At 33.2% G+C, this 103,787-nt stretch overlaps 1 protein-coding gene across 1 annotated transcript; it reads right to left on the reverse strand.

Annotated features, from left to right (window-relative positions):
* Positions 1-10,370: 10,370 nt before the first annotated feature.
* Positions 10,371-89,754, reverse strand: LOC129222521 (protein PTCD3 homolog, mitochondrial-like). The gene is made up of 26 exons (XM_054857033.1): positions 89,684-89,754; positions 89,436-89,482; positions 85,200-85,236; positions 85,076-85,121; positions 84,837-84,905; positions 76,226-76,330; positions 66,818-66,941; positions 58,925-59,016; positions 57,206-57,249; positions 55,565-55,649; positions 51,522-51,582; positions 50,318-50,400; positions 40,270-40,420; positions 39,633-39,683; positions 35,105-35,182; positions 29,649-29,677; positions 29,413-29,522; positions 26,539-26,617; positions 21,192-21,282; positions 17,854-17,939; positions 16,461-16,543; positions 16,293-16,361; positions 14,719-14,772; positions 12,065-12,128; positions 11,853-11,959; positions 10,371-10,503 (listed from the first exon to the last, which is right to left on the reverse strand). Exons 1-26 carry the CDS (start codon positions 89,740-89,742, stop codon positions 10,371-10,373), a joined length of 2,037 nt encoding a protein of 678 aa, XP_054713008.1. The 5' UTR covers positions 89,743-89,754.
* Positions 89,755-103,787: the final 14,033 nt, after the last annotated feature.

Below are 103,787 nucleotides of genomic sequence, written 5' to 3' on the forward strand. Positions count from 1 at the left end.
AGTTTGTTTGAAGCCACTTCGCTTCTAAGTTCAAGATTTATTTTTGATTTGAATTTTCCCGTAGGCGCTAATGTTAAGTTTTTTTGAACTGTTCAAAATTGAACGAAAAATTGTTCAAATCAAAAAATGAATTATGGGAATGAGATGTCATCGCCGAGATCTTTCTAACAAAAAAACTTTTGTTCGAATCGGACTATTCATTCAAAAGTTATTAGGGGGGGGACAGACAGACAGACCGACAGACAGACCGACAGACAGACAGACCGACAGACAGACAGACCGACAGACATTTTTCCCCATCTCAATACCCTACTTTCCAATTTTTAATTTTTCAATATTTATCTAACTATTTTATTTATTTTTGACTTTTTTTTGTTTTTCGGGATATTTTTAAGATGTATTAAGCCTTCTTTCATGCTTTTTTCTTCTTTCTCTGATTTTTACTGGGAAAGTAGGCTAAAAAAGATCATAGTCCAAATGTAAGTACGCCCGTTCATTTTTTTTTTTTTTTTTGAGATCACTGTTTAGCCTTTTTAAAAATGTTTCTGTTAAGGTTCTCTCTCAGTTTCAAAAGTCTTCAACGGAAGCCTCTTTTTTTTTGGGGGGGGGGGGAGGTGAGGAGAATTAAAAAATAGTTTTGACTGAGACTTCACCTTTTGCATCCCCAAGCTTTAACTTAGTGAAGTATGCTCAGCCATTTGAACAATTACTTATGGTAAACTAAGAAGATTAAAAGCTATGCAATGAATTCATTTAGAATTTCAAACAAATGTATCTTTTATTGACAGTTCAGCATCAAGCTCACCTTTCTCATTAATAAAAAAATTTTGAAAAAAAAAAATAGAACCGACTTCAAAATTGCTCTAAAAAGTGAAAAATAATTTTATTCTTTAAACACCATCGATAATGCTTTTAAACATAATTTTTGAAGTTGGCGCAAAAACAAAACGTAAAATCTAGTGTAACCATGCTTCGTTCATATTTTTTTTTTCAGAAAAGCATCCTAAGTTACGAACGAAACATTTATATCGCTATTCAAATATGCTGTCATCAATGCATAATGTATGTGATAGTGAAGAAACTGGTCCTGGTTAAATTTATAGTTGTATTTGAGTTATGGCTGTGAATGATTTTATCTATCGTTTTTGCGCCAACTTCAAAAATTATGTTTAAAAGCATTATCGATGGTGTTTAAAGAATAAAATTATTTTTCACTTTTTAGAGCAATTTTGAAGTCGGTTCTATTTTTTTTCAAAATTTTTTTATTTCATTCTTTTTAGTGTAAATTAAGTATTTCAGAAATAATAAGAAGTTACCATCACGAAACTTCACATTTTTTTCTTAAAAATGCTCCATACTAAAAAAAAAAAAAAAAAACCATTGACACGCGTTAAACTTTAAGCGATTGGCACTAAAAACTTATCTTTGTTCCTCTCTGGAAATCATGCGTAGTTAATTTAATTATAACCATTTAAGTATTACGTTTTTCCTAACTAATTTACATTCCACAGCATCTAAGTTGCTCATGATGCAATCCTGTATTTTCTTACTTAGCCCCGAGATGATAACGATAAAAATACTACAGAGTAGTTGAGTCAAACCTAATGGTAGCATTGTGAAGGCTAAGCAGATCCTAATCACTGCATCACCTCGCTTCCAGGTTAGGTTTACCCCTACTATGGAGCAATAGCACTGAAGAAAGGAAGATTTTGAATATTCACATAGGGTTACTATACATCAGCAGGGTTACTAAAATAAAATTATTTACCCAAAAATGAGACGACAGCGCCAGATTCCCCATTATCGAAATATCCCTTGAAGAAATTTGATGCTTGCTTCAGAGAAGCCTTCATTCAAAATTATCATTACAATTACTATTAATGTTACTGTTATAGGGCACCAAAGTTTTATAACAATGAGTTTCCTATTGTCGCGTAGATGAAGATAGCGAAGACAATGTGAAAGCTAAATGAAGCGAATACTCGTTAGTCTCAACTCGAGATCTTTATTCAGAACCAGTGGTTGGAAGTAGCGCGCTACAAGTAGCGACGCTACTGTAGTAGCTACATTTTTTAGTAGTTTGTAGTGTAGCGCACTACTTTTCAAAAAAAGTAGTGTAGCGAGTAGTTCGATACAAAAAAAAGTAGTTTGTAGCGATTTCTAAAAACTACTTTTAAATAAAGTTTCAAAAAAAAAAAAAAAGAGAAGAAGAAAGGAATGGAGGTTTCAAACGAATCTGACTTGTGCAAATTTTACGCGAGTAAAATTTGCACCAATCAGATTCGGAAGACTCTGAAAATTACGAGCTGACCTCAGATTGACGCCAAACGTTCTATCTGTTTGACGCCATTAGTTTGTTTAGCATCGAAATTTTCACATTTCCCCAATATTCATCTTATGGCTTAGAAAGAAAAGAATAAGAGATAACTGCCAATGTAGTACCGCGTTTCATGGGCGCCGATATGGAAGGCACGTTTTGGCTCAAGCCCCCCCCCCCCCTCCGCTTTAGAATTTACTTGTTTCTTTTAATACGTTTTTCTTCGCAAAAAAGGTAAAAACATTTCTTCTCCATCCATTAATGAATAAGTTATTAAAAATGTCAATTTTTTGATAATTCTAATCTGTAATGAAATCGGTTTCCATGTGAAAATATCCTACTAAACCATGAGAAAAATATCTGACCCCCCCCCTAAAACTTTGTATATGGGCGCCCATGCCGCGTTTGTGTTTTCTGGCAGCTGAGAATGTCCCGTGGATGAACATTTTAGATTTCAATGAGACTAATGTGCCAATATCTACCTAGTATGGAAGCTACTGTAAATGTTATGGAAGACGATGATATTGAACTGCCTTTATTTTTGGCCGGCTAACAAATGTTACAGTATTATAGAAACATATGGTCACGAGAATTTTTCGTTTCTTGTAAATTTGCTCCTTTTTCAAAAAACTTACGGTATCAATGTCACCTGCATATTACTGTCGAATTTCAACGCGAGGGATGCGTTCCAAGGTTCCTAGCGTAGGTTGAAATTTCGCTTCGTGGAAAAGGGTATCCATACGATTTTTTATGAGTATACCAATCATTTTGAGACATTTGAAAACGTCCCTCAAACTGTTTTAACCGATTTCTTAACTTCCTATTACCGAATTTAAACATAGAGAATATAGAAGTGAAATTTCACTGTATTTAAAAAAAAAAGCTGTGTTATTGAATAAAAATACTGTTAGGATGCACAAAATCAGTGGGAGAGAATGGCATAAAATGAAACGGGACGATACCGTAATTATATTCGACACATTTTTTAGCTGTTCAAGCATATCGAAAATCTTTAGTTGTCAAAGATTAGTATTTTTCCTTCCATTTTCAAACATTAGATAAACAGCTGCTTATGTGAACTTATGTTTCATTAAACTCATATTTAGAATGAAAAAAATGCGGAGTGGCGATTTGTAAATTAACAAAGCGATGTTCCGACTAGTACGGTTGGAGAACTTACGCTTTCAGTGATGCTAAAGGGAAAGTCCATTCACGAAACTAATATTTAGTAGCCAGTAGAGTAGGTGATACTTAAGCCCCGCGATTCCCACACGAAAACTTTCGTGCTACAGGGTGAGGAATTCGCGTTAGCTCTAAAATTCATTACTCGAGTAAAGCTCGCTATATAGACATTTCGTGTAAATCGAATCACGCTGTTGCGCGAGTCCACAGTAGTTTAAAATTGCATATTGAAGTAAGCATTCTAGTTATCTTTCATATTTCAGATATTTATTAATATTTGATTATAAATACTAGTACAGTTTGGGGTATTTTCCCATTTGTTTATTTTTTCTTTTTCACTGATTGAATGTTGATATATTAACATAATAAAAGTCGATTATTAGATATTTAAGTTCTTGAGGTTATTCGGTGAAATTGAAGAAATGCTCTTATTTCATTTTATGAGTGGCGTAAAAAAGGAGATGTTGTTTTAGTCCGGACCTCTAGCTTGAAGCACAAAATCAATTAAAATTAGTTCCTCTTAAAAAAAAAAATTCCTATAAAATTAACTGATATAATAAAAATTAAAGTTTTTCTCTTTTGTTTAAAATATGATTTTCATGATCTTAATCATTTATATATATATGTATGACTATATAAAATTTAAAATAAATTATGGACTGCATCCAGGGGCGTGCACAGAAATTTTGGGGCCCGTCACAAATAACTTTTCCAGGGCCCCTCCATATTGTTTACCTCTATATTTATTTAAACCCCTAGTTTTAAAAATATTGGGCCCCTTTCAGACTCGGGCCCGGGACACACACAACAGGTGTCCCTTCTCCTCTCCTCCCCCCGTGCACGCCCCTGACTGCATCTATTTACACTTTTAAATAGCCGAGTTGCACTTCTTGTCTTGAATGAAATATTCACTGACAGGAAAGGATTAAAATTTTTAAGGTTGATTTCCTTCAACTTTTAAATCCTTTCTTGCAGCGAATATTCGTAAAAATCGTTTAAAATATTTGGAATGACAAATTGGCTCAGCAAACGACGGAAAGAATAAATAATTCTTGGTAATATTCCATGTTCAAATGATTCAGTTTATTATTCTAAATCATTTTTTGAATCTTCGTTCAATCCTCAAACGGTGTATGCTTTTTATTTATTAATTTTTTTTATAGTAGCTAAAAAGTAGCGAAGTAGCGACTACTTTTCAAAAGTAGTTTGTAGTTGCTACATTTTGAAAAAAGTAGTTGTAGTTGTAGTTAACTACATTTGTAATAAAGTAGTTGTAGTTGTAGTTCGCTACAAATAAAATGTAGTTTTTCCAACCACTGTTCAGAACCAAGAATGAACGTTACATCTCTTTATATACAACTTGAGAAAGTGCGGGAACTTTCCAGACTTGGAAAGATACAGAAATTAAAAGAAGATTCGAGAAAATACGGGAAACAGTCGAAACGAACTTTTAGTAAAATTCACTTCGTCCTAGTCGGGATTTGAACCCGGGACGCTCGTATGGGAGGCAAGAATTCTACCACTGAGCCACCGTTATCCACGGATGACAAGTGCGAACTTCGCTACAAAATCATTTAATAGGGAAATTGCATAAAATGTACTGTTTTTTGCCCATAACTTTTTTTCTAAAGAACAAATATGGTCAAACAAAGTAATGGGACCTAAGTTGAGCCATCCCCTATCCATTAAAAAAAGAATCATCAAAATCGATTCACTAGGTGAGACGCTATGAGTGGACAAACAAAAAAAAAAAAAAAAACATACATACGGTATGAATTGATAACCGCCTCCTTTTTGAAGTCGGTTAAAAATCATTTGTTATCTCTTAATTATTGTTCCTTTCTGCTTTATAATTTGTCAACTAAATATTATTTTAACATATTGTGTACAGTTTGTTTTGTGGTACAAAGGAAGAAATGTTCCTCTTCTAACTTTTTTTTTTATTATTATTATTCTGATAAAATCTTGCTTTATTATTATACAGTGCAACTTGACATTATTTGATATTATGGATAATTGAAAAGATTTTCCTAGCCCATGGACTTCCTATGAAATTCATATTCCTATTCAGAGTCACAACTGACTACAACTGTATTTATGTCGAGGACTGCATACTAAGTGTCTTGCCTCCATTATTTTATACACCGATAGATGGCAGCACTATCACCGAATCGAACAGTTAATGAGAATTTAGAACTAGTCCAGGAGCTAATAGCTACCTGGTGCTAGCACCTCCAGAGGTATCGTTTCACTCGGAGTACATTGAGACTACGAGCATATTTAACGTCGCCCAGTCCCCTTTAATGACGACGGTGGGTTTTCGACCATCGAGGTTCGAACTCAGGAACCTCCGGCCCCGAATCCGACACTCTACCGATCGGGCTACAACGGTCCTTCCTATGAAATTAAAGTTACTTTTCAATTCAATTGGGATGATCATCATTCAACGCTGAATAATTTAGGTTACGCTATGCATTGCTTTTTGACTGAATGAAAGTTTTTTGTAAAATTTTATTTAACTATCCACAAGCCCCGGTTTCTGTAAGGGCACGAGGGTACTTGCATAGAGTCCCTAAATCATGCTAGTAAAAGCAGTTTTAGTTCTATGTTTTGTTACTCCACAATTTAGCAGGTATTTGTTCCCAAATATCAACATATCTGCCATACATCTCACATTTTTTATGCACTGATGAAATTCATTTTTTTTTTTCTTTTTCCTTTAAGCATGGGCTCCGCCCTTGCTTGCTGATGCTCATCAACTTCCAAAGATTGCTTTGCAGTCTTGCTTGGTTCATTAAGATTTTAATTATCTGTTAGAAAGAATGAAACTAAAATAGGAGTTGCGATTTGAACAAAATGAAAATCCCGCTTCTGCTTCTGTAGAAAATAAAATCAAAAGAAAGAGCTCATTACAATTAGAACAATATTAAAACCCTGCTCCTACTCATAGAAAAAAAAAAGAAATTTATCAAAATAACACATAACAAAATCATTTTGAAAAAAAAAAAAAAGTTTGTAGATCAACAGCAACACTACCAATGGAGTTTAAACTGACATGCACCAAATTTCAAAGCCGTAGGTACTAAAGAACACCTAAGCATAGCGAAACAGCCTTTGTGTTCATTTGAAAAATCATTTTCAAGGTGGTGGTCTCCAGTAATATTTTGTTCCGTGCTTGAATTGAGCTAAGATTAGGACTTTCACAACAGTAGAATTCCTTGTATCTCCTGTTCTAATTAATTAAGAAATTATGCAGAAAAAGAAGCTCTTTTGGACAACATAGAACGTTAAAAAATGTAGGAACAGGCCTGCCATTTCAGATTTTTCAAGGGGGGGGGGGAGGAAGGCATGTGATGCATTTTATAGGAAAAAACATCAAAATACAAGCAAAAATGCATAATTATATAATGTTTTGAAATTCGGGGGAGGGAGAGGGGGTATTCAATTGATCCCCCCTGATTGCCCAAATGATGGGTCTGGCAGGAACTATTTTCCTCCTTTATTACGCAATTTATAAGAAATATAGCTTAAAAAATTAATTACAGCAAAACTAATTTAAAAAAAGGGAAAATAAATACCCAAGCTAACCCCCCCCCCCCCCCCCCCCCGAGGTCAGTTGTAATTTTGTACCAAATTTTAAGGCTGCAGATGATATGGGATCTCTTGGACAGTTCAGTTTGACATTACTTCTTTTTAATTACATAAAGAATGTCTTTTTTTTCAGTATTCATTTGATTTCAAGTATTATTTCATTCAAGTCATTTTGGCGATCTTACAGACTGCATTTTCTTTTGTACCTTTTAAAATGCTTGCAGCGTTGTGTGCTGAGGAACATTGTAACTAATTTTGAAATTTTGTCAGTCTGAAAATTTATTGTTGTCCCAAGCATGATGCAACAAACAGTATATTTCTATCGTTGTAAAATTTTTTATTACCTTTAGTTTTTATTGATTTTTCAAATGTATCAGTCATTTTTGGAACACCTTGTATGTCTATCTGAAAATCTGTGCATAACAATCTATATATTTTTACATCTATACTTATCTACCTATCTATCTCTATTAGCTTTTAACCTAACCATCCATCCTATCTCCTCCAAACAAAACCAAAATCATGAAAAAAAAAGTACATGTTTTTGATAAAAATAACACAAAAAAAGGTGTGTTTGTGTTCCTTCATACTATTCAAGAAAAGTTCCAGCACCGATGAAAGGACACAGCATGGCCAGGGCATTGGAACATCGCCGCAAATAAAAATATACCATTTTTACTTACAGTTGTTCTTTTTATTTTTCTACTCTGCAAATTAAAAAATGAAAACGAAAAAAGTTCCCTGAAATATGCAAAAGTCTATATTTTTAGTTCCTTTTCCAAAAAAGGAAGTATTGTATTCGCGAAAATTTTTTTACTCAAAATTCAGCCTTGATTTCCATTTTGCTCACCCCCGAATTAATGTTGAGTTTTTTTTCGACCCAACCACACGTGGATATATGCCTAGAAACGTACAGGCAGCCGAAATATCCATTTTGACGACCCCTGAGTTAATTACAACGAATTTTCTCGTGACGTCCGTATGTATGTGTGTATGTATCTCGCATAACTCAAAAACGGTATGTCCTAGAAAGTTGAAATTTGGCACGTAGACTTCTAGTGGAGTCTAGTTGTGCACCTTCTCTTTTGGTTGCATTTTTATGTTCCTAAGGGGGTCTTTTGCACCTTTATGGGGGGAAATCCTTGTTAATTTCGATGTAAACTCAAGTGGTGTTATAATTTGTCGGACACTTGGCGATGTATCGCCAGTCTTTTAGTCGCAAAGTTTTGTCGCCAATTTGGCGACAAATTTGGCGATTTTTTTTTAAAATTTGGTTTCACTTTAGCCACTGTTGGTGATATTTAGAGAGTAAAACAATTGAATCACATTAAAATTGCCAAAAATGTGGAAATGACATTAAATTGGAGTAAAAGGAAGTCATGTGATGCACACAACAGCTCGTTTTAAGTAAAAATAGAGAGAATAAGTAGTGGTAAGGTAATAGTAAAAAATGTAGATTAACATTGTAGATTATGATTTTTTTCAATATCAAATTGAAATCCACGCTGTGATGTTAGTGGCAGAAAAAAGAGAAGAATGTTATTTTTTTAACCAATGTGTGTGTGTGTGCATGATGTTCTGCATATAAAAAAAATGTTAAAAAAAAAAACCCATTGCATATTTTGGAAAACTTTTTTTTTTTCTGAAAAGGTTGAAATAATCTCACTATTACATTCTTTAAAATTTGAAAAATGGGGCTTTCATACTATTCAGGGGATGAGTTTAGAAAAAAAATTAAACCAAAGCAAAAATGTGGGATAAAGGTCGTTCCAAAAATTTAAAAAAAACCCCTCACACTATTTTTGAAAGTTTTCTTTCCCACCAAGATTGAAAATAAATCTTCTATGCTGGGATACAAAAAATATTTCCATGACACAATTACCTTGAGGTCTGTGGGGTAAAAAATGCTAAAAGTTGCTGAAAATCACATAAAAATTAAATATTTTTTTTAAAATTAACTTTTCAAAAATTGAGTTCCGAGTCACACAAAGTTGCAGGGGAAAAAACTTCCGCCTGCATACCGAATTTCATCTTTCTAGGCCTTACTGCTTTCCCAGGAAGCGCTCCACAAAGACACACATTCAAACAGTGGTGTTCCCATAGGGTATACTCCATATACGCTGTATACTCTCAAACATTTTTTGACACATAGTGTATAACCCTCAAGCATCAAAAATTTTCACATTATGACGTATGAGGCAGTGAGAAGCAAAGGGATGCAAGTGGACATTTTCAAGTTTTAAGTAAAATGCATTTAAAGATTAGTTCCTAGGTAGGCTTTCATTGAAATTGTTTTCTAAATTATGCTGTATAGCAGTAACTACCAGGGATACTAATACAATCTCTTGCCCCAAGACAGAGGAGAGGTTCATCTACCATGTGTACTGGTTATCTCCAAAGTTTTAATTTTGCCACTTACATCCCTTTGCTTCTCACTGCCTCATATTATGTATAAGATCACATACACATATTTTGCATACTGGATTGCAGGGAGTACAGTGAAACCTGTGTATAACGATACTGCCTATAACGATAACCTGTCTATAACAATTTTTTGAGCAATCATGATTACTAATTGTTTTCATTTGACTGTCCTTGATGTCCGGTTCCTTTTTCAACCCCACCGCCCTCTGCAGGCGCATCTCTGGAGCGTCTCCTCTGGTCCTGAGCATACTGTCCCCCGGTAGCCGCTTCTCCTGGTCGGTGGCGTCCATGTCCTAGACACACACGCGCCTTTACACACATACACACACGGCAACCTGCATACACACAAGTCAACTATACACACGTAACCGCCCAAGAGGAGGGACAGGAACTGTTTCTAAAAATAAGCGAGTGCGTTAGTAACCAATGAGTAGGGTCCTGTCATAACTCGTGATTGCGAAAAACATGATTTGAATTCAAAGTTTCAAAATTCAAATTAATTTTGAAAATTCGAGAGGTTTTTTTTTTTTTTGGCCGCAGCAAAATGTCAGCATGAATAATCAAACTGTCTATAACGATAACCTGTCGATTACGATATTTTTTTGGGTCCCAACAGTATCGTTGTAGACAGGTTTTACTGTATAACCTCAGAAAAAATGATGGGAATATCACTGAATTCAAACATCTGTTTTCGTTATATGTATAGATACAAGCTCAATTCTCTGAGAGAACTGGAACAGGTGTTGGTACTAATACTTAATACTCTTTCATAATTTAAAGAGGAAGAATTTAAATTAGTACAAATATTTTGGAACAAAAAAAGACAAATTTTAATAATAAATATTTATTTAAAACTCTACAGTTTTGGAACACTCGTTTCCTCCTTTCCACTTTCTTCATCACTTGAAGAATCGCTACTGGAGCTTTCACTGTCAGAGCTACTTCCTTCAATACCTCCTTTTCTTACAATTGTGTTTAAAACCAGAATTCTAAGGAAAATATTGCACCGAAAAACATCAATAGCCTGTAGGAATACTTTTCTTTTTACTTCAGCATGAAATTAAATTAATAGCACAATTCGAATTATTATGGCATTATTTAGCCACAAAGTAAAGGCAAGATACAAATTGAATAAGATTTGGACGAAAAAATCTCATCCCTGTGATGAAATGAGAGTTTTATTATTCCAGAAACATTGCCAAATATGTCTGGAATAACAAAATTAAGGACACATAAAAAACAAAAGGAATAGCAAATTTCATTCTTATAAAAATAATATTAATGCTTAGAAAAAGTTAATGATATGAAGATAAAAATATGATAAAATAAAAAAACAAAACAAAACTAAGTGTCCTTACTGGTGCAGAAATAATTCTTCCACCATGCTACCCTTACAGATTTTCCAAAAAATGAATAGGAATTTCAAAATATCTCTAATCTGCAATAGTAGTTAAATTAGTTTAAAAATAATGCTTAATGTTTTGGCTTTAATTCATTTTTATTTTCTGTACTTTAAAGTTATTTGTTTGTTAAAACTTGTAGAAATTCCAAGAACAATAATCTAACACTGTCTTTAAGTCTTTTGATTACCATCTATATTTGGCACTTTGTACATTTTAAAACAACTAAAACTTTCAGCATTTTGGCAACCTGTCCACAATGTAATCATCTCTGCATACCTGCCTTGTAATACCTTTGCATACCTGCCGGCTCTAGTATTTCTACCGCCCCAGGCGATATTGACAAGTGCTGTCTCCCCCCCCCCCATTGAATAATAATAATTTTAACATAAAATATTAATATATTAATAAAATAAAAATTATAGTACAGAGCTTAAAATTAAAGTGAGTTTCTATTTGAAATCCAAACTGCGTTTTGCATGTCCAAGCACTGGTACACACTTTAAATTATCTTTTCTAACATTAAAGTAGAGCATCTTATGGCACTGAAGCAAATATTCATATTTTCAAAAGACTTTTAAATTATGCAATTTGCTGCCTCTAAAAATATCCAAGCAGTGGTACACACTCTGAATTATTTATTTTTTTTAGCAACTTATGAATCTAATGGCACTGAAACAGATATTCATACTTAAATTAAAAAAAAGTTTCAACTTTGAACCTTGCTGCCCCTAAAATCTGCTGCCCTAGGCGGCTGGATACCCCAGGAGCCGGGCCTGGTTTTAACCCTTCCAAAAACCCTTCTTTCATCCCCAATACTCAAGTTACGTAGAAACCTTATTGCTCCAGACATAATTTGGTAAAGAAAAATGTGAACATGAAATTATTCTAATATTCCAAAACTATTTGAAACAGAAAAAAAAAAACAAAGGGCTTACTTTTCAGCTTCAGACAAAATCTGGTTTTTAAACATTTCTGTACTTAATTTTTGTAAATCTGTATAAAAATCTGGATAACTTCCTTGTACAGCATAATTTGCACAAATCTATAACCAAGAAAATTGAAATGAATATTTTTTACTATCAGCAGTTAACAGTTAATAAAAATGTACCGTTGATTGAGTATTCAGTAGATTGCACATTATACTTACAAAAGCTTTATCAAAGTCTTTCAGTTGGAAACACATTTCACAGAAACTCAACAAACTTTCTTTCCTAATAAGTAAATACTTATTTAATAAAATTTGAAGTGTAAAAACAATAAATAAGTAAAATGAATAATAAATACTAGCAGAAAGAATTCAAGTTTATTTCAAAAAACCCATGCACTTTTACTGAAGACTGATTTTTAAATTTGTACGACATGAATAATGAAATATAATTGTGCAGCATATATATGTATGTGTGTGTATATATATATATATATATATATATATATATATATATATATATATATATATATATATATATATATAAATGGATGTGGGTGCAAGTGTATGTTCCTTATACAAATCCAGTTTACTTCAGATCTGTGCCAAATTTGGCAGAGCTTCTTTGAAGTTCAGGAATTCACAGAGGTTTTTTTTTTCTTTCTGGATTTAAAAAAAAACTAAAAAAAGGGTCTAAATTTAAATTTTAAGTCATAAAATTGCTGCTTTTTCTACAAGTTTAAAGAATATTTTACATTATATTGATTTCCTTTTATTTTACGCCGGATTGTTGAATGTGCATCATTTGACACAACTTTTATTTTTGAGGTAGACCGTGCAATGCACAAGGCGAAGCAGCTCTCTCTAGTTTCAAATAAATATTTAACTTTATTTTCCTAGTGTTATTGTCCTTGTGATTTAAAACTAATTTAAAATACTAAAAATCTTTACTTTATGGCCTAAAAATGTTGCTACTCGGCAAACTAAATAATATTTGTTTAACTGCGCTATTCTAAACAGTACAACCTTGTAAACTTGAATTTCTCGGGAAGAGAAACAAATTTGATGCATAGAGTTTTTGAGTTATCAAGGTTCTGAAAAAATTACACTAGCCCTCACAACAACTTCCACCATACATCATACATTTTAATAGCTATATATCTATCTAAATAAATTCTATGCAACCACTTTGCATTCCGATTAAAGAGTTATTCTTCTCACAGTTTGACTAAAGTTCATATTTATTTACACCGCAGATTTGATAGAACACTACCTAGTAACTAAGGGATGATGGGGTTGATCGCTCCTCCCTTGAAGGACCCTAAACCAACAATTTTTTGATGTTAGATTGAAAAAAAAAAAAAAAAAAGAAACGGAATATTTAAGGATGTTTTTGAAAAGGTGGGAGTTGCCCCACCTGTTAATGATTTGGATCTGATGTTTAAGAAAAAAAAAAAAAACAGTTCATCTTAATAATAAAGATGGCTAGCAATTACTTTTTAAAGACTTCAATCTCGGAAACTTTCCGGGGTGATAGAACCCAAAAAACCTTCATTTCCCCTAATATCGCAAAAAGTCTCCTAAATTTGTGATTTTAGAACCACAATTTCGGAAAATTTCTGAACGTGCAACAACATAAAAATCATCTAAAATTTTGTTATAAGGACTGAACTTCACACTTTTTATGGGAGAGAGTTCGAACTTCCCTAGCAAAAATGACGGGCCCCTAAAGTTACCACAGCTTGCTAACAATCATGTTTTTGAGACTTTAATTTCAAAAAAATTCTGGTGGTGGATCCCCAAATCTTCCCAAAATATGTGGACCGAAATTGTTTATCCCAAAATATATGTATTACAAATTTTAATGTTTTAGATATATTTTTATATCTAAGCATGATTTTTGCTGTTTTCCTTTGAAATTTCCATTGAATCTGCACCATTTAACAAGCCCTGCCCCCCCCCCTCCTCAAAAATTTGAAATGATGTGCCTGCACGTGGTGAGTCCTGAATCTTTTCAGCACAAGAGAAATGTATGTAAAACATTAAAAAGGATGTTCAATAGTATATTTTCATACTATTATAGCTTAAGAATTTTTGAAATAATATAATTTTTACTTTAAAAATGGTATTTTCAAGCTTTCTAATCGAATTCAAATGATCGACAATGTGCCCCCAAGTTTTTCTATGCATTTCGGTAACTACAAAATGTATTTTTTAAAAAAATATATAAGTCTTTAAAAATTGCCGATTTTTTCTATTTTTTTTCTCAGCTTGAGGGCTCTTGCGCAATTACAAAAATTATTGATAGTTTTTAAAATTATTTTTCTTGTTATTAGGATGCTATTGCGCAAGTTTTCCACGCTAATAGAAATTGATTAGGAAAAAAAAGTTTTTCGACACACCCTACTGTACATCTTTCTCCTGTTGTTTTTATTTGTAAACAAATAAAAAAGACCAACGTCTTGAGGCAATGGCACCGCTCTCCATAATGTTTACTAACTATGGACAAGACAGCAACATACTTTGTCCCCTTCTTTCCTTTCTCACATTTCATCTTAATCCCTCCTTCTCTTCTTGTCACATGTCATACTACACTACATAAAAATATTGTTACAAGAAAACAAGTTATATCAAACTTCTTGTTATGCTCTCCCCCACTTCCCTCTTCACAAATTCACAATTTCACACCCCTTCTCGCCTCAAGCAAGATATCATTTGTGGACGACCAATATGAAAATTTTAATAACTAATAAAAAAGTATTGCAATATAATTTGGCAAGAATTTAAAAGCATTAAAATCAATAATTTCATTTGCACTAAGTCAAAAAATTTTTGAAACAAGAGAAATAAAGAATAAATATAAAATGATTACGCACTCTGGAGGTCCAATTATTTTGTCCTCTTCATCCTTCAACTTCTGTACTATTGACCTAGGAATGAAACACAAATTAGAGCATATTCATAAACCTTTCATATTTATCAGTTCATATAAAGCTTTTGTCTAACTGAATAAAACTATTTAAAAATTATTCTTAAAACTTATTTGCTAAAATGCATACTAGCCTCCAATATTCAGCATTGCTTCTTTTTACAATTTGAAAGTCAAAATTTCTTTATTATTTTGAAACGAGATCAAAATTATAATTGAAGATTTAAAATATTGGTAAATAGATGAAATGATTAAAGCACACATCATTTATGTAGCCATATACATTTAAAAAATAAAATAAAATAAAAACTATTATTGAATGATTTTAACTGATTTCAAAACTCAAATCTATCAGAGTATAGTTTATTTACTTATTTTTTGCCAAAAGTACGCTCTATTTCAGAAGGCCTCATATGGCTTAACAGTTTAAATTTCCTTCTGCCAACAATATGAAAATTTTATTTGCTTATCCTATTTTCAAACAATTCAATGACAAAAGGCATAAGTGGACACTACAGAACAGTATCTTGGCCAGTCAATGTGTAGTTATTTAACATTCAATGCTGCTGTGCTAAGCACAAAAATCGTATTTGCACTTTTTTTCAAAATTGAGTTACGGTCAGCAAATGGACCATAACTCAACATCACACATGCAGGTAGTAATCAAAATAATGGTAACACTCTTTGACAAGTGTGTTGAGAATTGCTACTCTGCCATAAATGTTCTGTTGATAAAGGTGCCTTCTGACTCTAATCACTCACACTGGTGAATCCAGATGGTGATTGAGTTCTCTGGTCATTTTTGCTGATATTGTTCGCTTTTTAGACATTACAATCCTCTTCAATACGGTCGCTTTTACTAAGCTTCTCTTTCCGTCCACTATTTTGCTTTGCCGAACTTGTCTTACCACGCTGTGTGTATGCTGTCATGACTTTAGATACTGTACCTCTAGAAACAGCAAAAAGTTGAGATGTTTCAGTTACACTTGCTTCAGCTAGACGCGCTCCAACAATTTGACCTCTTTTAAAATTTGAGAGGTCCAATATTTCACGCGCTTGAAAAAAAAATCTAAGACGTCCAGAACTTCAGTTAATCCACCATATACTACCAGAATATGTACATTGCTATTTATAAAAATTCCAGATATCTAGTATTCTTTTTTACGTACGAAGCACATTCAAAAATGTCACTTTTATTCACAGGTGTTTCCATTATTTTGGTAACTACCTGTATTTCACATCACATATTTCACCTAAGTTGAATGCTTTATGGTCCATTGCCAATAGGAAATATTTTTCAAAAAAATCTGAAAAAGTTGCATCTGAATCAAATACATGGAGGCACAAAACTTTAAACGGCAATATTTCATTTTGAACTCGGCTGCAGATACGACTATTGTGCTTAGCACGGCAGAAAAGGACTTTGTTCTTCTCAAAATATTGATCACAAAACAATATATTTTTTGAAAAGTTAATGCAAACCCATACAATAAGTGCAAGGGAGACAAAAATAAATCTTACCAAGCCTTTTCAAAATCTTGACCATAAATAAAAGTTTTTAAAACATTCCCTAAAGCAGTGCCTGGCCAACTGAAACAAATAAAAGAAATATTTAAAACATTAAATTAATCCATTAAAGTATTAAATCTCCTTATACTGAGAGTAGTGTTTAAAGAAATTACTAGATACCTAAACAATGTTCGTCTTCCTTTGGATCTGGTTTCCAATTTTTCCACAATTTGCCATAGTATATGAACCAATTGACTTTGCACCTAAGATTGCCCATGTAACAACATAAACTTTTAATAAAAGCAGCAAAATACACATATTTCAAATCATAAAAGTAAATAGAAAAAATATATGCAATATGAAACCTATGAATACAGTAGAAGGAAATATCACTCACTATATTTTACAAAATGATAAATTTAGTGTGACATTGAGAAACATTTATTGTGAAAGTGAAACAAAGTGAATCGAATGGAAATTCAATTTTGTAACGACTTAGACTAACAATATACAGTCGACTCTTAATTACTCGAAGCATTATAACTGAAATATTTCTTTATCTAGAAGCTTCATTTGGTCCCAAACTCTTGAAAAGACTGTGGGATCTTCTTATAATATGAACTATTAATAACTTGAAAGTTTTAGCTGGTTCCTTGGGATTTCGAGCTATCGAGAGTTGACTGTAGATATCATTTATTCATTTGTCTTTCAACTTTAAATAAATGGAGATGGGTCTTTTTTACTAGCTATACCATTATGAGTTGCAATGCTAGTAACATATTACATTGCACCTGGCAAAACTTGCTTACCACACTTGTCAGAAAAATAAGTAATGATTAAATGACTAATTATTTGCATACTGCATCTCTTAAAACTAAAAGGGAGAAAAAAGTCTTACAAAGGGAGAGGGGGGAAGCATTCTCCCCTCTGCTTTTTGGCTGTGAAAATTTACCAATTAGGATTAGTTTGGGGTAGTCAAGAAAGGTTAAATCCTGTACATCTTTTGATTTTCAAAGGAAACATGAAATTCAGATGAATTTCAGGTTGTTTACAAATAAACATAAGTTCTAAAAAACAAAGGACTTAAATTAAATATTTAATGATAATAAATACTTCACGCACAAATTTACACTTTCACAAATTATGATAATAGTATCTTAAAGCAATTTTAAATTCATAAATATTTTTCCTTTTTTATTTTCACTTCAGAAAAGATACCCATTTTTATTTGATCTAATATTATTTCAAACTGATGCAGTGAACTTAACACATCCATACATTTTATCTTTAATATTAAAACAATCGGTCATAAGCATCTATAAAAACATTTTTAGCAAATTTTCAAATATTGAATAATCCTTTGATATATGTTTTCTTTACCGGATATTAGGCATGTGTGTGCCTTTTTGAAAAGGAAAAAAAAATAAGGGGTAATTTATGCAAAACATAGCGATTAAGGTCTTGATGATTATATTGACACAAAGTGCATTCATTAAAAGATATTTTGAAAACAAAATTTGTAAAAAAAAATAAAAATAAATAAATAAAATAAAGACAATAAAATACTACAGACCTGCTCATCATGCTTCATACAACCGGCTGCCTCTGTCATAGCAACAAGGATATTTTCCCTCTCAGTATGTTCAAATATCAAGACATCTACAAAATGAAAAATAAAGACAAATGGAATGAAAATAATCCTTGTTTCTAAAAATTACTGTTCATACAATAAATTGATAGATATTGTTTTTTTTTTAAATTTTTTTAATTAATATCTTTGTAATGAATAAAATTATATAACTCTAAAATCTACCTTTTTTTTTTAGCATTCCTGAGCATAATATCATTCAAACGTATTATAATATATAAAACCACTTAGAAGTAGATTTTTGACAAATAATTATTGATTTTTCTGATCCCATTAAGATCTGCAGGAAACTAGAAGTTTCAGTTTTTTCCACTACACACTCTTAAAAAATTCTCAATGGAAAATAAGGCACTAAACTATAAATATAAAAGGCACTAAACTAAAATACATAATAAAGAATAAAAAATGTGTAACTGAATTTAACAAAATACAGTGAGTGCTGAGTATTTGAATCAGTGGTTATTTGAACCAGCCACTTTAATGAATCAAATCCTCAAAACATAACAAAATCCAGAACTATGAGCGCAGATATGCAAAATTGTAAGGGGGCGCTCAGATATTTTAACCATGGTTTAGAAGGATATTTTTCCCATGGAAGCGGATTTCAGGACAGATTACAGTCATTAAAATTTGACATTTTTAATTACTTATTCATTAATGGCTGGAGAAGAAATGTTTTTACATTTTTGCAAAGAAAAAAGTACTAAAAGCAAGGAAGATCTAATTTCTAAGGGGGGCTCGAGCCTACCCCCCCTTGCCCTCCTATATGGGCGCCCTTGTCCAGAACTGATCTGTGATGTAGTACTATGGAGATATATATTTTTGTTACTCTATATGCAGTGCAGTGACAAATTTAATAATTATAACAACTTTTTTTGCTCCAACAACCCTTATTTTTCAATAACGTTTGTATGAACTCTGGTTATTGTTTTCTGAAATTAACTAAGAAACAGCAAAAATACAAAAAAATTATCAAATTTTACACGGTTTGCCATTGTTTTTCCAGTTTTGTATGTTTTAGAGACCTGTAGGCCTGATTAACCTTTTCTCAACTACAACTGCAAATAGAGGGTGAGTGGTAGCAGTGCATTTTGCTAAAGCTGCTCTGGGACAGCAAAAGTCCAGCCTACGAAACAATAATGTCAATGTTCAATAACAAACATGTCAGCAGCAAAAAGGTTAATTACATTAGTAAGTTTTTGACAATACTCAAAACATAAAATAATTTTTATTTCAAGGGATCATTTTTTGGATTAATAGCATAATTTAACTGTTAATTTATTTTGAACCATAAAAAATATAGATGCATATATATATCGTCGCCGCAGAGCAACCAGCAACAGTCAGATATCCTAGTGATATTCCTGGGATTAGATGTCTCACTATTGCTTTGAGGTGACAATATATATATATTTTGCCACTCCCACAAGTCCTGCAAATCTGAGCTGCAGTTCAATTAGCTTTAAGTGTAAACACAATGGGTGGCTTTTAATATTAAGTTGTGTTAGTTTACAAACATTGAGGCAGAAACATTGGTCACATTCAAATTATTTTTGGCACTATCATTAATTTCCTTTCTCAGAACCAAACTCTTATTGGTCTTAATGATAATTGATAAGATGTTTCACAATTTAATTAATTTACAACTTTCAGCTAATTATCAGCTAACATACAAACAAAATGATGGGTGAGTGATGATAAATATTTACTAGCAGATTTTTAAGAATCAATAATAAAAGGTTAAAAGTGTCACTTATTGACAGGGCTGTGGAGTTGGAGAGTCGGAGTTAGACTGATTTTGGGGTAAAGGAGTTGGAGTCGTTCTAAAAACATGCCGACTCCGGGTTTTTTTTATTTCTTTAATTTTCACTGACTCTCCTTGTGTTTTTAAAAAACTGACTACCAATTAATTTGATTACATGCAACTAATAAGAAAATGCTTGTCATTGTGGCAACCCGTTGGCTTGATTGTTAATCGAGCTTAATGTAACAGCTACCTATGCCATATCCTAGTTTGATTATTTTTTAACTTTATTTAAGTGATAGCAACTGTCAGCAAACAGTTTGGTTGCCTAACATTTCCAAAGTAATCACTTTCAAATAAAATAATAATATATTTTATACCTCAATCTTAGTTATAAAATAGTAAAAGGAATGTATGAATCACTTGAGGAAGTTGGGAAACTTCTGAGGGTGCTTGCTAAATTCATATGAGTGTTGGCTTGGCACAAAAGCGCAAATCCAAAAGATCCAATAAAATATATATATTTTTAAATCTAAAGAATTTATCTAAGAAAGCTTGGTTATCGCTAAAATGTTCAAAATAAAATCAGTACTTGATTTCTTGGTTACAACACTCAATAATTGTAGTTAATCCTAAAATCTTCATATTAAGCTGCCAATCTAAAGCTGCCAATAAAACTAAAATTAAAAATTGAGCCAAGAAATGCAGCTATAGTAAAAGCTATTTATACAAAGCTGTATATCAACACATTTCGGGTAAAATTTGCTCCAGACGTACATGAAATTGACCTCTCCCCCCAAATTAAAGCGAAATTTTCGTTGAAATCTTTAAGATAAAATTTAAGATTTAGGGGAATATTATTGGGGAATTTTTTCAGATTTAAAGTATTTCAATTTTTATAAACTCTGAGATTAAGTTTATGTGGTACCCACCAGATGAGTGTCCCTCGGGAGAGGGGAGGACCTCCACCTGTCAAGAAAAGTTTTTTGACTAAGCAAAAAAAAAAAAAAAATCCCTCAAGTTACAGCTTTCAAAAATTGAAAGCACAGGATTTGATAAAAATCTGTTAGTTCAACATTAAAGGGGGAGCAAATTAATCTTATTCATTTTTTTAAAATGGGATTTTTTAGTAATCTCACTTTAGAAATTGCAACGATTGGATAATTTGATTTTCAAATTGAATTTCTAATGTTGTATACATCTGAGATTTACAATAAAATACAATGTGAAAATTTCATTAAAAGGAATTACTATTTCAATCTCTATTTAAGGTTTCCCCCCCCCCTTCCCATGAGAAAGGGGGATTAGGGGGGAAAATAATAATAAAAAGTGGGAGTCAGAGTTGGAGTCGGATGCTTTAAAATCCAGGAGTTGGAGTCAGAGTGGGCAATTTTTCTTCCGACTCTCCAGCCCCGCTCATTGATACATTTACTTAATTCTTTGGTCTTAACTGAGATATCACATCTAAGACCAAAGAGCACATTTTAAACTACATTGGTAATATTCTTTTAATACTTACCAGAACAGAGCCGTGGTAAGTAAGTATACAACCCATTAAAATGAATAGCCTGTATAATTTCATAAGTAACACTTGGTTCTGGAGTATAAATCTAGAAAGAAAAAAATATTTCAAAGCATTTTATAATAAATCAGAACTTACGTAGGAACACATAAAAATTTTTCAGAAAACTTGATTTCTATAGTTAAAAACTTTTAAGATACAATTGTTGAAATTAGCTGTTAAGAATGTGGAAAGTTTTCAATTATGTACCTTTGTCTTATGCTTTTTATTAATCGCAAATGCTCACCCTTCTTACATTAATCTTTAACTACAAGCTGGTAAGCCTAGATAAAATGGAGAATGGGGTCGTTTCCAAAATTTTAAAAGTATTTTTTTCTGAAAGAGCATGCTTAAAAACAAAGGATCTGACTATTTTTTAGATAATTTGTTTAAGTTTAATATTTTTAAAAATTACTTAAATTGGTGAGTTTTCATTTGTTTCTTGGCGATGACATCACAAATGATGAAATGCCATTCTGTGTTGCCATTCACAGAGCTAAATATTTAATTTGCATCTTTATTCACGTGTATTGGCAACAATATGGTTGATAGCAAGCGTAGTGCAATTTTAATTCGCTGCTTGATTATCATAACGTGGAAACGTAGTAGAAAGATGCGGCAAAGTGCATCATTTGTGACGTCATAAAGACCACACCTTGATTGAAAAATCAGACATTTTAAAAAATTAATTAAAAAAAACTGTTGGGAAAAGGAAAGTATTTTCTGGGTCCATGTTTTTTTTTTTTTTTTTTGCTCATTCTATCCATTTTAATGACTAAAAGTAGCACTTTTGATTGAAGGAAACCACCCCATTATCAGCAAACTCAAATACTTCTTAAACATTTTGGGCAAAAAAAGCTGTGCCTCTCAACTCCAATATCATCTTTAGCAGCAAAAATGCAAAGTTATGTGCAAGTGCATATAAGTGCTCTGCATTATGGAACTAGCATGGTTGTTAAAATATTATGATTAGCAAATGCAGGAGACTGTCCAGGAATTTTCACAGGGTCCATTGATTTTCTGAAAAATGAAATAATTTTGTGGAAAACCAAATGATTTTGTGAGAAATTAAATTTGAAATTTCAAAAATTCTACATATTAGTAATGTATTGGGAGGGGGGGGGGGGGTCAAGACATAAATTATGCCACTGAAATTTTTTGGGGGTTGTTTTAAGAGTATTTTTTCTTTTTCAATAACAGAGGGTGGAGGGGGTAACATTCTTGGGAGTTTCATTTTCAAGACGGAGGGGAAGGGGTGCGCTATTACTCTTGGAGGGGATGGGTCCCGAATGCTTAAAAATCTTTACACCATTCAACATTCTAAATTTTTCACATTTTATGTCTCCAATCATAAAATAAGGACAATACTGTTACAAGAAGTATTTGACTTGTTAAACCATTTTTTATTTTTTTCAATCTCTACGTAAACAACTTTTCAACTAAACGATTTTACTAAAATGAAGAGAAATTATATTTGTTTGCCCCTGAACAAGTTGTAGTAAGCATCGAAAACGTAAAAAATCAGATCCTCATTGGAGATGTTCAAATATCTCAATTTTCAAAATGAAAGCGTTGAAAAGTTTAAAAGCGGCCTATAACTAATTTATTTAAGTAAAATTATTTTACAATTGCATTTTAAAGATCTACTATGAACAACAAGTACTATCTAAGTAGTTGAAACAAAAATAAAATTGGACCAGGAACACAAATTTTTACCTTTTGACTCAAAGAACAGATTTTTGCTTAAGGATGTTTAATCTGAAGTCAAACAAATCTAACAAAATCGATTCTCATTTTTAATGCAAAGAGATTGCAGTTTTCAAAATGAAGGCATCAAAAGTATAAAAACGGCAAAGAAAAGAATTTATTAAAGCGAACTAAATTTAGAATGGAACTTAAGCAGGTCTACATGATGAATATCATTAACAATTAACAGCATATCGCCAAAAATGTGGGATAAGGAAAAAACTTGTGGAAGTGGGGAGATACAATAGCATAACAAAAAATACCGGAGTTCCCGTGTCAACACACAAATGAAAATTCGGAATTCCGGTGCATAACTGGAACACAATCATTTCTGCACTAAGCTCAATAAAAAACATGAAAATGCTAAAAATGAACAATATTACAACTATACCCCTTTTACATTTTCCCAATGCATTTAATTAGGAACGTTTAAAAATACTCTTTTATTGACTGTTTGCATGTTGCAATACACAAGAGCTGTTCTCTGTTTAGTTTAGCATCAAAAGTTTAAAACTTATAATATTCTCCCAAACTGATGTTAAAACATCTTACTATAAAAGCAAAAATATTGCCAAGCTGGTAAAAATGTTGGAATATTTTTCAATTTAGCCGTTATAAAAGTCTAACACAAGATGCTCAAAGGCAATAGCTTAAAAGCTGGTAACTGTATCTCAAGCCATCATTTTTTCTATCTATCTGTTTGTAGTTCTAAGTTCAAATTTTTGATTTTGCTTGTCAGAGGCGTAGCTAGACCCGACTTTCGGGGGGGGGGGGTTTCTTCTTATATATATATATATATATATATATATATATATATATATGTGTGTGTGTGTAAATTTCTTTAGTATTAAAAAAAATAAGAGGGAGGTGAATCTTACATACTTTGGAATGGGGTGCCCCAATTCCGATACTTGTGTCAAACAAAACAAAAGCAAAGAATTTTTTATTTTTTTAATGTTATGGAAAATTCAACTTTTTTTTCTTTTCCTTCCATTTAATTTAAATTGAAATTTTCTAGCAACGTCTTGTCAACACCAGTCTCTCCAAATCAGGGGGAAATCAAATATCTGATAAGTGTGTTCCGTTCATTTCAGTGTGACTGCTTAATTTAGAGGCTAACACACATCTACAAAAGCTGGCATCCCTGAAAGCTAATAGATACTTCCATTTCCGCCTGTAAACTGGATGTTTGACTTTCAATCTCATCGGTGGTCAGACTATAAAGATATTATATTTATAAAGATATATCTATAAAGATATTTATTTTTATTTTATTAGCTGCTTTAGAATTTACATAAATATCTATTTGAGAGAGCAACAGCAATTTTCGGGTATTATGAACAGAAGTCTTTTTTATTTTCTACTTTTTAATCTGAACCAAGGTAATAGAAATAATCTAGATTCATCTCGTTTTTAAACATTTTATTCATGTAATGCTATGCAGTTTTTCTTTTGAATTAGAATAAAATTACCTTCAGAAGGGTCCGATGGGACTAACGCTGCTTTGCAGACTGTACTTCGTTTTCTTCAGACGACGTTAACTTTCTCTTTTTAGAGCAATCCTTTTCGTCATTTTAATTTTTTTCTTTCAGTTGAAAAAAGCTTGTTATCGGTCTTGTTCGTTTCATTATGCAACAACTTTCACTTAGAATGTACTACTTTAAACAGACTGTACGTTTCCAAAAGAATACGTAGTAAATACTGGCTGAAGAATCAATGTGATTGCAATGGATACTCTGGTTAGCAAAGGTAGTTTTGACTATGACCTGTGACACACACGAGACCAGACCAACAAAAACCTCTATCGTCTCGAATTCCGGTTATGCAATCATTTTCGGATTCGAAGCCCAATGATCTTCAAAGCAGCAAACAAGAACATTTTCATCAACTCAGAAACAGAGGAATTGTCTTCGAGAGCTGAGGAGGCAGTAAATGCGTTCCACGAATAGGCTTTCCAGGAAGATTAACCAAAGGATAGTCGTTTCGCGCACTCTCTTGGAAGAGGAGTTAAAGGGTGAAATTCACAGGTTTGGCATGTTAAGATGAACATTAAAGTTCATAGTTAAAGGTCATTCAAGTTAAAAGCCATTTCGCTCTCTTATCTGGATTAGTACTGTTCTTTGGTTGCTCTCTTTCTTAAAATTGTGATTCCTTAGAAAACCGAAATGATAGGAGTGAAAAGAAAGTATAAGTTTTTTTTGAAGTGATGAAAAAAGGAAAATCGTAGACTACTGGCCAAGTTAGATTTGCTGCAATTGCTAACCTCAAGAGGATAAATAATGAATCCAAAAAAAAATCAGGTACCAAATAGCAATAAAAGACTTTTTCTTGAAAAAGATATGCTTAAAGTTTCTTTTACTGTCAAAATGATTCCTTAAACTCGCAATAAAGCACTTAATAATGTAATAATAGAATAAATACCTAACAAAACTAATAAAGAGGAATTTTAATCAAGAGCCCATATTGTCTTTAGTATAGATTTCAAATTTTCACCATCATATTTCAAATTTCTATAAAAAGTTTCTTAAAGCCTCCGTAATTCAAAACCTCATTATCTCGATTTTTTTTAAATGTGAAATTCAAAATATACAGATTCGACTGTATGCAATAGTCTCACTGCGCGGCTCATAAAATTAAACATATTTAAAAATTTGCAGAATCTATGACAAAGAAAGGCTGCCTATACGTGGATTTAACAAACTATCTCATTTCTAAAGCGAAGTGTCAAATTTCAATTATCAAAAAATTGTCGCAGCAGAGGGAGGCGTCTTTATACTTGAGGGTCACTCATGGGCAGATTTTCAATGGCATTGGGGGAGGGGGGGAGAGAAGTGAATTTTTGACCTTTGTTACACAGAAAAACGTTGTAGTGATTTTCTTTCTTTTTCCTCTTTTTTTCTTTCTCTCCCCTCTTCTTTTTCTCTTTTTTTTTTTTTTTTGACACTAACGTTTCGGGGGGGGGGGGTTGTCCCCAAACCCCCCCCCTTAACTACGCCCCTGATGCTTGTCTTATCTAATTTTTTTTTCGTTCAAATCATAAGCAGGAGGGGGAAGGGGGGGGGGGGTATCTTATGCAGTATTTTCAAGGGGCAAGTGACTGCATTTTTAGAGAAATCTGAACAACAACAGCTGAGCCATTTCATTTTTGGAGCCATTTCATTTTTGTTTTGGCTGGAAAAAACAAACAAGCCAAATTATAGAAGCAAAGCAACCAACTTGATTTAACGTTAATTTCTTTTTAAAAAAACAAACTACACAAGTAAGAAGTAATATTTGGCAGTAGTTGGTGATTTATCATTTGCGCACGCATCACAGAAATGATAAATTTTTTGTTACAGAATTAGCAGATCAGATCCGTACATAAGCTGATCCCCTAATTAAAAAAGTTAAGAAATTATCAGGTTTTACTGGAAATCTGAGGTATTTTTATTTCAGATTTTCTCTTTCAATCAAGAATTTTGCTTCTTCAGGAATTTTTGTCAATTGATTGTTATATAAAAATGCAATCAAACTTTGGTAAAACAGTTCAGGGCAATAAAAGTAAAAAAATGAAACTTACATTTGGGACATACTTCTCATAAAACACCATCATTTTATCTAAATCTTCAACTTCACATAATAATCTAAAAAAGGATTTGCTGAAGAAAAGAAGATTAATAAATAAACCATAAAGTACCAGTAAAGAAATCAATATTACCTGAAAATGTATTTTGACATTACAAACAACCAAAAATTACAATTTTATCCTTATTTTCTATATAAGATAATTTTTTATGAATGACTACTTTTTCTTAAGTAGGAAATTTATAATTATATCTTTAAAGGCAAATCATAGCATAAGCATAAGTTTTAAAAATATATCAAAATCACTAGGGCGCATAAGAATAAACTGATCCTACTACACGTAATATTTGTTCTTTGCAAACTTTAAGGAAGAGATTTGTGACCACTAAACAAGAGAATAAATGCTCAAAAAACAAAAAAGTATAACGAAAGCCACAAAAATATTTCAGTTTTACATTTTCAAATTGTAAATACTACTACATGTTTAGGTGGCAATGAAAGAGAATTAATTATACTTTTTTTATATAAGCCAACTCTTTGTAAACACAAAAGGTTTCAGAACTAAATTAATAAATTAGCCTCAAATAAAAACGTTGATTGATCAAACTCTCTATCTATATTATTTTCATCAGTGAACATTGAAATCTTTTAATGGGTCTGAATATGTATGAGTGTGATATATGTTTTTTTCTTTTGCGAAAATTTCAACTCAGTGAGCTAAATTCGAGGTGACGTATATATTTATTTTTTATTGAAAAAAACGTTTTTTTTTTTTTTGTGGTAAGTATATTTGTTACACTGCGTCAGGATTATTTTGAATATTCAGTGGCAGCTTAAATGCTGAATGAGCTGTTCTGCATCCATCCAATAAAGTTATTGCAATGCCAAATGATGCAACGGATAATGCGATGTCATCACTATATCATATTTGATGATTTATGATGATACTCATTTTGGCAAGAATTGGCAAAATGAGAAATGTTTTGCTAGTTTCACATGGTGCATCTACCCCACCCACTTCCCCCGAAAAAAATGCACCTTGACCCACCAAAACTGCCAGAGGTATAATCAAAATGTCACTATCCAGATTTTTTTTTTTGACACTTTTTTTTTTCAAAATTGGGAATCAAAAAATACCTATAAACTCAAAGTTTCACATTTCCATTCTTTAATCCCTGCAAAAGAATCAAAGAGTGAAATTGAAAATCATTGCAAAAGCTTTGCTTAAATTATTCAAGCATTGTATTTTTTAACAAATAGCAGATGGCAACAAATAAAAATTTCAAATCTTTGAGAGTTTTTCGATGTTTTGCCAAAGCATCGTGTAATTTTTGACACTTGATAGCCAAAAAAAATTCTAGATAGAGACACACTAATTACCTATTGGTATGATATATACATTACGACCTATTCTCATACCTGCCAAATACACATAAAAAATTTCATAAAAAACGGTTAAGCTGTTTTGGAGGGGTTCAAACACAAACACCGTGACATGACAGTAGAGAATCAAAGAGCGAAATTGAAAACCATTGCAAAAGCCTTGCTTAAATTAGTTTCAAACATATTATTTGTTACAAATAGAAAATGGCAAAAAACAAAATTTTAAATCATTGAGAATTTTCAAAGTGCCATCTAATGGGGCCATGTCCCGATAATTTGCCAGAATATCGCAAAAAAAAAAAAAAAAAATCTAAAAAGGGACTTCCAAACTATCTAGCGATATGAAATATACTTTATGTCCTATTCTTATACCTAACAAATTCACATAAAAAATATCATAAAAATCGGTCGAATTGTTATAAAGGAGGTCAATAACTAACACCGTGACAGGTGACTTTTATATATTAGATTAATGCAATGATACTTCAATAAATAGTCATATCTTGGCTGCGTGGTATGTAAGCAGAACCACTGACAGCAGAGGGCTAGACCTATATGTGGGGCAAATTTTCCAAAAAATTTCCCAGAACAACTCATGAAAGAAAAAAAATTTCCACACTTTTATCTAACTCTTTTGAAGGAACACCAAGGAAAAAGTACTGACATTTTCTGGTAATAATTTAGTTTTATCTGATTGTTAATTAAAAACAAATGTAAAAGATAGACTGCATAGAAATAATGAGAAATATCCCATTTGCAATATTTCCGACTATGTAAAAACTAGTGCCCTTTTTTAAAAAAAGAATGCAAAGAAGCTACAAGAAATTGAAAAGCAAAATTTTACCGACATTGGTTCAGAATGCACACAACAGTAAAATAAAAATTGCAGTGTAGGAAAAATTTTTCACAAAAATCATGATCTCAAAAACTAACCATTAAAAAAAATTGCATAAACAAAACTTTTGTACAAAAAAATTTTGAAAAAAACGAAACTTTCAAAAATATGAACACTAAGCAATTCTGATCATGAATGTGTTTCTGCAGTAATTTGCAATTTTTGTGCATTAATACGTTAGTAATTCATTCATTAAATTTTCAAGCACAAAGGTATTTATTTTTTATGTAAATTACATTTCCCTACTTTTTAAAATGCTCATTTTCGAAAAATAAATGTAAGAAAACATTGCTTTTTTTTTTAGAAAGTAAGGGATAAACTTATGGGTGATTTTTCAATTTTTCTGACATTTTATTTAACTAGGGGAAAGAAAAAAAAAGGGAATTTTTCAATGAAAAACTAGCTTTTTTTCACAATTAAATGCAAAATATTCGATTTTTGCCATAATTTGACTGAAACAGTAGCTCTTCAAAACAGTAGCTTTAGTCACTTTTTAGTTGACAGTGGGACTTCTGCCATACAGTTTGTGCCCTATTTCACAAAAAATACATTCTTCAATAAAAAAAAGGGGAAAACTAAACAATAACTTACTAATATAAAGACTCTAAAATTGCATTGCCTAGAAGTTTACAATTGTTGCCGAACTCCAGAAGTTTGTTAATACGATAAGCTAATTCTTTGTCACGGGCATTTTTCCAACACTGGAAGAAGTCAATTAACAAAAATTATTCATGTAAAAGTTCATTGTAACTTCAATAATTTCTGAAGATAATATTGTTATGAATACAAGCAAAAAAAATCAATTATATTAGAAATTTATAGCTTACCAATTCCATAGCAGCACAGAAAAATCGAACTGAAAATAAATTTAGGTATGATTAATGGAGTTAGAAAAAAAGAAACTGAGTGAAAAGAAAAGTTAAATAATGAGATACTTAATGTAAACAAGAAATCAGAAACAAAGCTTATTCACTAAATATGTGTTTTAAAACATAAGTTAACAATTAAAATAATGACCCATAAAAGCAAAACAAGCGGATAAAATAACATTAACGATAGTAGATTAACAATTAATTCTCATCTTATTGCTCACTTATCACAAACACAGTAACACTGGGGAACAATGATTCGGCTGACTTAGATCTGTGACAGGTTTTTGAATAAATTTTGGTCTCTAAATTTAAAATGATCTCAATTTCAGTCAATTCAATTCAGTTGAAAATAATCTCAATTTTTAATTCTACTTACGACTGAACTTGACCAATTCACAAAATGAAAATACAAATCATAAAAAAAAGAAGAAAAGAAAATATTTTTTAGGGCAGCAATAATTGCATATCCCCCCCCCCTCAAAAAAGACTTTTGTGCTTCTGATCAGGTCCATGATGGGCACCCAAAGAAGGGGGTGGAAGGACCAGCTTGGGGGCACCTGATTTTTCAAGTCAGGGGTGTATTCCTAAAATAATTGGGGGGATGTAACTAATTTATAATATGGGGTGGGGAGTGACTAATAAAAATAAAATTAAAAACAAGAGAAGTTAAGAAATGAAGCATGTCGTTCTTTTTTTTCATAAAACAATATACATATTAGTGATGTGCCGAATTGTTAAAAAAGTAGATCCGCTGATACGGATCCGGATCATTAGTGTCAAGATCCGTGGATACGGATCTCAAAATGTTTTTGTCCAATTCAACTATCCAAGTGTAAAATTTATTACGGAAGGTATTCCCGTCACTATAATAACACTGTTTCTTCAAAAAATGTCATCTACGGCGAAAATATAATAAAGACTATGATTTACTCTTTAAAGAAATCTCTGTTAAAATTGATGGAGATTTGGAAGGAATGGGGAGCGCAGCATTAATGCTCAGATAGAATGTGAAAAATTATTTCTAGTTTGCTCGGTAGATTAGGATACAGGAGCAAGAATGTAAAGCTGCTACTGGATAGGCTAGAAATAATTTTTCGCATTTTATTTCAGCATAAATGCAGCGCTGAGCCATTCCACCCAAATTACTCCGACCGACGGAATAACAGCGGCGGGAACACAATCACAAACAGTAAAGAGACTTTTGTCTTACTTTGTTTTAAGGATGCCAGGAAAAACCAGATTATTAACCATAAATTAAGAAAAACAGAAACCCTATATCAAATAAAATATTTCTATGTGACACAGTGCTACTTAGTGTTCCTGATTGTACTCTGAAAAGATAAAAGAAACAGAAAATTTGTCTTTTTATATTTACTTATTTATTTTCACATTTTTACTTTCAAGAGAAATTTCTACCTTTTAATTTTTAGTGAGAAAATTGCAAATTATCATGCAATAAATTAATGTAGCGATATGGATTTTTGTTGATCATTTTGCTATTTGGTTTTGCTTGTCCACTGAGAACACTTTCAACAAATAAAACTTCAACAAGAAATTTGGATTTCTGAGCAATATTCCAGCATTTAAAACTTTAGAAGAGTATGACTTAATTACTAATTGCAATAACTTGCGTTGAAATTAGACGAGATGTGAATGGAACTGATTTACACACAGAGTGAACAGTTTTTGTAAATTTCATTCCAGAAACTTTAACTTCAACACTAGATACACTTAAATATTTGTTTGAACACGAAGTCCAAGATGCTTTACCAAATATTGTTAATTGCTTTACGAATTTGACTAACTGTACCAGTTACAGTTGCCTCTGCAGTACGCTCATTCTCAAAGCTTAAATTAAAACGTATTTAAGACCAACAATGACTAATGCTCTTCTTAATGCTCTAGCACTAGTATCGATTAAAGTGATTTATCTATTTCTTTAGATTTTCAAACTTAATTTATTCGATTTGCTGCTAAAAAAAGTTTATCTTCAGTAGATTGTTTTTTTTTCTTTTTTTTTAATGATATCGTAACTTATTTGCCTCTAGATTTTTCTTTTTTTTAAATAAATGTTTGTTTTCGCAAATTTCGTAGTGTCTGTTTCTTTTCTTTTTTTTTTTTATTTTTTTAAATTCACATAGTACAGCAATCGTTAAAAATAAATAATCTGAAAGTATCTCTGTCTGGATCTCTGTGACGAGCATAGAGCCTAGAAAGTTCGGCCGATTTTCGTGAAATTTGGCACAAAATTAGTAGCATGGGGGTGTGCACCTCAAGGCGATTTTTCGAAAATTCAACTTTGTTCTTCTTCTTTTCCAATTTTAAGAACATTTTACCGAACAAATTATCATAAGGTGGACAAACAAAATTACCATAATGTGGACTAGCAAATTACCATAACGTGGATGTGCAAAGTACCATATGCGACCATGGGCGAGCAAATTAACATAACGAATTACCATAATGTGGATGAAAAAACTACCATATGTGACCATAGGGGAGCAAAGTAACACAGCAAATTATCATAACGTTGACGAGCAAACTACCAATATGCGACCATGGGCGATCAAATTAACGTAGCAAAGTGGCGAGAAATTCCTCATCCATTATACAGGTGAAACAAATGACGTTTTAATTTTCTACTACAGGCAAAGCTGTGTGGGTACCACTAGTTTCGTAATAAAATGTCAAAATAATTGTTGATTTTTATGCGCTGGGGTTGGTGTGCGCTGTAGTGCGTGATAATGAAGTTATAGGAAAGAATAAATAAATAACAAAAATGATTATTTATCGACTTTTTAAACTAATTTCGCATAGGGACGATAAAACTCTAAAGCACACCATTGGGCAATGGACATTTGTTTCTGTAGGAATTTTTAGGAAGAGACAGACATTACTTTTGGGAATGTCTTGACTTGAAGCTGCCTCCCTTACCCACCGTTATTTGAATTGCTAACAAGGTTTAACTAACATGAGAAAGAAAAAAGTATTAGAGTGAACTTGTTAAACATTTGATAAATTTAAAACGGAAAAATTCCTTTTCTGTGCTATTTATTGCTTGGAACAAAAGATAGATTTCAAAAATTACACGTACTAAAAGACCAATTTTAGGCTGCATGTGGAATGTCAGAGAAAAGACAGGAAAGGGGTAGGGGAGGGAGAAGGAATCGCAGATCAAACAAACTTCCAATTTTTTTAAAACCTAGTTTAAGTCAATCTTTTGCGGAAAAAAATTTAAGGGGGGATCTGGATTTTCTCCCACAGAAATTTTTCAAAATGACGTGAAACATAGCTAATTTTAGCAAATGAAGGTTTGAGGCTCCCCTCCAATTATTTTTCAAAATTGAAGTTACTATGAGAGAAGCTTCGTGACATTTGGCATTCGGGAACCCTTCCAGGACATTTTCCAAAATAAAACTTTTAAAAACGCAATTTTATGTCGTTAAAGGAATGCGGAAAATTCGGAGGTTTTTTCTAGAAAATTTTCGATTTTGAACTCTATCTTTGGTGACAAGGAACAGAATTCCATGAAAGGAATAGGATTTCATGATTTTTGCTGTAAATTGTAATGAATATAAGTATTTAAGACGTAATTTTTTGCACTATCTTTGCTGATACTTGGGATTCGAAGTCTCGGCTTCGGTTGTTGTTTGACTTTGAAGTTTTAGAAATGCAGCATGTAGGTTTGTTTGGTTAAGGTGGAAGGGGGCAGCTTCGCAGGGAGGGGATTCGAGATTTCCTCCCAAAACGTTTTCGAAACTTAGTAAAAGTTAGACTATCTTTAGAAAGGGAGAATTCGAGGGTTCACCCTCTAAAATTTTTAAATTCTTCTTTTCTCTTATGCTTTTAAAAATGTTCAGTTTTCTGTGTTGACCTAAGGGAAAGGAATGGGAGGGGGGTGGGACTGCAGTTTTTTCAAAATTGAAGTTTGGAAAATTCAATTTTAGGCTAATTTTAGAAACGTAAGAAGGAGGATTTGGAGATCTCCCTCGGAAAGTTTTCCGAATTGGAATATTAAAGATGCAATTTCAGGCTATCTTTGCTACGTAATCCTTTCTGACTAATTTCAGTTTTAAAAACTAAATTTCAGGCTACATGTTGAGTTGCTAGGTTAGGAGGTGGGTGACATTTTTCGAAATCCGAGATAGGAAAATGCATTTTTAGGCAATGTTTGGTGAAGTCAAGGGAAGGCCATTCAACTTTTGTACCCTTTTGTGTCTAACTGATCCAGAGCCTCATCTATTCACCTTTTTTCAAATCTCTACATTAAGTTTCAATGAAAACACATAAAAGTTTCAGCGAAGCACAAATAGGATGTATTTGCCGCCCCCAGAAGTTCCGCCGCAGGATGGGGTAGACCTGACTCTTGGGATAGGCGACCTGTGCCACCGCCTAGGGCAGCAGATTTTAGGGGCGGCAAATTTCAGGATGGCAAAATATAAGGAAACAAAGAAAAAAGGAGGAAAAAAAAACTGAAGTTTGTTAATTAGGGGTTTTTTTTTCCAGCTCAAAATGTAGCAGTGAGCCTTTGCTCATGGGGTGGCACTTGTCAACATTGTCTTGGACAATAAAATTACTAGAGCAGGCCCTGCAGGTACAAGAGCTACGGCGTGCTCTCCCTAGATCCAGCTCTGCATTGTTCACTTCCGTATTCGGTTTTTGTTTGACACATTTATACTTTTATTAAATTGGATTATTTTCATTCATTGTGCTTTCAAAAAACATAGTTGTGGCGCTTTCTGAAAAAAATACACCTGCAGTCAAAATGAAAAAGATGAAGAAAGGGACGCCGTAAAAGGAGGGCGCACTGGGATTCGTCCCGGTGGGCCAGCATGGCTCTGCTTCTGATAAACATAAAATTTTTCATTCGTTACTAAAAATCACTTTTTTGTCTGGACAACAAAGTTAATTAAACGTTGGCATAAATACTAAAAATTTTTTGGGAAAAGAAGCAGTTTATTTTAATTTTAAAAGGTTTAGGTTCATATCAGCCAATAGGAGAGCAGTAAGGCTTCCTGTGATACATACTCCCCCGTGGAAAGTGGTCATATGGGTCACTTTCACATAAAGTGTGGAGAGAAAACCTGACCTGATAGAAGAAAACTAACTACAATTTTGAAATCAGCATGCCAATTCTAATCAAAAATAGCTCAAAAATCTAATTCACCAGAAAAGTTGCAAAAACTTTCCTTTAAATTGAACAAAAAATTACATATTATACCAAATTAAAAATAAACATCATCCAAAAATAATGTTCAACATTCATTTTCTCCACCACAATAAAGCTATGAAAGTGCATTAACCTTAATATGTAATTAATGTTTTACACAAATACACATACATAGTAACCAGTGAACAATAAAATATTTGTCAATTATTTTTAAGTTCATTGGTTAAAAAGCTGTACCAACCATCAGTAGGATGCCTAATTGACCACTCTTTTCCTTCAATATGATTCATTATTGAATATAAAGCACTATTGTCTGGAACTGAAAAAAAAAGAAGAAATATTACGTAACTTAATACTTAAAAACTTTTTTGTTGTTAAATGCAATCATCATATTATTAGCAAAATCACTAGTTCCTTTGTTGAAACCTGTAAATCAAACAGTTAGTAGTATAAATTTGACATTGGCAATTTCTAGCATACCATTCTTTAAACATTAACAACAATTTAAAAATAGTTCTAGCCTTTCAGTATGATCTAACACCTTGCCAGATGTTATGTTCAGTTTTAAGCATGGGAGCCCATATGCAAAAATTAAAGGGGGGGGGGGGGCTTAGATATTTTCCCTATGGAAATCAATTTCCGTACAGATTTAGAGTTATTAAAATTTGACATTTTTAATAACTTATTCATTAATGGCATGAGAAAAAAATGTTTTTACAGTTTTGCAAAGGAGAAGAACTAACTGCAAGGAAGTTGTAATTTCTAAGGGGAGGGGGTAAGCCCCGACTTGCCCCCCCCCCCCCCATATGAGCACCCATGGTTTTCAGTATAGTAAAATAAGAAACACTTAGTAAATATTATTTTACTGCCTAAGTATAGACAAAATGATTTTAAATGACCAATTTTAAGTTGCATACTTTTTCTATAAATTTTCAAACTTTGGGATACTATTTTATATTTTTCAGAAACAAAAAGCAATAAAACACAGAAGCAGTGAAAAGAAATCCATGAAAAATAATTCTTAGTTTTAAAAACTTGATAGTCAACATGTTTCATTTTATAAATTTTTTATTTCGAACATTCCTTTTTAAGTGATACTACAAAAGAATTTTCCTATTTTTGTTTTTCGGTAACAAAAGCAAATGTTGAGCCATGTGACCATTTTTACTTCTCTTTTTGTATTTATTTTACTTAACTGAAAAGAGAATTTCTTTCAATACACATTTTAAAGCTTTTGAGTATGTAATTAACCAGAATCTACCACATTAAATTAAATGCATTTCAGCAGTTTTGAGCTGCATATGGATTTTAATAACCCATTAATACTATATCACTTAACAATATGAGTAATAATCTATCAAAAGGAAACACATCAACATTTTAGAAAACTCAATTTTTATCATTTTCTGTATCTCTCAGACGACTACTTTAATCTCCAGAAGTAGAAACAGAACAAATATTAGTTTATTAAAGGGTAAAGGTTGACATTTTGCTCAAAAGATAACATTGCCATCCCCTACAAGATTTATAAAGACATACTGCAACGTTTATATGAGAAGTAAGATGATTCAAACCAAACAAAAGCAGTTAAAATTTTAACTTTTTAAAATTGTTTATTTGTGCTTTATTTTTATTGAAGTATCTTTTGTCCCTCTTAGAAGAGCAGTGGCCAGAAATTGTAAGAAATTTGAACCTATGAATGTTTTAATGTTTATAACAACAAAAATTTCTAACTTATGTCGCACATAATGTGTTAATTCATTTGAAAATCACCCACTGTTGCTTGTTTATTCTTTAAAGATAGAAAATTGTTGAACCAGATATGTAGCATCTTATAGTTTCAAGTTTTGGTAAATATACAAAATACACACTTAACTTACAGATTAATTATGACATAGGTAAAACCTAATTTAGTAATTGGTCAATGTAAAATTACGGGATAAAATTAGATACTTCAAAAAAAAAAAAAAAAAAAAAACTTTTGAGCATCCTTTTTTCTTCAATAAGAATACAGTAGTTGAATTAATGTTAATGATGATGTAAATATATTTAAATAAGAGCAAATATACATTAACATAGTACAGTCGAACCTCGTTAAACTGCCAAACTAAGTGACAGACTGAAAGTTGGCAGAAGTAGAGGGTGTCGGTTTAACGAATTTCCAAAAATCCTGTGCAAATGCATGTCTTCATGAAAAGAAATTTGAAAGCATGTATTTTCTGCTCCACATGAACTTGAAAAAGAAAAGCATCATAAATTGGTTTTCTTGCAGTGTGTCACTGATGGCTACTTGATTCTCTCAGAAGTTTAAAAATTTCAGCTTTAAATTGATGGCTTGTGCATTAATTTTATTCTGAAACACCCAAAATAGAATTTTTCCGTGCCAGTTTAAGATTGCTGTCGAAATTTTTCCAGAACGAAGCAAAAGAAGACAATGTCAGAGAATTGTGCTACGAACTGCTGTTTGCTGAAGTCTGTATACAACGTCAATTACTGATTAAAGCCTCCCCCCCCCCTGACCAGAACAGAAAAAGGGTAAAGAATGAGTGCTTTCAAAGCTGAGTAGTGAAATGTCAAAATGGAAAGGTTGAAAGGTGTGTGAGGGCTGATAAGATCAAGTCAAGTGAAAATGTCATGGAGATGTTGGAAACAAAGCACCTTGGGAACTGAGTGCTACAGGGGGTGGATTAACCCCTTGAGGACCAGCGCATGGAAAACGAAGCGCTGCTACGGGACCGAACGTTCCGAAATGGAACGCCGCCATCGGCCCGAGCATTTACAGCAGTTAAGCCTAACTGAACAAAAATATTCATATAAAATCAGCATTTCAAAATAATGACTTGAAATTTTAAATTTGCTTAAACAATGTACTACTGATTACTAATTATTAATATAAAGACTATTACATTATTAGAAGGGAGTGAAACAAGTAGAATACTAAAACTTTAACTATGTGCCTAAAGATAAATAATATGTGCACAAAAACAAAGTTAGAGTTAGACATCGTGAGTGTGCAATCAAAGAAAAAGAAATGTAGCAAAAAAATATGTTCCTTATGTAATTTTAATTAAAACAACTTAGGTCAACGAATTTAAACTAGTTAAATTCCCACGCAGCAAGTCTCAAAATTGCTTCATAATTCTCTCGAAAACATTCCCTTTCACTCACTTCGCTAACCATTTTTATTGCAATGTTCCAGTCTCCAAATAAAAGAGAATAAATAAAGAAGAACAATATCAGAAAGGATTCAAAAATAATCATAAACTTCAGTGCGGCTTGAAATCATTCCTGTACTCTCATCGAACGGGGAATCCCAAAAGTCTGGAACACATACGCAAAAATATTTTAACCTTCCTCCCCCTCCCCCATAATTTATTCAGCTAGATGTATATCTCTTTCAATTACTTGCAACAAAAAAGAGAAGCAAAGATATAAACAAGAGCAATTGAGACCTCATAAATCGTATGCGCAGAGCAGTGATTCACTGTTGTTTACATAAAAAAAAATCTATCCCATTGAGAGGTCCAAATAAGAAACTAAAGCGTGTACATGAAGGTCAAATACCATGTGACTCGAATATGATCAAAGTTATAGCCATTTAGAGCCATCTATTATCGTTTGAATATTCAATTCAATCGTTCCATTTCGAGAAAGCGTATATGTGACGCTGGGACGTCAGCGTCGATCAGAGCGCGTAGCGGATACGTGCCGCTGGACTGATAAGAGGAATTGTTGCGTAGCGTCCGCGTGACGCTGGGTGCGAACGGGTTAAACAGAAAAAGAGAAAAGAAAGCTGTACACTTTTACCTGGTGTACTTGGTGGAGTGGCTAATCTAGGTGCACTTTTATGGGGCTTAGTGGCAGGTGTGTGTGACATTTCATGATGTTCTTTTGTGTCTCATCATGTACATTCACTCTCCTTAATGATTTATCTCCAAGTTTGAATTGTTTGGCATGGTCTTTCAAGATGGCGATGGCAGTTTAAATAGTAATGTTATCATACCAAATATGCAGTTTCCCTTGAAAATCAATGGCGGTTGGCGGACAGTGGGGTAGCAATTTAAGGAGGGAATTTGTATTGCCTTATTATACAGAATGTTCCCCCCCCCCCGTTTCTCTTCAAACTAAGAGACAGGCAGTTTGTGGGGGGGGGGGGCGGTTTAATGAGGTTTGACTGTATATTCATGACTTACAAAAAATATATATATATAATATATATAACAACAACTGTTTCAGCAGACTGCCGTGTGCAGGTAAAGGGCAGTAACTGCAAATTTTTCATTTTTGTCATCTGTTGTACGTTATCTTTATTGCACAAGTTCGCTTATTTGGTTTCCACTGAAAAAAAAGGCGGAAAAAGACATCTAGATCCAGCATCTCCCTATCGTTAGTATGGAATCCAAAACGCGTTTCTTCAAATATCTCGAAAACTCATTTCTGCAGATACTGCCATTTACCTGCACACAGCAGAATTCAAGACAATTCTGCCGTGGGCAGGTAAACGGCAGTATCTGCAGATATCTACTGTTTTCGAAATACTTGAAGAAATGTGTGGTGGATTCAACACTAACAATAGAGAAATGTTAGAATTCGACATTTTTTTCAGCCAAAACCAAATAAGCAAGCTAATACAATAAAGCTAAATTACAATCGATGGCAAAAATGTAAAAAAATGAAAAATGTTCAGTTACTGCCCTTTTCCTGCCCATGGTAGAATTTATTTAGACATTTTTATAGTTAAATACAATTAAAATTTCAGAATTACTTACAATCCAAGTTATAAATTTCGAGTATGTGATAGTATGTACCCAGACTTGGCTCTAAAATGAAAAGCAAAAATTTAATTGAATATAAATCTTTCCATACAGGTTAAATGTAATGATATGATTTTAAAGGGGTAACGAAAAATCAAAAATAGTATATTGGAGTAGTATTTGCAGGATTTAATTATTCAATGAAACCAAAGCTTTTTTATGCTGGGGAAATACTCACTAAGCCACCATAGAGAATTGACCCTTTAATCTGTGCTGTTACTAAGGGGGGAGGGGGCGGGAATCTTGAGTGTTTAATGTATGAAAAGGTTTCGTTCTTGCCATCATGGTCGTTTTACTGTTTAAGGATTTTTCTTGAAATTCTAATCACTGAAAAATCCCTATTTCGAAAATTTCGCTGTTTGTCTGAAATTCAGGAGATATTTTTCTTGTTAAGAAGTTGGGAGAAGGCATCAAAATTCAGGAGTCTCTGTCTGTCATACAACGGAAAAAAATGTAGTCAAATCAACTTAACCAAAGTGATAAAAATTTAGTTTCACAATACTACTCAATTATTTCAAATGAATAAATGAAGTACAAATTTAGCAAATACTACTAAATTAAGAGAAATATTGGCATTAAAGCAAAACTCCACCTATCTGTAGACTCTTCATTTCAGACAAAATGTTTAAGGCGAGCTGCTTCGATCTCTTCCACCGTTTTGTTCGAGACAAGACACTTAGAACAGCATTCATCGTGTATAGATCAGGGGAAACACCAGCAGATTGCATGCTTCGCAAAATGTACTAAAATTGGAAAAAAATACTTGCTTTAATCCGAAATGCAAATTACAATCAAAAGCATAAAATTAAAAATAGATACTAACTCTAATGGGTAAAGAAATACTAGTTTGGAAAACTTTTCTTTTAAATTGAATAATAATGACACATTTCTGCATGATGTCATGTACAAATTATATTTAAATACTTAAACATTAACAGAAAAGTTTCTAATAATGCATTTATTCAAGGAAAAAAATTACTGCAAACTAGTAATTTTGACCACTCACTTGTAAATCGTATTTTAGTGATTCATAAAAATGTTTTTAGTGATTACTCTTCATAAGTGCAGAAAAAAACATTTATGTTAATTTTCGAAAACAATGAATATTTCTGGAAAGCAATAATAACTGATACGGATAAATTCATTTTGAAGAAATGTAAGCCTCCAATGAGAATTCATGTTTTCTACCTTTTGAAACTTAAATCATTCACCTATCTAAGCAGTGTTCATAAAAAGTAACGATTTATTTAACGGAAAAAGTAATTGCATGTATCTACAAAAATATTAATTGGCTATCATATTTTTTCTTACTAAATCAAAACTAAAATTAGTCTGCAATTTTTCAGTAAAAGGAAAAAAAAAACATTTTTATTGTTTTATGCTGTAATACAAGTCCAAAGTTAAAATTTAAACTGTAACAAACTAAGCATATGAAAAATATGCCAATTTTGTCATTGCTTAAATGAGAAAGAAAATTTTTTTTTCAGAAATTGTTTCAAAAAAATGAACAGGGAGTTCAAATGTAAAGTAACATTTTTTAAGCATATATTTAATTTTTTGGAAGACAAGGGAAATGCGCAATATATCCGAATCAGCAATATAACGAGGCGCGATGTAAAGAGGGGTTACTGTAAGGTAAGAAATAACAACGTCAAAAAGTACAAATTGCAGATTACTCTAGACACTTGTTTCGGCGTTACGCCTTTTTCAATGCAAAGAAAAAAAGGGGGAGCTTATGGATGTCTTTTCACCAGGGGCGGACTGGCCAGGTTGGCTAGACTCTTTAATGAGATGTACTGTTTATTTTCAGAGGGGGAGGGGGTTCCTTTTAATTGAGGAGGTCGTCTTTGGGGAAAGGAGCACTTGGACATATATCTATGCATATCAAGATCTGCAATTGATAAAAGCCCTCGGTAAGTAATATTTCTAATTTTTTCAATAATATTCGCTACAAGGACCCTCCCGCCATGTGGTGAGGGGGGTCACAAGTACAGACCAAATTGTTGAAATTTTACAAAGGGTACTTGAAAATTTTTAAGTCTTTGTGAAACAGACCTCATTATTGGGGAATAACATTTTTTTGGGGGGAGGGGGGGGGGGAGAGGAAGGCGCCATGTAAACTTTCGAGGAGAGGGAAGGGTAACATCCATATTTAAATCATCTGCACATTAAAATTTTCTTCCTTTACATAATTTGCAAAAACCATACAAGTCCAGAAATGCAAGTTTATTTTCGGTTTTTTATGACAATCGATGTTTTGTAGAGAACTGGAAATACTAATATATGCTACCCCAATTCCACAACCTACGTTTGATAAATCGAAAACCCCCAAGTACGTAAATGCGTAGAACTTTCAAAAAGAAATCTATGTCCGTGCAAGCTAGAATTGGCATTCGTATAATCATTTCAACTCAAATTTTGTTTATGCGTAGAACTTACACAAAAAACACTATTTTGTAAGTTACCATCCTATAGCCAGGGCTAAGGCAGAAGAAATACACTGCCAGCTAAGTCAATTCCAGCCGAGGACTGCAGTTTCGTGCTTATTAGCACTCATCAACCCGGCATAGGAGTGACTAAAAAAGTTAAGAAAATTGTGGGGGAACCCCTTCTTTTCCCTCTCCTCTAACGTTACCAAACATTGTAAAATTGTGGTTTTTAACATCAACTTTGAAAATATTGCTTGGAAGGGAGCTAGAGCCCTTTCTTCGGATTCTTTTCTCCTTAGGTCTATACAAGGGCGCCCATATAGGGGGATGGGGAAGAGGGGGCTCAAAACAACCCTTTGAAATTAGAACTTCTATGGTTTTAGTGCTTTTTTCTTTGCAAAAATGTAAAAACATTTCTTCTCCAGCCATTAATGAATTATTTATTAAAAATGTCAAACTTTAATAACGCTAATCTATACTGAAATCAGTTTCTATGGGGAAAATATCCGAGCTCCCTCCCCTTAAAATTTTGCATATTGGCGCCAATGGGCCTATATACACTGGTGTGCAAAAATTAAGGACGAGATGGTTCTTTCAATATAACTTTGTACAAAAGCTTTCCAAATCAACACATTTAATACCGTAAGATCCCCAATACGTAAGGACATGTGTAATGTAAGCAACACTTACTAAAAGAGACCACAGAAAACGCCTTACCAGGAAACATCACGATCAAGGAAATTCAAAAAAATTCCAAATTGGTGGCATTCGAAAGAGCATTGGAAAACATGTTTATGGCACTGAAACTACGTGCCCTCGTGACCACGTTATCAAATTATGAGGTCTTAAAAATTGCTGAAATTTTTTGTAAAGTCGCCAAATTTAGCGAGTTTTGTTCAGAAATGGAAGGTACGGCGCGAATTCAACATCTGCATCTGACGAGACATTTCACTTCCATATTTGGTCAGGATGACTACCATGGCGCTGGGTGTCGTGGCACAGACTGCGGCATTGAAATTTTTAGGGGCTTGTGTTCCGGGATATTAACGTGCACAGGGGCGGATCTAGAGGGGGGCCATGGCCCCTCCCAAAGCCTTGTGATTGTAGGAATGTTTTTAAGAAAAAAAAAATATCAGGAGAAGATAACAAAATTTAACACATGGGTTTTACTGAAAAAGAAGTATAGGACTTAATTTGGAGATTAATTATATCCCTATCCTCAAAACAAAACTTTTATTTCCAAAAATTTTTCTCCATCTTTTACATCATTTCTTGATTCCAATTACAGACACTTGGACGATCTCTAAATGCTGCTGTTCTCAGATTATACCAATTGTTCACAAGACCAAAGAGAGCCTAAATTTTCGTTTTTATGGCTTAATTTCGAAATTAGGGGGAGAACCCCCTTTTCTCATGCTTTTTCACAAATGCCTTGATATGCAAAAAATTGCATTTTAAGTCTTTTATTTGGAAAAAGTGTCAATGGAAACTAGCTTATCCAGCCCTTATCACTTAACTTGCTAAAATGCAACATTACAAACGATTTTTGAAAGGACCCCCTCCCTTCTTAGTTTATATCGTGATGATAGCTTTAAAAGGAGGTTTTTGGAGGAGCTCACGAATCTTCCATCCCTTTTCTAAAATATGTATAAATATAGTTAAAAATCGAATCTTTAGAGTCTCAAACGCAAAATATTTTTAGGAAGGAAGGATTCCAAGCACCTTCACACTTCCTTTAATGTAAGCAAACATTACCTAAAGGTGCATTTTTAGGCTGGTCAGCTGAAGAGTTAGAGAGGAGCACCCCTCCTCTTCTAACTTCTCAACGTATAACGACAGAATATTTTGGTTTCTAAGCTTTATTTTCAAAAAGTATTTTGGAGGCACCGCCCGAAACCTGACCTTTCTCCGCACATCATCAAAAATAGACGAAATGCGTTTTTAGTTTCCTAGTTTTCAAAAATTAATCGGAAATTTAAATTTTTAAACATTTTCGAAGGAGATTCCTAAATCCACCCCCTTACCTAACATCTCGATACCCCGAAAATTGAGTTTTTAAAACTTCATTTTAATAAAATTTCTGGGGAGTTCGGAGTTTGTAAAAAAATTTCGAATGGCCCCTCCCAAAACAATCGGCTGGATCCGCCACTGAACGTGCAACTGTATAGGGGAAAACGCCACCGCGCGAAATATTTGTTTTATTTGATTGTAAAAACAATGGAAATATAATGTATATTGACTTCAAATCATGTTTTCTTTTGGCGAATCCCCTAGAACCCAAGGAGAGTTCCTTCAAACATTTGTTTCCAACTACAGAAATGTGAATGTAGGTGTGTCTTTTGTTGCTTTTCGAATAACTAAAAGTAATTTTCTCGAATAATTTAATTTGAACCTCCCCTCTGTAAAATGTTAAGGAGTAGGTCAAGATAAAAATGTCTTTTAGCATTTTAGGTAGTAGTAGTAGATGTAAGTAGATTTTACTTCACTAGTTTTCGTGGTTATTATTATTGGTGAAATATATTTTATTTCTAAACAAGGTTCTCATAAGTATTAATTATTTTTTCTTTTAGGTTCTGTGCAAAGCTGATTTGTTTACTTTAGATGATATAAACTGTTAAAAAACATTCAAATTCAGAAATTTTATTAAGCAAATTAATATTAAATACAGATCCGACACATACAAAATAAAAACGAAAGACGTTTATGGAAAGGAAAAAAAACATGCTACTGACAAATATGATACTGAACAAAAAAAAAATGATTAAAACATAGAAAATCGTGGCACCAGGAACATTTTATGAACTTAAATTTCGTACAGGAAACGCAACGGTCAACTTCTTGCGGAAAACAAAATTGCAGAGGTGTTTCAAATGGAAGTGGCCGAGTTTGTAGTAGCCCAGACTTGTACCACGCATATTTTATCATGTCCGAGTATTGTGGTGCACTAAACTGGAAATGAATTAGCGACTGCAGTTTCAGGATGATGTCACGTTGAAAAATATCTATTCCTCCCTCCATCATTGCTTTGTCGGATATTCTCCGCGCCAACTGCTTCCAGGATCTGAAGATTCCAACATCTAAAGGTTGAACTTTTGCAGTAGCACCTGGTGGAATTTTTTTTTAATTCAAAAGTCGCAGCGTCAGGGACCGCTTCACTCACGATGGAGTCGTCACAATACTGGGTAAGAGAATCTACCACAAGGTGAGACTCATCACCAACATAGGGGAAATAAACGTCTTGAAGATATCTCTTTAGCAGCACTTTTGTAACTTTCCCTAATGAAAAAAATTTAGTTAAAGTCAACTTTTTGCTTTTGTCAATACCAGAAGCTAATCTGCTTCACGTACACGGAGGACCGCGAACAAAGCGCATTTGCCTCCGAACAAACACACGAATGATTTACAACACAATGAAAAAGAAAAAACATTCAGGGCACAGATGGGAATCGAGCCCATGATCTCCGGTATGCGAAGCTAGACTCCTTCTTGAGAGCCACCGAGGCCCCAAAGAAACATTTATTAAAGCTTTTGAACAACTAAATTAAGAATTTTCCACTCACCAGACTTCGTAGCTTGGATGCTCAAATTATTAGGCTTGAACATTGTGTGTCTTACACGCGGTCCCAATTCACCTTTGGCTTCTTGAAGAATGATTAGCATTGGTGACAGCAATCGCCCATTGGCACTAATAACTGGCTGAATAGTATAGCTATGAGTCATACTGTGCTTTGATTGAGCAGCAGCTTCTACTTTCTTCACTCCTGGTGTATCTAGACTTCTGCCACTGTGCATCTCCTTGTGGAATCCACTTTGGTCTGAGTTGTACTAGTTGGATGGACTACTTGTTGTACTTGGACATATTTCAGTGGTGAAATTGGAGATGGCTTGTTGTCGTTCAGCTGCATTCTGTGCAGTGATTCTCTCGACAAAACCCGTGATTTTTCGTGACACAATGTTGTACCGAGTTTTAAATTTATGCACCCAAGAGCGACATGCTTTAAAACCCGTAACTTGTTGCATAGAACTATGTTCCAATGCCAAATACGTATATCTTCGTCATGGATGGGATATCGTTTCTCACGAGCTTCAAGGAACTTCTGATAAACGTGATGAGAAATATGTTTGTACTTTAAACGCTTCGATATACTAGAAAGAGTGCTTTGCAGTTGTTTCTCCCAATCGTACAACTGGGAAAAGGATGTCACGAATCTGAAGGGCTTTTTTACTGTAGCTAAACTTAATCTTTTAGATTTTCCAGGCTTCCAGTACTCTACTGTACGTTTCTTGTCTTCTGTCGTAATAACACGCAGTTTATTTCTGTCAGAACTTGGATGACAGCTAGATGCTGATGATTTTTGAGATGCTTCTTCTTCGCAGTCTTCTAAATCACCACCTTCATCGCTTAACACATCATTCTCTCCAAATTCGTCAATAATAAGATCTTCCTGCACCTCAAAACTAATGCTTCCTGATGCAACCGTCGTATTAATTAATCCTAAATTGTGTATTAAATATACTCGTTAAAATATTTTTAAATATTTATGAGAGTATACATAAGATCATAAATACAGCGTTGCGTCAAAAATCAGAACGTTTTGCCAGGAAGTTTAAATAAACTTTTTGACAGTTGCTAAGCTATGCATACATTTCATGAAATAAACTACACACAATGATTAAAGAAATGAAATTAAGTGCAGAAGTAATAGAGGTGGAGTATTATAGTTGCCCCGAAAAATGGCAAGGAAATCCATTGGAAAATTTTAATAAACAGAAAATAAATGAAGTTTGGCATCAGTGCAAATTTTTCGAGTCACAAAAGAAAGTTCTTTCCAGATGAAATGTTGGAAACTATCAGTCTCTCAATAAATAATGTATCGAGAAGTGTGTTTTGCAGAAACAAAGTATCGTCGAGGCGCTAGCGATAAGCAACTAATAGGTTTGTCAACACATAGTGTCGGGTTATGTGCTGTATTGTACGTTATGTACACACATATTTGTAACTTTATTTGATCGATTGACATCCTATTTTTTAAACGGTATTTTTTTTTGGTTATTTCCAAAAATTCAAACTACCAATGGTACCAATTAGTTCTGATTTTTGACACTTTACTGAAGTAATAAAGCAAATTAAAATATACTGCAGTGAGAGTTCCCTGAGCTTAAACTTTTGGGAAAGCAAAAATTCTCAATTTACCGAAAGAAAATTCAAATTTCGCCGAGCAATAAAATACGAGTATGCGCAAATAATAATGTATGAAAAGTGACTTTCGGGAGTTAAAAAATTGTAATTATGTCTTCTAATTTGCCGAACTGTCAGACGAACTTTGTCGAATAAGGAAATTTTGTGGGAGGTCACAGTGGCCTCCCATCAGTGCGCTCCTAACTGCAGTCAACAAGAACGACCTCCTATTACTGCGACCGATCTGTCATAGGGTTCGAGCACAAAATCTCGTTTAAAATTCCACAGATGTAATGATACTTTAGCATCCAATAGAACGTATTAACTGAATACATTTGAATATACCGTTCAAAGTTTAAACTTTTTTGTTATTCTTAAGACTGTCTCTTAAAAAACTGATGTTTAAAACTTTTATGCTTCTGCGGGTGAAATATTTCCACTGAAAGAGTTTATTCGATGATGAAACTGTTTTGAAAAAAATATGATAACCGTAGAGAAACGGTAAACACACTTTAAAGTCTTTTTTTTTTTGAAAAGTCGTAAATCTGAAGTCTTTAACAGTATCTAAATACGAAGAAAACGACATTTTTAAAGATTTCAAACCATATTCTCAAATTAAAAAAAAAAAAAAAAAACGATTTCTGTCAGTTATTTCCAGTGTGTTTTTCGTTATGTGTATCGTTTTCAAGTTATGTGTAAGCCCTCTAACAAGTCAATTAAAAAAAAAAAAACTGTATTAATTTTCATTTTGCTCGTATTTGAATTCCCTTTTAACGTGAAACATAATTGGTAAAAGTGACTTCAGTATTTTTAAAAATGACTAAATAACATGCAATATGATGTACATTTACGTTATAGCGACTTTCAGTTGCAGTGACAGACTTTTTCCGAACTACAGGGGTTGTTGTAATGAACGTCAACTATAAAATTTTTGATAAGAATCTTTTATGAAGTAATTTCCGACATCGTTAGTTTTGCTGTGCAAATTTTTGACATTTACTATCCGTTGTTTTCTTTTTTAAATTATTATTTCTTTGGATTTTGAATTAAAAATTAAACATTTTCGCTAGCAGTGGTCCGACAATAAAACTTCATGAATGATAATAACTTTTGAAAAAATAAATAAGAGCTGGGATACTACAATCCATGATCATTTTCTTTCAACATCAAAAACTATCTATTTTATTTTCAATATATAAGCTTTAATAAGCATGTTTTTTTTTTTACTTATTCATATTAATTCTTGTACATAATTATTAATTACTTACAACACATTTCATAACAAGAGTACAAACTTAAATTAAATAAGTAAAATACACTTGAAATGCACTTAAATTCTGAAATGCATTATTATCACGATTACAAAGTTAAATCCTACGTTCAATTTCGTTATAAAGTTGTAGCTCCTCTGGATAAAGCTCTCTAGTTTCCATTTCACAGGTTTCATAGTTATTTTTTAATTTTACACACATAAGTAAAGGGTTAATACGAAACATCGTTTACGCGCTTTGCAGATGACCAGAAATGGGAATGAGAGTCTTGCTAGACGCAGGCGATGAAATCACGTGGTATTTTCCATTTCTTGCCAAGTCTTTAAATTTGGCGAATTTTCGTAAGTTTTCGACAGACTTTGACCCCCCATATCTCAAAAACAAAAGGACGAGGGCACACAATATTTGGGTCAAATTTTTTTCTAAAGATACTCTTTCGAATGCGACCATTTTTAACTTTTTTCATGATTACTGAACTCGTGATGTTTCCTGATTAGAGGTACACACCGTATAGGGCGTCGTGCAAACAGACCACTACCGTGCAGTCTTCTGGCCACGGTAAAACGCGATATCGGTCGTCCAATCACCTGTGTCGTGTGTCTAGTGATTTCTCCCGCTGTCTGCCGCCTGTTTCTTCTGGCCTGTAAGACAATATCCCGGTCATCTGCGGGTGTGGTTCCTCGTGGACGACCACTACTGAACCCCTGGATAGCTGTTCCTGTAGTTTGAAATTGTCTCCAAAGTCGTGAAACGATGCTGTGAGCAATTCCGAACTCCGCAGCCACACTTGTCACACTGCGGCCTTCCTCCAACTTCCCAATGATTCGACCTCGGGTAAAAGCATCCAGATGTCGCCTAACAGATTGATTATTCGCCATTTCTCGCTGAGGCAGCAACTCGGTGTGATTTTAACTGCTATACGGCATGCAATCTCTTTGCCAGAAATACTGATCTTACACCGACAACATGCTTTATACTACTCAGACACTCCCCCATTACATCTGCCTGCATATCTGCGCATGTGCTACCGTACATCATCTTACTTAATCTCCTGATTGGTCTTTCTGTCCGCTCTACCTCTTGGTTCAGCTGATATGCTAATTTTTCGACTTTGTCCTTGATTTTTGCACACCGGTGTAGATCAACAATTTCGAAAAATTTCTGGGGGGAGCCTAAGGATGTGCCTTTTCAGGCTTATAGCCATAAGTATCCTTTTTTCAAGGCACATAAATAGTATGTGTCCGTGTTAGCTTTATTTTACGTTTCACAATTTGCTTTTTTTTAGAACTTTTAAACCTGATTTAGAAACTTAAAGGAAAATAGGAACTAGCAGTAGTTTAATGTCTTTGCTCGAATCAGAAGAATCGAGATCTGATACTGTTTAATTTAACTTTTTTAATTTACAGAGGTGGGCCAAAATATTCTTCTGCCAACTAGGCCAAAGTCAGCCAGTCCACCCCTGCTTTTCATCCATAAGTTAATTTCTTTTGCATTGAAAAAGGCGTTCGCTATAACGCCGAAACATGTGCATGCAGTAATCTGCAATTCGTGCTTTTTGCCGTTATTTCAGCACAAAGGTATTTATTTATCTTATTTGAGGGTTTACTGTATTCAAAAAAGCAAAGCAAAGAATCTATTTAACAAATTAATAAAATATAGAAAATGTATTGCATTTACACCTATCAAGTAATGGAACTGAAATTTTTTACCAGACTTAATGCTTAAAGAACAAAAAGTGAAATAATATGAAATAATTCTTACTAATGCATGCTCCCAACGAGAATCACCAGATTCTGCAGTATAAGGAGCAGCTAAAATCATTGCATTGTAAGCTTCTGTTGTACCTAAATAAGAAAACAAAATCTGACACAATGTTTGAAATAATCCATATAAATGAAACAGAGAGCGATGTGTATATATATGTGGATGTTCCCAATACAAATCCAGTTTGCATCGGATCTCGACCAAATTTGGCAGGGAGGTACTTGGGTACCCGAGAAAGAAGGCAGGGGGTTTCCAAACATCAAAAAAGTACTGAACCATTCAAAGTTTAATTTTAGAACCCGAAAATGGCATTGAATGGCTCTTTCTACCCGAAATAATTGTCCAATCAGTTCGATTTTAGTGTCATTATAATGCCTGCGAAAAATACCCCTATGGATTTTTTTCCCCTCTGGAATTAAAACCACAAAGTCCCTAAAATCACCAACAGATAAGTTATAAACATTTTTAAGTAAAGGAAAATTGAAAACTTTTTGTCTGCCATTAGCTTAGTTTTAATTATCGTGTATAAAATCACTGAGAAGAAAAATCTGTAGGCATTTTTTCTCAAGTGTGAACAAATAAAAATCTTGTTTGAAGGTTTTCATGTTTTCGGAAGGTTTAAAAAAAAATTCCCCTTTTGGTTAATAGGGAAATTTTAGGGATTTGAAAATGTTTTTTTCAAGCCTGATTGTTGAACATGCGTTACTTGACATAAATTTTATTTTTGAGGTTTTCTGTGCAGAGCCAGTGGTGGCAGCTAGAAGTCAAGAATAAAACTATTAAAGTAAGAAATAACAGTGTATAACAGCCTAAATTACAGGTTATTGCAGACATATGATTTGGGGTTTCAAGGAATCCCTTTTTCAATGCAGAATAAGTGAGCTTATGAACAAAAAGACATTCAACAATAATCTGCAATTTATGCTACTATACGTTATTTCTTATTTTACTTTTTCAACACAAAGGCATTTATTTAACTTTTATTTTTAAAAATGTTCAGTTTTTAAACAATGATTTAGATGAAACATTTTACGTTACTTAATGCTGAATATAAAGCAAAATTATTTTTTTACTTTTGTTTTTAATATCTTATGCCAGATTTTTAATAGAAACTCTCAATGCAAAATTTTAATATTAATGCTAATACTAATAAATACCAATGGTATAAATATTAATGGTAATCAGCACCAAAATAAGTTACCTGTTAGATTTTTACTTGTCATTTCATCAAATAATGAAGTAACTATTTGTTGGTTATTAAACTAGAAAAGGAAGGAAAAGATCAATAATTAACTGTAAATACTTAAATTAAACACTGAAATATTTATAAAGCAGAAGAGTTTAGTGGTGCAAAACTTTTACTCATACTATAAATTTGAAACTGTTGTAATCAATCTTTTCTACTAATGACACATATAACCTTCAAGATTATAAAATTGTTGATTTTTTTTTACGGAGAGGGGGGGGGGGAACACTAGCTACAACAAACGAAATGTTTACCTTGGTGTGATGATACACAAAAAAATATTAAAATTGCAGACATGTTTTGTGGTTATTAGGAACCCAGGCCGAGGACTGCTGATGGCCTTTGAAAAAAGTGAGAAAGGTGACAAATTTGAAAACAAAGGTGACTAAAAGGTGATAAAAAAGTAACTAAAAGGTGACCAAAAACAATTTGTTAAGAACTCAAAAAACAGAAAAGGATTATCACTTTTTACTGACTTTTACCAAAATAGCCTATATGCTTTTTGTAAAGATTTCTACAGTTTCACTTTCAATAGATGTTTTAATTTTTTCCATTTTCTTAATTTCTCCTTCACAATCTTTTCTATTTTTGTTCTTCTTTTTGCTTCTGTTTCAATTCCAAATCCCTTTTCCTTTTCTCCATGTATGTTGTGTAATTTGCGTGTGCTTGTTGTGCACATTTAATCATTTCTGGACCAATTGGTAAAGAAAGCAAATGAGGATATTCTTTTTACAGCGTCTTTAACTATAAGTATGCTGTTTAAAAATCTTTCAGTCCTTGCTGTCTTATTTTCACCAAAAAAGGTGCTTTGAAATGGAAAATAGTCTTTTAATGTCAGCATTACCATGTGATAATGCAAGTGAAGCTTTTATCACCTTAGAAACATTTGGAAACTGTAGATCATTGGAAGTTGAGTCCTTTTTTGAAATGTGCTGCTGCCAGTAGATATCAATGGTTTTGTTTTCGGATGCTTCATCCTTTTCCAGCTGCAAAAGTTTCCATTCATCTTGCAACCTATCGAGTGGAACATTAAAAGGCATGATTTTGGCAACCTTTATCAAATCCTTACAGCTTCTAGATTTACTTCTCTCTTTTGAATTCAAAAATTTAAAACTTTTCAGTAACCCATTTGATATACAACTTTGTTTCTATTATATACTTGCATGCAGTCACACAATGCTTTTTAACAGCTCTTAAAAATGTAACCTTTTCCTTTTCTATCAGTTTTGACAGTTCATCTGTCACCTCTCCACTAACAACGAGATCTTCAAGAGGTAGTCTGTTACCAACTGTAAACAGTTCATCCGTGTCTATGTTTGAAAAATCAACTTTCTTTATGACAGAGGCCATAATAACCCGAGCCATAAAAGTCTGAACAATGGTCTCTATTTCTTGGTACAATTTATGTATCATAGGCGCTTGGCATTGAAAGCGTTTCGTGAACTGCATAAACAAATCAGCAGATGAAAAGATAAAATGCAGCTCAGCTTTTATAGAAGGTATTTTTAAAACATTTGCAACAGCTTTATACGACCTGCATTGCATAGCTGAATTCTTTTTTAAAGACACATGTTTAAAAAATAATACTGAAGAGCATCCCACTGTTCCAGTAGTCTGTTTGCTGCAAGTCCAAGAGTACACCAATGGGTAGTTGTGTGTTTCAGGAACTTGCGATGAGGTGTATTCAGTTGAGCTTGCACTTCTTCAAAGTCCTCATAACGGGAAGGCCAACCATCAAAATAGCTATAAGTACTAAGAAGAAGTTCAGATGCTTCTTCATCTAAATACCGCAATGCTTTGACATAGGTATTATGAATTGCATGAATACTGCAAGTACCAATATTTATTAGGCTTTTTTCTCGTGTCTCAAGGATAATAGTGTCAAACAACCTAAAAACCTTTTTATTAACAAAAAGACCATCCAAAGGAAAGCATGAGACATTTATTCATGGATAATTACTCTCGGTAAGTGCTTCACATAGCTTCTTAATCGAAATTTCACCAACTGCCTTGCCCAAGAAGAAAGTTTTGAGATGCCGTCTTGTGATGCAACATTGGCTTTCAGACCAGTATTTTATTAAAGTAAGAAAAACAATGTTAAAAAAAGCACAAATTTGCCAATTACAGTAGACACGTGTTTTAGCATTACAGGGAACGCCTTTTTCAATGCAAAAGGTAATGAGCTCATGGATGAAAAGACATCCGACAATTGGCAAATTTGTGCTTTTTTTTAACGTTGTTTTTCTTACTTTACTGCTCAGCACGAAGGTATTTATTTATTACAATATTTTATTGTTCGTTGCAGTTCTTTTTTGTCTTTGACATTGGTAGTTTCATCAAAGCTCAAAGTATAATAGGATACACATGCTTCTTTTAACATACATTCCCGAAAATAAGGAGCAAGTCCATCTGTAGAAGGGATAGAAAGACTGGTTCTGCTCATAGGGTGCAATTGCAAGCGATTAAAAAAATTCCCTGATTTCCCGGGAGCATAGCTATTTTTCTTAAACAACAAAAAGGTGGGGGAGGGGGGGCACATTTAAGGCTATTTTTTTAATTTCACTGTTAAAGCTATCATTCAGATACTTTTCAAGGATTTTTTTTTTTTTTTTTTAAATCCTAAGACTCGTTTCAAGAAAGGTGAGAAAGGTGACAAAAGTTGGAAAAGGTGACTTAAAGTAACCAAATTTTCAAAAGGTGACTAAAGGTGAGAAAGGTGACTGACTCCTCGGCCTAGGAACCTGTTTACTTTTTCAACGCAAAAAAAAAAAGGTTTAGGATGAATACACATCTAACAATGAGATTTCCTTCATAAACTAGATTTTTGCATGGAATACGGGGTTTCTCTTAACACAAAAGCATCTGCATGCAAATCCATTAGTTGTACTTTTTGTTTTTCACATATGAACTAGCTAAAACTTTAAAGTTTTCGCAGACAAAACTTATACATTTCATACAGCTATTTATTTCAAAGAATATTGCCCTATATTTATTCTCTACTAGGAAATTATCAATATAAACTTTGCACTGCAAAATTAAGTAAGGAAAAAACATTTGACATGCTCTATAACCTACTTGCAGGTAGCACAGTGATGTAGTTGATCATCCACAATCAGAAATCAGAGTTAAACTGAGCGATTAAAAGGATATGTGGGAGCGTGAATTGCGAGAGCCAGATACGCTGAACATCGGTAAAATGTATCAGATGACAAGTAATCATCATTGTACATTGTACAAACCAGTCAATGTACAAATATTGAAATTGCAAAGCATACACAACATCAAATTTAATAATTTGTCAATGGTTCCATTACTGATTTTGCTTTTATAGTTCCTATTGTTTGGATGGCTTAGTAGACAATTAAAGAGTCTGTTTTTTTAAAGATTTTTTGAAGTTTTTTATCTTTTTGCAGTTACACCGAAATTTGTTTCATTCCCTTCAAATGGAAATTTCTTTCACCTCCCATTCATATCTATGTAGATTTTAAGAAATTATTATCAAACATTCGAAAAAATAACACATACCCCCTTTTTGTCCAATTTCCTAACCAAAATAGATACAACAAACCAGAAGGGTAAGTAAAATGTTTAGTAAAGGCTTGAGTCCAAATTACTATTACTATTATTAATATTTTCCAGGGACCAAAAATTTGCATTTTTCTTTCTTTCCAAAATCTTGTTTTCCTAGATTTCGTGAAAATCAAGAATCTTTCTTGCAATATTTCTAAGCACATTGAATATTGCTTATTGTAACTAAGGTATTTTTAAAGAGTGTATGCATATTAGTAATCGTACTCATGCAAATGATTTCCCAAAATGAAATCTGCAACTACTTTCAGCACAATAGAGTTTTAGCCAGCTTCATAGGAATGAAACAGATAAAAATTAAAACTAGTTTTTACTATTAAAGGAAACAATTGAAATCCAAAATGGTCTTACAATAGGATATTATTTCATCAGTTGAAGATTTTAACTTATTCATGAAAAGGCAAACATACTTTTGAAGCACCGCATATCATTGCACTATAAGCTTTTCCATCCTTCTCCATATCAAGAAATAACTGCTCTGCCATTCCTTTCATACTATAGTAATATGAAAAAACATATTGCTTTTATTAAGTAGGGTAAATGCTCCAACATCAAGCAATTAAGGCAAAATATAAATTTTGTGAACAATAAGCAAAAGAACTCAAAATATTTAGCTAAATGTGTGGAATAAAGTAACTAAAATACTACCTAAAGTAATGCAATGCAGAAAGGTGTGTGCACAGATAAGAAGTAACTGAAAAAGTTTTTTATTTAAACTCTCCACTGTAGTGGGGTAGGGTACGGTGGGGTGGAATGAGTATAAAAACAGGTATTTTTGAAATGATTGTCTTACTATTCAAATTTGATATACAACAATTAAAAAACCATAACTGAGTTTTTACATTTCAACAATACACTTTACATATCCATACTTATTATGGCTGAAATAATTTTATTGTTTAGTGAAAAAGCTATTATTTCAAAGTCTGTTTTTATATACCCATTCCACCCCATGGGGCGGGCTGAAATGGGTAATATTATTTTTAATTAAATTTCAAATAAAAAATATGAATTTATTTATTATTTTTTCACAAAAAGTTAATAATATAAAGGTAAAAATAAATTGAACAATATGGTCTCTAATTTCTCTACAATTAAAGGTATAATGTCCACGATTAGTGAGCATTGCCTGATTTAGTTTTTGATGATCTGTTCTTCTTCAATCTCCATTTTCGCATCATTGGGGAAGGTGAAAAAATTTCCCATCAAATAATTAAGAATTTTTACAACATAAACACAAGTATCTAAAGATTCTAGAACTTGAGCAATAAAATTCTTTTTAAATTTCTTAGTAATGTTAGTAGCACTGTATGTTTTATAACTAGCATCCAATCTCCTGTAGATCTTGTACATAAGCTTAGTGGAATGGAAGTTTGATCAAACTGGTTTTCAATTTATTTAGTCAGCTCTGGCTTTGTCTAGTGGTTGTAGAGCATGACTTGTATTAGGCTGTAGGCAAACGATAATTTCACTATTAATAACATGCTTTACAGTTTCATATGCCAGATTTTTTTTTTTTTTTTTTTTTTTTTTTTTTTTTTTTTTTTTTTTTTTTTTACAGTTGCCTTGCGAAAAGTTTGAACCACTCTTCAAAGATTGTGTCTTCTATCCAACCAGATTTCTAGATTTAGTGCAACCATGAGCAACTCCATAACATAAGGATTTCAGAAGACAAAACTTTCAATAAAAGGAATAACTTAACTTCAGAGAAAAATTTCTAATGAGAAAAAATGTTAATTCCACAGCCTATGTCATTAAGCCAAATACTGTTTACCTTATACAGTTATGAAATACTTATGTAACTTATTTCCTATATGCACACACACACACACACACACACACACACACACACACACACACATATATATATATATATATATATATATATATATATATATATATATATATATATATATATATATATATATATATATATATATATATAAAGTTTTTGTGTTACTTGAAATAACTTTCTGGATTATAAAGCAGGATACAAAGTTAAACAAAATAGTAAATTTAAATTTATAACACAAAATATTAGCAAAACTTACTTCCACCTACTAGCTTCATTTGTAGCATTTTGAAAATATCTTTCCTGAGAACATAAAACACAGGAAATATTTAAAATAGTGAACAACTAAATACATAAAACATATAACTAATGAGTTTATTTATAGTACATTTACATTTAAAACAAAAGATTTACTAGTTGTAGCTAACGCTTTTTTAAGGCTTTGCATTTTTTTTTTTTTTTTTTTTTTAACTTTATGGCTCCACATCTATAAAATGAAAATATTGATTCCTTAAATCACTGTAGATGCTATTTGCACTGATAATTAGCTTCAAAATCCAGTCATCCCTCCCTGGAAGAAAGTCTCTTATCCCCATACCTCTTATTTCTCCCTCCTAATGTCACAAAAGATAATTTAAAATGACAATTTTAGGACTTCAATTTCAAAAAATTTCTGGTAGTTGAGAGCTGCATAACTGCATTTTCTCTCTTATCTAACCATAAATAGTATATTTGGGGGGGGGGGGGGGGGTAGGGGGCGCTTTAATTTTGAGCCATTTCTGAGGTCCAGCACTGGAGGGGGGAGCAACTAAAAGTCACTATCTTTGTCTATGTTTGCCTCTCCCTAATGGGAATCCTGGTCAGACCCAGGCTTGTAGAATTCAAATTCATGAAATGATCAAATAAATTTAATTATGCCATCCAGAAATGTTGTACTTCTATAGTTTTGTAGAATAATTCTTATGTATTTATTAGCACTAAATCATGAAATGACCTTCATCACTTTTTTTATCGTAAGAAACTTTTACATTTGATGCAATTAAGCATTTTTCAGCACCTAGGAAAAAGGCATAATTAACTACTTAGTTATCAGTTTAATTTACTTTATTAGATATAATATTTGATTATACATCAATAACATATATGAAATCCCAAATGCATGAACGATCAGGTAATGCTCAGATGTCACCAACAACAAAACTTACACCAAGGTACGCAAGTCAGCATTATTTCATTGCAAAAGCATCTAACTTTAGTAGTTTTACGTGTAAAAAGTAACTGACACTCAAAAATTTTGTTCAAGACCAACAGCTTTATAAAATTTATTGTTGATTGACACAAAAATTTATCTTTTTACAATCAACAGGCTCCAAGGAATTTCAAATTAACTGAATATTTGAAATTAACTTCAATTTTAATAGTACATAGTAAATCATATACATCATGCATGGGACGTAATTTGAACTCCAGAAAATATCTGATTATTTATTACAAGGGTGATGGGATGAATTGAAAAATATTTTTTGGCAAAATCTGACAAGAAGAGAAGTTTTTTTGTTTTGATTATAATTTCAAAAAATAACTTTGTATGAAATGTTAACTTTAGACTAATCTTTGAAAAGCTGAGAATTTTGCAGCTTTTGAATGTATTGCACACTTTTTACTGGGAATTAGTTAACTATATTTTCTACAGTAAGTGCTGAGAAAGAGTTCATCATAAAAAGACCTTAAAATGACTGCTGAAGCAATTTGCACTTACCATACCATGGGTAATTTGGCAACATGTTAATAATAGCATTTAACTATTGATTCAACATAAAGTTAAAATTGTTTTCTTTGAAAATCTTTCAATCAATGTCATTTTAAATTTGATTTTAAAGAAAACTATGAAATATGACACCTTGCCACCATCATCAGCCTCTTGTCACAACAAATTATAAACTAATTCTAAATATAGTTAAAACAATAAATTTTATACCTCATAATAATCTTCTTCTACTGGCTGAAGATTATTGTAAAAGCATAGGAGCTCCAGAAGATTTTGCTTTGTTTCCTGATTTATTAAAACTCCTGTGAAAAATTATAGCCATTACTGTTCAATAACTACAATGCTAATAAAAATCAAAACTAGTCGACCCGTGCGGAACTCCGCACTGTGCATCGAATCATCGTTTCATGTGGCATTTTGCTCTTTAAAAATTTCAAAGAAAGAACATTATAAAGAAGAATAAAAAAGTTAATGAATTAAAGTAAACAGAAAAAAGTAAATGCAAAAAAGAAGGCATGTAATTAGAAGACATCAGCAACAAAACCTAGTTAAATCCAGCAGTGTGTTTTGGTTGGGTTGTATGTATTTTCAATGCAAACATAAATATCATTAAAAGTGTAACTGAGTGACTTGTGAAAAAGCAGTAATTGTGCGTGTGAAAAAACGGGTTGCGGCAAATACAGTCCTGCCAGTGTGAGCATCTGATTTAAAAAAAACATTAAAGAGATATTTATTGGCCTGGATTTGAAATGGTGTCATTCTGATTAACAGAATGTCATTCTGATTAACAGAATGACACTCCAACCAACCAAGCAGTTGTGCCTTCCTTTTTGAATGCCATTCATTGAACCAATGTGTAATAAAAAACAGAAAGCTTTTTGCCAAAAAAAAAAAAAAAAAGCCCATGCTTCTATGTTTTGTCATTAGCCAGCATGATACCCTTAAAAAATATTCATAAAACATGGAATTTGATTAAGGAATGAGGAAGATGTTGTGTAGCAATTGAAACAAACATTCTAGAGAAATAATAAATTCGATTGAAAATAAAAGTTTTTATTTTTGAAAATTGATCCAATTTCACATAGCAGGCTGCTTTAACCATTACGGCTTGAATGCCAGCACATGTCTTTCTTTTAATCCAAAATTTAAGATTAAAAACGAAAACCAGCTGAACCGAATCCATTTTTTAAGTGTAATTTTTCGAACATAGACAAAATGCATCCCCCCTCCCCCCGAATGCAGAGGAGTACAAAATGAGTTAGTACTAATAAAGTTGATAATAATTTTAATGTTTTACATTGTATCCAAATAAATAGTTAAAGGTTTACTGGATGAAACTCGTAATTTCAATTTGGCGTAGTATTTTTCATTTATACAAAAGGTTGAACACTGCTATGAGAAAAATACATTTCAGCATACAATGAAGAAGTTTTTCTGAAAAAAAAGTATTCCCTTGAGAACTGAATTTTTAAATCTAATACTTTTTTATGCTTACATTACGCTTAGTGGTCTAAATGGAGGCAAAGCTTAAAAAAAAAAAGAACACCCTTCGATTAATAGTCAACTTACCTGAATAATAACTGTAGACTGCATATAAGAGTCGAATCGCCAAGTAGCATTCCCGTCATATTTATTTTATTGCCTTATGTGTGTTATTTGTTGTATGTTTAGTGCATGTAATGCGTAATATTAATCTAAATTAGCTATAATGTTGGACAGCCTGGGCGGGCTCCAAATTCAGCAAGTTTATAGCCTAACACACTACCGAAAAAACTTATCACTTTAACCGAACAACTAAGTCCAGTTCTTTTAAGCTTTATTAAAAAAGAAAAAAAAACAGGTTAATTTTTTTTTTCCAAAACCGACACAAAAAATTGGAAAATTGTATTAAAATTTTGCTTTAAAAAAATATCTGCATAAGAAATACAGGCTGTATCAAGGTTTTGCAACAGCAAGGGGTGTTTCTGAAAAATTGATTTTTAGACCGCAAGCCTATTTTTCATCATTAGCTGGACCGATAAGATTCAAAATGAGTAGGGAATTTCTCCAAGAAATAAAAAAGATCTCGCACACCAACAGAAAAATATTCTACAGAAATAATATATAAGATAAGATATTGAATAGAAATATTTGTATTTTTGAAAATTTATACACATTGTTATCGCAGGCTGCTTGAACCATTAAGGGATGGATGGCAGCACGTGCTCTTCATTTAACCGAACGGTTAAAATACAAAATCAGATGAACTAAGTTCGTTTTTTAAGCGCAGCTTTTCGAATGTAGTAAAAATGTGTCTATCTATTTCTTTTTTGCCGAAAAAAGAAAAAAATTATATTTTACCTATCAAGTTGTTAGTAATTTTAATTTTTTACTACGTATTCTAATAAATGTTCATAGTTTAACTAAATAAAAAACATAATTTCAATTCGTGATTTAAAATTTTTTTATTTGTACAAAGGGTCAAAAACTCATTAGAAGAATCTACATTTCAGTATACGATTTATTTATTTTTTTCTGAACAAAAAACTATTCCATTGTAGTCTGAAATCTTAAACCTGATACTTATATTTTCGCTTACAATTATGCTTTAGTTTTCTGATGGTAGCCAAAGCTTTAAAAAAAAAATACAATTAAGAATTGATATCGCTAGATGTTGCTTCAAGTTTTTTGTAACAGCAAGGAGTGTATACATCTCATTTATTTTATTACTTCACTTGTATTATTTATTGTTATTATGTGTTCATGTTAGGCGTGATATTTGCCTAATTTTGTGATGCAGATCGTCCGGGCCGGGCCCAAACACTCCTTCTTCTGGTTACCATTCCAATGCTCTGCCGATTGAGCTATTCAGCTCTGAATTGAAAAATTGAAGCTTCAAAAACGAAATTGAAAAATAGCACAATGTTATCTTATCAGGCCCCTCAGGCTACCACGTCTGCCCCACTTCCTTAAAGGGCCCAACAGCCAGCGAAATTGAAAAAAAAAAAAAAAAAAAAAGCGCTAAGGCTTATTAAAGTTGCAAATATACACTGCTGGTCTCTGCGGCCCAACAGATTTTGTTGCAGGGGAGCCCAAAATTTATAGATCTTGGCCTGAATGTTATTTCAAAAATTGGAATTCTAGGCTCTCTCATGAAAGTTTTTCGAAATCGAAGTGCTTAAAAACAAAGTTTTTAGATGTTCTCCAGTGATGTTAGACGTAAAATTTCTGAGGTTCTCCTTCTTAAATTTAACAAAATTAAGGTTTTAATTTTTTTTTTTTTTTTTTGTAGGTCCTCTCTGGAAATTTTTGGGAATTGAAATTTTAATATGCAGTGTTTTGCTATATTTGGTAAGATTAGAGGCCTAGCAATTTGTTACACCTCAATCCCCATAATCCAAATTTAGATTATCTTCAATGTTGTTAGATATCAAAGTTCAGGGCTCTTCTTCAGGGAAATTGCTTCAAAATTTGGGCACTGAAAACAAAATTTGAGACAATCTGTAATGATTTCGGTCCAGGGGGGGGGGGGGGGAAGGAGCTTTGGAGGCAAAGCTTTCTTATTTTCAGATGGACTAGAAAATAGAAAAAAAGAGGGGAATGAATTAAAAGGAAGAGAGGCGGAGCGTAATTAGCTGATCAAAAGTCATTAACTGTTAGGTTTTTAATTCAATAATTTATTTTTCAAAGAATATTATGGTTTTTTCCTTATATATATATATATATTATATTTAAATAACTTTTCCTCTAAGACGCGTTCTTTTTTCTTCTCTTCTGCGCGAAAAAACACTGTTGTTGCCCCTTGGAGAACCCGAGGTGATGGATAACGAAGGTGTTAATCCGTTTTTGAGGCTAATATAAGCGGCTTCTTTTTGACTAAGCCCCATTTAGTTGGAAGTCCGACTTTTGCTCAGACACATAAGACAGATAGAACAATTTAGATTTTATTAAAATACAAGGAAGTCAGAAGAGCACCCTGGGCAGTAGGCGGGAATCGAACCCACGCCTCTTTGCATGCAAGCAGTTGCTGAGCAATACTGCTCGGTCACCGAGGCCCCAGAAAGAACACTTGTAAAGGACAATTCAATTCAGCATTCTGGAGTGACAATGGGCCCTATGCCCCCCCCCCCCTCTGGTTGCACCACAGGACTGAGGTGATTCAAATTCTATGTCTTCTTGACATTTCCAAAGATTCATTGATGTGAACGAAGACGTTTTTTAAAAACAATAATATTATCCTTTATCTGGGGGTGTTAATGTCTAATCAAATTTTCTGAGTCGCACTTGAAATTGTCTGAAATTTGTTATTCAGTGTAAAATTTAAATGAAAAAGTGAAAAATATCAAAAAGAAAAAAAAATGTACATATGCATTTTAGACACCATTGCTAAGCGATTTTAAGGCAAAATTTTCAATTCTTATTAAGGGTACATAACCATTGTGCATGGTTGGCATGGATGTTTGTGGTGTAAACAAAAAAAGAAAAGCTGAAAATCGAAAAATAATTTTAAGAATCAATACTAAACCTGACAATTAAAAAGAGAGGGAGAGAGAAAAAAAAAAAACAAATATCTATGAAATTTGTCTTTTCCCCCCCCCCTTCCTTCTTTTAAGGTGACACAGGACTTTCAAAACTGAGAAAATCGATAAAAATATCAGTTTTTGGATTTTTACATATTTAAATGAGAGAATTCTGCACGAGCATTGGCAATCAGTGCAAAATTGGCTGAGTATAAAATCAGTCGTAAAACATCTTGAAATTAAAATAGAGAGAAAAATCTAATTCCGATAAAATAATTGATACAGGATGTAAAAGTTGTCTTTCAAACATAGTAGCACACATGCACTATTTACATCATCGACTATTGCTGTGTTTATATGAGTAAAGAGTTTTAGTAAATGTATTACAAATAGGAAAAAAATACATGCAGGGCTCAGAGTGGACTTTTCCAAAATTTTAGGTGAATTTTAGGAACTTTTTGACAAAATTTTAGGGGCATTTTAAGTTACAATCTCCTTTAAACAAGCAGCCTGACCATAATTTATTAAACAACAACCAAACTTAAATAAATGTTATCTCATAGCATGCATAAACAACTTACTTCAATTACTTCTGTAAAAAAAAAAAAGCAAAATAATTTTTTAACCAATTTACATCACATATTAAGGTAAACAATATTTAAACTAAATCAATTATATGAAGTATAAATATATTTAAACACAACAACTTTTCTTCATACCTTCTTAAAAACTAGTGTTGAACTAGAATATGATTCTATAATAAATTTTAAAGAAAAAGCCATAAAAAAAACTTTTACATTTTATAATGGTGAATTCAAAATTTTTATTTGCATCTCATCAAAAAAAAAAAAAAAACGTAATCTGCTACTATGAAAAAACAGATCTGACCGCACATTTGATTCATCCAATAATGTTTTCAAAAGCAATTTTGGGGTTACATTACACTAATTAAAACTTCTATTTTATCTTCAGTAGTTTTTTTCAAAATTTGTTCTTTGTCAGTTTCGAAGATGGATAACTCTGATTCTAATTTTTGTAACTGACTAGTGCCTTCAAGAATTAGGTTCTGTGCAACTGTCATTCGTACAATACTTTGAGTTACTGTAGCATTCTTCAGTCTCTCTGTTCCCACTTTTATCAGGCCTAAAGCTAATTCTTTATTCTTCTTCAACTCATTGATCTTTTTGTTATTTTCACTTATCTGTAAATCAAGATCATTTTTCCTATTTTTAGCTTCTTCTTTTTCAAGTTTTTCCTTTGTCATTTGTTCCTTTTCTTTTTTAAGCTTCTCTTCTTCTTCTTTCAATCTGTTAATATACTCCTGGTATGATTTATGCAAATCTTTCACTACTTTTAGTAATGTTAAAGTGATAGGTACATTCAGTACCCCTCCATAACTTCGAATAGTATCTTTCACTAATCTGAGTGATACAATAGTATGTTCACTGTGATTCATTTATCATAGCTTTATTGAATGAAAAACCCCTCTCAGGGTCCACATTCCCATGTGGCAAAATCATAACAGTTTTGATTACTTCAGTTAACTTTTCATATTTTAGCCGATTGCTAGTATCTTTCATAAGAAATAATTGTCTCCAATATCCATCTACTCGTGTTTCTTCAGATAGATTTTCACGAGCAGTAACATCAAATATGAAAAGTTTCCACTCTTTTTGAACATTATCAATAAAGTCATTCGAAAAGTTTAAATAACGTGCAATTCGTGTAATTGCACAAACACTGTTGGAGCAATTGTAAAACTTCCCAGGGTGAAACAGTTCTAAGTCCGTGAAAAACTGTTCATCAAAAGGCAAATTCGATCTTAAATACTTGACAGTTTTTATAAGTGCCGAACAAACATTCAAGAGAAAATTTTTCTTCTTGCTTTGAGATAATTTTTCTAAAAATCCTTTGGCTGACATACCAATTTCAATTGAAGTTAACTTCTTCCAATTGCTGCCGTCGTCAACATCAACATCTCGTAATTCTGCACCTTCCTTGGAAGCAACAACTTCATCCTTCAAAACTGCATCATAACCTGTCGGATCAGCTTGTTCATTTCATCAAACAACAGATGTATTTTTGGTGGTTCGCTTTGAAAACAGAGTGAAAAGGCTTCAAAATGCTTGTGCGAATAAGCAATGAGAGCTAAAAAGCATAATGTTGATTCATCCCTCAAATTTTCACAAATACGCTTATATCTGTTGGAAGCACTGAGCTTTTTATCCAACAACTTTTGTTTAGGCAAAAAATTTAAAAAATACTCAGTAGTAGGCATGCTTCCCGGCAGCAACGAGCGATGCGTCTGGCACATGGCCACCAGACATGCTCCGTGCGCAGGAAAGCTCTCTAATCACGGAACGGCGAAAAACAAGTTACCTTCCGGAGGCGGGTTAGGAATATGTGTCAGAAGAAGTGCGTTAGACTTATTTCGGTCAGCAAATGGCAGTTTTTACGTTTTTTTTAGGAACACCAACAAATTTTTAGTATAATTTTAGGAATTTTAGGAGCTGTGAAAATATTTAGGAATTTAAGGGGGAATGCGAGCCCTGTACATGTAAAAAAATTAAAAAATATACTTGCTATCAGATTACGGATAAAATATTTGTTAAGGATTTGTGATGCAGTTAAGAAAGAAGAAGAAAAACACAACTTAAAGAGATGATTAATAGTTTCTGCTAGAAGTAGATCTTTCTATGTATGTTGCCGTGAAAGGTCGAAATTGGAGAATGTCAACTTCTATTGGTAATTAAATAGAAATACTCAGTTTTCGATCAATGTCTTTGGTATATGAACACTTGGTATTCACCAGCTAATGCTGATATTTACGACATTTCAGACTTTTACCGTAACACATATGTAAATCAGATTCTTGTTAATATTTTCAGATTCAAAAATTGAAAAATATACTTGCTATCAGATTACAGATAAAATATTTGTTAAGGATTTGCGATGCAGTTAAGAAAGAAGAACAAAACACAGCTTAAAGAGATGATTCATAGTTTCTGCTAGGAGTAGAACTTTGTATGTATGTTGCCGTGAAAGATCAAAATTTGAGAATGTCAACTTTCATCAGTGATTAAGCAGAAATACTCAGTTTTCAATTGATGTCTTTCGTATATGAACACTGGTATTCACCAGCTAATGCTGACATTTACCACACTTCAGACTTTTATTGTAACAAATATGTAAATAAGATTCTTGTTGATATTTTCAGTCAAAAGCATAATTTCACCACTTTGCCTTACAGCATACAGTAGGAGTACACAATCTGTGGCCCATGTGCCAAATGTGGCCTTTCGTGAAGCAATGTGAAGCCTGCAAGTGCATTTAAAAATGTTCTTTTCTTTTTTTTTCTAAGAAAAATTTTTTACAAAAGGAAAGAAAAAATAATGGAAGTTTCTCCAGATCAGATCATAATTTAAACACCCTAGATCAAAATACTCAAAAATTTGTTTCGAAAAAGGTTTCAAGTCTAAAAATGGAAAAAGAGTAGAGGTAAAGTGGGAGAGCAAAGATGTTTATTCAATTCCTATTCTAATCATGTTCAAATAATTAACTCATAAATGTTGAAACTTCATTTTTTTATGATTAAAACACATACCTCTTTTTTTCAATTCCGTATATATAAAAATGCAATTTTTAACATCTAAATTTAGGACACATTCATAAAGTATCTCAGGGCTTAATTCATCCTCTTCAGTATATACAACAGGTGGATCAAATGCCTAATAAAATTTATTTACAAATTAAACTTGCATATTTCAAGCAAAAAATAAGCATAAATTATAAATTTATCAATTTATCATGCAGAACCAAGATCAAGCTCAAACATAGATTAATAATCAACCAGGACTTGGTTTCTATACAGGTCGAATAAGTCAAGGGCAAGAGCCCCTATTTTGTAGGACCTCTAAATTATTACTCATTTAAAACCAGAATTTTCTGGATTTAATACCCTTAGTCAACAACAAAAATGCATCCGGCTCAAAAATAGCTATTCACGAAGTATTGTGCCTCGCTAAATACGAAAATCACCATAAAAAGTTGAGATTAGCTCTAGCTTTCAAGACAAAGGGTCAGCTAAGATAGTGAATTCTCACTAATGCTCTTTCTTATTGGCAGACAGAAACACTCCAAACGGGACTGATTGTCCTCTAAACTTTTACCCTAGGTTGGGATAGGAAATCTCACTACATGAAAATCGAAACGGACTACAAGAAATTTAATTTCTGGGAAGAGAAAAATTTGCCTAAAATCTGCCTAATTTGGAGTTTTAGGTAGATCCACCCATTTCTGCTTCCACTCATGCTGATTCTGCTGGGAATAATGAAGAAGTTCGTGAAAGCTGTGAGCAAAAACAATTTTCCAATACCTTAGAGAAAAGTTTCCAAGATATATTGAAGCTAAGAAAAATAAGAGAACTTGTTAGGCATAAATGCCTGTAAATAATCCTATCTCATCAATTCATAACACCAATAGTAAAAGAATGTTTTTCCTTACTTATAATGTATTACCAATCATTCTGCATGACTGGGGTAAAAGATTCTTATCAGCACTCATTCACATTGGTCGAATCGACCGAATGTTTGTTTCACTTTCGTTCACCTTTGGCGGGAACTCCGTTGTGGATGACGTCATAGAAAGCTTCTAGAAAGAATCTGATGGCACGTGTGCTTAACGATAGCAGTGATGTGTCCGTTCACGTGACTCGGATATGCTAATGACCCGGGGGGATATTTAAACTGTTCGCGGCTTTAGTTCTCGCTCTCTCTCTTCGATCATCTTCGTCGATGTAGGCGGTCGCTTGATCGGTATGCGAACTTGCTTGTTCGTGCCGTCCGCACTTTATTAGAAATGGTTAGCTGGACTTAGCTTATTTCCCAATGGGTCTATTTCATCAAAGTTTTTAGTCAGTAGTCATGCAGTTTGCGTTGCACTGTTAGTTATCTCATGCAGAAGTAGCATGTGGAGAGATTATGTTGTTAGTATTTATTTTTATCATTTACAGCGTATTTTTATCTATTTACATTATCGTTTAAATAAACTTCATGAAAGTTAGAAATAGTTTGTCAAGTTCTTATTTCCGAACTCACTCTGCTAGTATCAAAGAAACATTAGGGAGATATTATTAGATTAGAAATTCTCCCCAACACGGGTTATGGGCCCAGTCCCTTTCCTGTGCAGACCTAGTGAAAATATTTTTGGATAAGACTAGGAAATGATAAAGAGTGTACATGCATCTGTAAAAAGGCGGGGTTGTACTGCTGCCAAAAGTACATGTACCGTTGGATGATGTACATTTCGATATTTTTCAGAAATTTTGAAAATTTTTTTTTGGAAGCTGCAAATTCGATGACCCATCTGAAGATGAAGTTATTGGAATGTTTGAGATGGGGGGGCGACCAAGATAGACTTAAAAGATTTTACCAAAATTCAAGAATACTAAAGTTTGAAAAAAAAGAAAAATGGCAAATTTCGCGATTCAGATTGAAAAGCTCAACAACAAGAATTACCTCGAATGGTCGACGAATATGAAGTTCCTTCTCATGGAACGGAATGTATGGGACATCACTAACGGAAAAGAGAAAGAACCAGTCATTAATGAGAAGACGAATGTAACAGAAAAAGATGTGAAAGAATTTATTGTAAGGAAGCGAACTGCAGTCTCTCTAATCTTCTTGAATATTGAACAAAATCTAAGAATAATAGTTGAAACTATAGAAGATCCATGTGAATCTTGGAAGAAGCTAAAATTACATTTTTTTTTGGAGAATAGATGTATAAGTATGCAACTCTTCATTGAGCTGAATCAATGGAAGAAAGAGAATGGAGAAAAGCTGAATTTATTCGCGGCGCGTCTGCAGAGAATTTTCGACAAAATCAAAGTTGCTTATCCGAATTTCCCGGAGGACTGTATTTCTTTTAAATTACTGCAAAGTTTACCAGAAACGTATGATCATCTAATTCAACAGATTTTGATGAGGAAAAATGAAGATTTCACATTCGAGAAAATCCTGGTTGATCTAATTATTGAAGAAAACCGTCAAGAAATGAAAGAAGAGAAGACAAATGAGATGCAGGTTTTCCAAGTTAAATCTAAAATTCGATGTTACAAGTGTCATGAAGATGGGCATATAAGAAGCAGATGCCCTTATGTCAAAAATGAAGACCGTCAAAGATTGACTTCACGAAAAAGAAATAAAAGAGGAAACCAACACCAATCCCGGAAAGAATGGAGGGAAGAAGGTACGAGCCCAAGGAGTAGAAATCGCCGATGGAGTTCAAGAAGAAAGTTCCAGGAGCGTCGCCGATCACCTTCAAATAATAGATGTGAGTATACTTTGTATTTCTTGTCAGAGGCAAATCTTAGTCAGACCCAAGATAAAGGGAATACAATTATTTTTGACCCTGCCGCATCAAATCACTGTTGCTCAAATAAGAACTGGTTTAGGACATTTGAACCCCTAAATGATGTAAACATGGCTGTTGCCGTGAAAAAGCAAACTTTCCCGATTGAGGGAAAAGGGGAAATCAAAGTTAAGTTCGGTAAAAGAACTGTAATTCTCAAAGATGTAATGTATTCTCCCCGTTCGAGACGAAATATTTTGTCTGGCATCAAGTTTGACCAGGGTGGTGCAAAATTTAAAGGTGGGAGAGGTTTCGTGAAGGTATCCGACAAACAGGGATTAATTTTTAAAGCTGAACTCAATAATGGAGTTTATAATGTTAATTGTAAAAAGTTTAAAAATTCTCCTAGTTCTAGTCATGTAAATAAAGAACCTTCTATAGAATGCTGTCAAAGTGACATTGAAACTTGGCATAAACGTTGTGGACACGTAAACACTGAAAGTATTCGTAAAACTAGTAATCTTTCAGCTGTTCGTGGCCTACCTAAGTTTAAACATGTTAAATTAAACTGTGATGTTTGTAAATTAGGAAAATTTAAGCGTGTTAGTTTCAAGTCAATTGATAGAGTAAGAAGTACCCAGCCATTGCAACTATTGCATATGGATGTTTGGGGAAAATGTAAAGTAGAGGGTAGAAACGGAGAAAATTATTTTCTTTCTATTATTGATGACTATTCTAAAAGGTGTTCATTGTATCCTATTAAGTCAAAAAGTCAGGTTCCGGGAATTGTAAAACAACATATTCTGAGAGCCGAAAGATTTATCGGCAAAAAGGTTGTTAGTATCAGATCTGATAACGGGACGGAATTTGTAAATCAGGAACTAGACGGGTTCTGTCAGAATATGGGTATACATCATGAACTCACAAATGTGTACACACCAGAGCAAAATGGATTAATTGAAAATTTTAACCGTACAGTAACAAATAGTGCACGCGTTTTGTTAAAAGAAAGTGGTTTGCCAAACAATTTTTGGCCCGACGCGATGTTATATTTTGTATACACATGGAATAGGATTTGTCATTCAAGTCAAGAAAAGACTCCTTTTGAACTTTACGGGGAAAGAAAACCGTCTGTAAGACATTTAAAAGCATTCGGAACTACTTGTTTTGCTGGTATCCCACGACAATTAAGAAAGAAATTAGACCTAAAAGTCGAAAAAGGCGTTTTAATCGGATACGCGTTCAATCGTAAAGGATTTCGCGTTTATCTTCCAGACAAAGATAAAGTCATTGAAACAATCAATGTATCTTTCAAAGAGAATTCCTTTTTCAAGGACAAATTTACTTCCGAGCAGGAATCACGCGGAAAAGAAAATACCCTTTTCTGGCCTCTTTCGCCTCAGGCAGAAGATAAGAATTCTTCGGAAGAAAGCGAAGATTCGAATCGCTTCAGAGAATTAGATGTTGAAAGTAGCTCTGAAGGGGGGGCGGAAAGTTCAGACAGTGAGGGGGATGATTCTAGTCGCAAACCAATGCGGGAAGCTAGGTGGATTCGGAAATTTGTCCCTAGACCTGATGGTTCAAGAAACGACATATTATTTTGAAAAGGGGAATAGCAAAAGATTAAGATCGTTGAATGATGTTCAAAAATATTGTCTTTGTGAAAACATAGCGTATGATCCGGAATTATTTAATTTTAAAGGCAATGATGATTTTCAGGGTGAAGTTTCAAATCAATCTAAAATTTTAACTCATGTTTCCTGACTAGACACAGAAGTTCAAGTCCCTAGAACATATAAACAGTCATTAAAATCTAATGAAAGGGGGGAATGGCAAAAATCAATGGAAATTGAAATAGGCACTATGCGTAAAAGAAATGTTTGGAATTTAGTCAAATTACCGGAAAATGTTAATCCTATCGGATGTAGATGGGTTTATAATTTAAAGAAAGGGGAAAATGGTGAAGTTTATAAAAGTAGACTAGTCGCTCAGGGGACTAATCAAGTGAAGGGACTAGATTTTGATCTAACCTTCTGCCCAGTAGTCTGCTTTAGTACCATTCGCTTTTTCTTTTCTTTGTTGGTATCAAGAGAAAATTGGCTACATATCCAATGTGACGTTAAAAGTGCGTACCTATATGCTCCTATTGATGAAATAATATATATGAAGCAACCCCCAGGTTTTATTGAGAAGGGAAAAGAAAATTATGTGTGCAAATTGAATAAAGCTATATACGGCTTGCACCAAAGCGGTCGTCTGTGGTTTTATGAAATTGAAAATATATTGCTTAAAATTGGTTTTCATAAATTTTTATCATGTAATTGTGTTTATTATACTGATAATGTGATTTTACTCTTATATGTGGATGACATTGTGTTATTCATTTAGAAGGACAGGGATATTAAAGATGCTTTGAATTTACTTCAAAAACATGTTGAAATTAAAATTTTAGGTAAAACTAAAAAGCTACTAGGTGTAGAATTTGAAAATGAAGGAAATGGATTAAATTTACATCAAACTGAATACATTCGTGTAGTTTATGAAAGATTTAGTAAATTTAAAATTCCTATTTCTTCTTTACCTATTAGTAAAGGATGTGTTTATTCAAAGTTAAATTGTCCTACTACTCAAGCTGAGATTGACGAAATGTCAAAATATCCATACAAGAGTTTATTAGGGTGTTTATCATTTATTTCTAGTAGAACACGTCCTGATATATCATATGCTGTTAACATTTTCAGCCAATTTCAAAGCAACCCAGGAATGGTACACTGGGATGGATTGTTGAAATTACTAGGATATGTTTTCCATACTAAAGATTTAAAATTAAACTTAAAATGTGAAAATGTTCAACTTATAACTTTTTCGGATGCTGATTTCGCCACAAATAAAGATGATAGAACCTCATTAGGCGGTCAACTTGTTTTACTTGATAAAGCTCCAATTGAATGGCGCACGTTCAAAGAACGAAGCGTTAGCCTTTCAACGATGGAAGCTGAATTTATTGCCATGACCGAATGTGCAAAAGAGCTCATGTGGTTTGATCGTATAATTGACGAATGCATCAAAATAAAAATTGTTAAAAGTTGTAAAATTAAATCTATTTTGTATGTGGATAATCAGGCTACGTTAGATTTTGTTAAATCGCCTATCGAAAATCATCGTAGTAAACACATTGATATCAAATTGTTTTTCATTCGGGATTTAGTTCATAAAAATAATTTTAACGTGAGATATGTCAAAAGCAAAGATAACATGTCGGACATATTCATGAAACCTCTCACCCGATTAGAAATTCAAAGATTTATAGACAAATTTTTTTGTACAAATATAATATAATTTAGAAACATTTTTAGAAATTTTTGAAAATTGTTTAAAGTACTTTAAATTTTTCTTCTTTGCATCATGTTTTGTGAAATGTTTTTGCAAGTTCTAACAATTTAATTGTCCACCTGAATGTTTTGGTGGCTTTTTCTTCCTATCAACCGGATTGCGAACAGCTTTTTGTCACGTCTCGTTAAAAGTGAAAATGTAATTGTCAGAGTCTTCCCGGGAGTTAGGATAGAGGGAGTTTATTGTTGCATGAAGGTCTATCGCGGGTGTATTTGTTTTTCATTTTGTGAGACCCTATTTTGGAATATTGGAAACACCACTAGTTCCCGTTAGAATTTGTAATTTTCCTTCACTGAATATATTATGGTGCAAAAATGTTATTAAAAAAAAAAAAAAAAATTTGAATTAGTAAAAATGAAATTTTAATCAGTTAAAATTATCAGACAGTCTTTAAGTATAGAAGGGGGCATTTTTTTTATTTAGATTTTTAGTGATCTTTTTGTAAATGAAATAATTTAGTGAGAAATGGATAGTTAGTAAAAGAGCTTATTTACATTTCGTTATAAACATTTCTCAATATATGCTTATACTATACTATTTTCAAGACTGTGATATTTTATATGCTGATTCGAACAGTTACTGTCTGTTTTTATTTTATATTTCAGATTAACCTACTGTCATTGTTATAAATTAAACTGGAAAAATGATTGAAAAATTAAAAAGGACTTTGATCAAGAATTTGTTTTCGAACTTTGGGTGAAAATTCGTGGAAAACGTACTATGAGTTACGACGTGAGAGAGATAATGAAAAAAAAGGACTTTTCAAGATGATTGTTCTTTGAAATTTTGAATTTTTTTTTCAGCAAAGTGTATTGTTGTTTTTCTCAAATTTTGAGATTCTAGATCTATATTGGAAGTTCGTAATATAGAGTCAAGTTTATATTTTAAAAATTTGTTCATTGTTTTTGTCATATAGTTATTAATATGTGGAAATTGTGTTAACGTCTAAATGAAGTCGAATTTTTTTGAATGTTTTCATTGTGAGATGATGAGAGGGGGGGCCTTGTTAGGCATAAATGCCTGTAAATAATCCTATCTCATCACCTCACAACACCAATAGTAAAAGAATGTTTTTCCTTACTTATAATGTATTACCAATCATTCTGCATGACTGGGGTAAAAGATTCTTATCAGCACTCATTCACATTGGTCGAATCGACCGAATGTTTGTTTCACTTTCGTTCACCTTTGGCGGGAACTCCGTTGTGGATGACGTCATAGAAAGCTTCTAGAAGGAATCTGATGGCACGTGTGCTTAACGATAGCAGTGATGTGTCCGTTCACGTGACTCGGATATGCTAATGACCCGGGGGGATATTTAAACTGTTCGCGGCTTTAGTTCTCGCTCTCTCTCTTCGATCATCTTCGTCGATGTAGGCGGTCGCTTGATCGGTATGCGAACTTGCTTGTTCGTTCCGTTCGCACTTCATTAGAAATGATTAGCTGGACTTAGCTTATTTCCCAATGGGTCTATTTCATCAAAGTTTTTAGTCAGTAGTCATGCAGTTTGCGTTGCACTGTTAGTTATCTCATGCAGAAGTAGCATGTGGAGAGATTATGTTGTTAGTATTTATTTTTATCATTTACAGCGTGTTTTTATCTATTTACATTATCATTTAAATAAACTTCATGAAAGTTAGAAATAGTTTGTCAAGTTCTTATTTCCGAACTCACTCTGCTAGTATCAAAGAAACATTGGGGAGATATTATTAGATTAGAAATTCTCCCCAACAGAACTTTTAACGGCCCATCAAATACGCGCAATTATGACAGGATTTTTGAAAAAAAAAATTGCAAGGGGAGGAAAAAAAAACCCAAGCAGACTTAAAGCGCATACTACAAGTATTTCTAAGCAGCAGAGAAGACGGCAACTAAAAACAGTTGGTAAAACAGTCCCTCTGGAAGTTCTGTGACCATTGATGAATGATGTGTATCTTAAACTCTATTTTGTTCACTTCTTCCAGGATATTTTGTTTCAAAACTAAAGCTATGAGCAGTGAGCATGAGGAAAGGTTTCACCAAGACATATTTGTAATGGAATGCAGATATCAGGGTCATTGGGCTGAGTTAATGCTCAGTAAATGCTGCTTAACTATTACAAGAAATGGTCCTTCTTTGATGTACAAAAAGCAATCCAAAATGAAGCGTTTACAGCAATAAGACAAAAGCAACCACTACTTTCCAAAAAAATAAACATTATTTAATAAAAAAGGACTTCTTTAATAACATTTATTGCACTGGGTTTTTTTTCCTTCTTAACATTACCTTCAAATCAATGTTCAGTGGGCTTTTGTGTATCTTGAAAACAAGAGCTAATAAAAAAAAATTCATTACCATATTCGTCTTTTTCCACCAAAAATAGTAGGAATTGACTATTTAAAACCAGGATGCAGACAAAAAGTTATTTTTTGTTGACTAGTGTAATTGGTTGTTTCAATTATGATTCAGTTATTACAACCAGAAAGGTTCAAAAAGATTCTTCACTTTAAAACTAATTTTATTATCTTTTTATTTTCTAGTATCTGTTGTAATGGTGGGCAAAAGCATGTAGGAGGATCAAAAATTTTAACAGGCCAGCAGCCCAATTTCTTGTTATTGGACACTTGCTAAATGAAGATTAAGAGAAACACACAAATCAGAGAAAAACAAAAATAAACTACTGAAGGCATAATATTTAAAATTTCCTTTTGAAACAGATTTGAAAAAGGCATATGAAGTCACCATGGTGATGGAATGAGCTTGCTATAAGCCTGAAATTGGATTAGTTCTTTGGTCACAAGCAACATTTCTTGTTTTGACAACACTAGATAATATGACACCTAATCACATTTCAGCTGTATGACAAATCTGTAAGTCAAACTCAATCATAATTTACCTAGATGTAAAACCTTCATTACTGAAAGAAATCATAGCATTACAACAGCGTAACTAAAGAAAAGAATTGAAATTTAAAAACAAATAAATATTTTCTTTTTTATATTACAGTTTGAAAATACATTAATTTTCTTTTAAAAAAGTTTTTTTTTTTTTTTAAACATAATTCTTTTCTGTTTCTTTCTTTCTTTTATTTTCGAGCCTGCAATTTCAACTTTCAATATAGGATTAACAAATACTGGTCACTGTTATTAGACTATAAGCATTCCAAAAAGGACTTCATTCTTGAAACTATTAAAACCTAAAATGTTTGAGCCATAAAAAGTTTTCGAGTATACGTAAAATTATATGACATTGAACAGAAGATTTATTGCAACAAAAAGATAGCGTTTACCTTTATATGTGGTACAGAGGTATTGCACTTGAAAAGCTCAGGGTATTTCTCCAGAAAATACCGAGCTGCTTTTTTACCGGATTCTTTTGAAAGTGCAAATGCTCTCTAAAGGAAAAATGATATTTCAGAACAGAATAAAATAAATACATAGCACAAAATAAAAAATATGGCATAGTTTATTTTGTTCTCTTTTCAAAATAAATGGCAATGCTAAGCTAAATGTGATTAAAAAAACTTTTCAAACAATTTCACTGCACAACCTTTTCTTGTTTTTAATTAAACTATAGTATCTGCTACCTGATGAAATCATATTCATTTTGAGACAAGCTGACATTTTAAACAATTGATTTTTAAATGAAGGGAACATTTCTAAACCCATTCTGAAACGTAAATCGCTGATTTCCATTTAAAACTCCTTTTGTAATGAACAATTAACTAGTCACACCTAAAGGTGGTTTTTGACTGATCCATGCCATGCAAAGTTCTCCACAAAACTAAAACCACTCACCTTTGCAAGAAGTTATTTTGCTTTGCAACTCTGGCTAAAATTCATTGCAAGAGTTTTTAAGCTACCATGTAAATGCTTATCATAAAAAGTAGCCAGGAAATAACTGCTATCAGACAATGAAGTTCAGCAAACGTCTTTCATCTAAGATTTGCAGAAAGTCAGAAAAGTCATTCTTCTTTTAAATGATATTTAATTTCATTAGACTATTAATTGGACTTTTTTTCCTTCTTTTATAATAAGCAGTATTGCTTTTTGTAACATTATTATAATTGTTTTATATTCAAAGTCTTAAAACATTTTACTGCTATTCAAGGTTGTTTCTATTTTGATTATATTTTGTTATTTTAATGCTATAACGACAGACAAATTATGGGTAATTTAGGTTAATTATGCTCAGTTTGACCTAGTTTTTAACAGACTCCCTGACTCCAAAAATGAAACCATTATCAGTTCCCACTATGTTTTTTAAAAATTTTTTAGCTTTAGCATCTCATTTAGCTAACCAATTTTTGATGGGTTTTTTTTTTCTAATGGATAGGAGGTGGTCTAACTTAGGTCCCATACCTTTGCTTAACCAAATTTGTGTATTAGAAGAAAAAAGTTATGGTTAAAAAACAGCAAATTTCATGCAATTTCTCCAGTTAAACGATTAAATATAAAATACATTGTTGAAAAAGTGGTTGTCATAAAACAGTAATATCAATAGCAATCATAATGAAAATTTTGAATGAATGCTTGTCTGAAGTAAACATGAAATTCAGGGTACATGAAATTCATTCGTATTTTTTTCTTAACTGTAACAAAAATAGATAACGGGGCCAAGTAAGTAGACATATTACATATATCCCAAATTCGTTCTAAGTGTTTTCGAACATTTTTTTTTAAATGAATGTTATGTAACAGGGATGATGATTCGCCTAATAGAACTACAAATTTTGCCGAATGATACTTCTATCATATTGTCAAACAAAACTTTTTGAATGATGATATTGTTGCCATATTGTCAAACAAAATTTGCCGCAGAAGAAAATTTTTGGGAGGTCACAGGGACCTCCCATCAGTACTCTCTTATGCCCCCCCCCCCCCCCCCCGCCGCTTCTCTTTTCATGGTTCAGCTGGATAAGCCCCTGGTTGTACGAGTTTTTAAAGTCACCGTGCATGCGTCAATTGTTAGTTTTCTCAACCAATGGTGCAAACAGTAGTAGAAACACATTTCAAATGCTCCAAAGAATAAAAATAAAGAAATAAAATAAAAGATGATAAATTAAAAAGAAATAAAAAAAAAGAAATAATAAATTTTTGTGGGGTTACATTTAAAACCCCATATACATATAACATGTATTCCTCAATAAAAGGTAAAATTAATTTGTATTGTAAAAATATTTAAATAATTTTCTTGTTTTTCGGAAATATTCTGTATAATGTAATTGTCTTTTCATAAATAACTGGTCATATTCTTTCACAAATATTAACCTTTTATTCTAATTTTATAGATGAAAGACATTTTACCTAATATTGAGGAATACATGTTATATGTATATAAGATTTTAAATGTAACCAACAAAAATTTATTAAGTTTATTTCTTTTGGAGCATTTGAAATGTGTTTCTACTACTGTTTACACCGTTGGTTGAGAACACTAACAATTGACGCATGTGCAATGACTTAAAACACTCGTACAACCAAGGGCGTATTCAGCTCAACCATGAAAGGAGAGGGGGAGACAGCCGTAGGGAAGCCCTGATGGGCAAATTCGGCAAATTTTGTTTCACAACATAGCAAAAATATCACCATTCGGAAAGTTTTGTTTGACGATATGATAAAAATATCATTCGGCAAAATTTGGAGTTCCATTAGGCGAATTATGATAATTCAGGGAAATTTGGAGTTCCATTGGGCCCATTGAGAGTTCCCACCCTGATAATATTTGAAGTTCAGGGCGCACCTAAAAAGGCCCAGCATTTGGGAAGTTAGGACCCAACTAAACACCAACTACTTTCCTTTTTCAATGAGCCCCCAAAGAAGATGTACAGTCGAACCTGTCCCCGGTAGCAGAAACTGCGAGACGCGAGACGTGCGTCGCAGATTTTCCGGCGACCTGCAGATAATTTTACCGAAGAACAAAAAGAAAGAAAGAAAAAAATAAATAAATAAATAAAAGAAAAAAAAAGAAATGCAGCTTGGGAAAAGATCATATGGAGATCGCTTTTTGAGCGATGGATGGTTCAGCATTTCAGCTAGAAACATAGTCGCCATATTTGGTCATTCAAAAAATCGAAGTAGAAAAGTGCAAAAGTTTTCAAAAACAAAGATGAATTGGATGTTTTATTTTTCTGCCAAGAAATGAAAATAACTTAAAGTGTACAGCAAATCGTTTTTTTATTTTTATTTTTTAAAATAATTTTCTTGAGGAATGAAAAGTTTTATGTGAAAATTACACCTTATCCTCATTGCTTTGGACGCAAAAGTGCTAAAGCTTCAACTAAAGTTTAGTCTCATGAGGATTTTTATTTTGAAATTATTTTTTTGCAACAAATTCAGAAACTTATATCTTAACTTTTAGCGTAGTCGCCATGTTTGGTCATTCCCAAGATGTTGGTACGCAAGACTCATGAAGTGCCTACGTTTTCAAAACGGAATTGGATGTTTATTGGAATGCAAACTGTTGAAAATTATGCAAAATGTGCCTTTTTTTTTTTGGTAATTCTTAATTATTGTTTTTAAAATTGCAAAATTTTATCTTCAGAATATTATCTTTTCTTTGTTGCTTTAGAGGCTAATGTGCTAAAAACTATTTCATCTAAATTGTAGTTTTTTAAGGATTTTGAATTTATTACTACTTTTATGTAACAAATTCAAATATCTATTTATAACCATGAATTTTTCGAGTAGACGCCATGTTTGGCCATTCGCAAGATGGAAATAAACGATACTATTGCTTACCTAAGTTTCCAAAAACAGAATTGGATGTTTACCTCAACACAAACTATTGAAGATAACATAAAGTGTTCAATAAATCATGTTTTTTTTTATAAAATATTTTTTTATTTTTTTTGAAAAATGCGAATTATCATCTGCACAGTTGTGTTTGATCCTCATTGATTCGAAGGCTTTGCTATAAGCTAAATATTTCATCTAAAATGCAGTTTCCTGCAAACTTCTCATTTACTAATTTAAAAAATTCAAAAACCTATTTCAACGCAAATTTTCCATACTAAAATTAATATATCTTGAATAATTGGTTTTCATAGTGTGTAGAGTTCTATTTATTTTTATGAAAGTAGTGAAAGCTGCTGCCCCCCCCCCCCCTTATTGCTTTAAAACTCAGCGACAGTGGTGGCCACTAAGTTTTTCGGGTATAGTGGCCACTGCCCAGTTCAGGGTTCATACCCTTTAGGCAGAAAAAAATTCAAGCACTTTTCAAGTACTTTTCAAGGTAAAAAATTTTGTTTTCAAGGCAATATCATAAATTTGTACTAAAAATATTGTATGCAGATTTCATTTACTACAAACACATAGAAATAAGGCAATAATACAAAAAGTATAGGAAAACAAAATTGCTTTTTCTACAACGAGAGACGCTTTGATGAAAGATCTACTGCGTTGAAAGTTATTCTGAAAATGTTTGAAAAGTTCGATCATAAAGAGAAGCAGATACCAAAAGGTTCAATTTTGAGGTTTTTCCAAGGCTGCAGCAGTCAGAGGTTTGTATATTTTCTAGAATCAGCAAATTAATACTTAAAAAAAAAACTTTCATAAGTGCTTTTAACTTTTATGGGAAGAAACTAAAATACCCAAGTTCAATGGCATTGCCAGAGAGGAGTTTTTGAAGTCACTCCCCCCCCCCCCTTGGTTTCAACATTTATTTCCAATAGTTATACAGTGGTTTATTACAATATGAGGGCGGTTAGGACAAACACTACCCAGAAAGTTATTTCAGTTTGCACTATTAAGTTCTAAAAATATTAGGTTTGCAAATCATTTTAAGTATGCAAATCAATTATTCGTATGTAGTATGTATTAGTTGTTCAGCCATTAAGGCATTTCAACTGTCCTCGAAAAATTTAAAAATAGGAAGTAAGAAAAGTTTATGAAAGTCCACAGTCCAGTCTCTACCTCAAAATTACAAAAGCAGCTTAAGTAGTGATTACTCTGAATGCAAATTTGAGCCTATTCAGCTTTCATTGATTAACTTGCAATAGTCAATAAATGTGCAACTTCAGATTTATAGAGCCATATTTCGAAATTGAAAAGATTCACAAGAAGTTGACATATATTATGACAAAAGTAGTTTTATTTTGGGAACAAATGGATTATTGTTGAAATTAGAATTTAAAATTTAGAAAGGCAATAATATTCAGGAGTGAAAGGGTGAGTTCATAAAAAATTACCTGAAAGTTTCAAAGAGAAAAATGGGGCGAGGGAGGGGGGGATAATTTTTAAAACTAAGACCCCTATTACTTGAATATGCATACTTACAACAATAACTTTTGCTATGCATACAATTCATAAAATAATTTATTAAGTCAAAAAAGTCTGCTTAGAAAAACCATGCCCAGTGCCTGTTGATAACCAGCAACAGGCACTGGGCCTAGCTAGGCTGGTCCTGGTCAATTTATTAGATCCTGCAATGACCCTCCTTAAGCTATCCACCCCTTTGCTGATTAAAGCCTTTTTCAGTAAGCTGCTCCAAGTACCCACAACCTTAATAAAGTAGTAATTTTGAACATTTGAGGAAAAGGGGAAAATTGGAGATATAGGGAGGTAAAAGCATAAAAACGAACACTGCTGGATTTCAAGTGAATAATCATAACACAACCAACCCTGTTATACACCTTAATTATTTTAGTATACATAAAAAAATGATGTACTTATAAATAAAATTCAACTCAATAAAATTATATAAATCAACTTTATATTTAAAATACAAACTTTAAGTTAATTTGTTATGTGCTCAACTACTGAAATTTGAATTTTTTTCAAAAAATCTGTTATGACCAAAAATTAGGTGATAATCAAATTCGAAATTGCAAAAATAAATAAGCAAATAATTAAACAAGACCAAGGTAATAAATTCTTTAACTCTTTAGTTATTAAAATAAAAAATAAAATAAGCTAATCTGATGTAGCAGTGTCAAAATAACTACTAATTGCCAAAAATATAAAAATATTTACAAAATGCAAAAGGATTTTCAGACAAGGGAAGCAAATTTTCGCGAATTAAGTTTAAATGTTTCCCATAAAATAAACTTATATTTTACTAAAATTAAACATAAAATATGCTAATCTAAGGTAGCAAATATGAAAATAACATCGATTAGTGAATATATTTAAATATTTGCAAGATGCTAAAAGATTAAAATTTCAAACACAAGAAGCAATTTTTCGCGAAGTCTGAGTTCGTTCGACGTGGATGTTTCCCATGAAATAAATTTATTTGTTTTTTATTAAAATTAAACAAAAATATACTAATCTAAGGTAGCATATGAGAAAATAACATTTGATTAGTGCAGGAAGCAAAAAGATTGAAATTTGTAATTTTCTGCGAAACCCCGAGTAATTCAATGTTGTCATGGTATCCAAATTAATTTCTTTGTTAATTAATGAAATTAAACAAAAAATAAACAAATCTAAGGTACCATATGTCAAAATATCTTTCGGTTGTAAAAAACTCAAAATATTTAAAAGGATTGAAATCCCAAACACGGAAGCGATTTTGCATACTGAGCACATGTTCAGAAAATTGCATTGGTGAAATACTTTTTTAAAACTTTTGAGCACAATTCGTTGATTTTTTTTCGGGTATAGTGGCCACTGCCCAGTTGGAAAATTGTCCAAGTCTTGGCCTTCACATAGGACTTGTGTATTTTATGAAAACTTAAAATAAAACTAATAATAATGCTGCAGATTATTTTTAACTACAGAAAATAGTGTCGCAGACTGACTACAAAGTTTCTGCTACTGGGAACCTGTCTATTTCAAACCTGCTTCTCTTGAAAACCTGTCTACCTCAAAATTTTTTAATTTCCCTGCATTTTCAGCCAAAATTCAATGTATTTTCCATGTTTATCTCAAAAAAAAAAATCCCGAATATCTCTATATCTCAAATTCCAGCAATGCTGACATTTTTGAATTTGAAGCCCAGCAATCTTCAAAACAACAAACAACTTTCCGTAAATGCAGAAACAGTAGCATTGTCCGCAAAAGCAGAGGGCAGTGTAAAAAAGGAAGAAATGCGCCCAGGTATTTTTTTTTCCAGGAAAACTAATGAAAGGACAGTCATTTTGAGCACTTTCTCGGAAGCAGAGTAGAGGGTAGAGAATGGGACAGTGAGGAGGGGGCTGGGCTTGACAGATTTGACATGTGGGGTGACTTTTTCAAGTGCGTGGTTAAAGGTCATTCATATTATAACCCATTTCACTATGTGGTTCAGGTACTGTTCTCTGAGTAATCTCTTGCTTGAAGTTGTGATTGCGCAGAAAACTGAGATGATAGGTGTGAAAAGAAAGCTAAAGATTTTTTCAAATGATGAAAAAGTGAAAATTCTAGAATTTTTGGACGGCAATCCATTAATGAAGAAAAATTAAATTGACGCCAAAGTCAAATATGTATAGGCCAAGATGGGTTTTCTTTCAGCCATTGCCAACCTCAAGAGGATGGTTGAATCTAAAAAAATCAGGTACCGAAAAACAATAAAAGACTATTTTGCTTGCAAAAGGTATGCTTAAAATTTCATTACTGTCAAAATGATTCCTTAAACTTTCAATAAAGTGCTTTAGTATAAAATAGAATAAATACATAACAAATTTTTTTTAATCTTTTAAATTCTTCTTGAAGAATTTTAATCTTTTGCATGTATAGTCTTTGGTATAAAATTCAAATTTTCATCATCAAATTAAAAATTTTAATAAGAGTCTCAAAACTTCCGTATCTCAAAACCTCTTTAACTTAAATTTTTTTTTAATTCTCGTGAAATTCGAGATAGACAGGTTCAACTGTATACACTTTCAAACTCAGGAACAAGTTACTACACCTGAACTCTTTGATAAATTTAGAAATTGAAACAACCGTCAATTATTATTATTATTATTTTATTCTAAATATCTTTTATTTTTGAAGTTGGGAGGGGAGAGCTGCCCAACCTTGCCCCCCCCCCCCCCCTGCCTCTGGATACGCCCATGCGTAGAGCTGGCTGTCGCCATCCTTGTCAAACGAATATTGTAAAGCACTAACTCTTCCATTCTAAGCAATCTTTAACAGCTGGCAACCTCCACTTGCAGCCATTTTTGCAAAGGCAACCTCAGTTTATCACATTCAGAAAACTTGCCGGCACTTCTTGCCAAACCTAGCCAAAACACATTGCCTTTCATAATGTAATGTAAAAATTTGATTTTGACTTTATACTCGATGAGTGCAGAATTCTGCAGCCGGATATTTGACTATGATTATGGCGGGTCTTTGACCGACTAGGATCAAACCCAGGACCACCTGGTCACCAGTTCGATGCCTTACCAATCAGGCCACCATGACCCTGAAATTATAATATGGTGGAACCCTACTTAATTCAAACACAGTTAAAATGAGTAAATGCTAAGATAAACAACATTTGTGGTTCCCATCCTATTGTATTCATACTATTTGTTATTTTTCGGATAAGATGAACTATGGTTCAAACAAATTAATTTTAGTGGTATCTTTGAGTTCATTGTAATGAGGTTCGACAGATATAATAAAAATGCCAGTTTATGGTCCTCTGATCAATGATATTAATAATTCTGTCTGTAAAAAACATTATTCAAGGTATGAAGACATCAGAAGCTTTGCTTTTGTCATTATTTGTGCCAGGCATTTTTTGGGTACCTTGATCCATACAAACATATGGCTTTGTGCAATCATATCTTAATAATGCATTTTCTATAACAACATCCAGCATTCATAACAAATAAAACAATTAAAGAAATTGAACAGCAGTAAACCAACATTCAAAAAAAGTCCCCCCCCCCCAAACTAAAAATATGTGTGTTCAAGTAAAATGCAGGTTCAAAAACAAAAATTAAGTTTTATAAATTTTTAACAGCACATGCGAAAGGGAAACCAACTTACTTTTGCAACATTACTTGCAGGAATAAAATAGGGATCATCTTCATATTTGTAACGTGGTGCGGTATAATCCTGACAATATAAAATAAAACAAAACAATGGAAATCTGAATATATACACACAAAAAAAAGTTTAATTTTTAAATGTACATCAAGTTTTTGAAAAATAATTTTTTGATGAAAAAGACAAGATTCAAACATTATTACCAGTATAATAATGTAAGTAATGCTTAAGAAACTAACCTTTGATATTGTAGAAGCTAACGCTTTCAGAATATCTGTTGGGCCTCTGTAAAACAATGTGAAATTTATTAACACATCATTATAAAAAGAAGAATTTTCTTATGCATGAAAAATTTTACCTGACCTTTCAATTCTAAGAGGTACAACAATTTCACTGTTACCTATGGAACAAACAAACAAAATGAAATAATAATAAATAGTTACAAAACATTAACTATTCTATAAATATATTACAGTTTGTGAGTAATTTGATAATTAAAGCAATTAATTTAATCAATAGTAATTGGATTATTTTATCTTCTAAAGTTGTATCATAACAAACTTCTCTTTTTAGTATTCCCTGCTAGTAGATAATATTTCTGACAAGAGGAAATTCAGAAAAATCTGGAACATTTAATCATGTTACTGGGATGGTTTTAAAATGAGGAAAATTAAACTTAAATGAACCTAATTGAAAATTATTTAGATAAGTACAATTTTTATAATCATCTATGAAAAGGTTTCTTTTTGCACTTTAAGATTTTTGAAAAGGGTGTATTTTCAACAATTGTTTCTTTGTTAATTGCTGCTTTTAATAAAATTAGTAACTCGGCATTCAAAAACCAGTCTCTTTTTTCTTTTAAAAATTCAAACTACAAATATGTAAGTCAAAATTAGCAGAGAATACTTGAGTCATAATACAGTTAAAAATAAGGATGGCCATACAAGGGATGGGGGCGATAACCCCTCCCTTGAAGAACCCTACACCAGCAATTTTTCTGAATTGAAGATCTAAAACGCAAGTGTAGGTCAATTTTGATGATATTAAGGAAAGGAACTGGATTAAAATTTTCCTCCTGGAAATGTTTTGGAATTGGAGTTTTAAAGAAACAATTTTAGATGATTTTTCCTAATATTAGGATATGGCGTTTTGAGGGCTTTCCCTGGCCACTTGGTAAATTTTAAGTCGCGGTTGTTGATATTTTAGGTAGTGTTAAACAGAAAACAGAGCCGGCCTTAACGAATGCGGGGCGCGATTCGAGAATTCTGGCAAGAGCCCTTTACAGAATGATTGCATTTAATTTGAGACACAGGAAAAGAATGGGGTTGAATTTAAAAAACAATTGACAAGTTTAACAGCAAGAAGTTTTTGATGCGAAATGTAGTGCTTTGACAGAAAAGCTATGTACCACATGCTACAAGACCTATAAACGAAGTTTAAGAGTCTTTGATGACGTTAGCAATAGGACAGAGATGGGAGGTCGACCTCCTCCAGAAACTTTTAGAAATTGAAATCTTCAAACTTAGTTTCAGTCGGGCGAAGAAGGGAGAGGGGTTCAAATGCCTCTCTCGGAAGAATTTTAATAAAATAAAATTAACTGAATTTAAAAAAAAGCTTTTGGGCCCATAAAATTTGGATGCCTCGGGTCAACTTGCGCTTTGTATGTATGCGATAGTTAGGTCTGAGGTGGGGCCTTTACTTGATTACTCACTGTACTAATCGACGATAATCATTAAAAATTAGTTCCTTGAGGGCCCATTACCTAGTTCACATTTTCCTGGCTGTTTAGTATAGGGTACAGTCGGTAAGGCTATTGTTGATTTCAGATGTTCAACTAGACAGATAATTTAACTTTTTCCCAGAAATTGACACAAGTAGTTTTGGAAATAAATTCTGCTAATTTTACTCCAAATGCTTTTAACGAATTTAAAATTACCTAAAAGCTTCAGGAACCTCCTTAAAACCATTGATTGAACTAAAAGTAGCTCAGCATTCCCAGGTTAATCATCAGTTAGATATTAAATTTTAACTTTTTATTTTCATACATTTTTTTTTACTTGTACATCTAAAGAAAAAAAAGTTTTTTTTTTCTTTCGGCGCGGGCCCGATTGGACCCTTTTGCTCTAATCAGCCAAAGGCCGGCTCTGACAGAAAATGGATCAGTGACTTCCCCCTGATAATTTTTCGAAACTGAAGTTTCAAAAAACTCCATTTTAGAGTTCGAAGATTTTAGTAATTGTCTTCTTCACAGTTTCAGAGCATCTGTTTCAACAAAAAGGAAAAGGGTTGGGAACCCCACTAACTAAATCACTATATTTTAGTTGTTTTAGATAAAAATGCTGCAGTACCCCCCCCCCCCCCCCTCCACCAGACCTGGTAAATCAGTTACGTAGTAAAATATAACTTAGAAAATCAACCGCTCCCTTCCTTGAAACATTTCTGGATCCGTCCTTGGTCAAAAATATGACAATTGTAGAAATTTAACCCCCTTTTTTTTTCAGATATGTTTTAAGACAAAAAAATATTTTTTTCCTTTTCAAAAGCAATTGAAGTTCACAAAATATATATATATATATATATATATATATATATACAGGGGTCTGGCCAGAGGATATTTGGGTCCGTTAACGGACCCTTCACAAAAATCCGATCAATCAAAACGGACCTTTCACAAAATCCCGATCAAACAAATGAGAACCTTCACAAAATTCTGATAAACAAGATCGGATCTTTCACAAATTGTGTATTGAAAGAGCAAATCTGAAAGCCGATAATTTTTGGAACCTTTTTTTAAATCAAATTAGAGGGATCAGCTTATACATAATCGGCTAATTTTGGAGAGAAAAAAAAAATCGGCACTCTTGCGATGCTCCTGCAAGCGATAAATAATTGCTACTGCCAAATAAATATAATGGTTTTTTTTTTTTATCACAGCTAATTAGCAGGGGTGTTGTTGTAAACTTTTCTGAAAAGGCATTGGTTAGCACTTTTCTCCCCGCTCATGATTTAATAAACAATAATAATATATATATCTGCGAAACGAACTTAGAACTGCAAAGGGATTGTAAGGGTGGGGAAAAAATATGATCGCTTCAGATAGGGTTACCAACTTCAAAATTCTGACCACTTAGCGTCTGGCGTTGAACCTTTAATGACTAGATTAGAAAATATTCTCATCATTTTACCAGCTTGTCAATATTTGCGTTTTTACGGTGCGATGTTTTAATTGTTATTTTGGGAGAAAATTATATGGGTTTTGATTTTTCGATGCTAACAAGGATGATTAACTTTTAAATACCGTTTTTTTTCTTTAGATGGCTACATTTTGAAATATGCAATCTTTCAACATCCGATATGAGAATCATATTTTGTTCTTTTTTCAAGCTAACTTCGCTTTATTGGAATGCAAATAAAAGAAAAGTCTCTTTCTTTCTGTTAGAACTCTCATTTCAAGTTTTTAAAGCAAAATTCCATTTTCTGTTACGAGTCAAAAATTAAAATGCTGAATAGATGGTTTAATTTTTTTTTCCTACTGTGTCTACAGATATTAATGAAATGTTTATCATAGGACTTTAAAATGCAATTTTAAAATAATTTTATCAAAAATATTTCTTTTACAAGCCGTTTTTATACTTTTGATGCTTTCACTTTAAGAATTGCGATCTCTTTGCATCCGCTATGGGAATCCGATTTTTCGAATTTTTGATGATTATTACGCTTTGTTAAGAGGTAAACAATCAAAATATCTTTTTATTTTTGTTAAAATCACGGAATTTACAAGTTTTAAACGAAATTCTGTGCTTTTTAAGAGTGTCTTGGGTCAAAAAGTTAAATGCTGAACCCTATTCTGAATTTTATTTTATTTATTTTTTTTGTTACAATTATTTTAAATACTGTACAGAAATATTTCTAGTATAATTTAACATAATGTGAAATGGTAGATAAATATTGATACTTGAGAGAGCGTTGCCCCCCCCCCCCCCGCCAAATATCAGAAAAACACTCCAGAATGATTTTCTCGACATAGAAGAAGAAAACATTCAACTTTAAGTTTAATTGATGCAGTTTGTGCCATCTCTAAATTCTAAAATTTCGTTATAACAATTTTTTTTTTTTTTTTTTTTTTTGCGAAATTATTTGATTTTTCACAAAATTAATTCATTTTTTCACAAAATTATTTGATTTTTCACAAAAAACGGACCTTGTGAAAAATCCTGGACAGACCCCTGATATAATAATAATAAATTTTGAGAAAAATTGTCTTGAAACTAACTTGTAGTAAAAATTACAAGTTGAACACTTTCTTGTTGCAGGGACACATACAGAACTGAAAACGTGGCAAGTTTCTCGGTAAAAGCCATTCTATGAGTCACAATTGGTCGGACATTGTCACCTTTATGTCTATTTTTTATAAAATTATAAAGCACACACACAAATACAAACTTGATAAAAGTCTTCCCTCCTCCCTAAACGGATTTCTTCATTAGAAAGAAAATAGTGCAAAATTTACACGATGGAAAGGGGGGAGTATTTACAATCCGGCGGCCTGGGAAACAGTCTACATGTGATAAAAATCAGAACAAAATATTAATTACTTACTGCTACCGGCGTTTTTGACAATTGAAGACGAAGAAAACTTCGAATTCCTGAAAATAAATTACCAATTTTTAAATGAAAAAACATAATATTTGCACATTTCAAAACAAACCCAGAACAAATGCAAAAAGGTCAAAGCGGAAAAAATAAACTTCTCCTCAAAGAGAAAGAGAATAAGCTATAACTCAAAAATTGAGGCAGATCTGGATCTTAATTTCGAAGTAATGCACATTTGAATTCAGATAACTTACCTATGTAAGAAAAAATTACTTTTTCCGGCTAAACATGATATTCTCCTGCAAGCAGCCATCTTGCATATTTTGTAAACAATGAGGCAAACTTAGCGGTTGAAGTTAGAAATCAGAATTTCCATGCATACTTCGACGAGCTCAACTGGTAGCGACCGGTAGATTAATCACGTGATAGCTACTGACGTCAGCTAATGCTAAAGCTTTGGAGGTAACTTCATTATTTTAACCGGCAGGCTGCCGGTCGCTCATCGAACACAACTTTTTGCGAAAACTTACAACCAGGGGTCCCGTTTGCATAGGAAGGTCGGTACAGAGATTCACTTTTGCCTCCAAACTGGATTAGAGTCCCTATATTTCTTTTGGTAAAAATTGACGATTAAACGGCAACAAATTGAAGGACATTGGAAAAATGTTCATATAAATGCGGAGATGGGCCGTGGTAGCCCGATCGGTAGCGTGTCGGATTCGGGGCCGGAGGGTCCTGAGCTCGAACCCCGATGGTCGAAGACCCCACCGTCGGCATTAAAGGGGACTGGGCAACGTTAAATATGCTCGTGGTCTCAATGTCCTCCAAGTGAAACGATACCTCTGGGGGTGCTAGCACCAGGTAGCTATTAGCTCCTGGACTAGTTCTAAATTCTAATTAACTGTTCGATCCGGTGATGGTGCTGCCATCTATCGGTATATAAAATAATGGAGGCAAGGCACTTAGTATGCAGTCCTCGACATAAATACAGTTGTAGTCAGTTGTGACTCTGAATAGGAATGAATAGGAATAGGAAATGCGGAGATAATAGTTTTTTCAAATAGAAAATTAGCAACATTGCTATATTTAAATCTCACCCCCCCCCCCTCTCCCATCTCTCCACCTTACTCATTTACTCTTTAATTTGAAACTTTCTTTTTTAAAATCAGAGTAGCATAAGTTTTATGCAGGAGGGGACCCAAGGACTCTAGGCCCGAGGACCAAACTGACATGGAGCCCTCCTTCGCTCTCGGAATTTGAAGGTTGGAAAAGCAGAAGAGAAGATAATGATGTCAGTTTCAGTTCTTTACACAAAAAGATTTTCGGATTGTTAAATGTTAAAAAGCAGATTTTGAAGGAAAACCTTTTCATATTTTGAAGGATTTTTACTAATTGGTTGGCTGATAAGGAAACATTCATTAATTACGTAAGGGTCCCGAGAGGAAGGAAAATTCTCTACATACCCTTCCCTTAAGAGGGTGGGTGTCAAACCTATTCTTACAGAATATTTCCCAAGTCAATATTCTATATCATAAATTGTGCGGTCAAGTTGCTTGGCAGGAATCATATTTCCTTTGTGTCAGAAAGGTAAAACACGCATGAGAGTGACCTTGAAACGCATTACTTATAGATTTTGAAAAGGCTTTTGACCTTATAGTTAGAGAAAAATTATGGACTATAATGAAGAAAAGAGGTATCCCTATACACCTAATACAAGTATGCCAATCCTTCCATCAAAGCACAAAATTAAAAATTAACACAATGAAAATGAAAACCAACCAGGGCGTGCGTCAAAGTTGTGGTCTATCACCAACCCTTTTTAACATCTATACTGACGACGTTTTACGCACTTGGAAATCATTGGTCAAGACTGGTATTCCACTGAACATGACAACTGTAATTAATACATTACTGTTTGCTGACGATTTGATCATTGTTCGACCGAATGAAGATGATCTACAACGATCCCTTTACACACTATAAAAAATATGTCAAGACTACAATATAAAGATCTCGATACAGAAAACTAATTCGATGGCATTTCGGGGAAAGGAGCCAGTAAGAACTAAAATCGTCCTCAACAACCAAATTATTGAATAGGTCAATAATTTCAATTATCTTGGCTGCAACATTTCATATAAACACGATTCTGATATCCAGAACAAAGTGTATAAGTTCCAACATATTTGTGGTACGAGAACCTTAAAAGGAAAGACAAGAAGAGAAACTCAGATGAAGTTCTATAGGGTTATGGCAGTGCCAACACTGCCCTATGAATGGGAAACATGGACCATGAACTCTCAGACAACAAACAGAATTCAGACGGCGGAGATGGGATTTCTCCGAGCGGTCAAACAGTGCACCATCCTAGACAAAATAAGAAGCGAAGATGGAGAGACCCCGTACGAAGAATGCCGAAGAATGGTTGGTTCGTATTATCCAAGTACTTTAAGTACTGTTACGTGCAGCGCATTGGCGTCGTCAGCTGAAATTTGTTGGGGGGGGGGGGGGGGGGTCCATTCTGACTCTATCATTTTCAAGTTGTATTAAGAAAAATTCGTGTGTGTATACATATATACAGGGGCGGACTGGCTAACTTTGGCCCAGTTGGCGAAAACATATTCTAGCCCACCATTGCAAAATAAGAAATTTAAATTTTGCAGGATCCTCGATTTTTCCTACACAGAGGAAAGACATAGAGCTGCCACCCTTGCCTGTTTTTTCAAGTTTCTATACCAAGTTTTAATTTCGAAAAAAAAAAAAAAAAAAGGGTTGAATTTATAAAGTGTAAGATAAGAAAAATACTGAGATTTTTTTGATTGCTATTTATAAATTTGAAGGAAAGATGGACTTCTATACTTACAACACAGGAAAGAGGGGGAGGAGACAAAATTGTAAGCTATCAGTGGGCAATGAATTTAAAAAAATGGTGATGTCACGAGGACTCTCTCTGCAAAATTTTCATAGTTTAGTTCTTAAAAAATGCAATTTCAGTCAACCTTTGGTAACATTAATGAATTAGGAAGAATTCGTGGGTTCTTTCTTTAAATTTTTCGACATTAAAGCTTGAAAAACAGAACTGCAGACTTGGGGGAAGTCTTGCTGCCCCAAAAATAAACACAAGGCTCAAGATTCTCTCTTCAGAAAATGTTTCAAATTTGGGGTGAGGCTTTCAAAAATGCTCAAAATTGGGGCTTACGGGCCCTCTCCAATCAACTTTTTAAAATTGGAAATGTAACTTTTGGGGTAGCTTGGAGACGCTAACTGAGAGGGAAAGGAAAGGATTTGCGGAAATCCCACGAAGTTTTTTGAAACTAAAATCTTAAAGGTGCAATTTCAGGTCATCTTGAGTAGTAAGACTGATGGGCTGGGGCTTTGTGGACACGGACACGTTCCTTAAAATATTCGTAACTGAAAGGCAAAAAACGCATCTCAGGCTATCCTGAAGGACGTTAGAAGATAGATCAGGATTCGGAGGCTGTGCCTAGAAATTTTTTGATATTGCAGTTTTGAAAACGCAAATTTAGATAACGTACGAAAATCCACCGTTTAACTATCGAAAATCTATAGTTGAGAAAACTGAAAAAAGAAACAATATCCCTTGAATAAACGAAAACCCAACCCTTGGTGTAAAATAATCGTTTTCCTCGACTAAAATGCTAAAACACCCTTTAAAGAAAAACTTATAAACAATTCTTTGCAATTTAAAATTTTTAGCCAAATAAACAAAAATACATTGAAGTATGTTAACAGTAGCTTTGAATATAATAATCCCACAACTCTATTGTTTATCGCCAAACGACTACGTAACCGTAACCCAGTTGAATAACGAGCGAAACGAACTCCGATCGATTAGCGATTCGGTCTTTTGAACGAAAACGTTTAAACGATAATTTCGCTTTTTAGCTGAGCATTGGTTTCATTAACTATTTTTCCACGCGTACCTTTAATGACCTTCATATACTGCATGATTTGTTCTTTCAGCCAAGGATAGCAATCATCCACTGATCTTTGGTGTACATCCTGTTGTGATTTATCTGGACGGAGATAAGATATGTCTTTTACAAATTCGACCATCTTTTCCTTTAATAGTTTATTGATTAGTTTGATAATCCTCAACGTCTTCTTGCCAGTGGCGTCAAGACTCAGATGATTTGAGCGGGGATCAAATGTTGTTATGTACGGTACTTTCAGATTCAACTTCGACAAAAGGAAGACACGTTTTACTTGAATTTAGCAAGAAACCAGATTTTTTTCAACACTTCACTTTCAAATATTTCAAGCGAATTGAGATCTTTGCTTCAAGAAATGAAAGCTTTACTCTCTTGCCTTTTATCCCTTCGCAATTAATACATCAAAGCAGGAAATTTTCATCACAGAAAACAGAATTGAATTTCATATTGCCCTTGGGCATTGGGTTAAATATTTATTTCAGTTCTCGCTTTAACAGTGGGCTGGAACGCTATATAACTTTTTTGGGCTAAGTTTTTTAGAAATAAATTATAGCCTATCCAGTAGTTTTAAAGCCTATTATATATATATATATATATAAAACAATCTTTCATCTTTCTAACAGTTGTTGTTGTTGCATGCCCCCATGGTCAGCAGAGCTAGACCAGGTCCATGAGTTTGTTTACCCTCAAAAAATCCAGCTCCGTCAGTGGGTCTCCAGTCAGATCCCTCCTGGAGAGCCCCAGGCACGACAGTATATGGTCAGGCGAGGCCTGCTCAACGGAACACGTGGAACAAGTCTGAAAGGTCTTCGATCCCTCCGAAAATTTTAGTTTTAAGATGTCCACTACGAAAACGGGCAAGAGTTGTTTGTTCCTGTCTGTCAAACCCAGGGGTCAGGGAGCCACAAGGTCGTGAACATCTGTACCAATGGTGTTCTGGCTGGACAATCCAAGTGATATTATCTCTGTGTTTAATCTTTGAGTGGATCTCCTGAAAGGTGAGTGGTGCCGTTGGCTCTGAGACCTCAGCAGCACCAGCTTTCGCCAAGGTATCCGCGATCTCATTACTCTCTATTTCGACATGGGAAGGGATCCACTGCATGTGAATTTGATGAGAGAAGGAAAGTTGTTTTAGTTTGTTGAGTATTGAAACTCCTACACTATCTCTCACACTTTGCCATCTGGTCAGGTGCTGTATTGCACTTCTGCTATCGGATAGAATCCAAATTTCGGTTCCGTGGTGGAAAAGCTCCAGAGAGTCTAGGGCTTCATCAATGGCTATTAGTTCACTACGGAACACAGAGCAGTAATCAGGGTTTCTCCTCTGAATCCTCAAGTCAAGGTTTTGCGATTTGATGTAAATTCCACTACCAGAGTGTTTATTATCGTCTCTACTGCCATCCGTGTAGACTCGAATAGCGTCAATTGGAATCTCTCCAATTCTCTCTAGAGCTACTTGTCTTAAATAGGCTGGAAGATCTGTTTGTTTATTCACTTGAACCGGTAAGTCAGGATGGAAAAAGACGCCGTCAAGATCATCCGCTGGGTCTAGACATTGTTTCAGATGATGTGATTCCACGGTATTATCGATTACATTAAGAGAGGCTAATTGGTTGAAGGGACTGTTCCTTCTGAGCCTTTGGTTATTACGCCAATTTTCGAAGTAAATAGAGGTACGATTTTTTGTACCAAGAGCTCTGATCTTGTTGTAATATTTTGTTAGGTATGCTCGTCTCCTAAGACTTAGCGGCTGAAGGTTTGCCTCGTAAAGCACAATATCACTAGGACAAGTGTTTCTCAGCCCGGTAATAATCCAGGCAGCGCTGAGCTGGACTTTTTCGAGTTTTTGCAGATTTGTAGCAGAGGTAGAGCCATAAATTGGGATGCCATACTCTAAGATTGGTCTGATTAGTGAGATATAAGTGTTTCTGATTGTTCCAGCATCAGACCCCCAATCACGCCCAGAGATGCACCTCAAGATGTTTAGTCTCTTTCTATCCATAAGCACAAGATGATCAATATGACTGTTTCCCAGTATTTCAGGGTCCAACACAAATCCCAAATATTTTGGATGTTTATCCACATTCAGCCGTTGACCATTCAGTAAAATATTGGATGGTAATTATACATCTTTCTGTTAGTAGTAAAGAAGGCTACCAAAGATTTAGTTGGATTAAAACACAGTTTGTGATCATCAGAGAAATTCCGAATGTCTTCTAAGACTTGGTTAATGACACTCTCCAAGCTCTTCAAGTCAGAATAGGACTTCCAGAGGAGAATGTCGTCCGCGAAAGCGCCAACTTCACATTTTTCCTTAATAATTCTTTCAATGCCTGATAAGTAAAGTGAGAACAGAGTTGGGTTCAGCACTGACCCTTGAGGTACCCCTTGAGAGATCCTTAAACTCCTGGAGAAGGAATTGTTATACTTCACTTTGAAAAATCTATTTCTCAAGAAATCGTATATCCAGGGAAGAGCTTTACCACCAATTCCAATTTTTTTAGATAGTTTTATAATTAGTAAATTATTCCAGACTTAAGTCCAGGAAGACTGCGATTGAATGACTAGTCGGTTTCCTGTTTTGGGCATCTCTAATCCCCTGACAGAAGTAAAGTAATTGGTCAGTAGTGCAATGTCCCTCTCTGAAGCCGTACTGCTCCTCTGGGAAAAGATTGTGCGAATGTAGGTGAAAAGTGAGTCTTCTCAGAACCATTTTTTCCATGATTTTGCATGCAATACTGGTTAGGGCTATAGGTCGATAGCTCTCCGGGGAGTTGTCGGTTTTGCCAGGTTTCTTAATAGGTATGACTGTCGCTCTCCTCCAGTCCCTAGGAAGATGTCCCTTATTCTAACAGTAGTCTTTTCTTTCTAACAGTAGTATAGATAACTTGAGAAAAACATAAAATCTACTCTTATTAAATCAATTTTTTGTTCAATAAACTCGTGAATCAATCAATTATATGATTTTTTGATCTATCGTTAATTTTGAACTTAAAAAATTGGAGGGACAAAGCCAGTTCATGTAGCATTTCAACACTTCTTCAGCTGGGGTCTCTAATTGGTGATTTCAGTACATTTCGCCCTTTTGTCTGTATGAAGTTGGCTGTTTAACGAAAATTGATAAAGAGTAGGGAGAGAAGCTTTGCTCATTTCAGGCAGTTTTTTGATATTCAAAGGATTTCATGTACAGGGGCGTGCATAGAAATTTTGGGGCCCGTCACAAAAGACTTTTACGGGGGCCCCCTCCATATTGTTTACCCTTACGTCCCTACATATATTTCACCCCTCATTTAAAAATCTCGGACCCCCTTCAGGCTCGGAACCGGGCCAACAAGTGTCCCTCCTCTCCCTCCCCCCTTTGTCCACATCCTTGCTCATGTATAATTTATAGCAGGGCCGGAGCCGCTTTGTCTAATAGTGCAGGCCCATTAAATTTTTGTTAATAGACGTACAAATATAATTTTTTAACGCTCTTTTTTCGTCCCGTACCCTTTTTCAGGCGGCGTCCGACCCCAATTTCTGTGACCCCCTTCCCGTTTTCTCAATGTAGGAGCCATGGCCCTCAGGGCTCTAAAAACTAGACAGAAAGTTGATAAGAGAGGAAAGCATTCGCACGTGTGGACTTCAGCTATTTACTTTTTCCCTGCTTAAGATGAAAAAAAAGTAAACCTGTTTTCAAACGCTTTTTTCACATCGAGTAAGCAAATTATATGCTTTTTTTAAATCATTTTAACACTTTGAAAAGTGTTAGGCTTGAATTTAAATGTATTAAGTTCGAAAAAAAAAAAAAATGCTTGAAGTGGCCCACTCGGGGATCCCCGACTAGCCTGTATATATATATATATATATATATATATATATATATATATATATATATATATATATATATATATATATATATATATATATATATATATATATATATATATATATATATATATATATATATATATATATATATATATATATATATAAGACAAAAATTTGACATCAAATAGGAATGGGTTTACATTTAATACAATACTTTTAAATGGGTACATCTTGATTTACATAATTACACAATAAGAAAAAAGAAATACCAACGAATACATTTTTTCTAGACTGCACATGGGATAAGAATATCCGTGCTATTTTTTGTGATCAATTTCTTCCAAGATGTTTTTAAGAACGTAACATAAAGCAATATGATTCAACCGCTTTTGTGTCCTAGTCGACCTGAGATAAAATTTCAGCTTTCCCAGCGCACTGAAGCTTCTTTCAGTTTTACACGACGAAGGGCGGCATACCAAGAGTAGCCGCACCAAATTTTCAACATTTTGAAACAGTGGACAATTGAATTAACCGTTCTTAATGAATGAAATCATCAAAAACGAAATCCAGCTTCACTGAATCAGCCGCTTTATGGAACCAAAGCTGTTTAGAACAAAATGTGACTCATATATATAAGCCGCGACAACTGTATAATTAAATTTTTATATTACATACTAGCAAAAATACCCGGCGTTGCCTGGGTTAGCAATAGTTATCAGAAACAATCGTTACTTGCATTTGTTTTCTGTTTTAAGTGAAAGAATTTAAAACACACCTTTTTGACGTGACTTAAAATCTAGCTTCTTCCTTACTCATAAAACTAAATTAGCTTTAAGTAAAAAGAGCAAAATAGTATTCATTTAGAAACGAAAACACGAAATTTAAGCGTATACAAATTTGAAGAATTTCCAAATTATGAAATTAAACTTCACATCTTTAAAAAGATTTATCAGTTAATACTTATTTTTTTTTTAACATTGAGTCTTAGCTTCTCTGTATGTCTATTGAAGAACGAACTGTTTAAAAAAATGTAGCCGCGCGCCCGTGATCCCCTTAAACTTGCTTTAGTTATTTTGGAAAATCTTAATTATTGTGGGTTCTAGGTGCGGTTTAAAATATTATCGAATTTGCGGGAATCGTTTTGGGATACCTTTGATAATGCTCCCCCTTCTTACTTTGTAAAACAGTATGTTACTAATTTTTGTTAAAGAGATATTGTCGCCATATGCTAAGATACTTTTGGTCACCATAAAATGGTGCTAAACAATTTCATCCGTAATGTTTCCAAAATAAGTAGTAAAATTTGGCGATGGTTTGAATTTGTGCACAAAGTCACATTAATGGAAGTTTTTGTGCTGTTTATGGATTTGCCTAATTTAGTTGCTGGATTATTTTACAGTAAAAAATGTTCTTTAAGATTCTTTGATTGATGATATTTCGTTTACATGGTGAAAGCTGACAAACATTATTACGTAGTCTTTGACTTCAAAAACCATGACAGTTGAAAAAACTGCCAAAGGCATCCGCTACTGAAATCTTTCTAAATAAATTTTGGCGAGGTTTCTGCTGTCAGATTGGATAATGATTAAAAAATCCAATCAGCACAAATATTTAAAAAAAAAAAAAAACCATTAATTACATTAAAGTTCCGTTTAAATGGAAAATAATCAACCAAATCTATAGTTATTATTAGCCAATCTTGGGGAAAAAACGTTACTTTAAGATTTGACTTGGGAAAAGCCTCAAACAGTCAGACGAAACACAAAAACATTCAACAATTCTAACTATGAACTGGGAGTTGAGATGATACACTAAATAATGAATTGGGTTGAGGAAAGCCTTTGAACATGGAGCAAAAAAAGCCCATAACTCGTTTTTCATACAACTTAGAACTTTCCAACAGATGCCATCTTCAGCAGAAAAATAAGCGCTTTCACATAATTTTAATATGTTGCACGTATTTTTTAACCGTATCATACCATACACATTGGTTACGTGTTTGGACAAATTAGAATAAAAAAGGAACTATCAATCGGATTTTTATCAAACTGGTCTACAAACCTCCCCAGTACCAAAAAGAACAAACGGTGAAAGTTTCAGCCAAATCTGCCGGGTAGTTTCTGAGATCTTAGGGAACAAATTTACCAAAGTCCATTTATATATATAGATTGATAAATCCTGCAGCTCTAAGTTCTTGGAACAGGTTGGATTCGAAGGAGTTTAATTTGATGTTTTTTAATTAAAAAAATAAAGTATATAATTCACCGTTATGACATTCACGATCCTTCGAAAAATACAACTACATAAATAAAATAAGACACAAATAATTAAGCTCTCATAATATCATATTTTAATAACGCCACCTGTTAAAGTATTCTCTTAATTTTTTCAGGTTTTTTGTAACAAATGCACCAAAATGTTGCTTTTTTGTTGAATCCTCCATACACTCAATGCATATGAAACTAAAAAACAGCAAAAACCATGCCCATGTAAATACATTAATTTCTGATTTCTCAAAGTCAGCAGGGAAAGTGCCCCTCCTGATTCTCTTTAAGTGACAGGCCTGCCTTGAGAGGCACACCCCACAGAATGAAAAGTATTGGCCTACACGGAGAACAAACAACATTTGGTGTATAATTGAATTCTGATTAGCGGACGATGGGAAAGAGATAGAGAAATGAACTGCTTTTTTCTGACACGTGACAATAAGTTTTAAAATGTTTATTTCAATAAAATTTGTTCAGTAAAAAGCAGGACTATTGATGGATAATTTTCTGTTAAGCTTTAATAACTAAAAGGAATATTATTTATTCCATTAAAATTTATAAAAGATGAAACTTTTCAAAAAAAAAAAAAAAAAAAGAAGAGAAAGTTGAACGCATTAGCTCCGATAGGACTCATAATGGCAAAATATTGACTGTAAAGCATATCTGATTAGCAGGCATTCATGAGCTACTCGATAGGAGGTCACTGTGAACTTTCATAAACTTTCCTTTCCCAGAAAATTTTGTCTGACGAGCCTTCAAATTTCGAGTAGTTTTTTTTGTGAAATATTGCATTAAAAAGATATTCTCATTAGATGTATTGATGTGGGTAATTAGGAATTTCATTCGGAAAATCGAGAAGTAACCCCATCTGAATAGTATAAAATCGGGGAGTCCCTGCATGTATTGCACTAAACAGAATGGTACTTACCTATCACGGTCGTTTGACTTTTTGAAGATGGTTCCGTGGATGTTGATGATGATTCAGTAGTTAAAAATTGCTCAGGTTCATTTGATGTAGAAGGTTTGCTACATTTTCCCTTATCAAGCCACCTCTCCATAGCCGTAATCAAATATGTTAAAAAAAGTATTTTTACCAAAATAGGAGCGCTCTTCAGGTCATCTTACTCTGAGAGAGACCAAACGACCACATGAAATTATCTTTATTTTTGTCGGAACGTTTCCCAATAGGGAAGCTCCTTTTATTTTTGTCTTTTTTTTTCTGGTCATCTTGCGCTTTTTTTTTCGTTGGTCCACCGGAAGTGACATCACAGTATCCATCATTATGCTGGCTTACGATTTGCTTTTGAAATTGCACGTTAATTTTTAGACTCCTCCTCTTTTTTTCCTGTAACGTAACGCTTTTATGGTCAAATTTGAGATGCCGCAAACACATTTGAGAAACCGCGGTTCGGTAAGGTACTTTGAAGTCACGTGTTGAATAATGTCAAACACATGACACGTCCTTTCCCTTTCTACCCCAAACTTAACCTTTGACCAGCTAAGTGGTCTTCTAAATTTTTGTGCATCCTTTGGCCAGGGTGTTGTTGCCAGCTGCAAAAAAACCCCAAAGAGGTCTGATGCCTCATTTTGTTTGGGTAACATCGGGGTCACTATAAATTGAATCGAATCGGAGAAACAAACACTGCAAAACTTGAAACAGAAACCTGGAAGCACCGAGAAACGAGATAAGAAAGAAAGGGACAGAAACTCAGATCCCCGTCTGACTTCTGTTGACTTATTAGCACGAGAGTCGTATTAAAAGGGGGGGGGGGGAGGGAGATGTCCATCTAGTTTCAGTATCTCAAAGTTGTCCCGTTGTTTCCCCCTAAATAGCAACAAATACGCTGGAATGACTTTCATGCTGGGGAGGCCGGCGACACGACTCGACTATGGATGGTTGACATTGCACTCGGGAAAAGGTGTCCCCTTTCTAGCATCCTCCACTGAAGCTAGTTCACTTTCCGACTTTCCGTTCACTATACACATCACATATTTTGTTTTTTTTTTAGTACTTTTTTTCTCGATGTTCATTTCGTTTTATTTGATATGAATTAAACATGGTAAAATATGTATTATGCAACTGTTTAAAGTCTTCAAAGCAAAAATAATTTCTCCAAAATAATGAATTTCATTTTTACAGTTATCGATGGGGTCCGATTTTCAAATATTGAGGGGGTCCGGTCCTCAAATATGGGGGGGGAGGGGGTGCGGACCCCTTGGACCCCTCGACCGTGACGCCCATGGATTTAGAGTTAAAACATTTATGAAAAATCTCAATTTGAGTGCTGTAAAAGTTTCTGCAGAGTTAAATGAAACTTTTTACATTTAATTTTCACCTCAAATTGTTCACCAAGTTCTTTGATTAGCCTGGATTAAATAAGACCTCTTCCCGCAAAAATTTTCTTGTTCGTGCGAAAAACAGAAACCTTACGTTTCCGCCGTTAAACAAATAATAAATAAGCTCAAAACGTTCTAGAATAACGTCATACTTACAAATGAAAATTAATTCAACATTTTTGGTTAAATTGTTGCATATTTGTAAATAGGAGAAAAATTGAGGAATTAAATCTTAAGAACTTAGTTGGATCAGTTAATCAGGACGGGGGAGGTGTTCTTGTGTGAGGGTGCATATCAGCATCAGGATTTGGTAGTTTGGAATTTTTTGATGAAATAATGAATCATGCTGTTCATTTAAATATTTTAAAAACCAATTTTAAACTCTTAGCCAAAAATTTGGTTATCGGAAGCAACTTTGTTTTTTTTTTATCAAGGTAACGATCAGAAGCACACGGTTTTCAACGTTTGCGTCTAGTGCCTCAAAAATTGTCCTAAAAATTAGAAAACACCCCATCAATCTCCAGATTTGAACTTTATGCGGTATATTTAGAGATATCTGGAGGCTAGATTACGAAAATACTACTTTGAAACGAAAATGGAGCTAGAAACACTAAGACTCGAAGTGTGGTTGAACTCATGCTCAGAAATTACGCAAAAAAAGAAAGAAAAAAGAATGAAATCTATTCCCAGACGTTTAAAAGGTGTTGTTGATACTGCATAATATTCTGCTAAATAATAACTTAACAAAAAGTTAAATTATTCGATAATATATAGACATTTTATAAAGTGTACGAATACTTTTGTGAGATAAAATTTCCGGCATTTTTTCGTTTCTGATTTTTAAAAAATTAAGTTTTAATATTTTTTAAAAAAAATTTATGTAGTTTTGTTGAACATTGATCATATATCTTGTAATTAAATACCTGTTCCAAAATATTAATTCTAACCAATGGATAAGGTCCTATTTTATTGAAAGTCGTAGGTGTACGAACACTTTTGGGAGCCACTGTATATATTTTGGTTGAAACGGCACTTCATTGCCCAAATTATGAAAAGTTCTTCCGATATTTATGACCCTACCCATTTGCAATGCTCTTTTTTGTAACTTGCTTCGTACATACATATTTTGCACTTATATCATCATGGAAGCATTTTTTGTCAAAATAAATTCCAAATGGAAGTAAAACCTCCACTATACAAATTGTGAAAACTTCTTCAGATATTGAAGACCTTACGATTTTGCAATGCTCTTTTTTGTAACTTGCTTCGCACATATTTTCCACTTACAACACAATGGAAGCATTCTTGGTCAATGTAAATTCCAAATGCAAAGCAAATTAAATCTCCACTGGCCAAATTGTGAAAACTTCTTCAGGCATTGAAGACCTTACCCATTTGCAGTGCTCTTTTTTGTAATTTGCTTCGTATATATTGTTCTCTTATATCACAATGAAAGCATATTTTGTCAATATAAATTCGAAATGCAAATTAATCCTCTGCTGCCCAGATTGGAAAATTTTCTTCAGATATTGAAGACTTTACCTATTTGCAATGGTCTTTTTTGTAACTTGCTTCGTACATATTTTGCACTTATATCCTAATGGAAGCATTCAATACAAATTAATCTTATACTGCCCAAATTGTGAAAACTTCTTCGGATGTTCAAGGCCCAACCCGCATGTATTGCTCTTTTTTGTTACTTTCTCGTTACATATTTTGCACTTATGTTACAAAGGAAGCATTCCTTGTCGATGCAAATTCCGTGACTCGTTCTATAAAAATCTCCCCTTTGACTCCCTCGTCCGACGAAGCGTATCGAGAACGAGTAAACTGCGACCAAAAGCGAGGTGGTAAATGGATCTGCTCGAGTGCTGCTGTCAACAAGACTTAATGCTTCCGACATCAAGGATACGGAGGGGTTCCCCGACCCCCTCGGTATGTTCCACAACCTCGAACGGACGAGACTGCGTCGCGCCACTTCAATGGTGTGT

Source organism: Uloborus diversus, chromosome 5 (assembly GCF_026930045.1).
Source record: "Uloborus diversus isolate 005 chromosome 5, Udiv.v.3.1, whole genome shotgun sequence".
NCBI lineage: Eukaryota > Metazoa > Arthropoda > Arachnida > Araneae > Uloboridae > Uloborus > Uloborus diversus.

Bases quoted from the DNA above. Each gene is read 5' to 3' on its own strand.
- LOC129222521 (XM_054857033.1), bottom strand. From the start codon at position 89,742: ATGGCTGCTTGCAGGAGAATATCATGTTTAGCCGGAAAAAGTAATTTT. The intron at 21,283-26,538 runs GTAAGTTTCATT...TTTTCTTTCTAG, and splicing joins ATGAGAAGTATGTCCCAAAT to ATTTATACTCCAGAACCAAG. The intron at 16,362-16,460 runs GTATCTAGTAAT...TATTTGTTTCAG, and splicing joins GGAAGACGAACATTGTTTAG to TTGGCCAGGCACTGCTTTAG.